Genomic DNA, 140922 nt, shown 5'->3' on the forward strand with positions numbered 1-140922 from the left:
GGCCAACCAACCTGTAGTTTAGACATTAAATGTGTTTAAAGGGCAATGTTTGTCTATGCTTTCACAAAAATCTATTTTGTCTACTTCGTATACCGACCAACTAAAACTGCTAAATGTTGCATTATTTTATGGTACTGGTAAAAGCAGCGCTGATAACCCTTGTTGGTTCACATTTATTCGAACATCTTGTAAGTACAATAAAGAAGGAAACGTGGTAAATTGTTTACTAATGGGCAGAATTAAGCAAAAACCTTCAATACATTAATTAAAATATAAGAATAATTTGTTTTTGTAATTGTTAAATGTACCTTAAGTTCGAACATATGCAATAGCATTTTTATTAGACACGCAACAAACAACTGCATGTTCATTCTTGTTGAATATCAAATTAATTTTCTCTCGGTAAGACAATTTTTTATTCGTCTGTGCACCGTGAAATGTTACTTTGCCTGGTGGGAATAAATCTTAATGTTGTTATTCCACAAACGGAAAGGAAGTATCAGCTTATAGTAATGATTACGGTATTAAAAATTCATTTCAATTAATATTCCATATTTTTATATATCTATTTAATTTTCCTTTTTGCAGTTTTTGCAGGTGCTACTGTTGTGTTGTTGGCTTTTTTAAAAAATTCTACAAGGCTTTATAAGAAAAAGCTTTTACCTGTATTTCCAAAAAGTGAAAATGTGTAAAACATTTTATAATGTCATAATCCGTCCAACTTTTCATCATGGAAGTGGTTTTTAAACAATTGTGATATCTAAAAAAAATTATCTTCATCTTGTGAAAGTTTTGGAATGACAAATCATTCGTCAAATCTGTCATTGTGCGAAACTTATATATTTCACTTTGTTGGTGTTGGTGTTGGTGATGTAAGCAGCACAGAAAAAGGAGGATTGTTTGATGCCTATATATTAGTGGCGTTATTTACTGTTGTTCTTAATGCAGCTGTGGTTAAAAAGCTGTTGAAGCGAAAAAGAGTGAAAATCTCTTTCTCATATTATCCATATCTGATTTTTTTGTTGGTGTTGTTTCCGTGCCAGTACAGTGTTTAAAATTTATTTTAAAAGTTGAAAAATACTGTCTGGCTCATCCACGAATAAATTTTTTTCAAATTTTTCCATTTTCTTTTTCCTGGTTTCTAACAGTCATAATATCTGTAGACAGATATGTGGCTATCTTACACCCTCGTATCCATGGATGGTGCAAGAACTTTAATTTTACTTACAAATACATAATTTTTGTGTTTACTGTTTGTGCAAGTTTTGCTGATGTATCTGGTTGGAACACGAGAAGATTTATGTCATTGTTAAGTAAGCCAGAGACTGGCGTGAATGTATTTAACTTATTGGTTCCCCTGGGTGAACTTTCATGTCTTCTATGCACCTCGTTTTTACATTTAAACTTATATATTTCCGTTCGAAGGAAAACAAGAGAAATTGATGCAAGTCGCCATACTAATAATAACAGTCAAAGAAAACTAACAATAACAATAGCTTTAATGTTTTTCTGTGCAGTAGTTTTAAATATACCATTGCTTATTTTCACGTTTTACGAACTGCTGACATGTAGATCAAGATGGAATAAAGTTGCAATGTATCAAGCTCGTAATTGGACAATGTTGTTGACTTATACAAATTCGTTTTGGAATTCAGTTATACTGATGCGCTCTTCAAGTTTTAAGCAGACAAATTAGTAGTGTTGATAACAAGAGTATAATTATGTCAATTTTTACTTTCGCACAGCCAGGACCATGTGCGCTACTGTTAATATTTGTATCAGTGGCTTTTAAGGTTGTACATATAGATTAGTAATTTTTTTAACCATGTTAAATAAATTGTTATATCTGAAAAAAAAGATACAGACAGAAGAAAAAGACGTGGAGAATCAACAATGTAGAATGTTTGTATAATTGACTTAATAACTGACTTATTAACGTATTAACTGACATCCAACATAACAAAAACAAAACAACAAACTGTTAACTAAACAATAATACAAAACAACATAAACCGTATACTAAGGAATAAAACTAAACGAATTAAAAGGCAAACCCTTTATGTAACCTTCGTTGCCTCAATCATTATTATTATTATCATAATCACCACCACCACCACCACTAACACCACCACCACCAACATCAACAACTTATTTTTCGACTTAAGTTCCTTGCCGATGCTCTGGTGAGTTGGACAGAGTGTATAAATGATCCTCTTCCAGTCTAGACCCTGTTAGATTTGAGCTCAAATTCTTCTGCATCAAGTCTGTCTTATTAGTCTTTTTCGCTCTACCTCTGGGCTTTGCTCTAGGAATTATCAAGTCTCTTTACACTTTCTTAGCCACTTATCCTCCTCCATTCTTGCCAAGTGTACCAATTAACTCAGTCTTCTTATTTGGTTAAAATCCGTAATGCTGTAAATACCTACCTTGATTCTTAGCTCACCTGAACTCTTTCCGTCTCTCAGACTCGCAATAAAAATACACCTAAGTACTTCATGTGTCACTGTCCATGTCTAACTACTGTAATACTTCTTTCAACACCCCCCTCACTGCCTAACATATCATCTAAGTAACAGAAGTTCTCAACTATCTCTAACGAGCCACTGTCGTATATCAATAAGGCTGGAAATACCTTGTTGTCTATAATCTCACCTTTGCAACGCTTGCATACAAACGGAATGTCAGCTCTTAACCTTCCTGCGATACCGCTGGATTTCTTATGTTCTTACAAGTATGCTTACAAGTATAAGAAAAAATTGACTTACTGCCTAACCCTTTCCTGAAAACTCCACAGGGCCACTTTCCAACTAGAAGGTCACCCTTGGCTTCAATACTACTAATAATGACTTAAGACTTTGCTGCATTCACTCTTAACCATCTCTTCTAATCGTTTCTTTTACTTCTTAAACTTTCAACTAATTCTTCCATCGACTTCACTATGAGAACCAAATCATCTGCACACAATAACTCCCATGGGCAACCATTGACAGCTCTTCTATGCAGCAAAGGAAATACAAACTAAATACAGAACCCTGATGAACACCAACATTTACACTAAAATCATCACTAACTGAATCATTATTCCTGATACGACTTCTAGCGTTGCTGCACATAGACTGTACCATCTTAACTAGCCACTCATCCTCGCCTAATTTTCTCATATTTTTTTTTTTATTTATTTATTTAAATAATTATTTATACAGGGTACCCATTAATTCAAAAAATACACTGCTGGGTCATTCCATACCAAATTAACAGATTTTCAGAATGATCCCCTGTCGACCCCCTAAGATTTTGCTCAAATTTGTCTATAAGACACTACGGGTAAGAAAAGATAACCCTGAAAATTTCAGTTAATTATCTTATTCGTTCGGGAGATATTGCTACAGTGGAACCTCTTAATGGTCAACTCCATACATCGGTCACCTCCTGATAAGCGGCCAGAAAAGAAAATCCCTGCAAAATTCATGGTCAAACTCTTATAAAAAACCCTCCATACATCGCTCACCTCCAATCAACGGCCAAACAGCCACTTTCTATTGTTCCAATGTCTAATTTCACCTCTATTAACGGTCAAAAAAATCTTTATGCAAGCAAATGAAAGGAAAAATAAAAACAATTATTTTTGCTTAAATTTGTACCGAGGTCAGTAGCATGTGAAAGGATCTTTTTCGCAACTTGCTCTAGCCACTTTAACACTTTCACATGTCTCCTTGCTTTGATCATGAATCATTCTTTGAGCCCCTCTCCCGACCAGACGTTTTGACAAAAATAGTATATTCATATAAAACCTCCATACATCGGTCACCTCTAATGCAACAGCCACTAAGCTTGGTCCCCCAAAGTGGCCGCTATTAGAGGTTCCACGTATTTAAGTTAGGCCTACGAGCAACAAATTCTCTCTTAGGGTAGCAAAAATGAAAAAGTTGCATAGTTTAAGATGTTATATCTAAAAAACTACTCCAGAAGCAGCTCTGAAAATTTCCAAATTGAACTATTTAATTAGTCAACTTCGAAATACAAGAAATTATATCTCTAGAAAAAACTTGTTTTCCATAATGGCGACTTAAAAATACAAAAATAGAACTTGTTGCAAAATGAAATTAGAGTTTTGAGGCGCCATTATGGATATTCAGTTGACGTAAAAAAGTCATTTTCATGTTAAATGCAAAATATAAATGGAAAATAAGTTACACACAATTTTTTTGGTGCTTTAGGGCGTTTTTACTACTTTTGTAGGGGCGGGTTAAACATCGAGCCAGCATAAAAAATCGCAAATTTATGTCATTCTTCGAAGGCACAAAAAGCAACGTGGCCAAGATTTTTTGGCAAATTTTGGGAATTTATTTTATCAACTATATAAATTATATCCTTTTTATAAATAAAAAAATAAAAGAGCAGCACTATCAATGAAGGCTATGTAGCCCCACCAGCAAAAGTTTTAATTACGAAAGTAAAATAAACTAACTTGATTTAACAACCAGTTTGCATAGATACCATATAAAAAGTTCAAATTCTACAAAATTGTCAAAACTCGAATCATTCTTCCTTGTTTGTAAATTTTTAGATTTAATTTTAATACAAAAGTTCCATCAAGCAAAATGACAACGAATTAATAGCTATTAAATGTTGTGTTTTCTAAAAATGAAATTTGTGTTGAATATGTGTTTCGAATATTAGATCACATTAAGTAGTGATCTGGTTTCCATTCATTATTTTGTTTTCCTTAAAAACGAGCCTTATTTAAAGTCTTTTTTATTATGGTTATCTAGTAGGGTAATCAATGACTTATTAACCATTTAGTCAGGCTATACTAGATTTAGGCCCCCAACCACATGTCTATATTTCCCAGCCAAAAAGGTTAATAAGCCATTAATACTAAGTTTAGATTAGTGGAAATGTATTTTTTTAATGACTGAATAGAGGGGAATTAATCTTCGCGTATATTGGTTTGTGCGAATTATGTGGGGTTTTTTTTCAATTTCTCAAAAATTATCACTCCTCTTCTTAAAAAGCGTGAAAATTATTTCTTGTAAAAACCGGGTTGTTTTCTTTGGGAAATACAATTTAACTATTTTTTTTACTTCTGATTTAATCAACACTACATTATTTATTTAACTTCAGCAGCCTTTATTTCAGTCTGGAAATGCTTGCTTCTAGAATCCTAGACAGGATTGATGAGACGAAAGCATCAAATGGTCCCTGCTCTACAGCTTTTGCACCCACATATATGCCAATTGAAGAGTGTTTAAAATTTACTAGCCGCATTATTTAGCATGCTGGTGCAGTCAGAGTTCAAGAAAATTTAGAAAAAGTGTTCATACCTGAGTCCATATCAATTAGCACATTTGTATTTGACAAAGATATGGGGAATTTAAAAGGTAATTTATGACGTCACCACCAGGCGATTCCAAAACGTTACCCAGCTTTATGGAGTTAGTGCTATTTTGGTTCTAGGAGATTGGGAGTTGTCACCAGTTATTTTTACCTGTATTTGAGTTATTTAGGCTCAACTCATAAGTGCCATGGAATGGCTTCGCTGAAGGACTGTTAGTCTAATGCATTGCCGTTAGGCCACATTATCAAAAGAATTAACAATCGGACATATTTTTTCAGCTATTTAAAAGAAAATAAACTCATCCACCTTGGCCGTGCATACACACAGAGCATATTGATATACGATAAAATCTTGAAAAAAGTGTTTGTTTAATTTCTTTGCTGCAGCCGAAGCTAAATGCTATATTAAAGGAATTGCAAAACTACAAGACAGGAATTGTATTTAATTATTACCTTTAGATTTTTTTAAGGAAAAAGTGTGCAGAATTCAATAACGTTAATTATCGTTAATTGAGGCAAATTATTAAAATGCACCTGCAGGTGGAGCGAAGGATGGAATAACTGACAAAATGATTTTTTGATTATGCCCCAACTTAAGTTGTAGGTTTTTTTCGATGTCATAAAATGCATATCTTAATTTCTTTTGTTAATCCCTATTTTGATTTTGCTTGTTATATTGACTTACATTTTTTAATGACTTGCAGAATATTTAAGTCAGTTTTTGTCTTTAGTATTTCCAATATAAATGTGAAGTGATATTTAATGACTTGCATTTTATTAGATTGGTTTCAGGGTATTTGATATTATATATCAACATCTGAATCTTGACAAAAGACTTTTTTAAATTATGTACAAAGAATTTTTATAAACAATAATGTCCATGAGTAAGAAAATTCACTTAATGATAGCACAGGAAAGTTGCATTTTAGCAAGCGTCTTTTTGTTAACATGATAAACCCTAAATACGTCAATATCTGACTCCAATGACTGTATCATTTTTTTTTTTTTTTTTTTTGAAACAAACTTTATAGGGGTGTGCTATTAAGTCGCCTGAGGAACTAAGGAACTTTAGTAATTTTACTGAAATCAGACATAATAGGGTAGAACAATAATCTTAGAGCAGCGAAATACAAGGCAAAAAATATTTAAAAAAGGCCTTTTTAATTATTTTTTCTCCCGTGAAATAAACTATTAATTCTGATGAAGCGTAACCTCAGATATTAGGGTCTATGAAAAAATTCGCAAGCTAATCAGCATTATTCGTTATCGAGTAAGGTAAATGGAAGCCACAATGTTTACTGTGTTTTAATTATCATTTGCCTAATACTTATAATACTAATACTTGAATTACTAATACTTGTGTTATACAAGTGTTGTTATATAGATATATAATAATGAAATAAGAGATGACATCCAGCAGCTCAAAAACAAGTGACAGTGTTAAAAGAAAGTTATCAGATGGCTGTGAAAAATCCAATTGCAGATATGGAAAAAGCTGTTATCGCACTAATCCTACACACTTCGAAGAATTTAATCACCCATTAGGTATAGTTTTTGTTTGTTACTAGTCGATGGAACAATACAAGTAGTATATATGATATGATCTACATTTTCTAATACACAATGGGTGTAAATATGCGCTCCACTATAACAGAACGCTCCATAAGTATGTTCCAAATAAGGATTAGGTTATGCAATCATAGTCGTATAAAATCTGGGCTTTTATCATACCCATAAGTTTTTGTCAAATACATTTCATTTTCTCGTTTAGGTAGTAATTATCCCTTTTTAACATTGTAATCCTTTATAACTGTGGTAATTTTAGAAACAGATGCAAAAAGAGCAAAGTACGTGTTTGACAAGGACAAAGTTTCACCGAAATATTTTTTATCAAAAGTGCAAGGAATTGATGATTGTTTTAACCAAGAAACTGTTGCAATTGGTATTGAAGGTATAAATTTTTGTGGTGACATTGTTGTTGTTTTGTTATCTGGTTGAATCAGTTTTGTAATGAATGTTGTCGAGGATTGCAGCCTTACATTTCTATAATATGTTGTCTTGTGATTGGTTTTCATCACACCAGTTGGATAGTTCAATGGTATAGTAATTTTTCTTTTTTTAGATATTTTAAAAGATAATCATCAAGAACTTGTTGAATCTGTTCAGGTGTGTTTATATTTTCTCTTCTGGCCAATCAGCAGCTGTTGGTTTCTTTAAATATTCTTTTGAATATAGGTTTAGTATTCTTTTGACAGTGATTGTTAGGACTTTTTATGCAAAACAATACTAAGAGAACCAAAAAAAAAATCTTGCCAAGGACTAAATGTAAGTTCTAAAGTTAAAAATTTTTTTGGGTTTAACCATTCAGATGTGCATTTCAGTATACCAGTATTGAACTCCACGGTCAATATCACTGACAGAAATAACATATTGTGATGCTTAACGTAAATAGTATGTAATGCTTATGTGTGCCCAGTAGCCCTTTTTAGAATTATTCAACCATTTACATAACAGGAAACTCAAGCAATGTAATATTTTAATTAATAAAAATTAATCATGGAAAAAATGACAGTATAATGTACCCAGTAGCCCTATAAATTAGGTGATAGATTTTCTTATGTTAGAAGTTCTTGATTACCAGCGATCACTAAATTACTTAAATCGTATGTAATTTCTAGAGCTGAAAGTTAATTATGTAACCAATGGTGACAAAAGACAGGTGTGAATGCGGTACCTAGATCAAAAACTTTAACATACTTTCCATCAGTATTGGAAATTTTTTGTAATGTTGGTAATATTTTAACAAACTCAAATTATAAAAAATGGCTGATCAAGGAGACAAACACAAAGACAAAGACACATCTTCTTAATGCCCTGTTCTTTTTTTACACTTTTTTTGTACAGTTGGCATTTTTTTGCTCCATATGAAAAGCTTTTTATAGCTACCTATAGCTTGCTAGGTAAGGACCAAAAGACATTCATTTTATGTTTTTGAGTTGTCAGGGCGTAAATAGATAATTACATTTACAGGATCAATGTTTTGTAACAAGTAAAACGCTCCACAAGATGTCAGAAGAACCCCCCTCCTTTATTTTCAAAGTTTAAGTGTTTGTACTGCCTCCAGATTTAATGCCTAACATTCACAACATCGAAATGACTGAAAGGGGGTCTACTGCTATCCTATTTAGGGTACTGTAACACTGCAGTATACTGAACTAGATAATGGAATCCAAGGGTAGTTTCAACCTAGTAATGCTGTACTCAGTGTGACTAGGTAGCTTTTTGACATAACACAGCAATTATAGCAGAATTATTTCCTTGTGCCAGGTTGTCTGCCATAATTTTTATACTCTTCGAAAATTTTCAGATCCCAAGGTATAAATGTCACAATGTTACTACCAACTTCCACACACAAATTTTTTGTTGTTGTTGAAATATTCACAATTCACGGTTTTAAAGATTTTTTTGGAAAATGATGGATATTGAGGGCTATATTAATTATTCCACAAAGCAACCACACCAATATTATTTGAAAAGTTATATACCTCTTCCTAATTGTGTGCTGCTGCAAATAAAAACTTACTTCATTTTTCAAAAACGCAGCTGTAAAATGGGCATGTTGGGCATAAAAATGGCTATTTTTGGACATGATGTTTATACTAAAAATGTTTATGGGTTTTTTTAAACAAAAGGATAACTTTATAGAAAGGCGACCTTCTTTCGTAAAAATCCCGGCCTATATGACATACAATGAAATATTTGGTACTTTTTGGTTTAGTTATATCTTTGATTTAACTTGGTTGTTAAAAAAATATCCAGCAAGTGCAAGGTAATGTTTATATTGTATATTGTATATTGTATATTGTATTATATTATATTATATTATATTATATTATATTATATTATATTATATTATATTATATTAGTATATATGTAACATTTAAGTTGTATTTATATAAATATCAGAACATGTCATCTCAGTGAGATGAGTAAAATTTTTCTTACATAAAGAGCTTTTTGCTGAAGGAACTGCCGCTGTTATAGTTTTAAAATAAGCACAGTGTTAGGCAAGAATAGACTTCTCCTAAACTGTTTTCTTCTTAGCTCCCCTTTAAATGAAGTTAATGCTTGTATCTACAGTATTATTTTTTTTTTCTGAAGTTCAAGAAAAAATTATAAGTCTTATTTTGTGTGTATTCTTCTTTTTACTAAAATCTGAAGTTGCAAAATTGAGGCTGTCTATATATGGCAGTTACGATAGGATTTTCATTAACATCAGCTCAACATAATCTATATTTTTAAGTTGGTGCTTCTTAAAAATTGTAGATGTTTCACATACACATTGAATGCATTGTTTTAAACTGTCATCTGTACACGAAAAAGTTGCTTATTATTTTAGATCTAAACCGTTGTTGCTTGTCCATGGTTTCACTGGCTCGGAAAAAACGGAATTTGAAGGAGAAGCAATGAATTATGAAAATGTTGATCTTGTTCAGGTAGGCCTTCTTTTTTTTTCATTTTGGTTTTATTCTTGTGTGAAAAGTTCTTTTTTATAATACTTTGCTTTGAAAATATTCTTTTTCGACATTCATAAATTTGTTTATGGTAAAAAACTTTTAAAGTGTAATATGTATGAAGCATTTATTAGAATAACATTATAAGATTTTTTCACGGCAAATCCATTTTATTAAATTTAGACAAGCTTTCGGTGGTAACAATTCTTTAACAGTTAGTCTTCTTAATTTCTTGGTATTCACCGGTGTATGTCGACCACATGATATGCGTTTTGATACTCTAATTAATCTGTGTTCTTTATTAGTTTTGCCCTTTTCTGAGAAAAAGTGATTCTAGCACTAAAAATTGCTAACTCCTTAAAGTTGCAAAATGTGATTAATATAGGTAAAAGTACAATGAAAAGGATACAGGTGATAAAACTGTGCAACTCTCTCATAAATTAATCAATAATACCTTTCAATAAAACGTAAGATATCAACGTTTTTTTATTGAAAACGACGCACCACCTAGCTTTCATCATAAATTCATTTCAATGTAATATTTCAAACTTTTTATGTGCATCTTTTGTTCCGATTTCGTTTGTACCTTCCGCAGCTGCTTCTTTGAATATATATATTTTTTTAATTTAATTTGATATATATACATAAGCTGCATAACGCACATACATCACCTTTGACTTAAGAAAGGTCAACAGAAAGGACATACATTTAAGAATGATAAATAATTCGTCAAATTTTTCATCATGCGATTGGCTTATTGTCGAAATTATAGGTATTGCTGACGTAAGCAACACAGAAAAATGGGTCTTGTTTGGTGCTTATGTTTTAGTGTCGATGTTGATAGTTTTTCTTAATGCAGTATTGATTACAAAGTTGTTGAAGCGAAAAAGAGCAAAGAGTGATAATCTCTTTCTTATATTATCCATATCTGATTTTTTTGTTGGTGCTGTTTCATTGCCAGTACAGTCGATAGAATTTGTAGTAGAACCTCAAGTAAACTGCTTAATTCATCCGTTGATTGAATTTTTCACATTTTTTCTATTTTCATTTTCGTGGGTTTTGACAGTTCTAATATCTATGGACAGATATGTTGCCATTTTAGTTCCACGTGTTCACAGATTTTGCAAGAAGACGAATTTCACCTACAAGTTGTTAATTTTTGTGTTCCTTGCATGTACCGTTTATGGTGCCGTTATAAGTTGGAAGAAAAAAATACTTCAAATGTCAATTCAGCCAAAGAGTCATTTCAATATCCTATATTTGTTAGTCGCTGTAGCTGAATTTTTTTGTCTTTTACTGACGTCAATTTTACATTTACACTTATATATTTCCGTTCGAAGGAAAACAAGAGAAATGGATACAAGTCGCCATACTAAAAATAACAGTCAAAGAAAACTAACAATAACAATAACTCTAATGTTTTTCTGTGCGGTACTTTTAAACACACCATTGTTTGGCTTCAGTATATACGAACTGTTGAATAATAAGTACAAATGGAAAACACTTCTCTTTTATAGTCCCAGGAAGTGGACATTGCTTGTTAGTTTGACAAATTGCTTTTGGAATTCAATTATACTGATGCGTTCTTCAAGTTTTAAAAAGACTTGACTAATAATAGTGGCGAGCATATTCATATTATTTTCATGGTTCTTTTGCCATTTGTTAATTTCATGGCAGACATCTACGTGATGTTTAATCTTCTTTTAAGTATGAGATGACAAGTTTTTGGCCAAGAAATGTCAGGATATTCTTTATACACCATTACCCTAAGAAATCTTATTTAATGGAGATATTCACAATGATGCGGGATTAAAAGCTTATAGTTAGCTAAGTTGATTTTAAGTGGGTTTTATTTGTTTTGTGGTGGCATTTAATGTAATTGGTGAATTGCGTTGCTTTGTTCTGATGTATTTATTGTTGATGGTTATCTTCAAATTGTATTTTTAATTTCTCATTCATCGCTTGCAAATGCATACGACACTGCTAAGAAGCTAGTTTATAAGAAGCAGGTGATTTTAATAAAAATGAAAAACATCTTGACATCATAGATAAGAAGAACAAAATCACATAACTGTAGAGTTACCAGCAAACAATATCAATCAGCTCTTGATTTTTTTTACTGGTATACATGTATGACCGTACGTAGGGTGACTTTTACATGTATTTTTTTTTAATTCTAAAACTATTTATCCCATTCTGTAAATCTGACCATATATTTCACTATTTTACAAAAGAACACAAATATTGAGGCTGAAAGTGTAAAAAAAAAATTAAATTTTTTCCGCCAAACAAATGGTATTGTTATATGCATAAATTTATACTTTTCATTTAAAGTTTCTATTTATGATTTGACTTCTCTGATCTTGTAGCTTTACACGTGAGATTAGATTGTGCGGTTTTTGAATTCTTTTGAAATTATCTTTTTTTTACGTTTATCCCGTTATTGTGAAATCATAAAAATAAAAGCCAAATTTGACTAGTATTTTTTTTCTTATGATTAAATAAATTCGTTATAGTTTCGCATCGTTTTTGACCGCGCGACATAGAGTTGAATTGCTTTTAAAGTTGTTAATTTGTGGCGAGAGAAAAAGAATTGTTGTAATAATTCTTATATAATATATATATATATATATATATATAATATTAGTTTGTTATAAATTAAAAGTCGCACCTGTAGTTGAACATTCATCTGAAGGTGCGACGATTGCATTGTTTATAAAGGAAATTTTTTATCTGGGAAATGCTAGAAAATAATAGTAAAGTTTAAGGTCTATAAGTATCACCCTTTCCGCAATCTTTGAAGAATGAGTTCTACTCCCTTTCATCCTTTTTGGGAGGACTTTAGCGTTGAAACAGGAAAAGAAAAATAGGATAAATGCGAAGTCCTCAGACAGTTGTCAAAAGTGCCATAAATTGTTGTTGTTGGTAGTGCTGCAAAGATAGAATTTTGAAACTCCTTTCGGGATGATTTCAGTTTTTACGTTTCACACGATTTAGTATGGATTTTGAGCAACTAAAATAGTATACCTAGGCTATAGGTAGCTTAATATCTCATGAATTTAAGATTTTAAAAGCATAGGAAAGTTGAAACTAAAACTTTAAAATATGTAAAAATACAAAGAAGCAAAAAAGCAAAAAAAAAAAAGGGTAAAGACTTATCAGAGAGACAAAAAAGGATGCGGCTGACTTGGCCATTTGCCATCTTTCAGGCGTTTATGTGATGGCAAAACCTTATCGTTATATTTTTAGACAGACTGGTCGGCGGTTTATACTACTTGCTCAAGTCACTTTTTCTTAAAACGTTGAAATTTTACATCCCAGATTACCCTGTGCGTGCAGGTGTCCTTGAATGCGAATTGTTCTGTTTAGTTTTTACAAAGCAGATTATGTTCGAGCTACGTAAACGTTACAAAAGCTGAACCTTTGTACAATTTTTTTGCAGATTATACTACACAAGGTGTTTTTGTTAGTAAAGTACTTTTCAAAAACGAACAGCAATCACCTCATGCTTTGTATTTTGTTTCTTCTGTAGGCGAGACTTCCGATACCATATGGCACTCATCACACGTAAGTAAGTCATGCCTTCCTCGCAGTTTTAAGTGCCAGGGAGGTAGTTCCCAGCATACCCCCATCCTCGTGGCTGTTACTAATTTCAGTTGCACCTTTTATGTGCGTATTTAGTCTCTATTATGTTCATTTTTAGCTTTATACGAATGCATGCGCTATATGGGTTTTCTTCATAGTTAGGCAAACATTTAGTTTCAGTGACAAAGACGGAATATAATGTGATATATTCAATAATATCAACACTAGTCGTTAGCTCATGCATTCTTAATATGAAACCAGCCTGTGTGCCAGACAAAATACGAATATCAGTTATAAGAGATTCGAAACTTTTGAAGATACATGGCACTGGTAATCTAGACGGACTTTATATAAACATATATACGAGGCTATATATGAAAATATACAAGACTGATAAAACAGAAAGACAGGCTCAATTTTTTGTCATACTTGTAATCATTGGGTAAATAAGAAGTGCAGAGGTATTGGAGGAAGTTTAAGAGGTGACATCTAATTTGTTTGTAAACGTCGCAAAAAAGATTATGGACAACAAAGTAATTTTATGTTGTACAATAATGATATGGTGGCTCGTTGGAGATAGTTAAAAAGAGTTCTATCACTTAAAGTGACAATTTGTGTAGTCAAGTGGATGCTGGAATTTCTTTTTTCAAAAACTTTAGAGAGTTCAGAGTCTTTTCAATTGAGGTAAAAGGAAGGTGATGTGGTCTGTATCAGAAGTCTTATGTTGCACAGTAAGGAGACAAGGGCAGTGGAGCAGGAAAATCTTGATTCGTTAGAAAGAAATGATATGAAAATGGTTATGTGGTTGCTGAAACAAAACCCAGAGGTAGACCAAGAAAGACTCGGCAGGAAGTTATAAAGAAAAACTTAGTGCAGAGAAGTTTAGGTTTAGAACTAACACGGTCTAGATCGGATTGAAAGAAGGTCATTAATATGCCCGATGGGAAACGCGTTTCAGCTGATAAAGATGATAATGCAGACGAACTGTATCTGTACGCATATCAGGTTAAATGTAAGCATAACATAAATGCAGAAAAAAGGCTGAGTGCGAACATATACGAGTCTAATAACGCACACGAGCTGTGTATGAACATAGTAGGGCTAGCATGAACATAGTAGGGCCAGGGCCAGATTAACTAACTTTTACAACACTGCAACCAAATTTTTCAGCGCTCGTTGTCACGACAAAAAAGAGCTGTGTTTTTTTCGCGAGTGCTCATAGCAGCAGCTCCTAACGTTTAAGTGTCGGTGCTCGATATGCTTAAATTCCTTTACATTAAAGGTGCCTGCATTTTCTGAATTTTTATTGGTTGTTTAAAGGTTGGGTGTCTGCAAACGCTTGAAAGTCCAAAGTTATCACAACCCAGTCGTGGCCCTCTTAGCAACCGCTAGTGACTGTGGCTAAACACACCATAATGGAAAGCGGCTTGTAGTAGGAAGGTTGTAAATATTGTTTATTGTTGATTGTTCTTGTTTTCTTTGTAGTAAAATGATGTTGTTGTTGTATACAAACGGATTACGTATTGTAATTCACACAGCCACCTTGGTGGAGAATGATTGGTTTCAAAAGACGCAGGGGTATATCTTGATTTAATCACCTTTCTTAATCATATATATTTTCTTTTGTTTCAATGCTTGAGAATTTTTTTATTTAGTGTTTGGATAAGTTCAAATTTTACAAAATTGTCAAAACTCGAATCATTCTTCCTTGTAGGTAAATTTTTAGATTTAATTTTAATACAAAAGTTCCATCAAGCAAAGTGACAACGAATTAATAGCTATTAAATGTTGTGTTTTTTAAAAATGAAATTTGTGTTGAATATGTGATTCGAACATTAGATCACATCAAGTAGTGATCTGGTTTCCATTCATTATTTTGTTGTTTTTGTGCACCCACATATATGCCAATTGAAGAGTGTTTAAAATTTACTAGCCGCATTATTTAGCATGCTGGTGCAGTCAGAGTTCAAGAAAATTTAGAAAAAGTGTTCATACCTGAGTCCATATCAATTAGCACATTTGTATTTGACAAAGATATGGGGAATTTAAAAGGTAATTTATGACGTCACCACCAGGCGATTCCAAAACGTTACCTAGCTTTATGGAGTTAGTGCTATTTTGGTTCCAGGAGATTGGGAGTTGTCACCAGTTATTTTTACCTGTATTTGAGTTATTTAGGCTCAACTCATAAGTGCCATGGAATGGCTTCGCTGAAGGACTGTTAGTCTAATGCATTGCCGTTAGGCCACATTATCAAAAGAATTAACAAACGGACATATTTTTTCAGCTATTTAAAAGAAAATAAACTCATCCACCTTGGCCGTGCATACACACAGAGCATATTGATATACGATAAAATCTTGAAAAAAGTGTTTGTTTAATTTCTTTGCTGCAGCCGAAGCTAAATGCTATATTAAAGGAATTGCAAAACTACAAGACAGGAATTGCATTTAATTATTACCTTTAGATTTTTTTAAGGAAAAAGTGTGCAGAATTCAATAACGTTAATTATCGTTAATTGAGGCAAATTATTAAAATGCACCTGCAGGTGGAGCGAAGGATGGAATAACTGACAAAATGATTTTTTGATTATGCCCCTGAAGTTGTAGGTTTTTTTCGATGTCATAAAATGCATATCTTAATTTCTTTTGTTAATCCCTATTTTGATTTTGCTTGTTATATTGACTTACATTTTTTAATGATTTGCAGAATATTTAAGTTAGTTTTTGTCTTTAGTATTTCCAATATAAATGTGAAGTGATATTTAATGACTTGCATTTTATTAGATTGGTTTCAGGGTATTTGATATTATATATCAACATCTGAATCTTGACAAAAGACTTTTTTAAATTATGTACAAAGAATTTTTATAAACAATAATGTCCATGAGTAAGAAAATTCACTTAATGATAGCACAGGAAAGTTGCATTTTAGCAAGCGTCTTTTTGTTAACATGATAAACCCTAAATACGTCAATATCTGACTCCAATGACTGTATCATTTTTTTTTTATTTTTTTTTTTGAAACAAACTTTATAGGGGTGTGCTATTAAGTCGCCTGAGGAACTAAGGAACTTTAGTAATTTTACTGAAATCACACATAATAGGGTAGAACAATAATCTTAGAGCAGCGAAATACAAGGCAAAAAATATTTAAAAAAGGCCTTTTTAATTATTTTTTCTCCCGTGAAATAAACTATTAATTCTGATGAAGCGTAACCTCAGATATTAGGGTCTATGAAAAAATTCGCAAGCTAATCAGCATTATTCGTTATCGAGTAAGGTAAATGGAAGCCACAATGTTTACTGTGTTTTAATTATCATTTGCCTAATACTGATAATACTAATACTTGAATTACTAATACTTGAATTACTAATACTTGTGTTATACTAGTGTTGTTATATAGATATATAATAATGAAATAAGAGATGACATCCAGCAGCTCAAAAACAAGTGACAGTGTTAAAAGAAAGTTATCAGATGGCTGTGAAAAATCCAATTGCAGATATGGAAAAAGCTGTTATCGCACTAATCCTACACACTTCGAAGAATTTAATCACCCATTAGGTATAGTTTTTGTTTGTTACTAGTCGATGGAACAATACAAGTAGTATATATGATATGATCTACATTTTCTAATACACAATGGGTGTAAATATGTGCTCCAGTATAACAGAACGCTCCATAAGTATGTTCCAAATAAGAATTAGGTTATGCAATCATAGTCGTATAAAATCTGGGCTTTTATCATACCCATAAGTTTTTGTCAAATACATTTCCTTTTCTCATTTAGGTAGTAATTATCCCTTTTTAACATTGTAATCGTTTTTAACTGTGGTAATTTTAGAAACAGATGCAAAAAGAACAAAGTACTTATTTGATAAGGACAAAGTTTCACCGAAATATTTTTTAACAAAAGTGCAAGGAATTGATGATTGTTTTAACCAAGAAACTGTTGCAATTGGTATTGAAGGTATAAATTTTTGTTGTCATTGTTGTTGTTTTGTTATCTGGTTGAATCAGTTTTGTAATGGATGTTGTCGAGGATTGCATCCTTACGTTTCTATAATATGTTGTCTTGTGATTGGTTTTCATCACACAAGTTGGATAGTAATTTTTCTTTTTTTAGATATTTTAAAGGATAATCATCGAGAACTTGTTGAATCTGTTCAGGTGTGTTTATATTTTCTCTTCTGGCCAATCAGCAGCTGTTGGTTTCTTTAAATATTCTTTTGAATATAGGTATAGTATTCTTCTGACAGTGATTGTTAGGACTTTTTATACAAAACAATGCTAAGAGAACCAAAAAAAATCTTGCCAAGGACTAAATGCAAGTTGTAAAGTAAAAAAATGTTTTTTGGGCTTAAACTTTCAGATGTGCATTTCAGTATACCAGTATTGAACTCCACGGTCAACATCACTGACAGAACAAGCATATTGTGATGCTTAACGTAAATAGCATGTAATGCTTATGTGTGCCCAGTAGCCCTTTTTAGAATTATTCAACCATTTACATAACAGGAAACTCAAGTAATGTAATATTTTAATTAATAAAAATTAATCATGGAAAAAGTGACAGGATAATGTACCCAGTAGCCCTATAAATTAGGTGATAGATTTTCTTATGTTAGAAGTTCTTGGTTACCAGCCATCACTAAATTACTTAAATCGTATGTAAATTCTAGAGCTGAAAGTTAATTTTATAACCAATGGTGACAAAAGACAGCTGTGAATGTGGTACCTAGACCAAGAAACTTTAACATACGTTCCATCAGTATTGGAAGTTTTTTGTAATGTTGGTAATATTTTAACAAACTCAAATTATAAAAAATGGCTGATCAAGGAGACAAACACAACGACACATCTTCTTAATGCCCTGTTCTTTTTTTACACTTTTTATTGTGCAGTTCGCATTTTTTGGCTCCATATGAAAAGCTTTTTATAGCTACCTATAGCTTGCTAGGTAAGGACCAAAAGACATTCATTTTATGTTTTTGAGTTGTCAGGGCGTAAATGGATAATTACATTTACCAGATTACAAAGTTTGTCAATATGTTTTATAACAAGTTTACTCACCTTACTTAAAGCGAAACGCTCCACAGTGTTGTTGAGAAGAACCCCCCCTCCATCATTTTCAAGGAGTGATTATACTGCCTCCAGATTTAATACCTAACATTTACAACATCGAGATGAGTGAAAGGGGGTCTACTGCCACCCTATTTAGGGTACTGTAACACTGCAGTATACTGCTACTAGCTAATGGAATCCTAGGGTAGTTTTAACCTAGTAATGCTGTGTTCAGTGTGACTAGGTAGCCTTTTGACATAACGCAGCAGTTATAGCAGAATTATTTCCTTTAAATAATCCGCTGTACCAGGTTGGTTTTTTAAACAAAAAGATAGCTTTATAGAAAGGCAACCTTCTTTCGTAAAAATATCCCGGCATATATAAGATACAATGAAATATTTGGTTATGTGATGTGATCTTCTTAGTTTAGTTATATCTTTGATTTAACTTGGTTGTTAAAAAAATATCCAGCAAGTGCAAGGTAATGTTCATATTGTATATTATATTATATTATATTATATTATATTATATTATATTATATTATATTATATTATATTATATTATATTATATTATTATATGTATAAATATCAGAACATGTCATCTCAGTGAGATTTCATTTGATTTAACTGAGATTTGACAGAAGTCAAAAAAAAAATTTTTTCTTACATAAAGAGATTTTTGCTAAAGGAACTGCCGCTGTTACGGTTTTAAAATAAGCACCAGTGTTTCCTAAACTGTTTTCCTCTTAGCTCCCCTTTAAATGAAGTTAATGCTTGTATCTACAGTATTATTATTTTTTTCTGAAGTTCATGAAAAAATTATAAGTCTTATTTTTGTGTGTATTCTTCTTTTTACTAAAATCTGAAGTTTCCAAATTGAGGCTGTCTATATATAGCAGTTACGTACGGAGCGTCATATCTGCCAAAAATCGCACCACTACTTTCACAGTTTCTTTATGACGTCCTGCGGATCTGTAGGACGTCCTACGGGTGTCTAGGACGGCCTGCAAACTTCTAGCACGTCCTAAAAATCTCTAGGACGTCCTGCAGTCCTCTAGGACGTCCTACAGGGTGTCTAGGATGACCTACGGGACTCTAGGACGTCCTAAGTGAATCTAAGACGTCCTAAGAATATCTAGGACGTCCTACAGATTCTCTAGGACGTCCTAGGAATATCTAGAACGCACTACGGGGCTCTAGGACGTCCTACAGGTTCTCTAGGACGTCCTAAGGGTCTCTACGACGTCCTACAGGTTCTCTAGGACGTCCTAGAAATATCTAGGACGTCCTACGGGGCTCTAGGACGTCTTAAGGGTCTCAAGACGTCCTAAGTATATTTAGGACGTCCTACGGGGCTCTAGGACGTCCTAGAGATCGCTAGGACGTCCTAGGGAATAACCACATGGTTTTGTGGCGTCTACGTATAACTAATAATATTAGAAGCAAAGAAGATTTTCTAAGCTTATATTTTTTAATACTAATGTCGTATTTGCTCTAATGGCTGCGATTTCGAATAATGACATTGTGAGAAATTGATTTTAACAAGATATTGCTTTCCTTTGACACGGACGCAGAAAGGACTATATTGATTATGGCAACAGTGTCAGTCGAAGAAGTAAGTAATGAGATATCCAAATCTTGTGATTTACTTTGTAGCTAGCTGCATAGCTATCAAAACTGAAAAGTTTAGCTAGCTAAACTGTCCTGTCTGATCCCCCACTTTTTTGTTATTTTATAGATCTGCCAATTTCTGATTAAAAGAGGTGTGGACAATCCTACAGTAGATACTTTGAGAACCAACAAGGTATTGGTTACTAATAATTTTATTTTCTTACCACTTGGTAGATAGATAGATAATAATATATCCAAACATTTTATTATTATTTCTATTGTCTGTTTCAGATGGATGGTGAAGCTATCAATGCATCCACTGACAAAATGATGAAATCAATGGGTTTGACAGCATTAGGAGATATCCTTGCCGTCAGAGCTTATACAAAACATGGTAAAGCCAAATTATCTGACTGTGAAAAAGATAAAGTTAAGGCTGAATTAGCTGCTGCCATTAGAAATGGTCATGCAATGGAGAAACCAAATAAACTTTCATTTACTGTAAATGTTGGTTCGCAGAACTTTAATGAGAGATTAAAAAAATATTCTTATGTGAAATGTACTGGTGGATCTAGAAAACTTTCCTTACCTGGGGACATTACTATGAGTGGTATAAAAGAACAATTGCATAAAACCTTTTTTCCAAAGGATAACAATCCAGTTTTGGGTTCATTGTCACTGTTTGAAACATATCTTGGTAGTTTCTCTGGTGACAAGCTAAGTGATGATTTGACATTAGAGAGTTATGTTGAAGAACATAATCTGAAACATATTCGCATTTATCTCAAAATAAAAAAGAAATCCATTTTGTCCAGTTTGTTCACAAAGTTAAAGAGCAATATCTTTGAGGATGACCAAGACGACGATGTTTTATTTGAAAGTCCTTTCAATACTCATAAAGTTGCTAATATTAATTTAGTTGGTGATGAAGATAATAACCGTCCTATTCTGTTAGGTTCATCCGTAGAACGCAAAAGATTGAGAGATGAAATTGATGAAGCTTATAATACGTCACTAGAGGCCGATAAAAAGAAAAGTGATGGTAAAAACGAAAATAAACAACTACAATCATTTTTAAATGAAACTAAAGAAATAGAGGATACTGTAGCTGTAAAAGAACGTCGATTAATTGATATTATGAACATAAGAAAGAATCGAGTCATGCCAGAACCTGATCTTAGTGAGGCACATGTCACAATATCCATACGCCATCCTGTTATAGGAAATAAAGCACGTCTATTTCATGATACTGCTAAATTTACTCAGGTGTATGATTGGGTTGGAGGACTATCTTTACAGCCAGAACATTTTACCTTAATCAATTTTGATCGACACAAAGTTTCTCCAGATGAAAAAGTATTCTCTGGCATATTTAATGTTAATGAAGAGGAAACACCAACACCTATGACACCAGGTGGAACAGTTGGGTTTCGTGGTTATGCTACAATCACTGTATCAGATGATGACGATGTTGTTCCACCACCTGTTGCTGAACAAAAGAATTATGTGAATGATAATCTTGTTGAAAATAGGAATCTTCAGTCAGAAATGTTGTTGGAATACAAATCTGGTGAATCTAAAAAAAAATTTGATAGCCTGCAAGACTTTTGTGCAAATGAACTATCAAAGCTAAATAACTCTACTTTGTATTTTGATATTTCCAGAGATAATGTGTACCAAGAGTTAATTGATATTTACAAAAAGCGTGGAACTATTTCACATAAAGCTACATTTAGATTTAGTGGCGAGGAAGCTTATGGAGATGGTGTTACAAAGGATTGTTATGCTGAGTTTTATAAAAAACTTTTTGAGAAAATGGACGGTGTTATGGAAAAAGTACCACTTGATGACTGTGTTGATGAAGAGGAGTTGGAAATAATTGGAAGTATTGTAAACCATGCTTTCATTCAGTATGCTATTTTCCCTTTGCAACTGTGTAAAAGCACTGTGAAGAAACTTTTGTTTGATCGTGTTGATAAACAACAATTACTATGTTCCTTTCTCAATTTTGTCAAACCATATGAGACAGAAACAATATTGCGATTTTCCAAAGAAGAAGAGACAAGTGATCAACCTATAGTCGACGTCCTTTACAGTTATAACGTTTTCGATAAGCCAAAAACAAATAACGTATTGGCATTATGTTTGAAAGCTGCGAACACTGCTTTGATAAACAGACCATATCTACCAATGAAATATATTGTTAAAGGTATGGGGTCATTTTGGCAGAAATTGAGTGAAAGTATGATTGATTCACTTTATTCAACTTGTACTCCAACTGCAGAATCACTAATTGAACAGATTTTTTTTAATGAAACATGCCCACAGGGCCGAATAATCAGCACATATCTTAATCGCTATATTAGAAGTTGTACAAAATCAGAGTTGCTTTTATTGGTTGGATTTATAACAGGATCGTCAAGTTTGTTACCTACGTCTTCAATAAAAGTTGAATTTGTTGATCAGAATCCAAAATGCTTGTATCCTCTAGCGAAAACATGCTTCAAAATTTTAATCCTACCACGTCAATTTCAATCATTTACGCAATTTCAAACCAGTTTGAATGTCCATTTCAACAGCAATGACCATTGGTCTGTGTATGATGGTTTAAGTATTCTTGATTGATTTTGAATTTCATACTTTTTGGATACACTCTGTTTATGTGAACACACTTTTTGTTCTTATTGAGACAATATCTTTTTAGTCTTTTACGAATCTTTTTGTTAACTTACGGAAAAGAGTATGTTATTTTTTAGTCTTTAACATTTATTTGTTTAAATTTTCATACATAGGTTTAAATATTCGCTTGACACATTGTGTAGTATTTTTACCTTATTTTGAAAGGAAATAGTTTTAGCAAAATGAAACAGCGTATTTTTGGAAGTATATTCTATTTTTGTTTTATTTTTGAATGTGTATGATTTTATAACGATAGATTATTCTTGTTGGTTTCGAAGAAATGTTTCAACATTTGCTTTCCTTTTTTGGCTATGACCTCTTTAACTTGTGACATTTCTTTTGGTTGAGTCATCACCGACAAGATTCAAAAGTACACAATAAGGTTACGTGGTTTAATAAGACTCAGTTGTGTTTTGTTAAATATATGTTTGTTAAGTTCTGACGTGATTTATATTGTATCATTTTGTTTTTGTTCTTTTTACTACTGAAATACAGTTTTTTAAGATATAAAATTGTACGTATTTTTCATTTCTATTTCACACAAATTTTATAAATAAAATTTAAAATTACAACATTTCTATTGTCGATACAAGGTATAAATAAATATGTTCAGCCTCTTCGCGTGAACGCGGATGCTGCAAATTCTGCTCTTCCATCAAAATATTTGATAGTTCTATAAACTCATTCTGACAAGGAATAGCTCGAGGTTTTTTTGAATACATGGATTCAGCCAATTCGAGCTCGTCTGCATTGAATACGAATGCACAATCTATGGCATTGTAGTTGTGTGGTAGAAAAAACATTAAGTCAGGTGTTCCAGATGGGCTTTCTGAATATTTTGTACTTCTTATCTTGTGGTGATTCCAAGTATGTTTAACTTGATCTAAATGTAACTAAATGAGACCGTAGTAACAAAACTTCAATGCTTCAACATGAATGTTATTGCTGTCGTCATATAGTCCCTGGTCTCGCAGGTCTTTAAAATAATCTATCCAAGACTGAGTGGTATTTCTTTTCAAATATGACCACCACTTCTCTATTCGTTGATTTGATACAGATTTTTCGTACTTGAAACTGTTCCAACCACTCCATGAATCATGATGATTTCTTCGAAGGAATCGTTGGATGCAACATACATTCACATTTTCTGTCCCCCTATCCCCTCTAATTAATTTTGGCACGGCACATAAAGTCTTCACTGCACTAGTATAATAGTGAGCTATAATAAATGGGTTCTTGTTTGTGTCTGAAACAGCTAGCCAAATAATTTTACGACTGAAACCGTCGATTCCACCGTGGATACAAAACCTGAAGGGTTTCAATTTATCGTTCCCGTCAATGTGCCAGACATCGTTTGGACCATTTGTTCTATATACCCTTCTTTTCAATCGATGCTTTGTTCTCCTTTCAACACCTGATGGGTCTAGCTCTTTTAAAGTTGCTCTAACTAACCCGGTTGGTATTTGTATTCCTTTTTCTAACAAATGCTGATATATACTACGGTATCCACGGTTTCCTCCAACTTCCTGAATCTCTTGTCTGACCTTGTCTAATATCGTGGATGTTGATACATCAGCACACTTTCGCTTTAGGCCATATTCCTTTAAAAAGCGATGCAAAATTCTCATACTTATTGAAATATCGTGGTACCGGCGCATGAGTTCTAAAATGTCTTTATACTGATATCCACAACGAAAAAAACGAGTGATAATGTCTCTTTTGGAGTTCCCAATACCTGAACTATTCATACCTTTTTCCCAAGTCTAAAGATAAAGAAAATACAAATGATACATTTACTGAATGAAGAAAAGAAACGGGAAAAATCATGAAAAGCCACTCACCACAATCCGTTCCTTGCAAGTCCCTTCTTCTTAAATTCTTTTACATTAGTCAAAATCCAAATCCAATGTCGACATAACAGACAAAACGCACTGCCGATAATATCCCCTTTGGTCGAAAGCTAAAATGCTATACTTTAAACCTGGTACCACGTGACAGGACGTCCTAGAGATCTTAAGGACGTCCTAGAGGTCTACAGGACGTCCTAGAGGTATTTAGGACGTCCTAGAGACCCGTAGGACGTCCTAGAGATCTTCAGGACGTCCTAGAGGTATTTAGGACGTCCTGAGGGCTGCAGGACGTCCTAGAGATTTTTAGGAAGTGCTAGAAGTTTGCAGGACGTCCTAGACACCAGTAGGACGTCCTACAGATCCGCAGGACGTCATAAAGAAACAGTGAAAGTAGTGGTGCTTTTTTGGCAGATATGACGCTCCGTAGTTACGATAGGATTTTCATTAGCATCAGTTCAACATAATCTATATTTTTAAGTTGGTGCTACTTAAAAATTGTAGATGTTTCACATAGACATTGAATGCATTGTTTTAAACTGTCATCTGTACACGAAAAAAGATGCTTATTAATTTAGATCTAAACCGTTGTTGCTTGTCCATGGCTTCACTGGCTCGGAAAAAACCGAATTTGAAGGAGAAGTAATGAATTATGAAAATATTGATCTTGTTCAGGTAGGCCTTCTTTTTTTCCATTTTGGTTTTATTCTTGTGTGAAAAGTTCTTTTTTATAATACTTTGCTTTGAAAATATTCTTTTTCGACATTCATAAATTCGTAATTTGTGTAAAAGTGTAATTTGTATGAAGCATTTATTAGAATAACATTATAAGATTTTTTCACAGCAAATCCATTTTATTAAATTTAGACAAGCTTTCGGTGGTAACAATTCTTTAACAGTTAGTCTTCTTAATTTCTTGGTATTCACCGGTGTATGTCGCCCACATGATATGCGTTTTGATACTCTAATTAATCTGTGTTCTTTATTAGTTTTGCCCTTTTCTGAGAAAAAGTGATTCTAGTACTAAAAATTGCTAACTCCTTAAAGTTTCAAAATGTGATTAATTTAGGTAAAAGTACAATGAAAACGATACAGGTGATAAAATTCTTTCATAAATTAATCAATAATACCTTTCAATAAAACGTAAGATATCAATGTTTTTTATTGAAAACGACGCACCACCTAGCTTTCATCATAAATATCATTTTAATCTAATATTTTAAACTTTTTATGTGCATCTTTTGTTCCGATTTCGTTTGTACCTTTGTACGCAGCTGCTTCTTGTTTGAATATTTTTTTTTCAATTTAATTTGATATATATACATAAGCTACATAACGCACAAACATCACCTTTGACTTAAGAAAGCTCAACAGAAAGAACATACATTTAAGAATGATAAATAATTCGTCAAATTTTTCATTATGCGATTGGCTTATTGTCGAATTTATAGGTATTGCTGACGTAAGCAACACAGAAAAATGGGTCTTGTTTGGTGCTTATGTTTTAGTGTCGATGTTGATAGTTTTTCTTAATGCAGTATTGATTACAAAGTTGTAGAAGCGAAAAAGAGCAAGGAGTGATAATCTCTTTCTTATATTATCCATATCTGATTTTTTTGTTGGTGCTGTTTCATTGCCAGTACAGTCGATAGAATTTGTAGTAGAACCTCAAGTAAACTGCTTAATTCATCCGTTGATTGCATTTTTCACATTTTTTCCATTTTCATTTTCGTGGGTTTTGACAGTTCTAATATCTATGGACAGATATGTTGTCATTTTAGTTCCACGTGTTTACAGATTTTGCAACAAGACGAATTTCACCTACAAGTTGTTAATTTTTTTGTTCCTTGTATGTACCGTTGGTGGTGCCGTTTTTAGTTGGAAGACAAAAATACTTCAAATGTCAATTCAGCCAAAGAGTCATTTCAATATCCTATATTTGATAGTCGTTGTAGCTGAATTTTTCTGTCTTTTACTGACATCAATTTTACATTTACACTTATATATTTCCGTTCGAAGGAAAACAAGAGAAATGGATACAAGTCGCCATACTAAAAATAACAGTCAAAGAAAACTAACAATAACAATAACTCTAATGTTTTTCTGTGCAGTTGTTTTAAATACACCTGTGTTTGTCTTCAGTATATACGAACTGTTGAATAATAAGTACAAATGGAAAACACTTCTCTTTTATAGTCCCAGGAAGTGGATATCGCTTGTTAGTTTGACAAATTGCTTTTGGAATTCAATTATACTGATGCGTTCTTCAAGTTTTAAAAAGACTTGACTAATAATAGTGGCGAGCATATTCATATTATTTTCATGGTTCTTTTGCCATTTGTTAATTTCATGGCAGACATCTACGTGATGTTTAATCTTCTTTTAAGTATGAGATGACAAGTTTTTGGCCAAGAAATGTCAGGATATTCTTTATACACCATTACCTTAAGAAATCTTATTTAATGGAGATATTCACAATGATGCGGGATTAAAAGTTTATAGTTAGCTAAGTTGATTTGGAGTGGGTTTTATTTGTTTTGTGGTGGCATTTAATGTAATTGGTGAATTGCGTTGCTTTGTTCTGATGTATTTATTGTTGATGGTTATCTTCAAATTGTATTTTTAATTTCTCATTCTTCGCTTGCAAATGCATACGACACTGCTAGGAAGCTAGTTTATAAGAAGCAGGTGATTTTAATAAAAATGAAAAACATCTTGACATCATAGATAAGAAGAACAAAATAACATAACTGTAGAGTTACCAGCAAACAATATCAATCAGCTCTTGATTTTTTTTACTGGTATACATGTATGACCGTACGTATGGTGACTTTTGCATGTATTTTTTTTTAATTCTAAAACTATTTATCCCATTCTGTAAATCTGACCATATATTTCACTATTTTACAAAAGAACACAAATATTGAGGCTGAAAGTGTAAAAAAAAAAATAATTTTTTTCCGCCAAACAAATGGTATTGTTATATGCATAAATTTATATTTTTCATTAAAAGTTTCTATTTATGATTTGACTTCTCTGATCTTGTAGCTTTACACGTGAGATTAGATTGTGCGGTTTTTGAATTCTTTTGAAATTATCTTTTTTTTACGTTTATCCCGTTATTGTGAAATCATAAATATAAAAGCCAAATTTGACTAGTATTTTTTTTCTTATGATTAAATAAATTCGTTATAGTTTTGCATCGTTTTTGACCGCGCGACATAGAGTTGAATTGCTTTTAAAGTTGATAATTTGTGGCGAGAGAAAAAGAATTGTTGTAATAATTCTTATATAATATATATATATATATAATATTAGTTTGTTATAAATTAAAAGTCGCACCTGTAGTTGAACATTCATCTGCAGGTGCGACGATTGCATTGTTTATAAAGGAAATTTTTTATCTGGGAAATGCTAGAAAATAATAGGAAAGTTTAAGGTCTATAAGTATCACCCTTTCCGCAATCTTTGAAGAATGAGTCTACTCCTTTCACCCTTTTTGGGAGGACTTTAGCGTTGAAACAGGAAAAGAAAAATAGGATAAATGCGAAGTCCTCAGACAGTTGTCAAAAGTGCCATAAATTGTTGTTGTTGGTAGTGCTGCAAAGATAGACTTTTGAAACACCTTTCGGGATGATTTCAGTTTTTACGTTTCACACGCTTTAGTATGGATTTTGAGCAACTAAAATAGTATACCTAAGCTATAGGTAGCTTAATATCTCATAAATTTAAGATTTTAAAAGCATAGGAAAGTTGAAACTAAAGCTTTAAAATATGTAAAAATACAAAGAAGCAAAAAAGCAAAAAAAAAAAGGGTAAAGACTTATCAGAGAGACAAAAAAAGATGCGGCTGACTTGGCCATTTGCCATCTTTCAGGCGTTTATGTGATGGCAAAACCTTATCGTTACATTTTTAGACAGACTGGTCGGCGGTTTATACTACTTGCTCCAGTCACTTTTTCTTAAAAAGTTGAAATTTTACATCCTAGATTACCCTGTGCGTGCAGGTGTCCTTGAATGCGAATTGTTCTGTTTAGTTTTTACAAAGCAGATTATGTTCGAGCTACAACTTATTTTAAAAATCGCTTTGTGCTACGTTAACGTTACAAAAGCTGAACCTTTGTACAATTTTTTTGCAGATTATACTACACAAGGTGTTTTTGTTAGTAAAGTACTTTTCAAAAACGAACAGCAATCACCTCATGCTTTGTATTTTGTTTCTTCTGTAGGCGAGACTTCCGATACCATATGGCACTCATCACACGTAAGTAAGTCATGCCTTCCTCGCAGTTTTAAGTGCCAGGGAGGTTGTTCCCTGCATACCCCCATCCTCGTGGCTGTTACTAATTTCAGTTGCAATTTCAGTTTTATGTGCGTATTTAGTCTCTATTATGTTCATTTTTAGCTTTATACGAATGCATGCGTTATATGGGTTTTCTTCATAGTGAGGCAAACATTTAGTTTCAGTGACAAAGACGGAATATTATGTTATATATTCAATAATATCAACACTAGTCGTTAGCTCATGCATTCTTAATGTGAAACCAGCCTGTGTGCCAGACAAAATACGAATATCAGTTATAAGAGATTCGAAACTTTTGAAGATACATGGCACTGGTAATCTAGACGGACTTTATATAAACATGTATACGAGGCTATATATGAAAATATACAAGACTGATAAAACAGAAAGGCACAGGCTCAATTTTTTGTCATACTTGTAATCATTGGGTAAATAAGAAGTGCAGAGGTATTGGAGGAAGTTTAAGAGGTGACATCTAATTTGTTTGTAAACGTCGCAAAAAAGATTATGGACAACAAAGTAATTTTATGTTGTACAATAATGATATGGTTGCTCGTTGGAGATAGTTAAAAAGAGTTCTATCACTTAAAGTGACAATTTGTGTAGTCAAGTGGATGCTGGAATTTCTTTTTTCAAAAACTTTAGAGAGTTCAGAGTCTTTTCAATTGAGGTAAAAGGAAGGTGATGTGGTCTGTATCAGAAGTCTTATGTTGCACAGTAAGGAGACAAGGGCAGTGGAGCAGGAAAATCTTGATTCGTTAGAAAGAAATGATATGAAAATGGTTATGTGGTTGCTGAAACAAAACCCAGAGGTAGACCAAGAAAGACTCGGCAGGAAGTTATAAAGAAAAACTTAGTGCAGAGAAGTTTAGGTTTAGAACTAACACGGTCTAGATCGGATTGAAAGAAGGTCATTAATATGCCCGATGGGAAACGTGTTTCAGCTGATAAAGATGATAATGCAGACGAACTGTATCTGTACGCATATCAGGTTAAATGTAAGCATAACATAAATGCAGAAAAAAGGCTGAGTGCGAACATATACGAGTCTAATAACGCACACGAGCTGTGTATGAACATAGTAGGGCTAGCATGAACATAGTAGGGCCAGGGCCAGATTAACTAACTTTTACAACACTGCAACCAAATTTTTCAGCGCTCGTTGTCACGACAAAAAAGAGCTGTGTTTTTTTCGCGAGTGCTCATAGCAGCAGCTCCTAACGTTTAAGTGTCGGTGCTCGATATGCTTAAATTCCTTTACATTAAAGGTGCCTGCATTTTCTGAATTTTTATTGGTTGTTTAAAGGTTGGGTGTCTGCAAACGCTTGAAAGTCCAAAGTTATCACAACCCAGTCGTGGCCCTCTTAGCAACCGCTAGTGACTGTGGCTAAACACACCATAATGGAAAGCGGCTTGTAGTAGGAAGGTTGTAAATATTGTTTATTGTTGATTGTTCTTGTTTTCTTTGTAGTAAAATGATGTTGTTGTTGTATACAAACGGATTACGTATTGTAATTCACACAGCCACCTTGGTGGAGAATGATTGGTTTCAAAAGACGCAGGGGTATATCTTGATTTAATCACCTTTCTTAATCATATATATTTTCTTTTGTTTCAATGCTTGAGAATTTTTTTATTTAGTGTTTGGATAAGTTCAAATTTTACAAAATTGTCAAAACTCGAATCATTCTTCCTTGTAGGTAAATTTTTAGATTTAATTTTAATACAAAAGTTCCATCAAGCAAAGTGACAACGAATTAATAGCTATTAAATGTTGTGTTTTTTAAAAATGAAATTTGTGTTGAATATGTGATTCGAACATTAGATCACATCAAGTAGTGATCTGGTTTCCATTCATTATTTTGTTGTTTTTGTGCACCCACATATATGCCAATTGAAGAGTGTTTAAAATTTACTAGCCGCATTATTTAGCATGCTGGTGCAGTCAGAGTTCAAGAAAATTTAGAAAAAGTGTTCATACCTGAGTCCGTATCAATTAGCACATTTGTATTTGACAAAGATATGGGGAATTTAAAAGGTAATTTATGACGTCACCACCTGGCGATTCCAAAACGTTACCCAGCTTTATGGAGTTAGTGCTATTTTGGTTCCAGGAGATTGGGAGTTGTCACCAGTTATTTTTACCTGTATTTGAGTTATTTAGGCTCAACTCATAAGTGCCATGGAATGGCTTCGCTGAAGGACTGTTAGTCTAATGCATTGCCGTTAGGCCACATTATCAAAAGAATTAACAAACGGACATATTTTTTCAGCTATTTAAAAGAAAATAAACTCATCCACCTTGGCCGTGCATACACACAGAGCATATTGATATACGATAAAATCTTGAAAAAAGTGTTTGTTTAATTTCTTTGCTGCAGCCGAAGCTAAATGCTATATTAAAGGAATTGCAAAACTACAAGACAGGAATTGCATTTAATTATTACCTTTAGATTTTTTTAAGGAAAAAGTGTGCAGAATTCAATAACGTTAATTATCGTTAATTGAGGCAAATTATTTAAATGCACCTGCAGGTGGAGCGAAGGATGGAATAACTGACAAAATGATTTTTTGATTATGCCCCTGTTAAGTTGTAGGTTTTTTTCGATGTCATAAAATGCATATCTTAATTTCTTTTGTTAATCCCTATTTTGATTTTGCTTGTTATATTGACTTACATTTTTTAATGACTTGCGGAATATTTAAGTTAGTTTTTGTCTTTAGTATTTCCAATATAAATGTGAAGTGATATTTAATGACTTGCATTTTATTAGATTGGTTTCAGGGTATTTGATATTATATATCAACATCTGAATCTTGACAAAAGACTTTTTTAAATTATGTACAAAGAATTTTTATAAACAATAATGTCCATGAGTAAGAAAATTCACTTAATGATAGCACAGGAAAGTTGCATTTTAGCAAGCGTCTTTTTGTTAACATGATAAACCCTAAATACGTCAATATCTGACTCCAATGACTGTATCATTTTTTTTTTATTTTTTTTTTTTTGAAACAAACTTTATAGTGGTGTGCTATTAAGTCGCCTGAGGAACTAAGGAACTTTAGTAATTTTACTGAAATCACACATAATAGGGTAGAACAATAATCTTAGAGCAGCGAAATACAAGGCAAAAAATATTTAAAAAAGGCCTTTTTAATTATTTTTTCTCCCGTGAAATAAACTATTAATTCTGATGAAGCGTAACCTCAGATATTAGGGTCTATGAAAAAATTCGCAAGCTAATCAGCATTATTCGTTATCGAGTAAGGTAAATGGAAGCCACAATGTTTACTGTGTTTTAATTATCATTTGCCTAATACTGATAATACTAATACTTGAATTACTAATACTTGAATTACTAATACTTGTGTTATACTAGTGTTGTTATATAGATATATAATAATGAAATAAGAGATGACATCCAGCAGCTCAAAAACAAGTGACAGTGTTAAAAGAAAGTTATCAGATGGCTGTGAAAAATCCAATTGCAGATATGGAAAAAGCTGTTATCGCACTAATCCTACACACTTCGAAGAATTTAATCACCCATTAGGTATAGTTTTTGTTTGTTACTAGTCGATGGAACAATACAAGTAGTATATATGATATGATCTACATTTTCTAATACACAATGGGTGTAAATATGTGCTCCAGTATAACAGAACGCTCCATAAGTATGTTCCAAATAAGAATTAGGTTATGCAATCATAGTCGTATAAAATCTGGGCTTTTATCATACCCATAAGTTTTTGTCAAATACATTTCCTTTTCTCATTTAGGTAGTAATTATCCCTTTTTAACATTGTAATCGTTTATAACTGTGGTAATTTTAGAAACAGATGCAAAAAGAACAAAGTACGTATTTGATAAGGACAAAGTTTCACCGAAATATTTTTTAACAAAAGTGCAAGGAATTGATGATTGTTTTAACCAAGAAACTGTTGCAATTGGTATTGAAGGTATAAATTTTTGTTGTCATTGTTGTTGTTTTGTTATCTGGTTGAATCAGTTTTGTAATGGATGTTGTCGAGGATTGCATCCTTACGTTTCTATAATATGTTGTCTTGTGATTGGTTTTCATCACACAAGTTGGATAGTAATTTTTCTTTTTTTAGATATTTTAAAGGATAATCATCGAGAACTTGTTGAATCTGTTCAGGTGTGTTTATATTTTCTCTTCTGGCCAATCAGCAGCTGTTGGTTTCTTTAAATATTCTTTTGAATATAGGTATAGTATTCTTCTGACAGTGATTGTTAGGACTTTTTATACAAAACAATGCTAAGAGAACCAAAAAAAATCTTGCCAAGGACTAAATGCAAGTTGTAAAGTAAAAAAATGTTTTTTGGGCTTAAACTTTCAGATGTGCATTTCAGTATACCAGTATTGAACTCCACGGTCAACATCACTGACAGAACAAGCATATTGTGATGCTTAACGTAAATAGCATGTAATGCTTATGTGTGCCCAGTAGCCCTTTTTAGAATTATTCAACCATTTACATAACAGGAAACTCAAGTAATGTAATATTTTAATTAATAAAAATTAATCATGGAAAAAGTGACAGGATAATGTACCCAGTAGCCCTATAAATTAGGTGATAGATTTTCTTATGTTAGAAGTTCTTGGTTACCAGCCATCACTAAATTACTTAAATCGTATGTAAATTCTAGAGCTGAAAGTTAATTTTATAACCAATGGTGACAAAAGACAGCTGTGAATGTGGTACCTAGATCAAGAAACTTTAACATACGTTCCATCAGTATTGGAAGTTTTTTGTAATGTTGGTAATATTTTAACAAACTCAAATTATAAAAAATGGCTGATCAAGGAGACAAACACAACGACACATCTTCTTAATGCCCTGTTCTTTTTTTACACTTTTTATTGTACAGTTCGCATTTTTTGGCTCCATATGAAAAGCTTTTTATAGCTACCTATAGCTTGCTAGGTAAGGACCAAAAGACATTCATTTTATGTTTTTGAGTTGTCAGGGCGTAAATGGATAATTACATTTACCAGATTACAAAGTTTGTCAATATGTTTTATAACAAGTTTACTCACCTTACTGAAAGCGAAACGCTCCACAGTGTTGTTGAGAAGAACCCCCCCTCCTTCATTTTTAAGGAGTGATTATACTGCCTCCAGATTTAATACCTAACATTTACAACATCGAGATGAGTGAAAGGGAGTCTACTGCCACCCTATTTAGGGTACTGTAACACTGCAGTATACTGCTACTAGCTAATGGAATCCTAGGGTAGTTTTAACCTAGTAATGCTGTGTTCAGTGTGACTAGGTAGCCTTTTGACATAACGCAGCAGTTATAGCAGAATTATTTCTTTTGAATAATCCGCTGTGCCAGGTTGTCTGCCATAATTTTTAGACTCTTCGAAAGTTTTCAGACTAGACATGAGGTTTATACCAAAAATGTTTATGGGTTTTTTTTAAACAAAAAGATAGCTTTATAGAAAGGCAACCTTCTTTCGTAAAAATATCCCGGCATATATAAGATACAATGAAATATTTGGTTATGTGATGTGATGTTCTTAGTTTAGTTATATCTTTGATTTAACTTGGTTGTTAAAAAAATATCCAGCAAGTGCAAGGTAATGTTCATATTGTATATTGTATATTATATTATATTATATTATATTATATTATATTATATTATACTAGTCGTTGCCCGTGGAAAAATCCACGGGTTCGCCCGTCCTTTATATTTACCCGTCGCAACAAAGTGGATAAAAGTATATCGCATTTGATATTCGTGTTTCCGTAACATCATTTTCTAACTCAGCGGGGGGTCCGCGCAGAGACAGACAGACGGAATACGGCTATTATAATAGAGATAGTCGTTAGCCCGTGAAAAAATCCACGGGTTCGCCTGTCCTTTAAATTTACCCGTCGCAACAAAGTGGATAAAAATATATCGCATTTGATATTCGTGCACATTTTAAAAATTTCGTGTTTCCGTTACGGGAGGCGGCTTTCGCAGACAGACAGACAAAATACGGCTATTATTATATTATATTATTATATGTATAAATATCAGAACATGTCATCTCAGTGAGATTTCATTTGATTTAATGAGATTTGACAGAAGTCAAAAAAAAAAATTTTTCTTACATAAAGAGATTTTTGCTAAAGGAACTGCCGCTGTTACGGTTTTAAAATAAGCACCAGTGTTTCCTAAACTGTTTTCCTCTTAGCTCCCCTTTAAATGAAGTTAATGCTTGTATCTACAGTATTATTATTTTTTTCTGAAGTTCATGAAAAAATTATAAGTCTTATTTTTGTGTGTATTCTTCTTTTTACTAAAATCTGAAGTTTCCAAATTGAGGCTATATATAGCAGTTACGTACGGAGCGTCATATCTGCCAAAAATCGCACCACTACTTTCACAGTTTCTTTATGACGTCCTGCGGATCTGTAGGTGTCTAGGACGTCCTGCAAACTTCTAGCACGTCCTAAAAATATCTAGGACGTCCTGCAGTCCTCTAGGACGTCCTACAGGGTGTCTAGGATGACCTACGGGACTCTAGGACGTCCTACGGGGCTCTAGGACGTCCTACAGGGTGTCTAGGATGACCTACGGGACTCTAGGACGTCCTACGGGGCTCTAGGACGTCCTAAGTGAATCTAAGACGTCCTAAGAATATCTAGGACGTCCTACAGATTCTGTAGGACGTCCTAGGAATATCTAGAACGTCCTACGGGGCTCTAGGACGTCCTACAGGTTCTCTAGGACGTCCTAAGGGTCTCTACGACGTCCTTCAGGTTCTCTAGGACGTCCTAGGAATATCTAGGACGTCCTACGGGGCTCTAGGACGTCCTAAGGGTCTCAAGACGTCCTAAGTATATCTAGGACGTCCTACGGGGCTCTAGGACGTCCTAGAGATCGCTAGGACGTCCTAGGGAATAACCACATGGTTTTGTGGCGTCTACGCATAACTAATAATATTAGAAGCAAAGAAGATTTTCTAAGCTTATATTTTTTAATACTAATGTCGTATTTGCTCTAATGGCTGCGATTTCGAATAATGACATTGTGACAAATTGATTTTAACAAGATATTGCTTTCCTTTGACACGGACGCAGAAAGGACTATATTGATTATGGCAACAGTGTCAGTCGAAGAAGTAAGTAATGAGATATCCAAATCTTGTGATTTACTTTGTAGCTAGCTGCATAGCTATCAAAACTGAAAAGTTTAGCTAGCTAAACTGTCCTGTCTGATCCCCCACTTTTTTGTTATTTTATAGATCTGCCAATTTCTGATTAAAAGAGGTGTGGACAATCCTACAGTAGATACTTTGAGAACCAACAAGGTATTGGTTACTATTAATTTTATTTTCTTACCACTTGGTAGATAGATAGATAATAATATATCCAAACATTTTATTATTATTTCTATTGTCTGTTTCAGATGGATGGTGAAGCTATTAATGCATCCACTGACAAAATGATGAAATCAATGGGTTTGACAGCATTAGGAGATATCCTTGCCGTCAGAGCTTATACAAAACATGGTAAAGCCAAATTATCTGACTGTGAAAAAGATAAAGTTAAGGCTGAATTAGCTGCTGCCATTAGAAATGGTCATGCAATGGAGAAACCAAATAAACTTTCATTTACTGTAAATGTTGGTTCGCAGAACTTTAATGAGAGATTAAAAAAATATTCTTATGTGAAATGTACTGGTGGGTCTAGAAAACTTTCCTTACCTGGGGACATTACTATGAGTGGTATAAAAGAACAATTGCATAAAACCTTTTTTCCAAAGGATAACAATCCAGTTTTGGGTTCATTGTCACTGTTTGAAACATATGTTGGTAATTTCTCTGGTGACAAGCTAAGTGATGATTTGACATTAGAGAGTTATGTTGAAGAACATAATCTGAAACATATTCGCATTTATCTCAAAATAAAAAAGAAATCCATTTTGTCCAGTTTGTTCACAAAGTTAAAGAGCAATATCTTTGAGGATGACCAAGACGACGATGTTTTATTTGAAAGTCCTTTCAATACTCATAAAGTTGCTAATATTAATTTAGTTGGTGATGAAGATAATAACCGTCCTATTCTGTTAGGTTCATCCGTAGAACGCAAAAGATTGAGAGATGAAATTGATGAAGCTTATAATACGTCACTAGAGGCCGATAAAAAGAAAAGTGATGGTAAAAACGAAAATAAACAACCACAATCATTGTTAAATGAAACTAAAGAAATAGAGGATACTGTAGCAGTAAAAGAACGTCGATTAATTGATATTATGAACATAAGAAAGAATCGAGTCATGCCAGAACCTGATCTTAGTGAGGCACATGTCACAATATCCATACGCCATCCTGTTATAGGAAATAAAGCACGTCTATTTCATGATACTGCTAAATTTACTCAGGTGTATGATTGGGTTGGAGGACTATCTTTACAGCCAGAACATTTTACCTTAATCAATTTTGATCGACACAAAGTTTCTCCAGATGAAAAAGTATTCTCTGGCATATTTAATGTTAATGAAGAGGAAACACCAACACCTATGACAACAGGTGGAACAGTTGGGTTTCGTGGTTATGCTACAATCACTGTATCAGATGATGACGATGTTGTTCCACCACCTGTTGCTGAACAAAAGAATTATGTTAATGATAATCTTGTTGAAAATAGGAATCTTCAGTCAGAAATGTTGTTGGAATACAAATCTGGTGAATCTAAAAAAAAATTTGATAGCCTGCAAGACTTTCGTGCAAATGAACTATCAAAGCTAAATAACTCTACTTTGTATTTTGATATTTCCAGAGATAATGTGTACCAAGAGTTAATTGATATTTACAAAAAGCGTGGAACTATTTCACATAAAGCTACATTTAGATTTAGTGGCGAGGAAGCTTATGGAGATGGTGTTACAAAGGATTGTTATGCTGAGTTTTATAAAAAACTTTTTGAGAAAATGGACGGTGTTATGGAAAAAGTACCACTTGATGACTGTGTTGATGAAGAGGAGTTGGAAATAATTAGAAGTATTGTAAACCATGCTTTCATTCAGTATGCTATTTTCCCTTTGCAACTGTGTAAAAGCACTGTGAAGAAACTTTTGTTTGATCGTGTTGATAAACAACAATTACTATGTTCCTTTCTCAATTTTGTCAAACCATATGAGACAGAAACAATATTGCGATTTTCCAAAGAAGAAGAGACAAGTGATCAACCTATAGTCGACGTCCTTTACAGTTATAACGTTTTCGATAAGCCAAAAACAAATAACGTATTGGCATTATGTTTGAAAGCTGCGAACACTGCTTTGATAAACAGACCATATCTACCAATGAAATATATTGTTAAAGGTATGGGGTCATTTTGGCAGAAATTGAGTGAAAGTATGATTGATTCACTTTATTCAACTTGTACTCCAACTGCAGAATCACTAATTGAACAGATTTTTTTTAATGAAACATGCCCACAGGGCCGAATAATCAGCACATATCTTAATCGCTATATTAGAAGTTGTACAAAATCAGAGTTGCTTTTATTGGTTGGATTTATAACAGGATCGTCAAGTTTGTTACCTACATCTTCAATAAAAGTTGAATTTGTTGATCAGAATCCAAAATGCTTGTATCCTCTAGCGAAAACATGCTTCAAAATTTTAATCCTACCAGTTCAATTTCGATCATTTACGCAATTTCAAACCAGTTTGAATGTCCATTTCAACAGCAATGACCATTGGTCTGTGTATGATGGTTTAAGTATTCTTGATTGATTTTGAATTTCATACTTTTTAGATACACTCTGTTTATGTGAACACACTTTTTGTTCTTATTGAGACAATATCTTTTTAGTCTTTTACGAATCTTTTTGTTAACTTACGGAAAAGAGTATGTTATTTTTTAGTCTTTAACATTTATTTGTTTAAATTTTCATACATAGGTTTAAATATTTGCTTGACACATTGTGTAGTATCTTTACCTTATTTTGAAAGGAAATAGTTTTAACAAAATGAAACAGCGTATTTTTGGAAGTATATTCTATTTTTGTTTTATTTCTGAATGTGTATGATTTTATAACGATAGATTATTCTTGTTGGTTTCGAAGAAATTTTTCAACATTTGCTTTCCTTTTTTGGCTATGATCTCTTTAACTTGTGACATTTCTTTTGGTTGAGTCATCACCGACAAGATTCAAAAGTACACAATAAGGTTACGTGGTTTAATAAGACTCAGTTGTGTTTTGTTAAATATATGTTTGTTAAGTTCTGACGTGATTTATATTGTATCATTTTGTTTTTGTTCTTTTTACTACTGAAATACAGTTTTTTAAGATATAAAATTGTACGTATTTTTCATTTCTATTTCACACAAATTTTATAAATAAAATTTAAAATTACAACATTTCTATTGTCGATACAAGGTATAAATAAATATGTTCAGCCTCTTCGCGTGAACGCGGATGCTGCAAATTCTGCTCTTCCATCAAAATATTTGATAGTTCTATAAACTCATTCTGACAAGGAATAGCTCGAGGTTTTTTTGAATACATGGATTCAGCCAATTCGAGCTCGTCTGCATTGTATACGAATGCACAATCTATGGCATTGTAGTTGTGTGGTAGAAAAAACATTAAGTCAGGTCTTCCAGATTGGCTTTCTGAATATTTTGTACTTCTTATCTTGTGGTGATTCCAAGTATGTTTAAATTGATCTAAATGTAACTGAATGAGACCGTAGTAACAAAACTTCAATGCTTCAACATGAATGTTATTGCTGTCGTCATATATGTCCCTGGTCTCACAGGTCTTTAAAATAATCTATCCAAGACTGAGTGGTATTTCTTTTCAAATATGACCACCACTGCTCTATTCGTTGATTTGATACAGATTTTTCGTACTTGAAACTGTTCCAACCACTCCATGAATCATGATGATTTCTTCGAAGGAATCGTTGGATGCCACATACATTCACATTTTCTATCCCCTCTAATTAATTTTGGCACGGCACATAAAGTCTTCACTGCACTAGTATAATAGTGAGCTATAATAAATGGGTTCTTGTTTGTGTCTGAAACAGCTAGCCAAATAATTTTACGACTGAAACCGTCGATTCCACCGTGGATACAAAACCCGAAGGGTTTCAATTTATTGTTCCCGTCAATGTGCCAGACATCGTTTGGACCATTTGTTCTATATACCCTTCTTTTCAATCGATGCTTTGTTCTCCTTTCAACACCAGATGGGTCTAGCTCTTTTAAACCTGCTCTAACTAACCTGGTTAGTATTTGTATTCCTTTTTCTAACAAATGCTGATATATACTACGGTATCCACGGTTTCCTCCAACTTCCTGAATCTCTTGTCTGACCTTGTCTAATATCGTGGATGTTGATACATCAGCACACTTTCGCTTTAGGCCATATTCCTTTAAAAAGCGATGCAAAATTCTCATACTTATTGAAATATCGTGGTACCGGCGAATGAGTTCTAAAATGTCTTAATACTGATATCCACAACGAAAAAAATGAGTGATAATGTCTCTTTTGGAGTTCCCAATACCTGAACTATTCATACCTTTTTCCCAAGTCTAAAGATAAAGAAAATACAAATGATACATTTACTGAATGAAGAAAAGAAACGGGAAAAATCATGAAAAGCCACTCACCACAATCCGTTCCTTGCAAGTCCCTTCTTCTTAAATTCTTTTACATTAGTCAAAATCCAAATCCAATGTCGACATAACAGACAAAACGCACTGCCGATAATATCCCCTTTGGTCGAAAGCTAAAATGCTATACTTTAAACCTGGTTCCACGTGACAGGACGTCCTAGAGATCTTAAGGACGTCCTAGAGAGTCTACAGGACGTCCTAGAGGTATTTAGGACGTCCTAGAGACCCGTAGGACGTCCTAGAGATCTTCAGGACGTCCTAGAGGTATTTAGGACGTCCTGAGGGCTGCAGGACGTCCTAAAGATTTTTAGGAAGTGCTAGAAGTTTGCAGGACGTCCTAGACACCCGTAGGACGTCCTACAGATCCGCAGGACGTCATAAAGAAACAGTGAAAGTAGTGGTGCTTTTTTGGCAGATATGACGCTCCGTAGTTACGATAGGATTTTCATTAGCATCAGTTCAACATAATCTATATTTTTAAGTTGGTGCTACTTAAAAATTGTAGATGTTTCACATAGACATTGAATGCATTGTTTTAAACTGTCATCTGTACACGAAAAAAGATGCTTATTATTTTAGATCTAACCCGTTGTTGCTTGTCCATGGTTTCACTGGCTCGGAAAAAACCGAATTTGAAGGAGAAGTAATGAATTATGAAAATATTGATCTTGTTCAGGTAGGCCTTCTTTTTTTTCATTTTGGTTTTATTCTTGTGTGAAAAGTTCTTTTTTATAATACTTTGCTTTGAAAATATTCTTTTTCGACATTCATAAATTTGTTTGTATTATGGTAAAAAACTTTTGAAGTGTAATTTGTATGAAGCATTTATTAGAATAACATTATAAGATTTTTTCACAGCAAATCCATTTTATTAAATTTAGACAAGCTTTCGGTGGTAACAATTCTTTAACAGTTAGTCTTCTTGGTATTCACCGGTGTATGTCGCCCACATGATATGCGTTTTGATACTCTAATTAATCTGTGTTCTTTATTAGTTTTGCCCTTTTCTGAGAAAAAGTGATTCTAGTACTAAAAATTGCTAACTCCTTAAAGTTTCAAAATGTGATTAATTTAGGTAAAAGTACAATGAAAACGATACAGGTGATAAAATTCTTTCATAAATTAATCAATAATACCTTTCAATAAAACGTAAGATATCAATGTTTTTTATTGAAAACGACGCACCACCTAGCTTTCATCATAAATATCATTTTAATCTAATATTTTAAACTTTTTATGTGCATCTTTTGTTCCGATTTCGTTTGTACCTTTGTACGCAGCTGCTTCTTGTTTGAATATTTTTTTTTCAATTTAATTTGATATATATACATAAGCTACATAACGCACAAACATCACCTTTGACTTAAGAAAGCTCAACAGAAAGAACATACATTTAAGAATGATAAATAATTCGTCAAATTTTTCATTATGCGATTGGCTTATTGTCGAATTTATAGGTATTGCTGACGTAAGCAACACAGAAAAATGGGTCTTGTTTGGTGCTTATGTTTTAGTGTCGATGTTGATAGTTTTTCTTAATGCAGTATTGATTACAAAGTTGTAGAAGCGAAAAAGAGCAAGGAGTGATAATCTCTTTCTTATATTATCCCTATCTGATTTTTTTGTTGGTGCTGTTTCATTGCCAGTACAGTCGATAGAATTTGTAGTAGAACCTCAAGTAAACTGCTTAATTCATCCGTTGATTGCATTTTTCACATTTTTTCCATTTTCATTTTCGTGGGTTTTGACAGTTCTAATATCTATGGACAGATATGTTGTCATTTTAGTTCCACGTGTTTACAGATTTTGCAACAAGACGAATTTCACCTACAAGTTGTTAATTTTTTTGTTCCTTGTATGTACCGTTGGTGGTGCCGTTTTTAGTTGGAAGACAAAAATACTTCAAATGTCAATTCAGCCAAAGAGTCATTTCAATATCCTATATTTGATAGTCGTTGTAGCTGAATTTTTCTGTCTTTTACTGACATCAATTTTACATTTACACTTATATATTTCCGTTCGAAGGAAAACAAGAGAAATGGATACAAGTCGCCATACTAAAAATAACAGTCAAAGAAAACTAACAATAACAATAACTCTAATGTTTTTCTGTGCAGTTGTTTTAAATACACCTGTGTTTGTCTTCAGTATATACGAACTGTTGAATAATAAGTACAAATGGAAAACACTTCTCTTTTATAGTCCCAGGAAGTGGATATCGCTTGTTAGTTTGACAAATTGCTTTTGGAATTCAATTATACTGATGCGTTCTTCAAGTTTTAAAAAGACTTGACTAATAATAGTGGCGAGCATATTCATATTATTTTCATGGTTCTTTTGTCATTTGTTAATTTCATGGCAGACATCTACGTGATGTTTAATCTTCTTTTGAGTATGAGATGACAAGTTTTTGGCCAAGAAATGTCAGGATATTCTTTATACACCATTAGCCTACAAAATCTTATTTAATGGAGATATTTACAATGATGCGGGATTAAAAGTTTATAGTTAGCTAAGTTGATTTTAAGTGGGTTTTATTTGTTTTACATTTTTATTTTACAAAAGAACACAAATATTGAGGCTGAAAGTGTAAAAAAAAAATATCAGTACATTCAGCCTCAGCTAAAATTTAGACGTTCTTATAAAAAAGCATGTCAGAAATTTTTTTCCGCCAAACAAATGGTATTGTTATATGCATAAATTTATATTTTTCATTAAAAGTTTCTATTTATGATTTGACTTCTCTGATCTTGTAGCTTTACACGTGAGATTAGATTGTGCGGTTTTTGAATCCTGTTGAAATTATCTTCTTTTACGTTTATCCCGTTATTGTGAAATCATAAAAATAAAAGCCAAATTTGACTAGTATTTTTTTTCTTATGATTAAATAAATTCGTTATAGTTTCGCATCGTTTTTGACCGCGCGACATAGAGTTGAATTGCTTTTAAAGTTCTTAATTTGTGGCGAGAGAAAAAGAATTGTTGTAATAATTCTTATATAATATATATATATATATAATATTAGTTTGTTATAAATTAAAAGTCGCACCTGTAGTTGAACATTCATCTGCAGGTGCGACGATTGCATTGTTTATAAAGGAAATTTTTTATCTGGAAAAGCTAGAAAATAATATTAAAGTTTAAGGTCTATAATTATCACCTTTTTCGCAATCTTTGAAGAATGAGTTCTACTCCCTTTCACCCTTTTTGGGAGGACTTTAGCGTTGAAACAGGAAAAGAAAAATAGGATAAATGCGAAGTCCTCAGACAGTTGTCAAAAGTGCCATAAATTGTTGTTGTTGGTAGTGCTGCAAAGATAGAATTTTGAAACTCCTTTCGGGATGATTTCCGTTTTTACGTTTCACACGATTTAGTATGGATTTTGAGTAATTAAAATAGTATACGTAAGCTATAGGTAGCTTAATATCTCATGAATTTAAGATTTTAAAAGCATAGGAAAGTTGAAACTAAAACTTTAAAATATGTAAAAATACAAAGAAGCAAAAAAGCAAAAAAGAAGTGTAAAGACTTATCAGAGAGACAAAAAAAGATGCGGCTGACTTGGCCATTTGCCATCTTTCAGGCGTTTATGTGATGGCAAAACCTTATCGTTACATTTTTAGACAGACTGGTCGGCGGTTTATACTACTTGCTCAAGTCACTTTTTCCTAAAAAGTTGAAATTTTACATCCCAGATTACCCTGTGCGTGCAGGTGTCCTTGAATGCGAATTGTTCTGTTTAGTTTTTACAAAGCAGATTATTTTCGAGCTACAACTTATTTTAAAAATAACGCTCTGTGCTACGTTAACGTTACAAAAGCTGAACCTTTGTACAATTTTTTTGCAGATTATACTACACAAGGTGTTTTTGTTAGTAAAGTACTTTTCAAAAACGAACAGCAATCACCTCATGCTTTGTATTTTGTTTCTTCTGTAGGCGAGACTTCCGATACCATATGGCACTCATCACACGTAAGTAAGTCATGCCTTCCTCGCAGTTTTAAGTGCCAGGGAGGTTGTTCCCTGCATACCCCCATCCTCGTGGCTGTTACTAATTTCAGTTGCAATTTCAGTTTTATGTGCGTATTTAGTCTCTATTATGTTCATTTTTAGCTTTATACGAATGCATGCGCTATATGGGTTTTCTTCATAGTGAGGCAAACATTTAGTTTCAGTGACAAAGACGGAATATTATGTGATATATTCAATAATATCAACACTAGTCGTTAGCTCATGCATTCTTAACATAAAACCAGCCTGTGTGCCAGACAAAATACGAATATCAGTTATAAGAGATTCGAAACTTTTAAAGATACATGGCACTGGTAATCTAGACGGACTTTATATAAACATGTATACGAGGCTATATATGAAAATATACAAGACTGATAAAACAGAAAGACACAGGATCAATTTTTTGTCATATTTGTAATCATTGGGTAAATAGGAAGTGCAGAGGTATTGGCGGAAGTTTAAGAGGTGACATCTAATTTGTTTGTAAGCGTCGCAAAAAAGATTATGGACAACAAAGTAATTTTATGTTGTACAATAATGATATAGTGGCTCGTTGGAGATAGTTAAAAAGTTCTGTCGCTTAAAGTGACAATTTGTGTAGTCCGGTGGATGTTGGAATTTCTTTTTTCAAAAATTTTAGAGAGTTCAGATTCTTTTCAATTGAGGTAAAAGGAAGGTGATGTGGTCTGTATCAGAAGTCTTATGCTGCACAGTAAGGAGACAAGGGCAGTGGAGCAGGAAAATCTTGTTTCGTTAGAAAGAAATGATATGAAAATGGTTATGTGGATGTAGGTTAACTATTCATAGAATTACAGATGGTATCCAGATAAGTTTTAGGACACTTGGAAAGAATGGAGGAGGGTAATTTAGTAAAAAAATAAAGGGACTTGATGGTTGCTGAAACAAAGCCCAAAGGTAGACCAAGAAAGACTTGGCAGGAAGTTATAGAAAAACTTAGTGCAGAGAAATTTAAGTTTAGAACTAACACGGTCTAGATCGGATTGAAAGAAAGTCATTAATATACCCGATGGGAAACGCGTTTAAGCTGATAAAGATGATAATGCAGACGAGCTGTATCTGTACGCATATCAGGCTAAATGTAAGCATATACAATAATGCAGAAAAAAGGCTGAGTACGAACATATACGAGTCTAATAACGCACACGAGCTGTATATGAACATAGCAGGGCCAGGATGAACATAGTAGGGCCAGGGCCAGATTAACTAACTTCTAAAACACTACAACCAAATTTTTCAGCGCTCGTTGTCATGACAAAATAGAGCTGTGTTTTTTTCGCGAGCGCTCATAGCAGCAGCTCCTAACGTTAAAGTGTCGGCGCTCGATATGCTTAATTTCTTTTACATTAAACATGGCTGTTTTTTCTGAATTTTTATTGGTTGTTTAAAGGTTGGGTGTCTGCAAACGCTTGAAAGTCCAAAGTTATCACCACCCAGGCGTCGTGGCCCTGTTAGCAAGCGCTAGTGACTGTGGCTAAACACACCATAATGGAAAGCGGCTTGTCGTAGGAAGGTTGTAAATATTGTTTATTGTTTATTGTTCTTGTTTTCTTTGTAGTAAAATGATGTTGTTGTTGTATACAAACGGATTACGTATTGTAATTCACACAGCCAACTTGGTGGAGAATGATTGGTTTCAAAAGACGCAGGGGTATATCTTGATTTAATCACCTTTCTCAATCATATATATTTTCTTTTGTTTCAATGCTTGAGAATTTTTTTATTTAGTGTTTGGATAAGTCCACTCTTCCAGAAATGTCCCCCTGGATACTGTCAGGAAGACGATACTTTCAAACTGGATTTGATAGTAAGTCGAGTCGCTTCTAATTTATTTTACACAGTACTAGTATTCGAGATTTAGGACGGGTAAAGCGGGTGAAAACATTTTCAAAACCTAAATTTTCTTAAATTTCTAATGGTACCAATCCGTTTGTATTTTATCAGTTGCGACGCACATTCGTACCAACATGATTTCGTTTTTTCAAATTGAGATGTAATATGCTAGATGCTTATCCTTGTTCCTGTGCTCGCTGCTATCGGTTTTTCGATTCCTGTGTTTGTTGCTACCGGTTTTCCCTCAGTACAAATTACAGGGGACTGCACCTTTTCGGCTTTCCAATTTTTTTATCAAATTTGTCAATAACTTTTGTTTGTTGAGACTGTTCAGCTAAGTATAACGTGATACAACTTGGTCATTTTGTAAGGTTCTTGAGTGCAATATATGTTATGTTGGTTATATATATATATATGTGGTTATATTATTCTACTTGCAATGTAGCAAGACAGGAGTACTATTTCTGAAGTACGTGCCACAGCTGAGTACATAGACTGTTTTCTATATTAAAATCGCGCATTTTGAACTTTGTTAATGTTTTTAGCAGACTCCTGTTTTTAGTTAAATCCACAGTCTTGAACATGCTTATTACTGCCTTTGTTTTATTAATTTTGTCCTTAATATTAATTATCTACTGTTATTTTTTTTTGAATTGGATTTGAAATTTGATGTTTTGATGTCTGTTTTAACAAAGAACATGTTGAATTTTAAAGAAAGCGTCTTTCTTTCAATAAATTGTCTGCATTGGAATATTTGTGTAGATGTGTAACTGGTCTCGTTGAAACTGGTTTCGTTGAAACTGGTCTCGTTAAAACTGGTCTCGTTGAAACTGGTCTCGTTGAAACTGGTTTCGTTGAAACTGGTTTCGTTGAAACTGGTTTCTTTGAAACTGGTCTCGTTGGAGCTGGTTTCGTTGAAACTGGTCCCGTTGAAGCTGATCTCGTTGAAACTGGTTTTGTTGAAACTGGTCTCGTTGAAACTGGTCTCGTTGAAACTGGTTTCGTTGAAACTGGTTTCGTTGAAACTGGTTTCTTTGAAACTGGTCTCGTTGGAGCTGGTTTCGTTGAAACTGGTCTCGTTGAAGCTGATCTCGTTGAAACTGGTCTCGTTGAAACTGGTCTCGTTGAAACTGGTTTCGTTGAAACTGGTTTCTTTGAAACTGGTCTCGTTGAAGCTGGTTTCGTTGAAACTGGTCTCGTTGAAACTGGTCTCGTTGAAACTGGTTTCGTTGAAACTGGTTTTGTTGAAACTGGTCTCGTTGAAACTGGTCTCGTTGAAACTGGTCTCATCGTAACTGGTCTCGTTGAAGCTGGTTTCGTTGAAACTGGTCTCGTTGAAACTGGTCATTTTTATCTGTCATTGTTTATTTGTATCCAATTAAGATTCTTTTTCGTATTCAGGAATACTTGAGGACCTATCGAAGTTCAAAACTCGGAAAGTGGATAACAAATATTGAAGGATTCGATTTGACCACCGCCAAGTAAGATTTTGTGTTGCCTGATTGGAGATGAAATAATTTTTAATTTTGGTTTCATAGCCGTGAAAGGATTTGTATTGAATTCTTTGATAGCTTTATCTTCGAATTTAAAAAAGGAGGTGTCGTGAAAAACTTCAACAGCATAGAAGGGCAATATGTAAAAAAACCCTTCACATTTCAGTACAACATGCTTGTTTTTATCAGACCAAAATTTAATTGTCGGTTAAAACTCATCAATATTTCTAAAGAATGTCGTATAAAGAAATAATAATGCTTGACTTTTTTCTCTTCAATTTTTTTAGCGTCCACCTTATTGCCTCGGTACCTGGCAGATATTCTGGATCGTCCATAAACAAATGGGGCCATCTGAAATTGAGGAAGGTGTGGCCTTTTTTATTAGTGCGTGCCATACATGTTCTAACAACATACTTGCTTTCCAGTAGATTTACTTCCATTGTTGGCACTTCGAACCTTTGTAGGACCATTGTAACTGGTTGGAGCTTTCGATGTAAGCGTCGGACCTTTGTGAAAAGAATGCACTTTGGCGATTTTTATTTTAAAATATAGCATACATCAATAGTCAAAGATAGCTAATAAAAGTTCAAGTTAGCCAGGCTGTAGATATTAGTTAAACGATTTCCATTTGTTTTTTGTCATGAAAATTTTGCTATTGGTTAGAAAAATTTGTTGATTTTACATCATTTTTAGTTAGCTTTATGATAGTAAAGGAGATTTTGTTGTGACGTCACGTCTGTTGTCAAGGTGACTCATCGGTTAACAGATGGTCGAAAAAAATCAGTTCTCTTGAATATGAGGATATCCTCACCAACACTTCCACAGTCATACTTCAGACTTTTATGCTTCTATAACTATTTATTTACGTTCCACCGTTTTGGCCTGTTTTCGAGTTCAGAAATACATCATGACGTCATTTTTGACAGGCTGACTTTATCCAATTTTTTTTATCCCAATTGTCCAGCCATTTGTGCCAAGTTTTGTGGCAATACGATGTCTTGTAAGAGGATAAAAAGAATTTTTAAAAAGTTTTTTTCACATTAGGTGTTAAAAGATCATGGACCGAGGACATCTGATGTAAATTACCAGTGGCCAGTTATTGGTCAGTTCTCCAGTATCGGCTCTCTAGGTGCTGAAAGTTCAAGCTGGCTGACATCAGAGTGGTTAGATAGTCTATCAACGTGTAAAGACAGGATGTCGACTGGAAGAAGTCAGTTAAAGTTGGTAGGTAAGATTTATTTTGGCTTTTGTCTAGATTGCATCTGATTACCATGCATCTTAGGGTGCCACACACCTATTTGTTAAATTTATTTTTGTTGTACTTCAAACTTGAATTATTACAAAGAAAAAAACCTCGAAAATTTCGCCCCAAAAAAGAACATAGAATGTCCTGGTCATCTTAGTTGAAGACGCCTAATTAAAGTGACAACCCTACTGCGGGCGATAAATATTTTGTTCAGTCCTACTAAACTTTTTTGCATCACTTTTGACACAAGAAATGATTGCACATTAAGTGAAAAATCTTTTTATTATTCTGTTATCATAAGTACAAACTTTGTTTTAATCCTTAGGCTTTTTTTAGATTTTTCCAACTGGCAATAACGTGAGAAACAGCTTAGAAGGATATTCAGGTAGAACAATATTCTTCAATCTGTGAACTGTGACAAGCAACCTTATTATGAATATAATTCGAACTAATTATAATGAAAATACGTTTGATCGTACTATCTAACTCGTCAAGATGCGCCTTTTAAGTTCAAGGCAGATTTCCAGTTAAATTGCAATTGATCTGCAACACATTGCGTTTTAGCTTTGGTTCGAGCAATGTTAATAATACGAATTAATAATATGAAATGGAAACGTTTGCTACCTGCTGCTACTACTGCTACCATTTTAATTGTCAGCGTTTATAATTCCGTGTAAAGGAGGATGGATTCCCATTTAAATTATTTCCATGCTTACGTGTATTTTTAAGCTCGACATTCCGTCGTAAAAGTACTCTGGTTAATTTATTTCTGCTGCCCTTCGTGCTCTGCTTCAGCATTGATAATGTCTTGTTTACATTTTTTAAGATTATGATTGGCTAATTTTTTTACCTCTTTGCGACCGGATTGCACAACGATGCAATCACCGGTTTGAATAACAACTGCACATGCCCATGTCGATTTCCTGTCTTAAAAATATGCCCGAGCGTGAAAATAGTTTGAATGGAAATTTCCTTTAACACTTGATAATTGATTTTTTTTATAGCTGGTGGCTCTCTACCCTACAGTGTCCAAACTGCGATGAAGCAAAGATATTTAAAAGAATATCTAAAGTTTGTAGTTTAAAGTTTATTTCCTGGCTTCCACAAAATAATTTTTTGTTAGCCTCCCTTTAAATTTACTGTTACTTGTGCATTATTGCATGTGCGTTATGGGAGCAATATGCGAGATTTTATACTTGTTGGCCTTTTAAAGGATTGTTTTGAACGATTTAATTCGTGCTTCCCCTTTATTAGCCAATCAGAAAATTGCCATACATAGCATTGTATTTTCAAGCGAGAGTATTTTTGCTAGTTGCGAAATTTATTTAAGCATACACCGTGTATATTTTGTAGTCAGTGGACATCTAACACGGTCGGACGAACTTTAGCAATGCCACATGTGAAAAGTTATACACGAGTGTCGCCTGACTGTGCATCAGCTGCCTGGTTTTTATTGACTAGGTAAGATTTTTAAAATAATTTTATATTTTGGGGTAAAAGCAGAAACAGAGGCAGTATGTTGTTTTTTTTGGTTTTCGTTACGTCCAAGTAGGTAGGACAGTCTATAGTTTATGATTTTTTTAAAAAAAATAACGGTTTTTTGTGACTGCTTTTTAGCCATTTTTTGACAGTTGTGTAGGGCTGGTCAACGACGTTGAGAATGTTCTATTTGCACATTCTGAGACGTCCGGGGAATGGGGCAATCAACACGATGGTCAAGGAAGGTGCGGAAAATCGAAAAAACTGGATGTGCTGACGTCAGCAAACAGTATCTTTTAGGTTGTACATGTAATCATGTGACCCAACATCTTAAGTCTGTTTGTGAAGATTTGACCCCTTTTTTTAATAAATAGATTGTAGTGGATGATGTATTGGTTAGTATATTTTACACTCCCAGACGACAATTTTTCTTTTCTACTTTAGTGCTAATTTATCGAAGGCTGCTTGGGGAGCGTACGAAAAAAATCAGTCCCAATTTATGATACGTTCTTACGAAATTGGTGTGTTGTTAACTCCAAAACAAAAGGTTAGAGACTTCTTCGAAAAAGCAGTATCAGTACTTTATACTGTTTTGTTTAGATTCTACGGTATACCCCTTTCTTTTTTAGGATGAATCAAGTGCTCTTTTTTCTCTTGACGCAAAAGGTAATGGTGAAGATAAATTTCTTTGAAAACTTGCTGAATTAAAATTTCCACGTACTTTGTTCTACTCGTCAATATTTACCGTAGGTGGTGCGTGTGAATTTCTACAGCTACCGTTCGACGTTCCGTTGACTCCATACAGGGATGGCGTAGGTAAGATTCTTATTAATGCTATATACCGTTTTTTCCCAAATTCTTGCCTACTATTTTAATTGTCGGAAAGAATATTATTTGAAAGGGAGCTTTATCTTGCTCTATGTATTATGTGACAATCACTTTCTCTTTCGCCAATTTAATAATTTGGTTAGTCCACTCTAAGATCCATTAAATAGCTTATAGTTAATACAATTAACTCCCCCCCCTTCCTCCCGTAACGCTCTTTGCATTGGGCGTGTCTACTTTTAAGTGACTCTGGCTTTTGGTATAATACTAACTGGATTGTTCCCTTTTTTTACGTTCCATTCTTTGTGTCATCCATATGTCTGTTTTTTAGATAAACCCTGGGTATGGGATATCAAATACACAACAGAGGATAGCCACGGTCGGTTATGGATACCTTAGTAACAAAATTGCGACTAATATCATACATCTATTGGCCTGCATGAACACGATGTTAATTTTTAAGATGCGGCTTGTTACTTGGCGTGTTTGAGATGCACCCTATCGACGCCAAAGAAAAGAAAGAAAGTCACCAAAAGATGGATTCTTTGATAAGCATTGTTATATTTATGGTTGGAAGGATGAAATTGAATTTATTCTGTGGAATTATTTTGTGCAGTACAACTGCAAACTTTAATTTAACATGATGTATTGATACTTCCTCCGAGGAAATTAGCCAATGCTGTAGTGTACCTCATAAATTATATTATTATTCCGCTTTTGATGGTTTTATATTGTATTTAAGGTGACTGATTTTTCAGTTCTTTCAGTATCTGCTCAACAGACAGTTTGCTTTTATCAAAAATTGCGTACCATTTTCAAATTCGAGAAAATTTGTTAGTTATTGTTTTCGAAGTAAATTATTTCAAAAGTTAACAGCTTGTTTTTTTTACCCTTGGGGCACTCAAACTTTTATCCGTTCAACTTCATTAAATTTACTCTGAATGAATGGAGAAGTTGAATACTTTGAAAATGTTATCAGTCGTTCTATTACAAGAGAACTGTTAAGAGGGTTGAGATGAGTAAACGTATAATTTAACCATTTCGTCGGTTTCTTGATTAAATTATTTGACGCAACAAAAGGTGTGCAATACTTGACGTCAAATACACTTAACATTGTTTGCGAAACTGGTTTTGTTTAACAGTTTCTTAACACAGTTTGTTTAAATATGGCGAACGTTGTGTTACCAACCATAGGTGCGGGAGATGACGAAAACCAATTCAAGAACATTAATCAAAAAACAAGAAAAGTATGTGAGATCATCTTTCATTATTTTTGAAGTTCTTCTAAGGACCCCTTTCTCTTCGATCTGAGCATAGCTAGAGACATAATAACTCTATGATCAGAGTGTACGCGGCGATTTTTTATAAGCTGAAATTCAATAAATGAGTGATCATTTTCAGCACTGTTCATTCTTCGTTAGAATAAAGTAACACGAGTGTATAGATTCTTGACTAAATTCTAAAGGAGGCACAGTCAAGGATTTTTACTCGAATTTTTTAGTTCTTCTTTCTGTCATATTTTGTCCTTATGGCAGTATTCCGCCAGCTTAGTGCAACAGTTTTGCAGGGGTCCCTTAATTCCAAGCGATTTTTTCAATTTTGTTTTTATTTTCCCTTTCTTGTGTCCAGCAACACGACCTCCCACGCCCTGTTTGCTCGACATACAATTTACTAGGTGAACACTATTTGCAAGTTAAAGGAATGTGAGACCTAACAGGGAGCACAGGCATGGTATAGGCATTCACCCTCGTTCCCAGCGCCTGCTGTCTCCGTCATCTAGATGTCAAAAAAGATACAACATGCCCTAGGGACGAGGTTAATAGACAGTATTCATTGTGATGCGTCCAGTTAACTTTGCAAAACTTAAAAATACAACTGCTTAAATTGTCATCAAAAATGACGTAATATGAGTAACATGTAAACGACAAAATAAAGTGTTAGGCATTAAGAAGAAGCTTTACCTAAAAACTGTTAAAAAATACCTAAAAGTTATTTTTTGATCCCCTAAGGACGAAATCTATATGCTTTAACCCTTTAGGGACCAAATGTACCTCCAACGGCAAGTCGACTGACAAGGGAGAGATATTCAATTAGCATCAATGAAGATGAACGCAGACCTTTTCCTGATCTAGCTGTCAGCGGAGTGTCACATCAATACTCTGTTGAAGATATAAAAACAGATCAAAGCAAGCAAGAGATCTTTACCAATTACGTAAGTACTTCTTAATAACAACCTTACCCAAAACACACTTAAAAGCTGCTCACTCTACAAGTATAACCTACGCTTCGTCAAACAAGTACCGGCAGCCGCAAAAATCTTTCGCACTGCTACCAACCAGAGAAATTGTTTCAAGTGAAAATCAAGCAACATTAGCAATCGAGGCGTAGGAAACAAGCAAGCGCGCTAGATGTATATACAACTGCATGAAATAAACCCTCAAACAACTTTTTCCAATAAAACTTAAAATATATTAAACCAATGCTATGTGTTAAATTGGATTATCAGGTATACCCCTCCTGCGCAAAAGTCAAAATTATTATTATACACATTTTTGTTTAAATGTAGGTCGATAAATAAAATGCTATTGTGCGCGTTATTTCAAAATTTTGTTAGGTTGGTGTATGTCTCCGTGGAATTCCGGTGGTCATATAATTTTTTTTATTTAGTCTTCTTGTTTTGTATAAGATAGTCAAGTCATTGTCATTGTATGCCAATGAATTGTTTATGCCTGATTATATTTTGGTCTTCTGTGTTGTAGGGCTACAGTTTCTGCAGTCAAAAAGCTTACTAAAATTTCGCGGGTTGCAACGCCTACAGATCAGCTAAAAAAATAAAAAAAGATCTAAAAACATCTCGACGGTTTATCGAGCTTTTTTTAATATTATGCGTTTGGCTGATTTTGCTTATCATTGAAATGTAAAATCTTTTTGAGTGATGACATTTTTATTTTCGCACTCCATAGATGCAAGAGATGGTAAGTGGAAGGGTGGAAGAGATTATTTGTGCTTCCCACTTCAAGTTTGGCCACGTGATAAGTCAGAATTCAGGACCTGTTTTCTGGTTCCCTGCCAGAGGCGACACAACGTATGGCATAGATCCCAATCAAGTGCGATGGGATGATTTCAACAATAAGAGTCTCGTTTTAAACTTATCATTCTGTTGTTTTAAATTTTTTTGCTTCGAATTCGCGCTTTGAGATAACCTTCGAAAAGCATTCATTGGACACGACTTGTCGTAATTGGTAAAAAACATAAGAAGGCCTGGGGACGGCTTATAATGTCAGAATTCAAATTAGTCGTTCGTATCAGGTTTAACAAACGTTTACTTTTTAGAAGAACCAAATGAAAAAAGTTAGGTATCCTGCGTACAAGCCAACACATTTTTGTGTATAAGAACCTAGTTTAAAAGAAAAGAAATAAGGTATATATGTACAACGTACTTAGTCTAATAAATTCCCTCAAATTACAAAGAAACAACATTCGAAGAACATATGTTTTTTATACTAAGATAATTTCAACATCTAATTCTTCATCTACATCTGAGTATAATCTTTACCATTAGAAGCAATATTTGTAAAGGCTGAAAAAGTGTTTAAAAATAATCACATTTAACCACATCTAACCCGGCTGAAATTTAGACGTTCTTATAAAAAAGTTTTTAAAGTCATTCTTCGTGATTTCTCACAAAGTCGTGAAACAAGGTTTAATACAAACGCATTAAAGTGACGTTTCAATTCAAACTTTTGACGGTATCTATTAGCAACAACAAGTTAGTTCAGAACAATACTCAAACAACTTTTGTTAAATTTCTGAGCGGTTCTGCTAAATGATATAAAATGAAAAAGAACTGTTTAAGATATAAAACTTTTTTTGGAGTTGTAAATGTCTTTTTGAAAATGTCAGAAAGACATTACAAAGCGAAGTCTAACGGTTTGTGGAATCGATTAGTAAACACAAAGGGTAACTACGTAAGTATGAGCCTTCACATTTAAGGGCTGGTTTCCACTAACACTTTTCGAAATAAATTCGGATCAAAAACGTTATCAGTTTTAATTGGGCGTCCTTTGATGATTCTCTCAAGAAAAAGGAATACTACCTTTTAATAAAATTATATTACAACTATTACAACCACTCGCTACTCTGTAAAAGACCATGTGCCTAGCGCGACCAGCTGCCGCTACTTTTTAACCCCAAGGCAAGATAATGCAACCAGATTTTTTTTTTTTAAAAAAAACAGAAAATCCAAGTCGTAGTAAAGCATTTATATTACAGTTTGCACAACTTAAAGATCACACGGCTTGCATATAGTTTCTTTCATATAATTCCACAAGTTGTGTTGAAGTGTAAAAGTGATAAAAACTTGTCTGACACGGCTACGTCAGAGGCTGGCAGTCGTATAGAGATGTTTTATGAGATAACTACTTGATTGGCTGTCTTATACAAGTTTGACTGTAGTTTAATTTTTTATAAATTTCGCGCAAATTATGCAATATCAATCAATTGAATCAGTAAAAAAATATTATTTCACTGAACGCGTTTAAATAAACAAAAAGTATGCTACCTTTTGGCTTTCATATTTTAAGTGTGAAGTAAGTATTTATTTTTATTCAACAGATTCCTTCACAGAAATTAATGTTAGTGAAACACGACTATTCTTGGTAAATTCCATCTTTTTTTTCCCTGCGACTTCTAATTACTTCCAAAATTCAGAAAATTTCTAACTGCGCACGTATAAACACATAGCACGCCCCAATTGAGCGCTAAAGTGATATAAATGAATGTCAACTTTTATCAGGAGTTCACACTTTTTTGGGAAACAAATGGAATGTCTCCTTCAAACTATTTCTTATAGGTTAAAATTAAAACCATTTATTCTTTACATTATTTTAGGGGTATAACAGTAACCCAAGACATAGTGTAGCAGAAGCAAGAAGTCCATTGAATACCATCTCTACGCTGAGCATCCGAGGTATTGCATCAAATCAAGTAAAGGATAAAGAAGATCAGGAAATCGCATACAACGATGTAAGTACATCAGGAGACTTTCCTAGCAAAACTGTTGCCCACCTGCTAAATTTGAGAACAACGACTTACTATATTCGTCCATATTTTTTTATAGTAAAGCAAATCAAATGGTAAAGTTCTATAGAAAATTTCTATAGAACAAATCAAATAGTAACTTACTACACACAAATCAAATGGTAACTTACTATAGAACAAATCAAATGGTAACTTTCTATACAACAAATCAAATGGTAACTTTAGAACAAATCAAATGGTAACTTACTATAGAACAAATTAAATAGTAACTTACTACACACAAATCAAATGGTAACTTACTACACACAAATCAAATGGTAACTTACTATAGAACAAATCAAATGGTAACTTACTATAGAACAAATCAAATGGTAACTTAATATAGAACAAATCAAATGGTAACTTACTACACACAAATCAAATGGTAACTTACTACACACTTTAGAACAAATCAAATGGTAACTTACTATAGAACAAATCAAATGGTAACTTACTATAGAACAAATCAAATAGTAACTTACTACACACAAATCAAATGGTAACTTACTATAGAACAAATCAAATGGTAACTTTCTATACAACAAATCAAATGGTAACTTTAGAACAAATCAAATGGTAACTTACTATAGAACAAATCAAATAGTAACTTACTACACACAAATCAAATGGTAACTTACTACACACAAATCAAATGGTAACTTACTATAGAACAAATCAAATGGTAACTTACTATAGAACAAATCAAATGGTAACTTACTATAGAACAAATCAAATGGTAACTTACTATAGAACAAATCAAATAGTAACTTACTACACACAAATCAAATGGTAACTTACTATACAACAAATCAAATGGTAACTTAATATAGAACAAATCAAATGGTAACTTACTATAGAACAAATCAAATGGTAACTTACTATAGAACAAATCAAATGGTAACTTACTATAGAACAAATCAAATGGTAACTTACTATAGAACAAATCAAATGGTAACTTACTATAGAACAAATCAAATGGTAACTTACTATAGAACAAATCAAATGGTAACTTAATATAGAACAAATCAAATGGTAACTTACTATAGAACAAATCAAATGGTAACTTACTATAGAACAAATCAAATGGTAACTTACTATAGAACAAATCAAATGGTAACTTACTATAGAACAAATCAAATGGTAACTTAATATAGAACAAATCAAATGGTAACTTACTATAGAACAAATCAAATGGTAACTTACTATAGAACAAATCAAATGGTAACTTAATATAGAACAAATCAAATGGTAACTTACTATAGAACAAATCAAATGGTAACTTACTATAGAACAAATCAAATAGTAACTTACTACACACAAATCAAATGGTAACTTACTATACAACAAATCAAATGGTAACTTAATATAGAACAAATCAAATGGTAACTTACTATACAACAAATCAAATGGTAACTTTAGAACAAATCAAATGGTAACTTACTATAGAACAAATTAAATAGTAACTTACTACACACAAATCAAATGGTAACTTACTACACACAAATCAAATGGTAACTTACTATAGAACAAATCAAATGGTAACTTACTATAGAACAAATCAAATGGTAACTTAATATAGAACAAATCAAATGGTAACTTACTACACACAAATCAAATGGTAACTTACTACACACTTTAGAACAAATCAAATGGTAACTTACTATAGAACAAATCAAATGGTAACTTACTATAGAACAAATCAAATAGTAACTTACTACACACAAATCAAATGGTAACTTACTATAGAACAAATCAAATGGTAACTTTCTATACAACAAATCAAATGGTAACTTTAGAACAAATCAAATGGTAACTTACTATAGAACAAATCAAATAGTAACTTACTACACACAAATCAAATGGTAACTTACTACACACAAATCAAATGGTAACTTACTATAGAACAAATCAAATGGTAACTTACTATAGAACAAATCAAATGGTAACTTACTATAGAACAAATCAAATGGTAACTTACTATAGAACAAATCAAATAGTAACTTACTACACACAAATCAAATGGTAACTTACTATACAACAAATCAAATGGTAACTTAATATAGAACAAATCAAATGGTAACTTACTATAGAACAAATCAAATGGTAACTTACTATAGAACAAATCAAATGGTAACTTACTATAGAACAAATCAAATGGTAACTTACTATAGAACAAATCAAATGGTAACTTACTATAGAACAAATCAAATGGTAACTTACTATAGAACAAATCAAATGGTAACTTAATATAGAACAAATCAAATGGTAACTTACTATAGAACAAATCAAATGGTAACTTACTATAGAACAAATCAAATAGTAACTTACTACACACAAATCAAATGGTAACTTACTACACACAAATCAAATGGTAACTTACTATAGAACAAATCAAATGGTAACTTACTATAGAACAAATCAAATGGTAACTTACTATAGAACAAATCAAATGGTAACTTACTATAGAACAAATCAAATAGTAACTTACTACACACAAATCAAATGGTAACTTACTATACAACAAATCAAATGGTAACTTAATATAGAACAAATCAAATGGTAACTTACTATAGAACAAATCAAATGGTAACTTACTATAGAACAAATCAAATGGTAACTTACTATAGAACAAATCAAATGGTAACTTACTATAGAACAAATCAAATAGTAACTTACTACACACAAATCAAATGGTAACTTACTATAGAACAAATCAAATGGTAACTTTCTATACAACAAATCAAATGGTAACTTTAGAACAAATCAAATGGTAACTTACTATAGAACAAATCAAATAGTAACTTACTACACACAAATCAAATGGTAACTTACTACACACAAATCAAATGGTAACTTACTATAGAACAAATCAAATGGTAACTTACTATAGAACAAATCAAATGGTAACTTACTATAGAACAAATCAAATGGTAACTTACTATAGAACAAATCAAATAGTAACTTAATATAGAACAAATCAAATGGTAACTTACTATAGAACAAATCAAATGGTAACTTACTATAGAACAAATCAAATGGTAACTTACTATAGAACAAATCAAATGGTAACTTACTATAGAACAAATCAAATGGTAACTTACTATAGAACAAATCAAATGGTAACTTACTATAGAACAAATCAAATGGTAACTTAATATAGAACAAATCAAATGGTAACTTACTATAGAACAAATCAAATGGTAACTTACTATAGAACAAATCAAATGGTAACTTACTATAGAACAAATCAAATGGTAACTTACTATAGAACAAATCAAATGGTAACTTAATATAGAACAAATCAAATGGTAACTTACTATAGAACAAATCAAATGGTAACTTACTATAGAACAAATCAAATGGTAACTTAATATAGAACAAATCAAATGGTAACTTACTATAGAACAAATCAAATGGTAACTTACTATAGAACAAATCAAATAGTAACTTACTACACACAAATCAAATGGTAACTTACTATACAACAAATCAAATGGTAACTTAATATAGAACAAATCAAATGGTAACTTACTATACAACAAATCAAATGGTAACTTACTATAGAACAAATCAAATGGTAACTTAATATAGAACAAATCAAATGGTAACTTACTATAGAACAAATCAAATGGTAACTTACTATAGAACAAATCAAATGGTAACTTACTAAAACAACAAATCGAATAGGCAACGAAATATAACAACAAAAAACTGTCCACATAATTAAGAGGTGTTTATACGAGATGTTAGACTTTGGCTTGAAGGAAAAATTTTGGTTGATTATACTGATGACCTTGGTTAAGCGGGGTGAATTCATCCCATTTAAAAAGGCAGGAGCTAAATATAAGCCAGGTAAAAGCCAGATAATTCAAATAAACCAAACAAGCTTTTTGTTCGGTTAAGTGAGGTGGGCAACTTTGACATAAGAGAAAAATCCTCATCTTTTAATTGAGCCAGCCAGGCTAGCCCATTCCTGAAAAAGTGTGTGTATGCTATAACATTATTTTAAGCAGAAAAAAAATTTAAATAAGTTACACTCTTCCACTTTTTTGATACTTCAGGCGGCGACAACGTATGGCATAGATCCCAATCAAGTGCGATGGGATGATTTCAACAATAAGAGCCGATTGGAAGACAATATCCAGAAACTTTTGAGTTGCAAGAAAGTTCTGGTGAAACTGGATGTAGGATATAGCGTTTATGTTTATGTTTTTATTTTTATTTTTTTTAATTTCAACGTAAACAAATAAACCATCGCTTGCTTGGCAGTCCTGAGTGTGAACTATGTGCTCAAAAAAATTATTTTTTGTTGTTGTTCTTATAGCTTGCTAAAGTAGACTACATCCCTGGAATCTTGGCTGTCCCTGTCTTTCATTGCCCACGTTGTTTAGATCTATGGCGAAAATCCAAATCTATTCCAGAGAAGTGTGATGAAAAGTCTCAACCAACGCGAGGAAAACCCATAGCACTTGATGATGAAGCTAATTATTTGCTTCTAAGCAATAACTTAGGCAACATCAGCTATATACAAATTCATGGTCGTAATGTTAACACCACTAGACAAGCAGGAAAACGTCGCAAAACCATCATGACCGCATTTGATTATGATGAGGAAGACAACGGCGTTGACTTGCCTCAGTCCTGTGGAGGCTCTCGTTCTTCTCAATCTCCGGCAAGCCCTTACTTTTTTCCATCGACCGGCGGGTCTTATCCTCCTAAATCAGGTGAAGGCCGTTCTATTAATAAAATGGCTGTTTTAAGTGAAGAAAAGATGTCCGAAGGAATAAGAAAGTACGGAGGGCTTAATCTGAGCGAAGCTAGGTTATTAATAGAATCAAAATCTGAGGAAACCGAACAACATGATGGAATTAAAAGTGTCCACGTGATAAAAAATGGTAGAAGGGATCATCTACGTGATTACCCACGTGATCTTCCATTAGGTGATGGATCAAACGTCATCCTGTCCAATAACAATCAAGTTCTATCCGATAGAACTAAAAACAATGATCAATCTGACTGGGAGGACAAGTCGTGTCCAATGAATGCTTTTCGAAGGTTATCTCAAAGCGCGAATTCGAAGCAAAAAAATTTAAAACAACAGAATGATAAGTTTAACGAGACTGAAAAAGTAAGTTTCACTAATGCCTTAGAAGAAAAAAAGCAAATTGGCAAAAAAGTTCAAGCACAGAACGGAATGGATTTAAAAATTTTTAAAGAAAAGCTGAAAGGTAGTGAGGAGGAAAAGCTTGACCGGACAACAGTACAAAAAGAGAAGCCTGGTGTGCACTCAAGCGTGGAGATAAGCTATGAAAATGATGAATCATCCAGACATCTTATTAGTATTGATGAAACTGCAGTCATTGGAAATAAGGGTAAGCGAGATAAAAACATTTGTTTCTACGCAAACTTAAGTCAGTGTAGTATAAAACATTTCTTAATGTTTGAAATAAATGAGGCAACAAAAGTCTCGCCCTACGCTAAAACCATGTACAAAATATGATGAAACAACACGGCTAATTTTGAATTGGGATGACATTGGTTTTTTGTAGATTAGAGTTGCGCATTTTTATCTTTTCAAAATTCAATTGTCAATGTTTACATCAGACTAGGACCTTCTGAATTCAGCACGTCCATTTTTACCGAATTTCGCGACTTTGGTGGGTAGCGACATGGATTATTGCATTGTCAGAGCGTGCTAACGAATGCAAATAGCGAATTTTACACGCTCTCTGCTTGACCTACGTGTGCGCCGAGGTAGTGACCATATCAATCTTTTGTCCGTTTTTAAAAAATGACGAAAATACTGACATTGTTTCATTAACTTCGTCAGTAATTGTAGTCCTTTCATAAGAGCTTATACTAATCTGAGTGAAATTTTTTTATTCAAATTCGTCGAAATGATCCAACTGCACAAGGTACCAACTTTGTCCCCAGGACTATTTTACTTGAGAGCGCTGTGAACCAACGTCTCTTCCTCTTTTTTGAAAAAAAACGTCCCTCCTCTTATCTTAATAAACAAAAACGGAACGTGACCTCTGCTCACGAGAGTGATTTAAACGCTTGAACGTTGTTTTTCTTAGTAACATAAATAACTTTTTTTGTTTATCCTAGACACCAAAATAAACAATGCAAACAAAGATTCTGTCTCAGCAGAAGAATCACCAGCTGAAATTCTTAGTCGTATGAAAAACAGAAAACTTAAAACAAGCGTTAGGAATGCTGGAGTTTGGGATAAAACAGCAGCTAATGACAAACAAAACCACACTCTTGTTAAACACGTCATGTCGACGTCAGGTGGCGGTGGAATCCAACAGTTTGTAGAAGAATCCAGTGATGTGTCGGTTTCTCGAAGAAATAGCGCGAGAAAAGGAAGCATTCCTGTTGGAAGTGAGGATTTATTTTTAATGCAAGGCGGAAAGCAACCTGTCAGTCGCCGTCAAAAAAGAGGCGAGTTACGTAATCGTCCAAATAGAGCCTTCGCTTCTTCAGATAGCTTAGGCATGAGTTACACCCAGTCAGGATATAAGTATGAAAATGATGATAGCGACGCACGAGGAAATCCGGAAATGCGCAAAAGTGCCGATGGTCGATTGCTGTCTTCACGTGGTAAAAACAAAAACAACGAATTTATCAATAACATTAGTGTTAATAACATCAATAACGATGATACAATTAATGCTCAATCAAACGTATCATCTAATGTAAAAGTGAGAAGAGGAATTAACAAAAAAGAACGAAGAACGAGTGTTGACAAAAGTCGAAGCAACAAACTGGATTTTGAACTACCCCCGGTTGAAATCTTAAAACCTGCTACAAATGCTCCAGGCTCGTCCGAAATACTCGCATTAAACTATAATCACCACGACAGTCGCCCGTCTTCTAGATTACATTCGGCATGCTTAAATGGAAAAGATGCAGATATTTCAGATAGGATGTCGTCACCGGTTACTATACCGCTCATAATTAACAGCCATGACAGCAAGCCAAATACCTCTAATTTATTCCCTGAAGTAAAAAAGCAAAATATATTTTGCAGACAAAATCTGTTCAACCCGAAAAATAATATAAAACACGTCGAATCTTCAAATAGGGCACCTGCGAGGGAGACACTCACTCCATCACCGAAGCTATCGCAAAAGATTTCATGCAACGAATTAATGTGTTTGACCATGAGAAATTTTACCAGTAGTTTTACATTCTCATTTTATGACTTACCTGAGCAATACCGAAGAAATAATGACTTTATTAAAAATAAAGCAAAATCTTCCAAATTAAAAAACAAGAAGAAAAAATGAATATCAATTTTTTTAATATACAACATGGTCTATGTTTTTTTCTCTCGTCCCAGGATTAAATCACTCAAATGCTAAACACCATCTACTGTAATAAAATATGGGAAAAAGAACCCTGGAAGTGAAGATCTTAACTATATATAAACAAATGGGCACAAAATTAGTCAACCTCGTTCCCATCGCCTGTTGTCCCTCTGTTATATGTCTGAAACAAAATAGGAGGCCCTGGGGACGAGGTTGAAAATTATTGCGTTTTTTTAAATGAATAAAGGTGCACGTTTCATAAGACAGAATTGTATATTAACCTTGATAAATGTTTTAAAACGTTCTTTAGAGCTGACAACACAGGAGGAGGCAGAGGGGGGCACTATTTTTTTCATTCTGACGCAATTAAATTTGAAAATTTGAATAGCGTTTTCGACAATATGGAGGTTTAAAAAAAATTCTAGGGTAACAACCCCCAAAAAAGGGTAAGGCCTCCTTGGTCACTGTATTGATCCCTTCAATTTTAAAACCAATTCGTCGTCCTTGCCCTTTATATTAATAAAGCCAGAAGAAATAAACTATTTTTTTAATTTTTGACCAATGTTTACAGATAAAAAGCCATAAAGTGTTCTTAACTCCTTCTCATGTCTTCACCAGCTATATGTCTATATATGCTTTATATGAATAAGAACTTAAATCAGGTGTAATTTTGTAACATCTATTCTCTGATGTTGGCTGTTGCTCATTCTCGATTAACCACAATCGGACGTTTCTACTATTAAACAAAATGAAAATATTTTGTTTTCGTTGTCGTAACCATGTACACAAGGGTACAAAAAGACGAAAAAAAATATTCGTTGTAAAATATCTGTTCTTACTTCTTATGTCATGAGAATTTTTAAAAGGTTTTAAAGTGAAAAATAGCTTCCAAAAAAACACTTGGCTGGCGAGAAAAAACAAATGCTTTTTAACAAATAATGGTTAAAAATGGTAACCCAGTTAAAGTAAAAAAGAAAGTCCGAATAAAGTCCGATTATCCCACATAAATTGTGGCCAATCAAACCTTAAAGTTATAGATCGCAGCAATAATTGGAACATTTTGTTAATAAAAGAAGTGCTGTATATCAATTTTAACCTGAATGACCTCTAAAGAACTACCACTATTCTAATGTTACATATATAACGGTTACTTGTTGTAAAATATTTTATTCTCTGAAGATGACTTGAACTATAGTCGAAATATTAGAAACTGAAAAATTTCTGTTTTATTTATGTGCTTGATAACTTGATTTAAATAAAATGAACTTATTCGGACTTTCTTTTTTACTTTTATATTTAAATTGTCATATGGCTCAAAATTTTAACCTGGTTAAGTTCTGAAGAATTAAATTGTTTTTTGCCATTTCTAAAATGGTATTGCTTGAGACTTTTTTTCTAGGCTCTCTTTCCTTCATTAGTTATTTTATTTATTCTTTCTTCCAGTATTATTGCACCTCTTTCCAACTTGTCGTAATAAACGCTCGAGAATTTTCGCACTGGTATGGACTGTTTCAAATTTAATTTAGAGAAAGAAATGCTGTATACTTGTGACAAAGTAATTGAGTTGTTGTAAAAGCATATGTTAAATTGAAGAAGAGTAATTTTATACTTCTGTCTTTTTTTAAGTTTAAAATGAATGTTTTAGATCTTGTTATTACAATCGCTGTAAAATGTTTGTACGTAGCATCAACCTCGCACCTAGTCCACACAAATGTAAGCTTATCTGTAACTCAACGATAAAGATAAAAAAAAGCCAGGGACCAAAATGGACCAGCGTCAGTGTAGAAACTTTACTTCTTATAAGGGTTCAATTAATAATAAAATTGAATCTCAGATTCGAGAAAAAAATTAGAACTCCTTTAGAACATGCCTGGCCTTTTAGTAAATTGTCAGACGAAAGAAATTTATTTATTTATTTATTTATTTATAAAATTATATAAATATAAATTTCAAATGCTGAAATGTTTTTTTTTATAATTTTATATTTATTGTGGGTTGCCACTTTTTTCCTAGATAATGATTTTTTATGTATTTTTGAATATAACTTTTAGAGTTTCCAGAGTCAAGAATAAATACAAAACATTTACGTAGTACATACTAAACCACAAAGCGAAAAGCGTTCCAATTTCCTACTCGAAAAATATGTTACTTTCTAAAGAACCAATTAAAACAGCTGGATTAGGTATAAATCCAATTGTATTTTACCGCGAACATCTGCTGCAGTTTTTACAAAGAAAACCTTCTGTTACAAAGGGTTAACCTCTGTTACTATTCCACATTACTATATGAACCTTGAAAGATGGAGTTTATCTCAGTGTTGCTGCTTGGAATCATTTGCGTGAATTGTGTCTTCTGCTTAGAAAGCAACTTTCTAACAAAAAAAGAAATAGTAAGTGTAATGTTGGAATCTTTTTTTAGAAACATCGAGTTGATCTTGAAATAATTCTTACGGTAGACTCCATAACAACTGCCTAGCTAGAACACGCACCTTGTTCCTTCTCTGCCGCTTTTCAGCTGCTACTTCTCTCTCATTTCCTCAAAATATCTCCATCTCGAACAATTTTTTAGTCCCCCCCCCCCCCCCCCCAAGCGTCCACTACGTCTTATATTACTCTGAAACTGAATCAAAATTTTTAAAAGCAAATATATGGTCTTTTACTGGGTTCATACTGAGATTTTTTGCCAAGAAAGTTCCATTATATATCGCAGTTTACGTTGTGAAATTTCAGACAACTTCCTGTATTCTCTAGCTCATCTACTTTTCTTTTTCTTAGAAGTTTTGTCGGTCAAACAATGATTGTGAAGACGGGTGCTGCAAAGGCTTCGTCTGTCTCAAATATCTTCAAGAAGATGAAATGTGTTTGCTAGAGGTATTGATCTCTTCTTAAATATTAGACACTAGTGATCTTGCAGCAGGAAAGTCGTGGGTTCAAAAAAGCTGGATTGAAGCGTTTATATACTAAGTTACCTCGAATAACAAACTAAACCCCACCTTTCACCCAGATTAATCATGAAGGGATCATTATACATAGATTTTTTAACCTAAATATAGAAAATAAGTTTCGTTAAAGAAATAGGGAGAAGTCACCATGTAGGAGCAAATGAAATTTTAGCCTCAGCAATGAACGTAAACTAAAAGCCCCCTTGTTTCTCAAGAATTAACAAAATTAACTTAAAAAGCCCTTTAAAAAAGGTATTTAAAGTTAATATACGAGGGGAAATAATTAAAAGCAACAATAAAAGAATTGACGGGGTATATATTCCTCCCACGCATCCGCAAACAGCTGTTTCTAGCACCAAATCTTTCTTTTAACTGTGAAGGAAAAAGCACGTGAAAAAATTGTTCTTACGCCTAAAACAATACATCTTCGTATGAGTAACATGTAAACGAGGTTCTCTCCACGCCATTGCTCAAAGTAATCCTTTCTGGCTTTTATCATACGACGCGAGGAGGAATTATTTAGAAAGATAATTAAGTTGTAATTTCTTTTCTATCACGTCTTGACAGCACTATCATTACCCTAAAAGCATTCTTAGTTTTATCAAAAACATGGTCCTTTTTAATCCAAAAATAGGCGGCGTTTTAACAGATTTTTATTTCTTTATTTTAATAATAAAGTTTCTAATAAAGTAAAAACGACATGTGTTTTTAAACACCCGACTTAAGCAACTTCGAGCTCAACCTCCTTTTGCGTTTAATACGAAGAGCTGTAAGTTGAGTGGTTAATTTAATTTCAGGACAGGTTAAGAATTGGTTGTGGATGTTTGCCAAACCTTGAGTGCAAGAAACAACCGATATTATGGAGATGCACAAACCCAGTAAATGAAGTCACGAGAGATGTGAATGATATGATAGTAGACAAAGGGGTGACAAGAAAAGAGAGTGACATATTGAAGGATGATATGGAACGAAGCATTGACAAAGTATTGAATTATTTGTCAAACAAAGTGGAGGAGAGCAAGTAATTCGATTGATTCCACCGCAGAGTTTAATTCGAAACTTTGTTGTCGTTAAATTAAATACCCTGTAAGGGATATACGTAAATTTGTTAGTTAGTGAGTGAATGATTTTTTTGGTAAATTATTTGGGTGAATGTAAACAAGCATAAATTTCATTTTTTTTTAATATATTGTAATATTGCAATGGCCTATTATTTCTTCCTCAAAACATCTCGAATCTTCTTTCGATGTAATGAAAAGCCTGTTACCCTTTTGCATTAGATTTTCACCAAGATAATTAAAAAGTGTAGGCAGGCTCTTCAAAATTTTTCTACTTGCCTTTGTTGCCTACAAAAAAAAGAAAGTAAATGTTAAATAAGCATTTTCATAAAAATGAAAAATGAAAATAAAAAGAAATTCTTAACAAAAATAAGCTACACTTTGTTTTTACGAATAAAAAGGTTTTATGTCAGGCTTAGTGAAGGTTTTACACAGTTGCGAGATCTGTATTATTATATTGACTGAAGGAAACAATTTCTATAGAGAGTCAAATTAGTCTGCTACAACGGTCAGTTCTTGTTTGTTTTTATTTTGCTAAATCTCGTTTCCGATTTGATGGCTTCCACGTTGAATGTGGAAGTTCTTGTTCAAAATCGCAGTTATTTTTTCCGAATTATTTTCCCTGTTTCTTATATTTTTCACTGTCCTTTTCATATTTTTTTCGTTGTTCCTGTTATTTATGTTTATTATAAATCTTTTTTCAGGTCTTTTTAGATCACTTTTTCTTTTTTCTTTTAAAACCACGTTTGTCAACGGTTAAAACCACGTTTGTCAACGGTTAAAACCACGTTTGTCAACGGTTAAAACCACGTTTGTCAACGGTTAAAACCACGTTTGTCAACGACTATCTTCATCTTTTTTTCCCCGTTTCCTAGCCGGATTTTTTTTTAATTAAAAACGTGGCCAAGTTATAGTGTATTGATATAAAAAATTGTTCAGAAAAAGTTGCACAACAGTCACCACCGAGAGATAACATAATTATTAACAAAATTATTTTGTATACATATTAAAACCCTAAAATCTACTAAAATAACTGCTGAAATAAAATCTCTTATAATAATACAGAGACTGTGTCTGTCTGTTTGTAACAGGCAAAGTGGATATCGTCATTTTCCTATGATGTCGCCGAAAAAGTTATATCTCGAACGTTAATCGACGAATCTAACGTCGCGACGTCAATAACACTACTTTTTTTTTAAGTGAGACATTACATATATTTGCCACAAATAAATAAATAAACTTACAATAACACCAAAATAAAATAAAAAAATTATTAACGATTTAACAGTTTAACATGGTTTCAGTTAAGAATTAACAACGCTTGATTATTCAGGATCGAATGAGTGACACAACATTTCCGAGTTCCATATCTGTCAGCTGGTGGTCCCGAGCGAAGGATCTGCAACCTCTCAGGCAAAGTAGTGTCGATCGCAGCAAACTAAAGGGGATTTAGATCTAATAAACTTCGTGGCTTCTGCGAATCTGATATTTCTTTTTTCTGAAATTATTTAAGACAGTCTCTGATAAAATCGTTTACATTCTCTTTCCATACCACCGTTTGTTGCAAAAACAAGGGGAGTTAATGGTCCAATTTCTACTTGCATAACTCTTTCGATGTATTCCCTCTTCTTCTCTTCTTCGTTTTTCTTAAAGCATTTGTCAAGAGAAACACCCTTGTATACTATAATAACAAATACTATAATAACATATTTATTTCACCTATACTTATACCACCTGTATTTCTTACAGAATTTTCATAGCCGTATGGGGTGAAAACAAGTAGTTTCAGGTGTACTTAACAGTAAACATCAAAAATAAAGGTGGAGAGCAGATTTTTGTGCCTAAGTGCAAATGTGACGGAGATTTTTGGAACAGCGGTTTTGTCATATGTCATTTTGTTTTTAAATGCTGCAAACGACTTTATTTTATAGCTTGATCACAAGAATCTCTGATCTAGCGGCGTGTTTTATCTATTGTGCATGCACAAGCAAATCGCCTGGACGATTTAATAGCTGCGCATAATGGTGGTCTATGGAGATCCACTTTAAGATTTTTGACTTGAGATAACCAAGAATATTTTAGGTGCATTAGTAGCAATAACATTTTATAACCTTCTTTTAAACTCCTTTGAAACTTAAGTAATATCTGTCATAACTAACTATAATATTTTTTGATTTTTATTTCCACAACGCACTACGAACTTCGAACAATGAAGTTTAGTTATGATGAGATGGCGCCAAATTTAATAAATATACAGACCGGAAACATTTAACAAAAAATCGAACGCGCAATATGGAGGCTTTATTTTTATTCACGAGATCTTTATCTTCTTCACTCAAAAATTTTTTTCAGTCAGGTCTGTAGTAAAATAATAAAAATATGTTTGTCACATGTTGTTTATCATTTTTGCTATTTTTATCTTCAAATTTCTTGATTCGTGGCCATCACAATAAAGAGAAATATTTTGCATTGCTTTTTAATTTAGCCGCTATTTGGCAAATGTGTGAAAATACTGAAATATCAATTATTCAGCACCCACAAAGATGTAAACAAAACAGGTATTTTTAAAGGAGAGGCGAACAAGAAACTATTTTGGCACCCAGAAAATAAATTTTAAGTGAGAGAAAAATATACATAGATTTCTAAATCCTAAAATCTGCTAAGATACCTTTTATAATACCAAGTAAAAAACTATATTTCACGACTAACTACCTATATATCTTTCTAACAACATTTGTACAGAAATTCCATGGCTGTATGGGATGAAAATAATTAGGTTTTAAATATCCTTTTTAGTAAACATCAAAAATAACATCTTTTACTTGAGATAACCAGGAATATTTTACGTACTATAGTAGTGACAGCTTTTTATAACCTTCGTTTAAACTTCTTTGAACTAAAGAGCTATCTGTCATAACCAACAACAATATTTTTTCATGTTTTGAGTCCCTTTTCCACAACATACTACACTTCGAACGATAAAGTTTGTTATCATGAGATGGCGCCAAATTTGAATAAATATACAGACCGGAAACCTTCAAAAACAAATCGAACGTGCAATATGGTGGCTTCATCTTTCTTCCTTGGTGATTTACTTTCTTTATCTTTACTCGCAATTGTAATGGCAAGTTAATTAGTGCAAAATAATAAAAATATGTTCCTTACATGTTGTTCAACATTTTTGCCATTTTGATCTTCAACTTTTTCTTATTAAATCACTTTGTGTAACATTGACCCTGTGACCATCACAATAAAGAGAAATATATCCTATTGTTTTTTAATTTAACCACCCGTTTGACAAATGCGTAAAAATACTCAATTTTAAATAACTCAGCACTCACAAAAATGTAAACGAAATGATGTGTGGTTTATAGTTATAGTTTATGGAATAGGTGAGCAAGCCAATCAGTCTGGTCTTTAAAATCAACACTTATCATAAACTTTAACTCAGCAGCCGTGCCGCAGCGCAGTTCGCCTCTCCTTTGATAGACTGTTTCATATTTTGGGTCTAGTGTGTTGTCGTGTTCTTCATAGTTTTTATGTAAAAATATCAAATTTTTGTAACTCAACGAATATTTTCAATATCAAAGCATTCGTAGTGTTTGTTTCAGGACTTTTTTGTCATGATGGCTGTAACTTGTAAATTGATTTATTTTGGAGCAGACCAAGACATTCGGCCTGGTCCTCAAAATCAACGCTGTCATCATGAACTTTTATTCAGCAGCCGTGTATTGCGCAATTTGCCTCTTCTTTTAAAGTAGTTTAATAAAGATTTTGTTAAGATGCAAGTATGCATCTTAACTGATAAAAAGTGTGTTTCACTTTGCATAGTTGTGACCTTCTTGGGGTACTTCCTTTTCTGTAAAAATTTTAAACTAAAATTTCCAAACTTTGCATCCTCTTTTTTGGGGGTATTTTGTGTCTTGTGAGACTATAAAAAGGTACAAAAGTAAGCGGGAAAAAGGAACAAAGTCAATCAAACTGGTCAATAAATTAAAAACAAAAAAGGAAAAATTTTGTATGTTTTAAAAAGAAACGTCAGATGAAAAAACCAACATGTATTTCATTTTTACAATTTGCACTTATAGATTGAAATACGTGATTTCGAAATTAGAATACCATCTTACTCGGTAACAATGCTTAAAAGAAGACGGTATTTTGATATTTACCGCCTATTTTGTCATGTTTTTGTTTACATTGGATCCCTGGACTTCATGTCCTGTTATAATTTGCAAATTTTTAAATCGGATTTCTTTGGCATGGTTTATAGTTTTGCTGCAAAACAAGACTTGGGAGCCTTAAAATACGATAGTGACACTAAGAAATGCTGCAAAAAAGCTACCCCCCCTATAAAAAATTGCCAACAGAATTAGTCCCGGGAACTTCTCACATAAATTCCTTGTTATTTATTAGACAGTTTCAGCTTATAACCTTTAGGCACTTCCGGCATATATTTTTTAATTAAGCCTACATCGTATTAATTTAAATACACTAAATATACTACTCCGTAAAAAAATCAGAATTACAAGTACATACTCAATATTTAACTACCAAAAAATTGATTCTGTTTTTAGCTGTTCCTGTTTTGATGATTGCTAATACTTGAAGCTAGTAATGAAAACACAAAAGACAAAACTCTAAAATTTGAATCGGTACGAATACTGCTAATTAATGACTGTCCTATTATCTTTTCGTCATTATATGCTCAGCAGTAACCAACAAGATTCGGATCAACGCTTATCGACACGTGATTGTCAATGTATTGCAGTTTTTCCAATTCAGGCATGAAGTTTTTTTGTAGTGTATTCTTCACTGCACTGTTGGGGCTAATAAAATGATTCGCCAATTCTTTCATCGGATTACATAGCTGTTCAATACTGTAAAAATGCTTCGTGCTGTTGCGAAGATGTCTTGCTCTGCCAAATGCTGTTGACACGAACGTAAAAATGTAATTCAATTGTTCCTGCAACTTCACTTCTCTTTCTAACTGCATTTTATTCTCTTGAAGACGAGTTTGTTCTCTTCGTTCCTTTTCATTCGAGGACGCAAGTTTTGAACTGATAGTCGACATCTTCTTTCTTATACTCCCTAACTCAGAACGAATTTGTTCTAACTCTCTCGAAGAGTTATCACGCGTTGATTGTGCGCAATCCACTGACTCTTTGGATGATTTCACGTTGTCCTGCAATGCTGTTAAGCTGATGGCTATCATAGTAGGTCCTACAACCCATCCGACAACTGGAATGAGAGAAACACCAATGCCAACGGCAGCCGTAATATCCCGCTTTTCTTTCGCCTCAGACAACTTTTCTCTCGCCTTGTCAAGGCTTCTCTCTTTGTTCCGAAGTATTTCTTTACAATCGCTTAAGTATTGATTTTTCAATTTTTCATTCTCTACAAGCTCTCTTTCTTTAATTTTCAGGTTTTCATTTTCATTTTTAATGCGTTGGATCGTTTCTTTTTGGCATGTTAGAGAATAGATAATTTCTTCAATTTCTCTTTGCAATCCATCTACACGGGCTTCGCATGCTTGCTTTGCTCGATAGAAACTTAGGTATAAGTTTTCCACATAAAGCTTTATTTGTGGAGCAATTGATTGCGCTGACGGTCTTGTTACTTCTGATACCTCATTATGTAAGAAATCGATTAAGTCTGCAAACGACACAAGCCCTTCGTTCATATGGTGTTGGATATCTCTAAAAAAACACACATGAAGTTTTTCAACTAGTTCTGCACTTGAACTGAGCCGCATAAAATATGCTATTATTGAAAGGCAACAGAAATCTCAAAACACATTAATTTTGTTTTTTTCGACATCGCAAAGGTCTATTTTACGCAGGCTCGCCTTTGCACCAAGGTCTTGCTATTTTTCTGCCCATAAATCTGAAATAAAAAAGCACCTATGCCAAGCTTACCCTCAGGATCTGTTAGGTTTTTCTGCCTGAATAGATTGCGTCTAGAGAAACCCAGCAAGCCATGGGGGCGAGGTTGCACTCATGCTAAGTAACGCTTGTCTTAAATTTGAGCTCCCTTATTTCGTTTTAGTTTAGTTCGTTTTATACTAAGCGCTTATAAGAAAATTGGGCTTTACCAAGTTCGTTTTATTCTAAGCGCTTATAAGAAAATTGGGCTTTACCAAGTTCGTTTTATTCTAAGCGCTTATAAGAAAATTGGGCTTTACCAAGTTCGTTTTATTCTAAGCGCTTAAAAGAAAATTGGGCTTTAACAAGTTCGTTTAATCGATTTAGGTGTCGTAAAGAAACTTGCTATTTATCGTCACGGAATTTAAACTTTTGACGTAGTTTGCTAGACAAACCGTCTGGCGTCATTTATGTAATGTATCCTACCTGCTAATAACGCTCATTGTCGTGATTGTCGTCGTGATTATTGTTGTTGTTGTTGTTGTTGTTGTTGTTGTTTTCCTAATGTTACGTTTAAGTAAAAATTAACAAATTTTAACGTACACTTTATACAGGGTATTGTGTCCTGCGTGAGTATCCGAAAAGCTGTAATAATCCACCCAAGAAGACAGATTGGTTATAAGACATGCCATTGCTATGCCACTCAGATACCATTCCTAATTAATGTCCACCTTCCCCACCCCATCAATACCGTCCCTTCTTTGCTTTAAAAGTGAGGGAAACATCCAAACCTTAGAAATTTTGAATGGAAAAGGAGTCAAAAAAAGTCCAGGACAGCTTACTTTAAAAAATAACAGTTGCTTCAGTTGAATATTGATATTCTGTTCCTTTTCTTTCTTTTCAGAATGGATATGCTCCTTATGTAATTATCAAACATGTTCGTAGTTCATTTTTTTGGCTGATAAAATTGAAAATCGAATGTCCCAAAGGCATTTTAGAAGGCGTTATTTATGAATTAGGAAAGAAACGCACTGTTTGTTCTTTTTGTCCTTTACATGCCAAAAAATGTGTGTTTAAAAGTTTTTTTAGAGCTAAATAATGTTCTGTCAATTGGAATGGCCTCTACACATCATGTGTACTGCATTTATTTTTAAACACATTTTTAAACAACTATTTCCAGTTACAACTTGACTTATATCTTCAAATGAAAAAAAACATCTTAAGTCGTCACTGCGTATAATTTTAATGTGTTTCTAGAGAGAAAACCTATTACTCGGCAACAAAAAAAGAATGTATTTGAACTTCGTACTTGTCACGCGAAATTTGACTTCAGCTGGTATTCTTGTATTTTGACCCTATTTTGTCTTATTTGCTGTACATCTCTACTTACTGAAAGTAGGAAACAGCAGTAACCACCAGTATTATGAAGTGACCTCCAGAGAACCACTAGTATTATGTAGTAATAACCAGAGAACAACCAGTGTTATGTAGTAACCACCAGAGAACCACCAGTATTATAAAGTAACCAACAGAGTACTAGTATCGTTGGTAATATTCAAGCATTTACAAGTAGGAAAGGAATGAAAATATTTCACCAAAACATCAGAGGTATCTTTACGAATTTCATACATCTTCAACAACTTATGCACCGATGTAGACGACAAGGAAAAGGAGGAGGAGTTGCAGTTTACTTGAAGGATAGAATTACCTGGAAAAGGCGAACTGATTTGGAAACCAAAACTGCGGAATGTATATGGATTGAAATTATCATCAACAAAGCAAAAAATGTTCTCTTAGGCGCTTATTATAGACCACCAAATACTTCAGATTATTTGCCGACGGACTTTAATAAAACATTTAACGACATCTTATTAAATGTGGCAAAAGAAGAGAAAGAAGTAATACTCATGGGTGACTTTAATGTCAACTATAGGGAACGCAATGATAATAAGGAATTTAAAGACATACTACAACTATATGATTTGAAACAACTTGTTAAACAACCAACTCGTACTACAGAGACCTCGGAGACACTTATTGATTTAATTGCGAGTAACAATGCTAAATCAATCTCACATACCAAAGTATTTCCCATGAGCATAGGAGATCACGATATGGTAGGATGCGTCAGGAAAATAAACAGTATGAAATTCACACCAAGAGTTGTTGCTTGCTGTAATTACTTTAAATATGATCCAGAGGCAATGGGTAAAGATTTTGAACGAGGGAACTGGGATTATATGTATGAAATGAAAGATATAAATCAAGCGTTAAAATATTTCAGTAGCACTGACATGCGCCATATATCGTGAAAAGAAAAAGAGGAAGGGCGTGTCAATAGCTCACTCACTTAAAAAAGCGAAAAATACAAAAAGGAAGAAGACTGGAGATTATACAAAAAACTTCGTAATACCGCCAACTACAAAGTAAAATCTGCAAGAAGTTCTTATCACCTTAAATTTTTGCAGGAACATGCTGGTGATTCGAAGGGATTTTGGAAATGCATAAAGAGTATTTTTCCAACAAAAGTAGCAATTAGTCCAGCTGGTGTGAACACCAATGATACATCTTTTGCTCATAAATGTAGCAAGTATTTCGCAACAGCGGTTGATATTATGAAGAAAAATGCCATTTTACTAACAAAATTTGTTTGGAAACCCCTACAGAAATATCGAAGACGCACTGAAAAGGTATTTCGCTTCCAGTACATTTCCAACGTATTTGTTTTAACCAATTAAAATCTTTCGAAAGGAAAAAAGCCGCTGGTGTAGATGAATTTCCACCTGGATTATTGAAGGACTGTCGTCAACATGTATCTCAACCGATATGTCTTATACTCAACTTATCAATACGTACTAGCACTTTCCCAACAATCTCGAAAATTGCACGTGTAGTTCCTTTTCACAAGAAGGGTGCGAATAGTGATCCAGCCAATTATCGCCCAATTTCCATTTTACCGGTACTATCGAAAGTGTTAGAAAAAGTTATTCATATTCAATTACTTGAGTTTTTAGAAAACGAAAAACTGTTGACCGATTGCCAGTTTGGATATCGGTGTAACAGATCGACCAATATGGCAACAATTGTATTGTTAGATGACATTCGGAAGAAAGTAGACAGTGGACTACTAGTGGGAGCAGCTTTCATAGACTTATCGAAAGCGTTTGATATGCTGAGCCATGGAACATTACTGAATAAACTGCAGACGTATGGTGTAACAGGAGTAGAATTGAAATGGTTTACGGATTATTTGTTTGCCAGAAGTCAATACGTTCAGATGCAAAATCAAACATCTAATAATGAATCGTGTTTCACAGGTGTCCCATATATATTGGGGCCACTGCTTTTTGTTGTATTTTTAATTTTTTGTCAACCATCTTTCATCTACAAAAACTGTAATGTATGCCGATGACAGCGTCATTTATTGTGCGGAAAAAAACTCACAGTCAATCAAAACAACACTGACAGAAAAGTTTAAAAGAGTTGCTAAATATTTAGATGAAAATGAATTGGTTATTAACATAAACGTTGGAAAAACAGAAGTAATCCTTTTTGGAACGTTGAAAAGAATTGCAGCTCAACCGCATCCTCTTCGAGTATGGCACAGAAATAAAATTGTTAATAACACCAACTCTTACACTTACCTTGGACACGTTCTCGATAAAAGTTTGACGCTGAATGATGACTTTGATGTATCGTAAAAAAATGTTCAAATCGCATCAATTTAATGGTCAAACTTCGACCTTATTTTCACCAAGGTTGCAGCTATGCGAATTTTCTTATCTACGATTCTTCCAATATTGACGTATACGAAAATGGTAAAGCTGCATCTCACAAGAACACAGTCGTCCAAACTGAGATCATCGGAACAACGTGCAGAACAGATTGTCAGAAAAGAAAATCCTAAATTATCAGTTTATATCATGGCATAGGAGTAAAGGACAAGGAGAAGGAGTCGGATTTTTTGTTAAAAATGGCTTGAATTAAAGATCGGACTTACGAACGAAACCACGGAATGTTTATGGTTAGAAATTTTTATAAAAAAATCGAAATCACTTATTGTTTTGCTATTACAGACCGCCAAACAGTTCAAAATATTTATCAAAACAATTCAATAACTCATTCAACGATTCGCTAATTGCAGCTCAAAAACAAAAAAAATAGATAATCATCATGGGAGATTTCAACACTAACTACCTTAATTCAACCGATAACAAAGGTTTAAAATCTATTATCACCTTAAATTCTTTTGAACAAATTATTTCTAAACCCACCCGAAAAACGAAGTCTTCAAAAACGCTAATAGACATCATTATCACAAATAACGTTTCCAACATTAGCACTGTTTTGGTCGAACCATTATCGATTGGGAACCATGACCTCATTGGTTGTGTTAAAAAATTCCTGTGATTACAAGAACAACGATCACGTTAAACTCGCAACAGACGTTAAAGATATTAACTGGGATTTATTGTATAATTGTACTGATGTGAACACTGCAGTTGATATTTTTACTTCGACTCTTAAAAACGTATTTGATTTGCATGCGCTGTACAAGTCAAGAATAGTGAGAGGTAAACCAGCCCCGTGGTTAAAAGCAGACTTACGAAAACTTATGGATAAACGAGATCAGGCGCTACAAAAAGCTCGTAAGACAAAGTTAACAGAGGACTTTGAGCTACATAAAACTTTAAGAAATAAATGCATTCCCAAAAGTGTATTCCCGTCCAAATCGAGAAGTAAATTGTTCACGAAACCTAATAAAAAGGACAATAACTGCCAAAACATTCTCTGATTATTTGTGAAACAACTGAAATCAAAATTCGTCTCGATTACACATTGTCTGGCGTAAAATACCTGTAGTTAAGAAAACGAACAAAACTTTTGAATTTACATACGTCTCGAAAATATTTGTTGAGAAACAAATAAAAATCCTTAAACGCAATGAATCTACGGGTTTAGATGAACTGCCACCAGGCATGATAAAAGACTGTGCGAAGTTCATATCACAACCTCTTGCTTATATTATAAACATGTCAATTAGAACTGGAGTTGTTCCATCATCCTGGAAAGAAGCAAAAATCGTACCGATACATAAAATTGACGATATGAAATTACCAGAGAACTATCGGCCAATTTCCATACTTCCGATATTTTCTAAAATTCTTGAACGAGCCATCCGCTCGCAGATGACAACTTATCTCGAACAAAATGATTTGTTGACAAATTCACAATTCGGATATCGACATCACCGATCAACAAAGCTTGACATTCGAAAATTAATCGATACTGGCCTGATGGTAGGAGTAGTCTACATCGACTTAACTAAAGTGTAGCGATACCATAGGACATAGCATTCTGCTGAATAAGTTAAGCGCATATGGAATTGAAGGTGTAGAACTTCAATGGTTTGCGGATTATTTGTTCAATAGAAATCAAGTTGTTTCCATAGATGATGTACTCTCAGCGAAAAAACCTTTGTTCAGTGGGAACCCCAAGGATCTCTTTTGGGTCACCTATTGTTTATAATTCTCTTCAAGGATTTCCAGACTGTCTCGAAATATGCAAAATGACAATGTATGCTGACGACCCGGCTATTTATGTCAGTGGAAAAACGAAGGAAGACATTGAATGTAAACTAGAAAAGGATTTAGAAAGAATAGCAAAGTATTTCGATGACAATGTACTAATTATCAATTTTATAAAGGGTAAAACAGAAACAATGATGTTGCAAAGCGCTTAAAAAACACGAATAAGAAACTCGATATATCTTATAAAGGACAAAAAATTAAAAACGTAACATTGTTGACAGATATTTGAATTTGAATAATAATTTCGACAAAATTTATAAGAAAGCTAGCCAGAGATTAAAATTGTTAAAACAACTTAGACTGTATGTCACGGAGGATGCTGCTTACAAAATATACACAATGATGATTATTCTGATTTTGACCTAGAGGTCCGCTTAGCTGAATTACACCAATACACAATTAGAACATTTTAAGTCATTGGAAAAATGAGCGAAACAAATAATTGGTAAATCAGTTCCCAGCATTTTGACTTGCATAAATAAAGTAGCGCTGATGATTGTTAAAAGAACCTTGAAAAACGTAACATGTCAAAATTTGAAAGGTTACTTTAAATTAAACAATATGAAAAAACTACCAGAAACAATGGATACCTCGTTCAATTACCCAAATTTAAACTCAAAATTGGGCAAGAATCATTTTGCTACAGTGGCGCGAAATTGTTCAATAGCCTACCGTTAGAAATAAATAATAAATAATATTAAATAATAATAAATAATAATAAATAATAATAAATAATAATAAATAATAATAAATAATAATAAATAATAATAAATAATAATAAATAATAATAAATAATAATAAATAATAAAGTAACTAACAGAGAACCAGCAGCTCTGTTTAAGTAACCACAAGAGGACGATTAGTATCTTCACAATATAAAAACGAAATAAACACAACTATCGCTTCGAGTGTGCGACATTTTGTAATGCACACAACAGTCCATATATGTTTGTTTTTTTCACATGGAAGAGAAAAGGAAAGCTCTTTGAAGTCAGTTTTTCTATGGTGGTTTACATCATTACGTTCTTCTGCTTGTTAAACGTTATTTTTTTCCATTCGTTTTTGATAAAAAAAATAATGGTCATCCCTGTGTGATACGAGCAAGTTAAATTAAAGGATACCTTATCTCCTTTAATAATTCTTCAAGAAAAATCTTAAGATGGTTCATTCGCGGGGTTTTTTAGAATTAAAGATAGCCATGCCATTTTGCTTTTATTCAGCTATTCTTAGCTGTTTTGTTTATTTATAATTGTTCCATATAAAAAAAGCGTCCACGTTTTTCTACATACAAAAACGTCTAAATTAAGCTGCGGATGAATGTGCAATATTATTTCAGCTGCAAATGTTGTTATGTTGTTATTTGTCTTTACTCGAAGAATGGGGAAATTAAGTGGTTAAATTTAGAGAAAGATATGTATTTATAGAAATAAAACAAATGATCGTGTCATATAAACATAGATGTAAAAACATACGCGTAGTATTCTAGTTAAAAACACACAGAAAAACTGTTTGTAATAAGTCATTCTACACCCCAAACGGAAAAATTTAGGCTGATTAGGTTTCCAACATATTCTAAATATCTCGCAAAATCTTAACCTCAACATTCTTATAAACTAGGTTTTCATAAAAAAGTTTGTTTTAATTCGCTCGAGTTTTACATCGAAATCAACATTATCAAATTCTTTCTAATATTTACTTGCGCGTAGTTTATTATTCATTAGAAATCCAGTTAAAATATTAAATAAATACAATGTTCAGTAAGCACCAACGAGTTCAGGGTTTTCTGTCACTTAGTACGATAAAAGGTCCTAAATTTGCAATCTTGCATACCGTCCGCCATATGCAAAAATTGTGGCCACGCCTCTGATGATCCTGTGTTGTAGTGATTACTAAATTACATAATTAGGAATAAAATATTTTATTTAAACATTCGTTATGCCGTTTTCATTGGTTTTGTTATTTAAAATTTTTTTATTTCCCTCTACTACAAAAATCTATGATATTTCCAACCTCCCCAACGCATATTACAAGTGTTTTACACCTCATAAGCATGCACGACACATTAATATATGTTATAAATTCCAAGAATTAAAAAAATTATTCTGGCGAGTTAAATTACGTAATAAAATTGAAAACGTCTGAAGAAATTATATGTATTGATAGGAATCCTGCTCGGTAGCAGTTGCACGAGTCGGTGCTTCTGTGATAGCCTTACGAGCTAAACTTTTAACTTTTTGTAATTCATTTTCGTCAAGTGGAGGCAAGGCCTGTTTGAATTCGTTCTTAATAGCATTCATACGATTGTTGATTTTACGTTTGAATTCTTTGTTATGATCAGAAATCAGTTTCTTAATAGCTTTCTGTGTTTCTTCACAATCTTGTGTCAATGCTATTTGCTCTCTCTTTTTTTCTCTTTCGTCTTCTAAAGCTAACAACTTTCCCAACTTGCTGATAGAACCCATAAGATATTTATCAGATACCTGGAAATACCCAGTTGCCAAATGATTAACCAACGAGGAATACTTCACTGCTTCGAACACGGTTTGATAAATGTTATCTCTCATGACATTGCTTATTTTAACACCTGTCTTTAACTGTTGCTGGCCAGCATTTCCAGAATAGTGAATAAAGGAGTTGAGTTGAGTTCCCAAACTAGTTTTGATTAAAGTAGCAATATGCTCGAAGAACAGAGATAATTGAGCCCATTGTTCTTGGAGTAAACCAAGCTTTTTGATACCCTTTTGCAACATGTCAATGATATCTGCATGTGTTGCTTTTTCCGCTTCAAATGCAGCCATTTCAGTAAGCGCTTTGGTGAGAGCCTCATTGTTCTTCCTCATGTCTTCTGACGCTTTTTCAAATTGTCTTTCAGCCTGCTTGAGACGTTCTGCAGCCGTTTCAACTTTGAAGTGTGCATTCTTAATTCTTTCCTGTGAGAGAGATGTTGGAGTGTCATCAGTCATCTCCTCCACATGAGGAGTGCTTTGTGCTAGGAGGTTTGTTTGGAGAGCTTCGGAACATGTTGCATGTTTCATCATGGCTTCCTCAGTAACTTCAACGTAGTGTTCGTACACATTACTGGCATCAAGAGAGCGTCCATCCGTCTGTTTGATCTCTTGACAAAGATTTAAACCTTTACTACACATCTCAAGGATACTGCTTTTTGATTCTTCACTTCCGGTTTCAGTTTTTACTTTTTCTTTTTGCTTCTCAAAGAAATACTTTTGAAATTCGAGAGTCGAATCTTTCAGTTTTTCGCCAGTTGGAATGATATTTCCATTTGAGCCAAAAAATTCACTCAATGTTTCAACAACATTTGTGACGCCTTTTCCAATTAACTGCAGTGGTATTTCTTCATAACTTAACATGTTTACTCCTGCACTTAACGGACTAGCAGAACCCAGTGCATTTCCCAATAAGGGAACTACAAAAGACGACAGATTTATTGCACTTAGGCATTTACCAAAACCGAGGATTGCTGATAGGGTTATTATTGTGTTACCAGCATCTTCTATCATTTGCATACCAATAAGTCCTCCTGCTCCTGGTATGTCATCTATAGCCTTGTCCCATCGATCAACACTTCTTGTTAACTCTTTACTCACGCGTTCATATTGGTGTTGATATCTATCCTTTTGCTCTTTTAAGTTACCTTCTTTTATCTTCTGAATTTTAATTTGCGTCTCAATCTCTCTCAGCTGAGTTTCTGAAGCAGAATGAGTCGCCACACAGGATTGTTGCAACTCCAAAACAAGTTCCATGACTGATTTAAACTTTTGTGCTACTTCTTCTGAGCGTTCTTTGCACGTGCTTGCAATATCTTCGATGTTGTGCAATGTGATTGGAAGAACATTCTCCACTTCGTAGTCACTCCCACCAGTCAATATAGTTACCGCACTTTTAAGATGTGCTGGTACCTCCTTTGTAGCTAAGCGAATTTCATCCATGCTTTGATGAGCTATGTTAAAAGCCTTATAACCTTCACCAGTGACTTGTGCCAAGGTTGCTCTGAATGAATCTGGCCATTGTACATGTTTAAATCCAGCCTGAGGCTCCTTGAGTTTAAAATCAACAGTACCAGATATAATTACGAGTTGTCCCAAAAGAGCAATCGTATATGGAGCCGGCATAATTTTTTCCTCCCAGTTATTGTACGGCTCCATCATCAACGCTGCATCTTCCCTCAAATTAGCACCTTTAGTTAACTTTCTTTTAACATCATATAGTTTAGACATCGTGGTACTGTTTAAATACTAGAATGATAAAATAATAAAAAATAATGAAGTTTGTAACTGAGCTAGTATTCTAGCATGATAAAGGCAGTTGGGAAGGATTCTAGAATAGATTATCGCAAGTTCTACCTCTGATAGATCATGGCAATGTTTTTGTTTGCTTTCTTAGTGCTATTAATCTTTTATATATCGTATTTCGTGTTCCCGAAACACGACTGTTTTTATCGTGTACAAAGAGACAGAATACGGCTATTATTATAGAGGCTATTCAGATTAAAACGCTTTATAACTGAAGTGAATCCTGAAAGAAATTTAAGCCTCTTATGACGTCACAAAAAATTGCTGACATCGGCAAACATTTATTGTCGCTATTTTGTTGTGAAATACTATAAAAGTGTCAATCTCGTCCCGAAAACTGCTTTTTCGCTTTTTGATTTGACTCGAAGAAAGTAGCCGTATATTAGAAAGCGAAAAGGAAGTCCTGGGGTCGAGATTGATAATTGTGCTAATTTTGTTTTTATTCAAAAGCCAATTGAAGGGAGCAGAATCATCTCCACGATTCTGTTAAATTTATAGGTCTTGAAAAGCGTGGTATATTTAGGGTTTACCATACCTTCGTTGATAACAGTTCATATAATACAAAACCTATTCTACAACAACAAAGTAAACCTACATATTTATAACTTAGGGGGGATTCCTTTATCAGATTACATTTTAATTACAGCTTCTAAAAAAATTTGCCACTTTTAATGTTTTTATTTGGCATATTTGGATAAAAAAATTGAAATCCCATTTTATTTAAGAGTTATCATGGTAACCGTCTTGCTTGTGGTCCAAGAAAAAAAATCCTAATTCATCTTCTGTATTGTGACAAAAGGTAACCCATTTATAATGGTCTGCCGTGAAACATGTTATCGGAAAAGTGAACGACATAGCAAGTTTGCTGACGTCAGCAAATTTTTATCTTCACCGGTAAAGTTATTTTTATTAACATAGCTAAAGCCATTTAATAGTTATTTGAGATGGCTAAATAAAATCTGTCCTATCAGGATATTTGATATATAAATTCACATTTCTGAGTTTATCAACAGGTTTTCAAGCCGAAAAGGGTTTAACAAATGCCTAGGGAGAATACATAATGTTTCGGTAACAACAAATCCTTTGTCAATTTGAGTTTGATTTTTATCCTACGCGGGTAAAGAAGTCTCTCGCACATCAGAACTTTGGATCACATTTTAATAGCTACCATTTTTATGTCACGTTTATACTAAACAAAAAAACATTCTAAGGTACTGCAGCCAACACGACATAACGTATGATGTAAAAATGATGTACCCCCGCAGAGTCAACAGGGTTGTTTTTTCTACAGAAGTTAAATGTCGGCTGTTCTCAAACCTTCTTGTTGGACTTAAATAACGCCACAAAAATATATATATGCTGACAATAACAGAGACGTAGCAGATGCTAAAATATCAATGACACTTCGGTTGGCCATAATATTGAGTAGATGTTAAAAGTTATCGTCGGCGCCAAAATAGAGCCAGTAAGAATATTGGCTGAATGATTTTGGGTCCATTAGGTTCTAGTATCTAAGAACATTTGTCCTACAATTGAGAATCTGCTTACCAACAAGACTTCATAAGTAACATAATTACGAGTCTTTACAGTTTTATCGGATTTCAGTGCTCTTTTAAAAAAAATGTGGCCTTTGAAGGCCTGGAATTTTGTAAAGATTCCCTTGATGAATGTCGTTATTTTAGTCTTGAATTTAATGCAACCAATTTTATAAAAAAAACAAAAAAATGTTATGTGAATGAAATGTGTGTGTGACGCAACCTTCAAAAAGAAACATACAAAATAAAATGAATATAAACAATTAAAAAAATTCATATTTAGTTGACTTACTGTGTAGGTTCACTTTGTAGCTACGTACGTATTAAAAGCACTTCCAACTTCAATCTTGATTGCAACACAATGAAAACCATAGTGACTATCAGCAATTATATTTCTATCCGGTTGCAATGATTTCCCTTCTTAGAAAAGTCACAAAAACTGTTAGAGAAATCCTTTAGTGTAAAACAGGTTTTATGTCTGGGATTATTTAACTTGCGTCATTTTGATGTTCTTAGAATGACAGAAAATTTTTTCCACGAAAGAAAGAATTATGTTTTTGTTATTTTTACACTCGTGATGATTGTTGTCATGGACAACTAGGTATGAACTGAATTCATTGAGTAGGGACTGAATTCATTGAGTTCAGACTAAAATGCCATTTAAACAAGTTGGTGCACTACAATTGAATCACAGTACATGTTTTTGTTTATAAGAACCTGGCTTATAAGAACGCCGAGGCTGAGATTTTGCCAAAAATTAATAACAATGCACTCGACCCGGAATTCTTAAGAAAAAAATAATGTGAGTCTAGAATCACTAAAGAAGCAACTATTTTCAAACAGTTTTTTTCCTTCTTATTATTGTATCTTTTTAAAATAATTTCTAAAGTAATAACAACTTTGCAACATTTCCGAAATAGCAAAACTAAGAACAATCAAGGTTGGAAGAGTATAACAAATCATTCCAACCTTGAACCCAGGGCTCTTTGTCTCTTTTTATACCGGGACGCGAGAGGAAATCTTTTTTTATTCTCGCCGTCTCGATATTATAAAGAGGAAAAAAGCCCTTGAGGTTCGATATTTAAAACATGCACATATGACCTCTGTGGAGATTTAAGAATTCTTTTTAAGAAAAAAAGCACAAAAAAGACAAAAAACCAGCGCATAAACTTGCATCCTATTAATGATGTACAAGTTCTTCCCACAGATTTTACGACATTTTTCCAGAAAATTTAGATTTCTATCTGTCAGTTGAATTGTACTAAACAACAGAAATTGGGAGTGATTTTTTAATCAAATTTAATTCTCGGTACTTTAAATCTTAACTGTGCCTGGGAAACCAGGATATATATCAGAATGTTTTTTGCTCAAAAGTTGAGAATATCCATGTTAAAACGAAAAAACACTTGAGAATATCCATGTTATAACGAGAAAACACTATTTTTACAAAAAAAAATCGTGTAAGTTGTGTGTACACACTTGGATCAAATAATTTTTACAAACTAAAGGAGTGAGTTAATTAGACCTCCTCCCTGCAAGAAGTAAGTTAATTAGACAACCTCCCTGCAAGAAGTGAGTTAATTAGACAACCTCCCTGCAAGAAGTGAGTTAATTAGACCTCCTCCCTGCAAGAAGTGAGTTAATTAGACAACCTCCCTGCAAGAAGCGAGTTAATTAGACCTCCTCCCTGCAAGAAGTGAGTTAATTAGACCTCCTCCCTGCAAGAAGTGAGTTAATTAGACCTCCTCCCTGCAAGAAGTAAGTTAATTAGACAACCTCCCTGCAAGAAGTGAGTTAATTAGACAACCTCCCTGCAAGAAGTGAGTTAATTAGACCTCCTCCCTGCAAGAAGTGAGTTAATTAGACAACCTCCCTGCAAGAAGTGAGTTAATTAGACAACCTCCCTGCAAGAAGTAAGTTAATTAGACAACCTCCCTGCAAGAAGCGAGTTAATTAGACAACCTCCCTGCAAGAAGTGAGTTAATTAGACCTCCTCCCTGCAAGAAGTAAGTTAATTAGACAACCTCCCTGCAAGAAGCGAGTTAATTAGACCTCCTCCCTGCAAGAAGTGAGTTAATTAGACAACCTCCCTGCAAGAAGTGAGTTAATTAGACCTCCTCCCTGCAAGAAGTGAGTTAATTAGACAACCTCCCTGCAAGAAGTGAGTTAATTAGACAACCTCCCTGCAAGAAGTGAGTTAATTAGACAACCTCCCTGCAAGAAGTGAGTTAATTAGACCTCCTCCCTGCAAGAAGTAAGTTAATTAGACAACCTCCCTGCAAGAAGCGAGTTAATTAGACCTCCTCCCTGCAAGAAGTAAGTTAATTAGACAACCTCCCTGCAAGAAGTAAGTTAATTAGACCTCCTCCCTGCAAGAAGTGAGTTAATTAGACCTCCTCCCTGCAAGAAGTAAGTTAATTAGACCTCCTCCCTGCAAGAAGTAAGTTAATTAGACAACCTCCCTGCAAGAAGTGAGTTAATTAGACAACCTCCCTGCAAGAAGTAAGTTAATTAGACCTCCTCCCTGCAAGAAGTGAGTTAATTAGACCTCCTCCCTGCAAGAAGTAAGTTAATTAGACAACCTCCCTGCAAGAAGCGAGTTAATTAGACCTCCTCCCTGCAAGAAGTAAGTTAATTAGACAACCTCCCTGCAAGAAGCGAGTTAATTAGACCTCCTCCCTGCAAGAAGTAAGTTAATTAGACAACCTCCCTGCAAGAAGTGAGTTAATTAGACCTCCTCCCTGCAAGAAGTGAGTTAATTAGACAACCTCCCTGCAAGAAGTGAGTTAATTAGACCTCCTCCCTGCAAGAAGTGAGTTAATTAGACCTCCTCCCTGCAAGAAGTGAGTTAATTAGACAACCTCCCTGCAAGAAGTGAGTTAATTAGACCTCCTCCCTGCAAGAAGTGAGTTAATTAGACAACCTCCCTGCAAGAAGTGAGTTAATTAGACAACCTCCCTGCAAGAAGTGAGTTAATTAGACCTCCTCCCTGCAAGAAGTGAGTTAATTAGACAACCTCCCTGCAAGAAGTGAGTTAATTAGACCTCCTCCCTGCAAGAAGTAAGTTAATTAGACCACCTCCCTGCAAGAAGCGAGTTAATTAGACCTCCTCCCTGCAAGAAGTGAGTTAATTAGACCTCCTCCCTGCAAGAAGTAAGTTAATTAGACAACCTCCCTGCAAGAAGCGAGTTAATTAGACCTCCTCCCTGCAAGAAGTAAGTTAATTAGACAACCTCCCTGCAAGAAGTAAGTTAATTAGACAACCTCCCTGCAAGAAGCGAGTTAATTAGGCATAACCTAATCTCCTCCGTTGAGTGAGTAAAATAACACATTTTTAAAAAGCCAATTAGCCAATCTCCTCGCCAGAGCTTTTTTTCAATTTCTAGCACGCTGAAGACATATTAAAAAGTGAAAAAAAAAATCCAAGGAACAAGATTGCCAATTAGGTGTAAAAAAGATCTTTACAACACAATCTACAATTTTACCTATATACCTCTTTTCCCCTACATGGGTAAAAGCGAGCTCCAGTGGCTGCCTAGTGTCCCAAGGGTTAAATGATATTAACATAGCTAGGGAACGTACTAGATTATTAGAAGTTTATATGGTGTAAGTTATACATTAGAAATATCTCTATAATAATAGCCGTCGTCTGTCTGTGTGTTCCAAAGGGTTACCGCGTCCTGTTACGGAAACATGAAATGTGATATATAAAGGACGGGCGAACCTGTGGATTTTTCCACGGGTCAACGACTATCTATATTATAATGCGTATACGTCTGTCTGTCTGTCACGCAAAATGGTAGCTTAGCTGCGCGAGTAGCGAGACGCACGCGATGCAGTATAAAAAGAATGGGCGAACCCGTGGATTTTTCCACGGGCTAACGACTAGATTTATTAGAACAAAAAAGAGGAATTTGAAACAATCAAAGGTTCAGAGAAACTTAAGAACATTTTTTAATTGGCAGACAAACTCCATGCCAGCTTTGTTTTTATTTTTGTATTGTTCTAACAAAGCTACGCGTTTTAAAAAGAAAATTGTTTCACTGCACGTCCTAAAAATGTTTAAGCTTGTACAAACTGAAACAATATAGAAACTTGTCAAGATAACTCTAAAATGATATTTACGTTTTTAAAGAATAAAAAAGACCGCTTTTTAAAACAACATTGACCTGGCGAGTTATTCGATACAATAGTGTGTAAAGAATTCTCATATTGAGATTTGAAAAAAATTATGTGAGAAACACTTTCCATAATATAATGCTCGTATTCTCTTCAAAATGGTAACCAGATCGCTACTCTGTGCTAAGTACCTACGAAATAACGATGTACGATGGGTGATAACCTAAAGACCGGAATATGTAGATGGGAAAATCCATGGATTTTCCAAGGGTCAACGAGCTCTATATGTTAATAGCCGTTATCTGTCTCTTTAAAGCTTCTATTTGAGCTACGGAAGGCGTGCAAACTAGACAACCGCCAAAGTTATCAATCCTGTTCTCATGCTGAACGTTAAGCAGATAGGATCGATTCACACTTTTGTAGTGTTTGTCACCACTCGGTCGGGGTTTGAACTCAAGTCCTACCGCACTGGAGGCGAACGCTCTACCACAAGGACATACCAGTCGTGCTAACAGGGGAACAAGGATTGACGAAATAGCGAGACTAGTATTGACAGGTGAATTTTCTTTCTAACAACTTGTTTTATTTAACATTTACGTTATCCCAAATTCCAACCTCGTCCCCAAGCTATCTTGTATCATTTCGGACTTCGGGACACCGATCACATAATAGGGAATAGGTACGTAGTGCTCTTCAGCTTGTTTCTCGTTGCTTCTACATTGCCTTGTATAATTATAACATATAATTAAGCAAGGTCCCAATTTGCCTCACCTTTAAAACTAATCTCTTCCTAACGAATAAGCGCTACAGTGCGTCGCATAAAAAAATTCATGTAGAAAAAGTTTGCCTATATTTTACGTAAGGCAAATTTCACACTTCCTTTGGTCTTTGTTATTTCAATTTTTAGCCAATCAGTGACCTATTCAAAACCATAAGTGACTAATGACTATTTTGAATAGAAGATAGCATATTTTCAATATAATTTCTTTACAGTCAATTTATGTTTTTGAATATAAGGCAATGCGAAATGTCCGCTAGAGACATGTCTTTTTAGTCATATTTAGACTGGGGTTTTTAGGGTTCAAACAAGGATTTGTAGAGGTTCAAACCGGTTTTTTGTTGACACAATGGAGCACGATTACTTTAAAAGTTAAAAAAAGGATGCTTTTCCTAGCTACCTCTGCCCCTGGTTCGAATTGGGATAAAGCTATATTTACGAGGGTAGAACGTTTTCAATAATCCTGATCCAAATTAATACATCCTTTTTTTCATTTAAGTTGTGTATGAAAGTTAGTCCGAGACCACCCGAATTTTGATAGAGCCATAGTGAAAATATTTTTGTGTCTCCTAAAAGTAGTTCTTGTTTACCATTGTTACTTTATGAAACATAGAACTTGTGTTGTTTTACTTTCTTGATAAGAAGCAATGATCCTTTAATGTTTATAAGATTTTTTATATATGATTTACAAAATATCTGACTGTTTTTAATATGCCATTTACCTCCCCCCCAAATGGTTCTAATTGCTCAAAAATTTAATAAGAAGTACTGCGGTTTTTACAAAAGGGAATAAGGTTTTAAGAAATTGTTACATGTGCTTGGCCGTTTGAGTGTGAGTTTGAAGAACAATAGGTGTTTATTTTGAAATTTTCATGAAAACAAATATTTTACATTTGAAAGTGCTTTGTGCATTTTTAGTTCGCTCTAATTTACTGCTTCAGCAATAGTCATCAAACTCTCCCTTAATTTGTAATGTTTTGTATTGACTCACTGACTCAAGTTTCATGAGGTGAACTTCAAAGTTTCCCATCATGGTTAAGTAAGTCCGACTTTTTCTATCCACCAAATGCTCTGCTAGATCTTTCATTGGGTTGACTAACTGTTGAATAAACTGAAAGTCAATTATTTGGCGGGCTATAGTTTCACCACCGCTAAAAATATTCACGAGTCTGTCCCAAATTCTTAGAAATATATTTATTGACCAATGATGATCAAAGTTGCGAGTTGAGTTTTTTAAATGCCTGGCTCTACCAAATGCTGTGGACAGAAAAGTAAAAATATGATTAAGCTGTTCTTTAAGTTTACCTTGTTTCGAAATTTCTGCTACCAGATTACTTTTTTGTTGCTGTAATTCCCTTTCCTTCTCTTCTAAAGAATCATTTTGACGTTTTTTCTCGTGGATTTCCTGGTTAAGCTGTGTCAATTTGCTACGGACTCCGTTCAGTTCACGAGCAGTGGTATCGCGAGTTGATCTAGCATTATTAGTCGTATCTCTGGCATCCGTTATCGCAGTTTCAAGGGCAGTGAAGCTAACTATCATCATAGTTGGCCCAACTACCCATCCAACGAAAGGGATAGCTGTTACTGCTGCCCCCGTTATGGCCACAATTTTTTGATCTCTTCTTGCATCTTCTAATTTTTGAAGTGCCTTCTCATAACTGCTTTCCTTGTCACGAAGTATACCTTCACAGTCCTTTAGATATTTTTCCTGGTTTTTTTCTTTCTCTTTAAGTCCATCCACTTGAATATTCACTTCTTTTATTTCTTCTCGGATATCGTTGATCTTGTTTTTTGAACGGCCTAGAGACTGCGAGATTTCTTCGATTTGTCTTTGAAGGGCGTCAACTTGTGTTTCACATTTGTTTTTTGCGTGTAAAAAGCTCGTGTAGATGTCTTTAATGCAAGGTCGCACGAGTTTGGCAATACGCTTTGCTGATGTTTCATCAATCACTTCTTCATTTTGAAGTACATCAATGAGCTTTGCAAAATTTTCAATACCACTTTTAACATGTGACGTCACATCGCTAAAGAACAAGAGGAGGTGGATAAATTATCTTAATATGTTCTTAATTTTCAGCAAACAAGTTCTTAAGAAAAGCATGTACCTGCTCAAAATACTCATGCTGTCATCGAACTTGCGTGTCAACACCGATGATGTGAAGCATTATGCCAAACAAATGTTTTATTTCTTTTCTAAAATGATATGACAAAAGTAAATACCTTAAGTTAAAGAATGCATATTTTGCTGTCTTACTGCTACTACAAAAATGGACATAAATTAAGAGACAAAATAAAACTTCGCCTTAAATCTAAGTTCCTAAATTCCCCTTGATGTGGGGTGACTCACGAACTGTGTGCGCCAAACGACAATCCTACGTGTAGATATTACCCAAACCCCTTACTGACTGATAGTCAAAAATTGCACTATTTATTTCCTATAACACATGCGCTTGTGAAGCGTATAGACGATCAAAAAAGTTTAAAGTGTTTTCCTTTCTCCGAAATGTTTAATGGTATAGAATATTTAAACGTTAAAGGATTCCTCCTTCCCCTCTAACGTCGATTTGACATTTAGCGTACACCCTTCGATTCGTTAGTCACTTTTTAATGTGGTGAAGTGAAGTCCATTACCAAGAGCAGTTTAAAACGTGGAGAATGTTAGGTGTTTTGTTTTCTCAGAATGTTTTAATATAATTTTTCCAAAAATGAAGTTTGGCGACCAGTAAAAATGAAAACCAGGAAGCCTTACATTGCAACTTTTCTAACTTAAGGTGAAAATAATGAAAATGAATCTACAAATTTTTAAGTTTCAATATTTCAACTATATCAGAAAAATCTAGCAAAAATTTGTACCATAGGAAAAATATATTTTAATAATCTACAAAAACGTATGACTCTGATACATAAACTCAGCGAGTTTTTTATACCTCCAAAAAATAATTGTAAGCGGAAATTTATGCGCCTACACAAACACGAAAATAAACATGTAAGTTATTTTTATAAATACATGACAATGTTAAAAATGAACTACAAGATATACAGCAAAACAAACGAAAACAAACAAACGAAATTATGAAGAATTGCAATTTCTTTCCTTACAAAAACTAAAAATAATGTGGTGTTAACTTATTTTGTGCAGCCACTGCTATATCTATATTAACAACAACAGCAACAACAACAAAAACAACAAAAACAACAACAACAACAACAATAACAAAAAGAGCAGTCAGTTTGTTCAGAGATTACGCGTATTGATCCATGTCTTCTTCAGTAGCAGTTGCACGAGTCGGTGCTTCCGTGATAGCTTCACGAGCCAAACTTTTTATTTTCTTAGATTCATTTTCGTCAAGTGGAGGCAAGGCTTGTTTGAATTCGTCCTTAATGGCATTCATACGATTGTTGATTTTACGTTTGAATTCTTTGTTATGATCAGAAATCAGTTTCTTAATAGCTTTCTGTGTTTCTTCACAATCTTGTGTCAATGCTATTTGCTCTCTCTTTTTTTCTCTTTCGTCTTCTAAAGCTAACAACTTTCCCAACTTGCTTATAGAACCCATAAGATATTTATCAGATACCTGGAAATACCCAGTTGCCAAATGATTAACCAACGAGGAATACTTCACTGCTTCGAACACGGTTTGATAAATGTTATCTCTCATGACATTGCTCATTTTAACACCTGTGTCCAACTGTTGCTGACGAGCACTGCCGGAATATTTAATAAAGGTATTGAGTTGACTTCCCAAACTGGTTTTGATTAAAGTAGCAATATGCTCGAAGAACAGAGATAATTGAGCCCATTGTTCTTGGAGTAAACCAAGCTTTTTGATACCTTTTTGTAACATGTCAATGATATCTGCATGTGTTGCTTTTTCCGCTTCAAATGCAGCCATTTCAGTAAGCGCTTTGGTGAGAGCCTCATTGTTCTTCCTCATGTCTTCTGACGCTTTTTCAAATTGTCTTTCGACTTGCTCAAAACGTTCTGTTGCAGCTTCAACCTTGAAATGAGCGTTTTTTACTCTTTGTTGAGTGATGGAGCCTGAAGTGTTGTATTTTGTTTGCTTATCCATGTTTGGTGTACCACCTACCATGGGATTAGTTTGAAGCGCTTCTGAACTTTTAAGATAAAGAATTTTTGTAAGATCTGACACTGTCTCCACTTTTTGATAAAGAGCCTCACAGTGTCCAAGTCTCTTACTTTTATAACGATCTCTTATCTCCTTGCAAATCTGTAAGCTGTCGTCGCAGATTTTTGTTATTTCCTTTTTCAAAACTTTACTTCCTCCATGTTGACGCACCGTATCTTTCTGCTCTTTGAAAAAAAACTCTTGGTATTGTAAATTTGAGTCTTCCTCTTTAGCGCTGATTTCCACCAGAGTGTTTTCATTTTCAAAATAGATATCAAAATTTTCAACAGGTTTGTTCAGGTTTTTAGCAATCGCATATAACTCGTTATCTTCGTAGGTGATTGGAATGTTTTCCACCCCTGCGTTTTTGGGTGTCTTTCGCGATTTTGACGAGGATCCTTTATTTTTCACAATCCCCTTACCAAAGCTGAACATAGAAGACAGTGATGAGACTACATTAGACACACTTTCCAGCATGGTCAGGCCAATAAGTTCTCCTGCTCCTGGAATGTCATCGAGGGCTTTATCGTAGCGCTCGCTGCTTTTTTTCACCTCTTTTTCAACACGCTCGTACTGTTCCTTATATCTAGACTTTTGTTCCTTTAAATCATCTTCTTTTATCTTCTGAATTTTAATTTGCGTCTCAATCTCTCTCAGTTGAGTTTCTGAAGCAGAATGAGTCGCCACACAGGATTGTTGCAACTCCAAAACAAGTTCCATGACTGATTTAAACTTTTGTGCTACTTCTTCTGAGCGTTCTTTGCACGTGCTTGCAATATCTTCGATGTTGTGCAATGTGATTGGAAGAACATTCTCCACTTCGTAGTCACTCCCACCAGCCAGTATAGTTACCGCACTTTTAAGATGTGCTGGTACCTCCTTTGTAGCTAAGCGAATTTCATCCATGCTTTGATGAGCTATGTTAAAAGCCTTATAACCTTCACCAGTGACTTGTGCCAAGCTTGCTCTGAATGAATCTGGCCATTGAACATGTTTAAATCCAGCCTGAGGCTCCTTGAGTTTAAAATCAACAGTACCGGATATAATTACGAGTTGTCCTAAAAGAGCAATCGTATATGGAGCCGGCATAATTTTCTCTTCCCAGTTATTGTACGGCTCCATCATCAACGCTGCATCTTCTCTCACATCGGCTCCCCGCGTCATTTTCTTCTGAGCATCATAGATTTTGACAAAGTCCGACATTGTGATTTCTGTACAAAAGGAAGAAGATAAAAGCACAAAAATAGAAGCGTGGCAAAATTATTAAGAAAAAATTTCCTATTTCTTTGCACCTTCTTTCTATTTTGGGAATTCGCGAAAATGCTTGTCTAAGGTTTTAGCAAAAATGGGTTGGGGCGAGGGTTGATATTTCATTTTTTTCTTTCTTTTGACGAAAATTGTTAATATGCATGATTATTTGTGGAAACAACTGATATGTTAGTTTTCAAAGTGGTAAAGGTCTCTATAAAACACATACTGCATTATATACGCATGCTTTTTTAAAAGAATACTATGATTCTAATTAGGCTGGTTATTGTTCTTATTTTTTGCTCCATTGCTCTAAACAATAGACCTATTTTTTTTAAATTAAAATCCCAGCCTGAGAAGAGCGTGCAATATAAAACTTATATGTTTGAAAACAGAAGATTTCTTGTCTTTTGTATAACTGAAAATTTTTTCACATCTTGATTACAGACAATTTCTTATTTCAAACCAATCTAAACACAGGGTTTTTTCTTTCAAATATGACATGAATTTAAAATTTTGACAAACTTAAGAAGTAGCTTTTAGTGACATTCTTTATAAAACGTTTTTTGCAAGTTTCTTTCATAATAAAATTATCCAGCATCCTTCTAAATGCTTACCCTTAGGGCCACTTGATTTTTAATTTAATTGAAAATCAAATGGCCCTAATGTCAGGTATAATTGAAAAATATAGAACTAGTAGCTAGCAATTAAAAATATAATGTACGTTCGGATGTTTATATCAAGCCTTTGTATTTGTTATTTGCTACCACCTTCACTGATAACAACTTTCTCTAGCACCAAAGCAACCCTAAAGCTTGGTTCCCACTGTGCTGGTTTAACTTGGGTTTAAATATAAAACCTAAAAGGTTTTAAATGTGTTTTAAAAATTAAATAAATCCTGAGCATTCCCACTGTGTTTTAAAAGCAAAAACATGTAGCGTTTCTCTCTTGGTAGCCTTTGTGTGATTTATCAAAAATCACTGGATATTGGCGAATAAGTTCGCTAAGATTCTCTTCCTGTACCAAAGTCAGTTTTTTTTCTGCCATTTTTTATTCTCTTTTCTGTCTTAACGTGAAAATTCGCAAAATGTGCCCTAAAATCGTTGAAAACTCCTTCGGCATTTGTCGGCGCCTTTGAACTATAAACCACAATATCAAAATTTTTTGATCAAGGTTTTTTTATCTGTGGTTTAATCCTACTCGGTCCGGGAGTGGGGGCGGATTCCGCCCCCCCCTCCCTGACGGTTTTTTTAAATAACTCCTTATTGCTATGTTATATGGCTATGAAACTTACTGAGTTTCAATATTTATCTATTAGACACCTGCATGCCAAATTTTTTGTTCCCATACCTTTCAGTGGCTTTGATATTGGCTATTACTCGAAACTACCCCTAAATATCTCTATGAAATCCTTATAATGGGGAAAATTTAATAACTTCTGTTAGGATTTTCCTTAGAACTTGAAACTAGCAACACAACTTTGTTTTATTTAGAAGGATCATTTTGCAAAACTTGGACACGGGATTAATCCGATTTCCCGATTTTGTCAGATTTTACCCGAAAATCGGAAAAACCCGGATTTTCGGGCAATTTTTGGCAATTTTTTTTGCGATTCACGTAAAAATTGGAAAATATGTTAACTAACTTTTATTTACCTTTCAGAAACTTTAAACAGAATGCAAAAATTCGCTCTGAAACAAAAGTAATTAAACTTTAAGCAGATAGTTGCATTTTTAACAAATTTAAAGCTTCTGATGACGTCACGGAAAATGTGCTGACGCAAGTAAAAATATATTGCTGCTATTTTGTTCCTTTTATGGAGGTACTACAAGCATGCCAAGTTTGATTCAATTTGAACGACCCTATCAAAAGTTATTGAAGGGGAGGGGGGCGGATTCCGCTCCCCCCGGTCATAATACATTCGAAAAACCCTGGACTGGATAGGGTTAAATAGGTTTTGTGCCGAAAATATTAAAACGCGAACACGTTCCCATTATGCTTTAACTTTAAAATCTTATTTGAAACATACTTAAAACACACTTAAACCACAGTGTGAATCGAGCTTAACGGAACTTTTTTGAAGAAAATTATCAACAAATTTAGCCGTAAAAATCTACTTAAAATTGAAGGAGAAAAGTTAGTCACGGCGCTATAACATAAAAACTTTTGGAGGGAAATGGAAAATTTAAATCAAGGCTAAAATAAAGCTCCATGGAGCACTGTATTAGAAAAAAACTTACTAAATTTTTTAATCTAGTGAAATTTGAGAATTGAGTCATTCCGCCTAGGGGCATAGTTAAAGTAGAACATTTAACCGACATTTTTGCACGTAATTTTTTTAATTTTGATACTTTTAAATCACTATGACAAACAAGTTTTTATATACTCCAGTAAGAAATTTACCGTTATAAAACAAACGGGCGGTAAAAAGGGCGTTAAAATTACAAAAAAAGGAAATAAGTACAATTGGAATAAAAGTTAAGGTAAGAGTTTCGTTATGCTTTTTCGTCTCAAGATAGCCTAGTTAATTAAAGGCGGGACGAGATTTACAGGATTCCACCCTCATCAATAATTACACTACTAAAAATTTGTGTTTATGTGGAGAATTTTTGTTCCGTCCCAGTTTATATTATTAGCTTACACGACAAAAGAAAGAAAAACACAAAATAATTTTTTCATATTGCTAATATGGCTACAAAGTTATAAAAACAAAAAAAACAACAAAATCAACCACAATAAATAAAAAAACAAAATATTTGTTAAACTTGCTTACCTTAATTAAAATGTTGTTCTCGTGTTAATTTTCGTGCTTCCACCACCACAAGAGGTATCGTGAGAAATGTCTTAACGTGTAATTGTTTTTATAGCCTTTGATATTCTAAATTTAGCCTTCTCAGAAGGTTAAAACGATAGTACAAAAAGTAATTTCCCCGAAGCACAATTAAAAAAATGTGGTTTTCCTTGCGTTTTTTTTTATGATAAATCTTAAACACAAGGGTCTATTCTCACATGACAAAAAAAACCTAGGACAAAAACTAGAAATGAATAAATAAACAAACAAAATAAGTACAAAAATCAACAACGAGCGAGCAAAAAATGCTATTTACATTTACTGTATGTATTTATTTTCTCTTCAGGTTTTTTCCGGCAATGAAGCAAGGGAACTCCTGTATTGTACAGGACCACATTGTACACGCTTTTCGAACAAACAAAAATTAATTGTGAGAAAAAAAACAAACAGTAAAAAACAATGAGCTACGTTGCACGCAAAGATCAAGAACTTTTTTTTACTTGTTAGAACCTAAGAACGTTCTCGGACTGATTTTCGAATTGATTTCCTTAGGAAATAACATAACAAAATAATGTACTTTTAGTTAAAAATTATTTCTGAACATTTTTTTTTGTACAGGCAAGGTCCTATAAAAATGACCTGTGTCTGTTCGTCCATGCGTACGATGGCCCTCAGGTGTCACTTCACTTCTGTATATTTTTTTATTATTCTTCATCGTTTTTCAGTTCCCTTCTGAATTTTTCAATAATTTTGCCATTTCCCTTCAGGATTTTTGGGATTTTCCCTTCAGGGTTTTTCTATGGCACACATTTTGTGACCTTCTGCATATTTAAAAAGTGGTGAAGGGAATTTTTTTAGTTGACCTTCGCTATTTGAAAAAACAGTGAAGGGAAATTTTTGATTAGCGTACCAGAGGTCTCTATCTGTGTGACACGTTGTTGACGAAGTGTTGTTCGGTGAGTCATCAAATTTTTACACCTACTGTTTTTTGTCTTTGTTAATTTCATTTCGAAAATCTACACCTCTCTGGGGAGGAGTCGAAAAAGTTTTTTGTTTGCATCAGCAATAATTGAAGCTAGGAATCAAATATGGCTACCTATTTGCTGTGTGTTAGGAGCGAAAGCGAAAGTTCAGACAACAGCCTTGACAGCTTTTTGGTAATTTTTTGCTATCTAGAGTGGTCAGAGCAAAATGAATGGAAACAAAAAAGTTGGGACATATGGCAAAAATATTATAAATCAAGGATAACACATGTCTTTTCTAAGATAGATATTGTTAGTTATGGCACACAGTGTACACACAGACCAGACACATAAAAACTTTTACAAGTGTCGTCATTGAAAAAAAACAAAAAAAAACAAACAAACAATATCAAAGCGATATAAACAAACATGGTTTATAGCTAATATACAGCTTGGTGAATAATTACAGTAAAAGTTCAATGATTGAATAAAACATTGGTGATATGTTTTACAATTTTTACCATTTTTTAGGATATGGAAAATCTGGTCAAAAGAATCGTGAGGGACGAAATGCAGAATAAAGATGACCCTCCAAATAAAATAAAAAACAAACAAACAGAGACTCGACTTGGCAGCCTGTTGAAACGTATTCGTACCTCAAACTCTGCTGATGATGTTAAAAAGGAAGGTAAGGAGAAGCATGTTAATGTCAAGTGGAAACGTGCAGATTTGTTAAAAGGTACACACACAACTGTAACGCAAAAACACGGTGGTGGCCACCGCTTTGTTGTTGTTAATGATTTCGATACTGTTGAATCAATCAAGGAAAAAGCCATCAACCATTATTTTCCTGAAGGAACAAACTTCTTTGGTGAAAGTCGAAATGATTGTGAAATTACCATTAGAGATGCATCTGGTGTTGCGATTGACGAATCACTAACCCTCAAGGACTGCTTGAAAAATCGAGGTGTCTATATAAGTAAATTTTACTTTGTTTTACACACAAAATATGGTTATTTTGATTCAACCGTATTCGAAACAGATGTGTGTTCTGTATGTTTTTGTCAAATGGTTGGTGGGATATGTAGAATCTGTTATCCTTCTGTATATCAGACAATAAGAAACATTGATCCATTAGCAGCATCAACCTCAATTCCCTCATCCAATGACATAGTATTTTCATCGTCTGTAGAACAAAGTTCAATAATTGAAGCTGATCATGAACCTTCATCTGACCACCAAGGTTATTTTGGTAGTTCAAATGATCTCTTTCAAAATTCTGATCACCAACAAGATGATCTTTTGAATACAGATTCTGGCACTTCGCAGCATGAACCAACCGCACCTACACCAACTAACGAAGCACCAGTTACAGAAGTGCCAGCCGTACATGCATCAACATCAACCACAGAAGCACCAGCCGCACATGCATCAACCACAGAAACACCAGTCGTACATGCATCGACTACAGAAGCACCAGTTGTACATGCATCAACCACAGAAACACCAGTCGTACATGCATCAACCACAGAAACACAAGCCGTACATGCACCAACCATTGACCTCACAGAGAGTGACATAGAAAAGGAAGTTATTGTTCACCGTACAAATATTCGAGCTGATATGGTGGAAGCATTCAAAACAATAACAGTACCTCAAAAAATCAAGTTTGTTGTTATAGATGCACGAGGAGAAAAAGAAACTGGTATTGGCATAGGGGTTGATCGTGATATATATTCTTCTGTTTGGCAGGACATATTAGATGGATTGTGTGTAGGACATACAGAGCGTGTTCCATTTGTACGACATGATTTTTATTTAGATGAATGGAGTTCTATTGCTACGATATTGGTGAAAGGGTATTATGACACAAAGTATTTTCCTATGCAACTATGCAAGGCTTTTATTATGTATTGTTTGTTTGGTAATGTTCAAAATGACAATCTAATTCAATCTTTTTTGAATTATTTGACTCCAATGGAGTCGAAGATTGTTGATGATGCCCTCCATGAAAAAAACAATGGTTTATTTGAAGATGAAGAATTCCTGGATATTTTGGATCGATTTAATTGTAAAAGCCGTGTTACCATAATGAATGTGTATGGTGTGATATTAGAGATCGCACGTCAAGAATTGATACAACGACCATATCTTATGGTTTGCTCTTGGACAAAGTCAATGAATGTTTTAAGAGATTTTCAGGAATTTAGCACTTTCAATGACATCAATTTGTTTTACAAAAAAATACTTCCAACTAATCGTAAAGTTGTTAAAATACTCAACGCTGAACCAAAAAATGCAGCTGAGAGGGAATGTTTTGATTACCTGAAGCAGTTTATCCGTGGGTTGGATGAAATCGGACTTAAAACGTTCCTAAGATTTTGTACAGGTTCAGATGTATTGTTGGTAGAAAAATTCACCAAATTAAACAAGCACAGTGCAGTTTGATTAGAATTATTTTCCCCTATAGGTTACCCACCCTGGCAAGAGTTCATGTGAGATCGGCCCGGCCCCCCGAATATCCTACTTCCAAGCATGGTATTTAACCGTATATCATAAAACACCACCATAGGGAGGGTGTGGTGGGCACATGAACTCTTGCCAGGGTGGGGAACCTATAGGGGAAAATAATTCTAATCAAACTGCACTGTGCTTGTTTAATTTGGTGAATTATTTTCCCCACTCGGTTCCGGCACCCTGGCAAGAATCCATATGAGACTTCAAAGCTAGGTTAAATACCAGTAAAGGGTATATTAAAACAACAATATACAAGACTCACTAAATGGTGAAATCATAACACAAAATATATGTACATCACAAAAAATTAAACCACCACTCTATATCATACACATAAATAAAGTTTAATCAAATGTTGGATTTCATCAAAATATGCTGTCCAAAATTGGTCGTAACAGGCTTATTGTAAAACCTTGCAAAAGTGCTACCATTGGACCAACCCGCCGCTTTTCCAATATCTAAAAGAGACAAACCAGTTTGTTTTGATTTTGATGTAGAAGCAGCACGAGTTGAGTGTGCCTTAAAAACATTTGTGTCCAGCCCTGCAGCTTGCAACATTTTACAGGTCCACCTAGCAATAGTTGCAGATGTTACAGCTTTGTGGGGTTAAACATAACTTATGAAAAGCCTTTTCTCATTGTTGCGTAGACTATTAGTTCTAGCAAAGTATTCTGTAAGGTTTTGCACAACACAGACTTTCCTGTTAGTGGGATATGCAAGAAATTCCAATGGTTTCTGGTGATTTTTCGGTCTACTTTGTTTAAGTAAACTGTGAATAAAGAAGACACATTTTTCATTTTCCTGATGCAAACTATCTAAAGATAAAACACTGAGTGTCTGTGATCGTTGACCACTAAGAACACACATCAAGACAGCTAAACGTTGCGTTAATAATTGTAAAGATAACTCTTCTGGTGGTGGCAAAGAGTCAAGGTACCTCAACACGACATCCACATCAAAAGTGATTGTATATCGAGGAAAAGTTGGTCGTTCCTTGAAAATGCCACGCAATAAACGTTTGATTATAGGTTGGTTGCCAAACGTTATCCCATGGTCAGGTTTGAGTATAGATGATAGAGCAGATCTGGCTGTATTCAAAGCAGAGTATTCTAACTTGGTGGAGTAAAATAACTCAGCTAAAAATTCTGCACCTGCAACTGTAGGAGCTGAGGTTGGATCAAGGTTTTTGGTGCTGCAATATTCAAGCCATTTCTTGATATAAGGTGCATATTGCTTCCTTGTTCCGGAAGTCCATGATTTAATAAGCAAAGACTTTACCTTGTCAGAAACATCAAATTGCACAATCAGGTTCGAATCAACACTGCAAGAAGCTCCAGGCTCTTGTGTAGTGGATGAAGTAACGACGGTTGATTTGGAAGAAATAGCTGCTCCCTAGAAGGTAAAATTACATAAGGATTTTTAACAGCAACCTGGAGAAGTAATGGATACCATAATTGGTTTGGCCAATTTGGCACAACAATCAAGCCTTCAATTTTGTCCTGAATTGCTTTTTGAACAACTGCACCTACACAGGCGAAAGGCGGAAAGCAATAGACTTTTTGACCATGCTAATTAATAGTGAAAGCATTTACATGTGTAGTACAAGGGTCTGGTCTATATGAAACAAATGTAGCCAGTTGAGTATTGATTCTACTCGCAAATAAATCAATATCAGGGAAAAATTGAAAGTGTGAAACAATGTCCAGAAAGATCTTTTCACTCAATTTCCATTCTGTTTTAATTTCATGCTTCCTAGATTCTGCATCAGCTTCTACATTAAAAAGCCCTGGAATGTGTGAGATAGTAAGCCAGTTGTCATGTCTAATGGCCCAATCCCAAATATGCTTGACAGCAATGTCACAAGGGATAGAACGACAACTACCCATGTTGGTTATGCAATGTACAGCTGTTGTATTATCACACAATACTTTGATGTGGGTGTTGAAAACTGAGTCACATAATGACCTCAGTCCAAAAAGAATAGCTTTCAGCTCTAATACATTTATATGCAACTTCTGAGAATAAGCCACCAGTTTGTGAGTTAGAACATACTGCACCCCACCCAAGCTTAGAAGCATCAGTGGAAATAGTCATAGTGGGGTTACCAAATGAGATAGGACTGTATGATGAGGTAATATTGTCACACCACCACTGTATATCTGCTATTGCATTAGCAGACAAAGTAGTGTATGAATCAAAATTGCCATAGTTGTTTCTTAATGAGTCTATCTTCAGACGTTCTAAATCTCTATAATGAAGTTTTCCAAATAACACAGCATGAAAGCTAGAGCTGAAGATACCAAGAAGTTGGGCAATTTCCCTTAGACTAACTTTGTGAGTAGCAGACAGAAGTTTTTGACAATATTCCTTGGTTCTTTTCTTTTTTGAGTCAGTTAAATACACTCTCATATTGACTGAATCGATGATTGAACCGAGGTATTCTAAGGTTTGAGTGGGGAGAAAATGTGATTTATCAGGATGTACAGAAAATCCCAATTCTCCTAATAAAGATACAATACTCTTTATGTTTACAAAGCAGCCGTTGTCAGATTTGTGCATGGTAATAAGGTCATCAATATAACCTGAAACCAAGCACTGGGATGATCTTAAGACAGCAAGAGGTGGTTTAAGAAGCTTCGTAAATTTTCGTGGTCCAGAACACAAACCGTTAGGGAGACAAGTGAACTGGTATAACACACCATCATAATAAAACTTTAAGAATTTTTGATATTCGTCATCTATATGAACAGAGTAGTAAGCATCTTTAATATCAATTTTTGCCATAAAGCAGTTTTTTGTAACTAATTTCAAAACTGAAGAAATTGTGTCCATTTTAAAATGTATATATGGCATATAACTATTAAGCTTTTTTAAATTCAAAATAAGTCTGAATGAACCACCAGGCTTTGGAGTGAGAAAAATAGGAGATATAAACTCTCCAGCTACATGATAACTTTGTTTGATTACTCCTTTTTTAAGTAACCTGGTGATCTCTGATTTGATAAATACGTTTTCATCAGCAGAGAAAGAACAGTTCATGCTTTCAGCATTACCAGGTTCAGGTGGTTCCTCAAATTCTATTTTTAGACCAGAAACGGTTGACAACACCTCATGGTCTGATGTCAATTCTTTCCATGCAGGCAAACATCTAGAAATAGCACCTGCCTGAGAATTTTTAACATTTTTAGCTAACTTAGTTTTAAGGTTTGATATATATGTACTTACATTGAGGGCAGCAGTTATTTCCTGCTTCTGTTGAAGGGCTTCCGATGACTTTGTTGTGGTTTCTTGCCCTTCTCTAAAAAATTCTGGTTATCTTTCCTGAATGTTGTCGTTGAGCTAGGGATTTTACTAAACCTTCCAACATAAGGATATGATTGATATTTCCTGCTATTGTTGTGGCTATATGTACTGGATGAGGACAAGGCAAGCTTTGAGGCTTCCTGGGCTTCTCTCATACCCTTTTGTAAATCATCCCCAAGCAGAAATTCATTGCATGGTCTACTGGGGTTACATAGATCCCGGTATTGAGGGTTCAAAGAGATGCGAACATTTTGTTTTCTTTTATTATTTAGGTCTGTATTGACTGACCCGAGTAATGTTATTGCATCAAGACAATTCATGACAACATCCTTCGAATTCAAGGGCTTTTTCCCTTCATCAGACTGTAAAACCTTTTCAACCACCTCTATAATGGCTGATGTTGCACTCAACAGTGTTTGCTGTGTGTTGTACAAATTTCTCTCATTACGTTTTTGAAATTCTGAAAAACTTTTGAGATTAAAAATGCATTTGTTCATCTTTGGCACAGCCATTTTAGTACAGTTTTTAGGAAGCAAGTGCCTTTTCCCTATCTTCTTTTTTACCTCTGGAATAAGACATTTTTCCAGGAAATGAGATGTAACTCTAGTGGCAACATTTTCTTTGATTTTTTCACCAAGGTCTAATGATTGTGGCATTTCATTATCCACTTGTAAGAGGATGTCTTCTGCAACATCCAAATCACGGTAGCGTTTGCCACCATGTTTATTTGGAGTAAATAAATCTGACATATTATCTCCAGGGATAGTGTTCTCAAGGGAATGCCTTGGTAAGTTATTTTCATCATTGTTGTCATTATCATGCTCAGAAGAAGTATCTCCTGGTATATTATCCTCGTCATCAACAAGACGGTATTTGTCAGCATGGACAGACAGGGAATCGTCAGATGGAGGCAGTGGTCTCCTCTTTTGTCCATGCAGTAAAGGAGAGAACTCTTTTCTTATTGCACTGAGTACATCTGCAATAATTGCTTGTCTCATATCGTTGTCTGTGCCTTCGACATTTGTTGTATTAGGAGAAGTAACTGTAGTATCATTTGCATTTGAATTTTCAGCCATGCTTTCAGCTGTATACAGGGACTAAAAACTGTTAAAACTTTCAAAATACAATCACTTGCAAATAAATGATGATATCAGAAATCTACAAAAAATAAACCACAGTGAACTGTGGTGCAGAAATCCAAGATAAAAGTCAATATAAAACTTATCTTATCTGTTTTTCTTTTTTCGCGTGCTGCTTGTTTATCGTAGGATTTCGGAAGAACAAGTCAGAGGATATTCGGGGGGCCGGGCCGATCTCATATGGATTCTTGCCAGGGTGCCGGAACCGAGTGGGGAAAATAATTAAGAGTAGAATTTGTACCGTGTTCAACAGCAGCTAGGCGCCCGATTGCACACACATGTGCACCTATGTTGGAAATGCCTTCCTCGTATTCTAATTTCTGTGAATTCAGGGCAGAAATGCATAACATCTTATCTGCATCTAGTTGGAGCATGGACATTATATGAATACAAAACATATGGACTTTGAGATTTTTTGTTATCATTATATGTGTGAAATAACTTGAATATAAGTTTTTTATTTTGTTTATATTTCATGATCAAACGTAAACCGATAGATGAGCATTGAAAATTTTTAGCATATGTTCTCTCCTAAAATAATGTTGACATACAGTAGGCTCTAGTTCACCTGGTTACTGGTTAACCTGTTTTTTTTTTTGCATTTCAAACTGAGGTATACTGATGTTCACAGCTATGTATACAGTTAAAAAGAGGATTTATATAGCAGGATACATCTGATATAATATGTTATGTTCTATATGTTGCTTGATAGTATGGCACTTTTTGTTTGTATTTTGTTATTCTCAGAGGATCGATAGTTGTGTTGAAAAAATGCTTTGTAACATTGAAGAACATTGAATTTTTCTTTGAAAGGTATGAAAAATGTCTTTTCAGTAGATATCCTCAGAAAGAACTCCACTTGCTGTGATTAACTGTTGAATAAAAAACATATAATGACACAAAAAACCCGGACTTAGAACAAAATAAAGATATACTGAAAAATACTATGTCGAAAATACTAACTATGTTCGGCAATTTTCTCAAACAGACGCAAATACAAATCAAATCCTTCTCTTATAGTTCCTGGGATAGTAAGTCCCTCATCGGTCATAATTGTTTGAGCGAATTCTTCAAATTCCGAGGAGAAATCGCGTGGAATTTGATCAGCGTCGATTGAGAACTCATCTACATCATCATTTGATATATTTTGGATGTGATCTTCACATTCGTAAAGATGCGGTAAAAAATACATTGTATCAGGTCGACCTGATGGTCCTGCATTTACGCTCTTTGAAATAAGATGTTGGTTCCACTCATTACTAATATCTCGCAATTCACGGCGTAAAATACCAATAAAACAGAAGCGAAGACAATCGATTAGAACAGGGTCAGCTGGATCTAATATATCGAGGTCGATCATATCTTTGAAGAATGCTTGCCACCAACCCATTCTTCCTTGACGTAACTTGGACCAATAAGCCTCGATACGTTGATTGTGTGGTGATCGAACGATAGAGAACGAAGTTAAAGCATTTTGGTCACCGATCAAGTCCCGAAGTAATATATGCACTGGTTGAATTAACGAGTGTTCTGTTCCATCATCAGCTTTGATCTTTTTCGGCACACCTTTTAAATTTTTGATGGCGTCTAAATAAAACTGCGCAATCAGTTCAGGCTTTTTGTTGGACGAAGATACTTCGAGCCAAATAATCCGTCTGGAGAATCCGTCTATGCACCCGTGTATACAAAATCCGTACGGCTTAAGTTTGTCGTGACCATCTATATGCCAGACGTAGTTTGGTCCGGGACTACAATATTTCCTCCTTCGTAATTTTCGTCTTCTTCTTTGCAGCACTCCTTCTGGGTTAATGCTCAAAACGGCTTTTCTTACGTCTTCTCGCCGAACTAGAATACCTTCAGTCCGCAAATGAGCCCATAATCGCCTATAACCGATGTTCGATCCGCTCCCAGCGATTTCATCTCTCACTGCATTATGGAATATATCATCGTCTACTCGTCGATTAAGCAAAGGTCGTCGAAAAAGCTTCAGTTTTTTCAAGTGCCTTTTAATTGTAGATAAGCTAACTTTTTTTCCATGCCGAGTATTTATAAATTCTTTGATTTCTAAGTAAGTGAATCCCTTTTCAAAGTACTTGGATATTAATTCATCTAAAGTAAGATTACCAGTATCATCACTAATACAAGGTAAACTTGGCAATGACAATGCCATATCAACAGCAAGGCTGCGTGTGAAATGTCTCTCCGTTATTTCCTTCACAAAAAAAATATACTGAAGAGAACACAAATATACTGAAATTTAACACATTAAAAAACGCTGGAAATATTTAAATATGGTGTAGATAAATACAAAAAAAGCTCTGAAGTGAAATAGAAAATCGGTGAAAATAAGAACTAAAAGGCTGAAGAGAAATAGAAAACTGGTGAAGGGAATTCACAAAATGCAGAAGAGAAATAGAAAACTGGTGAAGGGAATTCACAAAATGCAGAAGAGAAGTAATAAAAAGCCAAGAAGTGAAGTGACACCTGAGGGCCATCGTATACAGGACCACATTGTACACGCTTTTCGATTAATTGTGAGAAAAAAAACAAACAGTAAAAAACAATAAGCTACGTTGCACGCAAAGATCAAGAACTTTTTTTTACTTGTTAGAACCTAAGAACGTTCTCGGACTGATTTTCGAATTGATTTTTGTTATGTTATTTCCTTAGGAAATAACATAACAAAATAATGTACTTTTAGTTAAAAATTATTTCTGAACATTTTTTTTGTACAGGCAAGGTCCTATAAAAATGACCTGTGTCTGTTCGTGCATGCGTTTGTGCGTGCTTTTCTCAGAATTAGATCATTTTTCTGATTTTTGCACAAAGATGGAGAACAATAGGTGACGAAGTCAGTTGCTTTAGAAAAATCTTATCGGCTCAAAATTGGCGGATCTATGCGCAATCTGAAGCAATACGGTCAACAAAACATACTTTTCTAAAGACAACCTCGTTTCCAGGGCATTTTGCCTTTTTAATGAATTCTCACTCCGTAATGACGGCTCAGGGGCCACAAGAACCTGTGGACAAGATTGTTCTGAAGGTTGGATTATTATTTTTTTTTCGGTGATTTTAAATCCAGGTCTATTAAAGTTTTGCTTGCAAAATTATTACATAAATGTATCTTTTTACGATAAGATAACTTCAACATCATCTCCTCGAAAATCTCCTCGAACGAACGCAAATAAGAGAAGTCTAGTTTAAAAAAGTCTAAAAAAATGAACACATCAGATTTTTGCTGACATAATATAAGAATAACGTGTATTACTTCTAAATTTTATGGCAACTATTAAAAATTAACGTTGTCACGCCAAAGTTTGTATAAACAAGTAGATTTTAGTCCTTTCTTTCTTTTAGCGCTTGGCTCCCCCTTCCTCCATGATTACACGCACCTGGAGTAAACTTCCAAATTCACACAGACTTGGTTAAAGAAACAATGCATTCAGGCAATAATATTGTAAGCATACAAAACGTAAAAGAAGGGTACTCCCCACTGCTTTTTTCGATCTCTAATAACTGATTTCAAACAATATTTCTGGACAAAGTTTGGCCCCACAAATTCTTCACACGAAGTCGAACAAAGTATTACAAGAGGGAAGTTTTCTGGCTAGGACCGATGATAATTTATGGTTCTTATGTTAAATGTTTGCACAATATTTTATAAACAGCCTTGTTTAAACCCAGGAGGTCTGGATTTAAACAATAAACGTAGGCGGTTGTTTATCAAGTCAGCGATTCTACTTGAGAGTAGAATATTTTTATAAGAAGTTTTTAGCTTCAGACAAGAAAACAAAGTTGGTTATAAATTCCAAGTGTTTTTATAAATCACGAAGCAATTAACCTCGTTTCCATGGCTTTTGTCTCAAACTGGCACTGCGTTAAATGACTGATCATACCAAAAATCAGTGGTCTTAAAACTTTAGACATTGATGAGAGAAACTTCTTGACACAGTGACGTTTCCAGGTTTCCGGCGTTTCTTCCGTTTTTTCCGATTATAACATAACCCAGCAAATATGCTAAGGAGCTATCCGAAACTCCAATAGAATTACAAATCACGTTGTTGTCAAAACAGGACATTTTTTATCATCAAAAAAAAAAGTAGGTCAATTTCTCTATTTTATTTGATAGTACAGAACTGTAAAGTTTTATTGTTCCCAGCATGAACAAATGAGTCCTAGAAAGCCAAACTGAAATATGGAAGTCAAAATTATAATAATGTTAAGGAGATTTCACATTTCATAAAGCTGTCCTTTTACAAAATACCTATATTCAAATTTTAAATTGGAGGCTCAATTAAATTTAATCTGATGTAAGCTGGCCAAAAGAACAAGGAGGAACAAAATAGTTTTAACAACTCGTAGGGACAAAAGCCTCGTGCTTCTCGTACTACTCATTGTATCAGCCACAGTGTTCCAAGCTTATAAAGAAAAAAAACTTTGCAAGCGTAATCTAATATCTTTAATATCTATTTTGTTAAATACCTAATTCTAACATAAACTGCAACCTCGTCCTCAGGACTTGTTAGGCTATTTATATTTAGCCACAAAAAAAATCAACAAAGTATGATTGCAAAGACATTTTTCAAATTTCTTTATAGGTGGGTAGACACAACAGATACACACGAAACTTGGCAACTCTGTTATTTATGTGGGATTAGAATATAACAAACTGGCAACAAGCAATTGATGAATAACCATATATCTATGATGGTAAAGGGATCATTAGATAATAAAGAAATATAGCATATCGATGCCTTTCACTAACTTTACTTATTTCACTAAATTTTATATGCTAACAATCTGATAACTGATAACTTCATGCGTATTACTCGCATGCAGGATATATCAGTAAGCCAACCTCGTCCACAGGGCTCTTTTTCCCTTTCTGACAATTTTAGACGGCGAGAAGGAATAATCCTGGCAACGCAGACAGAAAATGCCCATCCTCGTCCCTAGGGTCTCGTGGCCCCTGAGCCGTTATTTCAGAGTGGCCAACAATCCTTTTCGCCGCTATCAGCTTTATCAACAAGGCAAAATGCCCTTGGAACGAGGTGGAGAAAATGCCCACTTTATGTGTGAATTTTAAGTTCTCTTGTTTAACTGCAATAATACTAAAGCCATCAAGAGGATATCGAAGTCACAGAGGATCAATGTGCGAGTTAAAACACCTTCTAGTAGTGCTATCATGTGCTCTCTAGCTACAGAGAAAAAAAAACGTAACGATACATATGATACATAAAAGAATCAAATTTTCATTGAAAAGTATCAATTTTTTAAAGTGTTTCAATTTTAAACCTAAGAAAGTGCAGTGTTTGGAGTTTATATTACTGAGTCGTGTTTTGGCAGTGTTACCGACTGGATTTGGGAAATCCCTTATTAATCAGCTATTGCCTTATTTTATTCCAAAAAGAGATAAAAATAATAATGTTTTAGTCATCATCTCGTTAAATTCCATTATAAGGGGTCAGATTCAAGTGCTCGCAACAAGAGGCATGACAGCAGAGCTACTAACCCAAGTTCAAGATCAAAGAAAATCCTTGTTTGCAGTAGAAAAAACAGATTGTGAGAAACTTGATATTTTAGAGAAAAAATACAAATGCATCCACTTAACTATGCCCATATTAAATGGAAATTTCGACTTTCTGTTTGCCCATCATGAGCCTCTGCTTTCATTTGATGGTAGGAGTTTATTGCAAACAGAAGTTTACCAATAGGTTGATCAGTAAGCTTCAACGAGAGGTGTTTTGAACTGGCAGTCAAATTTAAAATGTCAAAAAGATAGAAGTGATATTCAAATCAAAGTAAGCTAATGTGCAAGTTTACCAATATAAACCAAAAGTAAGTTTCAGTTTGACATGGAATGGACTTTGGGATTCACTACAAGCGAAATAAATATAAAAGTAACACTTCATTTTATGACATGAAATGGCCAGGATTAAACTTAACAAGTCCAAACACACTAAAAGGAGTGTGATTAGAAAAAGTTCTGAAGGAAGTTAAAGGAAGTTAAGGGTAGCACGGAACTTTTATAGCCAGCTAGGTGACAAAAAATAAACAAATTTGACTTAGCAATTGATGGAATGTTTAAGTAAGGCTCAGAATATACTTTAATTTTCGGTGAAATAAACAACTACCTTGTAGCCATGGGAGCTAGCATAATTTTACTTACCGACGGAATTCGAAATAATAAAGGTGAAAAAAGTTACATTGGATCGCAAACAAATTTAGCGTTTTTGATTGGCTATTTCTATTGTTTTTTGATCACGTGATCATTGTCAGGAAATCCTTTCTTCTTTAATGTTTTCGAATGGGCTTACTCACCTAAAACAAAATTACATATGCAAATCTATAAACATAATTAAATCCGTTACCATTTAAGAGGGTAAATTGTGGCCACGCTGCTCGCACGATTGTTTGAAACCATTGGCTAACCCGCACCTGCACATTTCATCACTTTTTAATTCCTAACGACCAGAGAACATGGAAGAAATTAAATAGCTTTTAAGGAACTCACGTGATCTGCGCGTTGTTGCGGTCATATATCTGCCGAACTCAACGTTTAGTTTGTTAACCAGACAATATAAAAAAATAATTTAACACTGGGATGTAAAAAAAAGGAAAGGGATCCTAGTAACAAGGTTGAGCATTTTTTTATTGTATGCTTTAACATTTTTTGCTTCATTTTTAATAAAATTTCAATTAATTATATACACTTATTTTAAATGCGTAATACAAAACCTTCTTTCTATAACAAACTCACCCTACAACAAACTGAGTCGAATAGACAGGACATTACTTTGAAAACCAACTCACTCTTGAATTTAAACAAGAAGCCCAGGGGCTTGAAGACTTCCGGCAATAGCCTAAAAGATTTTAAAATTGTAAGTTGATCTTGAAAACGGAGAATTATGGGGTAAACAAATCATTGAGTATTCTCAATTAAGGGCCTGCTACACTTGTACAATATCACTGAAATATAACTTATAATATCAATATAATTTCTTAAAATATGTTTAAAATAGAGTTATATCTTCTTACAATTTCTTATAATATAGCTATAATATGTATAATTTCAACACCTGACATGTGCATCATAACCTCATAATTTGCTGCATAGCTATAACATTTGAATAAAATCAAACGAGTTTGATTTTAATAATATTGTTGGTGATCTGGTTTCAAATGCCTTGTGTTTGTGTGACAATAGATCTATTGTCTGCAAGCGTTGTCGTGGCAACAATGTTATGAAATTAAATGAAATTATAAAGAAAAATTATAACTGTATTATAGAATATATTTAATGATATTTTACAAGTGTATTCTGGCCTTAACTAACCTGCAGTGTTAAAATACAATTCAATAAATAAAAAAATAAAATTCATGAATAATTAATTAGATCTGCTGAATATAGCTTTAGTCTACGTGCTTGAAAAATTGTACAGAAAAAAATGACGTAACCTCAACGATGGCGCTTTATAAGACGATCTTCATTATGCTACACTGCACGAGCTTTAACTTTCGATAGCATATAAACTTTAAAACAAAGTATTGTTCATTGGATAATAAAACAATCTTTTGCACTGTTAGGAGATTCTTATTGGCTTAATACTTATTTTAGCCTCGTTCTCAGAAAAAAATCTTTAGCCTGGATAAGTTTCGGTCGTCCAGCCTAGCTGCGCTGTCTCTATCTCTCTATCTTCTCAGGCGATTTTAAAGATTCCGCCTTCGCTGGCGGAAATTAATTAATGGCATCATAAAAGCATAATTCAAGCAGGCGAAAATATTTCTTAACCTTTTTGATCCTCCTGCCAGGAAATGTTTGTCTCAACCCAGGCCATGTTAGGTAATCCTGTTCTTGATGCTTAAAGCCCGTGGCAAAAACCGACAGAGCACTTATGTGACGAGTGTGGATTATGAATTATGAATCATAAAAAAATATGAGCTTATTTTTTATAAAAATTACGAACAATTTATGAAAACACATGAAGATAAAGTGTATTTTGCTTGCAGTCCCTGTCTTTCTTGTAACTTATCCTTTGCTGATAAAGCGTCATTTAGTGACTAAATACCAGACAACATCAATTTTCTTTTTAATGAAACATTTTGACTTTAAGACGATTAAAAAATGGAAAGGGGTTAAAAAAAAGAGCCATCTCAACATCAATAGCCCTGTCATCCAAACTAGACTATGCAAAACTATATCAAACAAAACTTGATGTATTCTCCATTTGCGGAACTAAAATTGACGACATCATCACTGGCAATGATGTTAAAAGTGACGATACTGTCACTGACAATGATGTTAAAATTGACTAGAGGTGGAGTGTTTTAATGTTTGTTAGTAACTTGGATAACGCCTATATTCCAAAAATGTTGATTCATGGTAAGTGAAACTGTTTACGTATGTTGAGTTTACAGGCCACCTAAAGGTTGTGATTTGCATAGTGCTCAAAACCTATGTACTCATTTTGAACAACGTTTCAGTAGACTCCTTAAAATTGGTGTCAGAAAGTTTAGAAAGCCATAATGTGAACCTAAAACTATCAAGGTTTTTAGCTACAAGAACTTCAGTGAAGACGCTTTTCTGAAGGACCTCAGGAATTTAGACTGGTCATATTTTAATAATTATGATGACCTTGATGAAGCATGTGAGAAACTGAATAAAAATGTTATAACAGTGGCTGCCAAACATGCCGCTTTCAAAACACATAGATTTTATGGCCGTATTGAGGCTTGGGACACTGAATTGATTAAAGCCATCAAAGAAAACAGAATTCCTAAAACGAAAAGCATCAAAATCAAATTCGATTATTGACTGGAAAGCTCTCAAAAAGAAAGGATCCAAGTAATAGGACTCAAAAATAGATTCATAAGCGAGTGCTATATTAGCATTTGCAGGACTTTTAAAAACGGTCAAAACAACTTTGGGGAACTCTAAGAAATCTGGTAACGCAAAACTACCTTAATAAAACGTGTATCTCAGAACGGTGATATCGAAACATCTCATTTAACAAAAATTGCAAATACATGTTATTCACTTTTTTGTCAGTGTTGCTGCCAAACTAGCCTCGAAGTCCTCCTTTGACACTACTTTATGTTCTTTTCTAAACGAGCTTCTGATGAATTTCGGTCAAAACAACATTGTCTTGAACAAAAAAATATATGCTAGGCAATGGTAGAAAAAGGAAGTCCACAGAAACTAAAAGCGTACTGGTTTCGTGTCATAAATGAGGGATAACCTCACTTTTCTCCTCCTTGACAACTCTACACCAACTACACTCCTGTGGATTGCGTGGAAGATTTTTCAAGGTGAGTTTTTTCCACAATGTTGTTGATATCTACACATCAATATAGTTTTCATGTAGCCATCTTGTACGGCTCAAATTTTTTTGTACAAAGAAAACCCCTGCATTTTTGAAAAAGACAAGTAACTAAATTGTAAGTGCGGTTTTCATAACGTGAAGCATCTCTTGCTTTCGTCTTATTCGGTCCGTGGATTTTTTTAAAAATATTTTAGAAAAAGGACAAAATAGTAGCAATTAATTTTGACTTCGTCAGTACCTTTTCTGTGACGTCATCAGATTGTAAAAGCTTGAAATACCAATTTCGGTCGACTTTCGCGTACAGACAGACAGACGACGGCTATTATTAAAGAGATTAGTCGTTAACTCGTGGAAAAATCTTGATGCAATTTTGATGCATTTGCGCCGGCCTGAAAGGAAAAAAGAATTGTAAAAAGGGGTGGAGTGAGTGAGTTATTTTACACCACCAACGAGACGCACGTAATATTTCTTTTGTTTATATTACTCTTCTTAACCGTCTTAAACATCGACCTTGAATCGCAGCTTTTCTGGTCATTCCGCCGCTACTAATCAATGCTATTTCGTGAAATTCATTCATTATGTGGTGCAACATGTGCTATTTCCAATCTCCTCTTTAGTTTGAAGTCAAATTCACTTTCCTGTCCCCTTTCTGGTTCGTATTGTCGCGGCGGGCGTCTTGTGCGTTGCAGCCTAAGGGGTCGTAAGTGGCGACGGTGTCTGTGCATGACGGATACGTTCAGTTGGCACAAGTCACGTAAGAGGGAGTGATGTTTGTTCTTCTGCAACAGGTGATGGAAGTGATAGCTTGGACAGTGAAATCAGTGCCAGGGTAAGCGTGCGAGGAGGAGAACGAACAACATATCCTGTTGAGCTTTGGTTAACTATACTCAGGGAGGTTGATCGGAATTTTAAAAGATATTGTCTGTTTCTATGCGTCATACGACCAGTTCCATCCAGTTTTAGTACATAGCTGTTGTGACCAAAGTCTTCAGAGACTCTTCCTGAGTCATTTCAGCGTTTTGGGTGTACACCAATTTGATTTTGTATGTAGCATTGGTCACCTACATGAGGATCGGGGAGAGATTTTGACTGTCTGTTGCGTTCTTCGGAGGTACGGTGAAAACGTTGGCAGGGGGTCTCTTCTTTCTGCTGCCAAGCATTGTGCCAGAGTTTTCAGCTGTTTGATGAAGTCGAAAGCACAACGAATAGGTGTCCAAATACAATCTCTGATGGTGATACATTACAGTCTGGTTCAGACGTGTTTTATTGAGGAATAATCCAGTGTCTGCGGTAAATAATTAAACTTCAGCTCGTCATTGGATCGGGTATTGCAGGCTGATGAAGGGCGATGATGTGCACCCTATAGCAAAAGGAAGTTTTTTGTTGCAAGGCTAACAAACTCAGGTCATTTGTCACTTGACAATTCATCCGGTACCCCAAGGCAGACGGGGCAATTCTGAAGACAATGGACGAGAATAACTTCAGGTCAGACACCAACAACAGGTCAGGTCAATCACCAACAACAAAGTAATGCTATTTTAAACAATCGAATAAATCAGTTTATAAAATGGTGGTACTTCATAATATTCATGCTTTTCTTGAGTGAATTAATTTTTACTGGTAGCTGTATCAGTAACCCACTTTTCTTTACCCTACAGAGCCATGTGAATTCTGGAAAAATGTTGCTAGAATGACATATAGATAGCTAGTTGTGAAATTTAGGTATTTATTTGTTTAGTAGTAGTTATCATAGTAAATTTTAGGGTTTAGAAATCTATAATTTTCTTTCTCTCGCTTAAAATTTATATTCTGGTTGTCACAGAATATTTTATAGATCGCTTCTCCTTTAACATTGAATTTCCAAATCTTGAAGCCTAATAATTCCATTGTTGTTAGTGAACAGTCATGGAGGATGATATCTATACGTTAAAAAAAGTCCTGGATATTTCTGATGTGTTGGTATGCTATAATGCATTGCGTAGTACTAAACCGTGTGCCCACCCCAACTACCTCACCCACCCCATCAACCCTCACACATTTATAATAGCTACCTACCCTAATTCACACCTACGAAGCCAAAGGACTTACCCACACGCCCACCCTCACCCAGCAAAAATACTTAACTACCCACCTCCATCCACCCACCCACCGCCCGCTACCCAGCCGAAAAAAATTCTTGCAATAATCGCCTAGCATTGAGCATGAAACTCGTCTTAAGTAATAGATACCAATCTATGTTTCTATTTTACGTAGTGTGCTAACTTATTGATGGAACTTTTCGCTAAGTGTGCAACTTGGAGAGGGTCAAAGACAGTTATATAACGGTCATGAAAAAGGCATAAAATTCAGTCAATCGGAGCATCTAATGGCATAATAGCAAACTTATATAGGACAATTTAAGGCGGGAAGTATGATGCCTACATGTTGGCCAGACCTGGTTTTCTTCTCTTTGTTACAAAAGCACTCAATTGGGCCAGCTTGATATGTGTTTTGTGTTCATGGCGATCCAGCGTATCCGCTGAGAGTGAAACTTTAGACATCATTCAGAGGAACTCATATCACTCAGCTTTAACTATTCTGGAAAAAAGTAATGAGCTTTGCAAGCATAGTGGATATTTGAGGGGCATAATAAATTATTTTTGGTTTTGGTTTTATAAATTACTAAAAAATGTTTTGACATTGCACCACCTTACATTAACCTCACATAAGAAATTACTTTGTACAGCACAAATGTATGGAAATTTAAGAAATACAAGAGTACACAGCTTTCAGTTTTATACTTATTTAAATATAGTCATACACTGGTGAAATATTGCTGTACATTATATACTAAAAATATATATGGGAAAGGTATTGGTTGAAATTAGGGGCATAAATTTGCTTAACATTTCCATAAAAGTCATGTTCATTTGTTGTTGTTGATGCAATAATGGTTGTGTTTGAATTTACTGTTGTTTTATTAACTGTAACAAACCTTGCCATTTTTGTTGCTTTCATTTCATCTCTTTCTTACGTATCTCCATATATATTACACTTTTATCTCAGAGATAGTATCATTCGCCCGTCGCTTTCGCGAATTAGTGGAAATTTCACTTGAATCAGATTAACGCCTTCTGGTTTCTCCGAATGTCTTCAAAGAAGTAAACGCAAATCTTCAACTTAAGCAACTCTTTCCTTAAATTTTTGTTTTTATAAAAGGTTTTCCTCACGAGTTCATCTTTTATGATCATCAAAATGTTCAATAATGTCCCTTAATCTCTAAGCTACATGGCCGACAGAAAAATATTTAAATCTCTTATGCCATTTAACGAGTTTCATAACTCAATGGCCGGCAAATAAAATTATTTGTTTCTTAACTAGTTCGCAAGTTGCAAGCAGAAATACGAGCCAGCACTTTGTTAATCGTTTCACACAAGAATGGCTTTAAAAGGTGGAGGGTTAGGTAAGGGTACTTAGAGACCGTGCTCTTTGCCTAAACGGACTGAGAAACGTGGGCCTACGAGGCGCAAGCTAAAACATCTGTTGGTTACACGGACTATGCGGCGAAAAGAGTTATTTTGCGCACCAACACCGGAATTTGTGCAGGGTCAAATGCCCAGACGATATGACCAAGCGAACTGAAATAGTCAAAGACTAAAGTACTAAAAATATCAGAACAATTCTAAATCCAAAAATTTGAGTAAGGACAAATGGAGTTGATATGGGAAGATGATTTAATACCAAATGTTGTGTTGACAATCGTGTAACACATTACAAGAAATAAGTATGTGTTATGTGCAACATTTTGATTCGTTACAAATAGAATAAAGATGTCCATTTGATTTGATCCTCATTGCCACGTGGTTGTAATCGTTTGTGATACATTTCATTTCATAAGGATACAGTCGGTATGTATTGGAGTGCAGTAAAACTTTCAATGTGATTGAAGTTGAGTTAGAATCGTTCTTATGTTGTTTTATTAGCGCAGTATCGTTAGTTGTTGTATAAATATCGCAATATCGCTGGTACACGGCTTTCCTTATTATTGTCTCAATCGATGTCATTATTTAACGAATTTGACAATAGCCCCGCAAGATGACAGTAGGTGAATAGACTGATAATATTTCACCATGATTGTAACATTCTTCGCACAAGATGTAATTGTAGTATTTATCTATCATCAGATAAAAAGTATTCTTCTGATAAAAGAAGCTAATCACATATAAACATAAAGTCTGATATCAGATGCTGTGACACCATCTTGGATCGTGTTTTGAGAGCGAGCCGAAACTCACGGCATCCGATATATACCTAGTAAAATATATTACAATCCCTCTTTTTCTCGAAGTTATTGTTGTTGATTTCTTGATTGTTTGTTTTATAACATGTTCACATATTTGCTTTTCAACTCAGTTCCTCTGCACGTACATAAAACGTTTTTGTTCTTCAGCTATACACATCGGTCTTTTACTATATACATCGTATCGTTCGTCTGCTATATATATACATCGTTTATCATTATCGTTCTTGTTATCATTATCTTGTTATCGTTCTTATTTTTTCTCTAAGTCTTCTTCTTGCGCTTCGGATTGATGATGACGTAACGCTCTGTAGTTTTTCTTTGTCGTTTCGGGTAGGTTTTTGCACCGTTCTTGTGGTTTTTCTTTTCGTATAGATCTTCTTCTTTGTTATGGCCATCATTCGGTTTAGATTGTTGGTTCTCATCAAAATTCGCATTGCTTGAGCAGGTACAAGGGTCTGCCCTGTTTCGCGCGTTAGAAACACTCGATTGCTTACCCTTCGCAGATCTATACAGTTTCGCGTGTCCGTTTGCTCGTAGAAACGTTTTTCCTTCCTTGTTTCGAACCATGATGCTTCGTTTGTATACTTTAATGATGGTGAAGACTTCCTTTAACCAGGGCGGTGAAAGTTTGTTTTTGTTGTCGGTAAGATTTTTCAACAATACCTTTTGTCCGACTTCAAAAGTGACAGTTTTTGCCTTGCGGTTCTGGTCGGTGTTTTCCTTGGATTTCTGTTTGTGCTTTTCATCATTCTTGTTTACTTCTATATCCAATTCACTGTTGCTTTTCACAAGTTGACTAACGTCAGGAAGATCATTCGTTAGCGGTCTACCGAACATCAGTGTTGCAGGTGGAACTTTAGTTACGGTATGAGGTGTGGTTCGGTAACTCAAAAGGAATGTGTCAAGAGTTTTACGCCAATCCTTTCCAGTGATGACAGCAGTTTGATTGTGTCGCTTCAATGTGCGGTTAAATCTCTCAACCTCACCATTAGCTTGTGGCCAGTATGGAGTTGTACGCCGGTGTTTTATACCATGTTGTTGAAGGTATCGGCTGAATTTGAAGGACGTGAATTGTGAACCGTTGTCAGTTACAATTGTTTTTGAATAACCAAAAATACTAAAGGTTCGCTTCATAACATTTATTATGTTTTGCACACCAGTGTTCTTGATAGAAGAAACTATTGGGTATCTGGATCTGTAATCAATCAAAACTAACAGGTTGTCACCAGAGGGATAAGGGCCTTGAATGTCCATTGCAATAGTGTTCCAAGGTTGTTTGGGAATTTCTGTTGGTTGTGACGGTTCATGCCTGGTGGTGGAGGGTGCAGTTACTTGGCAGGCATGACAGGTAAGTGTTAGATCTTCGATTTGTTTGTTCATCAGCGGCCACCAAACTTTTTCACGTAATAGTAGTTTAGTTTTGGTTGTTCCTTGATGCGTAGCATGTGCTATCTGCAACATTTTCTGTTGTAGAGTGCTTGGGATGACAATTCGTTGTCCTTTGAGTAAAATGTTATTCACAAAGGATAACTCATGCTTTGCATGTCTGTATGGATTCAAAGCAGAATCTTTTGGCCAGGCCTTCGAGTTAATGGCTTTGGTGACTTTTTGAAGAATGATGTCTTTTGCAGTTTCATCTTGTATCTCTTCGATATTGCAGCTTTTAGGTACTGCTTCTGCTGCTGTAAAGTTGATAAAGGATTCAATTGAGTCGTCAGTTTCTCCTTCACTGTCTGTACAAACAGGGTCTCTTGATAGTATGTCAGCAGCATTTTTGGCACCAGAAATGTATTTTAATTTGTAGTTATACCCTTGTATGCGAAGAAGCCATCTCTGGATCCTCGGTGGTGGAGATGTGGAAGTTGGTGACATTACGTGCAAAAGACTCTTGTGATCAGTGGTGATATCGAAGTCACGGTCATATATGAAAAAGTGAAAGTGTGTGCAGCCAAAGGCAACTGCAAGAGCTTCTCGTTCTGTTTGTGAGTATCTCTGTTCAACAGGTGTTAATGCTCTACTTCCATATGCTACCGGCTTGAAGTTTCCATCTTTCTGTTTCTGTGTAAGTATGGCACCAAGACCATACGGACTTGCATCAACAATTATGTCTGTTTCCGCCTCAGGATTGTAAAATGCCATAGTTTCAGAAGTGCAAAGTTTTTCTTTGAGTAAATCAAATGATTTCTGTTCAAGATCTGTCCATATGAATGGTGTATTTTTCTTGGTGAGTTTCCTCAGTGGAGCTGATAATGTACTGTAGTCTTTGATGAACTGACTGCAATAATTTACTAGACCAAGAAAGGATCTGACTTCTGTCGATGTTGTTGGTGTTTTGAATTTGTTGACTGCAGTGACTTTGGAAGGGTCTGGAGATATGCCATCTGTTGTGAGAGTATATCCACTAAATAAAATTTTATTCTTGCTAAACTCACATTTTTCTGGGTTGACACGCAGGCCATTCTCAGAAAGATTACGAAGAACCTTATCGAGATTGCGGTCATGCTCAGCTTGTGTTTTTCCCCAGATAAAAATATCATCAGAGATGTTCTTTGCCCCTTCACAATCAGCAATTACCATTTCAATATTTTTCTGAAAATGTTCAAAGGCACTTGAAATACCATATATGAGACGCTTGTATCTGAAAATTCCTTTATGGGTAATGAAGGCAGTAATGTTTCTGCTTTCTTCGGCTAACTCAATTTGATGGTAGCCTTCTCGCAGGTCAATTTTTGAGAAGACAGTGGCTCCATTTAATAATGGTAGGATTTCTTCCAGTTTTGGAATAGGATGCTTCTCTCTGATAATGGCAGTGTTTGCTCTGCGCATGTCCACACACAATCTAATTTTGCCATTTTTCTTAGGTACTGCGACAATTGGTGAAACCCACGAAGTTGGTCCATTAACTGGCTCAATGATATCTAATTTCAGCAGTCTATCGAGCTCTGCTTCAACTTTCTTTCTGGTGTGAAACGGCAGTCTCCTAGTTGGTTGCTGGATGGGGGTGACATCTGGATCAATATGGAGTTTCTGTTTGAAGTTGTTAAGTTTTCCCATTCCTTTGAATACCTTGTTGTTTTTGTTGAGGACTTGTTCTGTTGATACTGGTATGCCTTTTGACAGACTTCTGCTACCTAACTGGAATGTTCTATGGTTGATGGGTGTTGTAGCTGGTCCAATTCGTAATAGATCTAGCTGCTCAGCTGTTTTGTGACCAAGTAAATTGCCTCCTTGACCAGGTATTACGTAGAATTTTGCTAGTATTTTATGGTGATTTGCTGCAACTGTAGCTTTGAAGGTACCAGTGATTGGGAGCTTCTTAGTAGCATTGTATGGGTAGATTCGGGCATTGGATTTCTGAAGCTGGATGTTGCTGAATAAGCGTTTATAGGTTCGAAAATCGATGATATTTGTTGTGCTTCCAGAATCAATGATAGCAGTCATTTCGCTATTGTTTACTAGAACGGGGAAGTTATTTGACTTCGTAGTGTTCATCTTGTATAGGTAGATATCCTCATCTTCGTCATCAGAGTTTTCATGGTTGGTTTGATGAACTTGCTGTTTATTTTTGGTGCGGCACATTTTTGCAAAATGTCCTTTAATACCACATTTGTTACATGTTTTATCTCTTGATCTCCGACATTCATGACTTTTGTGGTTCTTCATACCACAGCGACCACATTCTGGTTTGTTGAATGATTTGGTTGGGTTGTTCCGATGTGGTGGTGCATTGTGTTTCCTATGGCTACGATGAGGTGGTCTACGCCCATGTAGTTTGTTGATTTGTTCAGAGCTTTCTTCTTCAGTGTCATGTTGTGTTTGTTTACCATTAGCTATTTCTTTGTTTTGGTGTTCTGCAGATTCAAAAAGTCGTCCAAGGTCCTGTGTTTTCTGGAGATTCAAATCAGTTTCCATAAGTAAACGTTTGCGGAATTTAATATTCGATGTTTTTGCTATGACCATGTCTCGGATTTCATTGTCAGTTTCTGATCCATATTCACAATATAAGGAAAGTTGTCGTAGACGGGTAATGAATTGATCCGTACTTTCCCCTACTTGTTGTGAGGCTTGGTGAAATTTATGCCTTTCGAAAGGTATGTTCTTTTTGACTGAAAAATGTTCATCAAATTTATGGAGGGCTTCTTCAAATGTTGTTCCAGGATCAGAGAAAGTTTCAAATATTTCCTGGCATTTAGGTCCAATCATGTGGAGTAAAATTGCCCTCTTTCTTTCATCATCCCTAACTCCACTTGCTAGTATGTAGTATTTAAGACTGGTCTGCCATTTCGTCCATCGTTGACCAACTGAAGTCGGTTCTCCATTTGGGTCAAAGGGTGGTATGGCTGGAAGTTGCAAAACGGACATGCTAGCTGCACAGAAATGCTCAGAGCGCGCGCACAAGTATAACTATCGCTTGAAATTACAAAGGACAGCCTAGCAAAGTTTCCTTTCGCACAGTAAGAGTCAACAAAATTTGTTGTTTTGATTCGAAAATTCACACGTCTTGTTTCACGCGAGATTGCTTTGTAATTATGAAATATACCTCTCCATGAGTTCTTGGAATCCTCGTCGCCAATTTGTAGTATTTATCTATCATCAGATAAAAAGTATTCTTCTGATAAAAGAAGCTAATCACATATAAACATAAAGTCTGATATCAGATGCTGTGACACCATCTTGGATCGTGTTTTGAGAGCGAGCCGAAACTCACGGCATCCGATATATACCTAGTAAAATATATTACAGTAATAACCTTTTAAACTATGTTTCATCCACTGATGCAAATCATATATATTGATAAAATTATATATATGTAAGCACATTTTTCGTATTGTTCGATTCGAAATCGATGGTAAATAATTTATATTTTCGACTACTGGTCATTTAGTATTTGGGAAATCATTGGCCTGCTGCCAACCACTCAAACAGGCGTTTTAAAAACAGACTTTCGCATTCTAGACAGATCGCAAAAATTTAAGATTTCTGCGTTCAGCCCGGATTGCAACAATTTCCCATTTAGGTATTTCCCATCATTTAGCACATGCGCAGTAACTACAAAACAATATTTTCACGTTGCTGTTTTTGTTGTTGTTGTTCGATCGTCAAAATGACTCAGATGTTCCCGTTGTTCATTGACTCTTTTTCTTAAATTTGATAAAAATCAAAAGAAGGAAACAGTCGCTAGAATTTTTTTAATGAACTTAGATAGAAGAAGAATTTCGCGCAATATTGACCCAACTTGTTGTGCAGCAACTGAAAAATGTCCAACTGCACATTGATGTTAAAATTTCATTTTACGAAGTTTTATTGCTTGACATATGGCGATATTATACTAACTTACTGAAGCGCCAATTGGACAAAAAGTGCGAAAAGAATTAGTAAACCTTTGTAATGAGATATAGCGTTTATATTGGGCATTTTAATCTTAAAAGTTTTTGATAAATTTAGACAATATCACAGAGTGCTAAATCCAGAAAAATCTTAAAATATTGTTCAAAATTAAAAATTTCGTAGGGCGTAAATGGGCATAAATTCAGAAAAAATTAACCCCCTAAGACGTAAATGCGTGTTTGAACAAGGGGTTAAACTATTGAACTATCAATCCTCAAATAATGCATTTTTATGAAGAAAACACTGTAATATCTCAAGAATTTTAAAATGTATGACATGTTTTGAAAATAAACGTGGCGTACTCACTACCTGCTTAAAATTTTTCCAAACTTTTTCTTGGCTTTTGCAGAAAGTCTTAGGTTTATTGGTCGGTACTTGTGTTATTGTCAAAGGTGTCCCAGGTATGGCATATTGGCATATCCCGCTCCCCCTCCTGGAATTATAGGGAAAATAACTATAAGTATAATGGTGGCACGCTGTCATGTGTCAATAATGAATTACACGCGTGTATTTGCGCAACTTCTCATGTGGAAATACGTCATTACATTTGGTGACACTCTACACAAGTTAACTAATCTGTGACGCAACACTTTTCTTGTTTTTAGATGCTTAGCTGATATAAGAGACTTGATTGTTCAAGTGCTTTGTTTAACCAATTACGAGATATAGACAAGTAATAGAGACAATAGTCTTGTTGATTCAGGAATTATTTTGCAATATCAAATTTCTCCTCTCGTTTTCACAATAAAGAAGGGTTTTGTTGGACACAGAATTGTATCGAAGAAACCAAAGTTCTCAAGGACACATGGTTCAACCAAGGAGTGAAGAGATGAGTAAGAGTTTCGTCTATCTGAAAATATTAGTTCGCTAAATTTATTTGTTTTTTAAAGAAACGACACTTTTTAATTGCAAATTTGTAAACAAGAAAAATAAAACAAAACAAGAAAAAAGAGAAGAAAATAAAAATTATAATGATATTGTTAGCAATGAAAAATTTATAAAAAATCAATTTTAAATTCCGAGTTGGATAGATTTTACATTTAGTTTTTTTTTGGGATAGATAGACAATTACATTCAGCGTTAAATTTGATATAACATTTTTCGACTTGCTAACTTCCAAATTTCACTTGAGTGGAATAAGGTAGAAGAATTTGTATTTTGCGATTGTGATTGTGAAAAGTTATTAAAGTCTCGATATTTCAAAACGTCGTATCAAATATCGGTTATCTTTTTAATTTATCAACAAATAAATAAATAAATAAATAACTTTATTAGCTATCATTATTGACGAATTTATTGTAGTCATAGCAGGTAATTTTTGTGAATGATAACATTTCGGACTAATGAAATTAATTTCAAACGTAAAGTAAACAATCTTGAGGTCAAGTTGTCAAGGTACATGTTTTGTCCAAATTTCAGCTTAGGCGGAATGTTCTTCTTATTTTTGTTACACTTTTTCGCCCGATTTGTGTTTTTCCAAAAATGCTGCAAAATTAAATTTACCCCTCGGCGTACATTATTATGTTTCTAAAATCTTAGAATCAACCTTCATACCAGAGCTCCTTGTCTCTTTTTATATCTAAGAAATATCTATGTCTACGAACGTTATTAATATATGCTTTGGCAGTAAAATATACTGGCCACATAAACTCCTTCAACATGTCTTTAGGTATACACGACGCAACTCGGAGCAACGACATCGCTACGTTGACGAAAATACTGTCGACAAATGATGACGTTAACAAAACAAAGGGCGACATACGAAACACGGCACTGCATATTGCTTCGTCAAAAGGACACGTGCAGGCTGCTGAACTACTCATAACAAAGGGGGCAGACACACATTTACGTAACAAAAGGGGCTACCTTCCCTCACATCTTGCAGCGATATACCACCACGAAAACGTGTTGTCGTTCCTGTTATCGCTTGATAAATCCTTACTTGACGCCGTAGACTCTTCCGGAAACAGTTTGCTGCATATCGCTGCATGGAAGAGGGATCCAGAAGTGATCGAATTCTTACTGCGAAAAGGCATAGACATATCTTTAAAAAACAGAGACGGAAACACCGCTTACCACACCGCTGTACTGTGGAATCGTTCATACATCTTAAAAATTTTACTTAAAGCGAACAAGGCACATGTGAATGAAGTAAACAGAAAAGGGCAGACACCACTGCATATTGCGTCCGAGAAGGAGTACGATGAATGCGTGCAATGTCTGCTACTTCATCAAGCAAATCCTTTGATAAAAGACTCGTTTGGTAAGACAGCGGTTGATGTGGCATCTGAGGAAACAAAAAAAGTCTACATGAAGTATGAGTACTATAAGAAGATCGTAGCCAGGTAGGTCTATCAACGCCGATTGTGACACTTCTAGCAAGAGGACTTAACAAAAAAATCACAGCAATTTCATGCAAAAAATACGATTTTCATTTTCGTTTTAGATGCGCTGAAGGTATGGCTCCCATTATTGCTGCACGTAAATACTTCGACGAGAGTACAGCTCTCCATATTGTAGCATCATTTAACGATAGCCGAACTACGATACATCAGCTTGTTCAAGGTGGTGCAAATATAAATGCACACGATGCATATAATCATACGCCCTTAGAATACGCCCTGCTGGCAGGAAATATACATAACATAAGCGCATTGATGGGATTAGGTGGGAATAGTGACAACTTTGACGAAGAACACGGGTTTACACCTTTACATATGGCTGTACAAAGGCATGATATAAAGCTGTTAGAACTTCTACTGAGACATAAGAGCAATGTAAACGCAGTGGATAATAACAGCGAAACACCACTTTTATATGCAGTCGCTAATAACGAACTCAGAGCAGTGCGACTGTTGTTGAAATACGGTGCCGATATTACAATTACCGACAGGCACGGAAACACTGCTTTGCATTTGGCTGTCACAGGGAATAGCGGGCCGATCACAGAGGTATTATTGAATGAAAATGTCGATGCTATTAACGATGTGAATCAATTTGGACACACGCCGTTAATGTGTGCTGTGTTGGGCAGAAATGTTGGTCTTACAAATATGCTGTTGACCTACGGAGCTGACTTTTTTATAAAAGACAAAAACGGAAAATCTATTTATGCTCTGGCCATAAACACAAAAAATGGCGAGTTGATAAAAACAATTGAGAGCTGGAGTTTGAAATTTCAAGCAGCAAAATCGAACCAACGGTCTTGAAAAAAGTCATCTTGTTGTTGCCATGCAACGTGTTGACAATGACGATTGATTCGTGACAGATCTGAGAGTATGACAAATTATTTAATAATGGTAAACCTTTTGACCGCCTTGTGTTGTCAGTAAAATTATAATTTTCTACTTAACAAAGCAGTGTTAAAACGTGATGGAGAGAAGATCTCATTTCATATTTTCTTGAAGGGCTATTAACAAGATAAGTTTTGGTACCATGCGTCGCTGAAATCACAATGAGTTACTTTTATTTAGAGATTTTTTTTTACCTGTTAGTAGAAAAACTTATAAATCGACGAAACAAAGAGACAAAAAATGAAAATAAATAAATAGAAAATAAAACGAAAAATAAAACCGTTCCCCGATGTAACGAGAAATTCACTTTAAAACTAAACCCATGGCTGTTTGTATTTCGTACGTAAAATGCATTTTGGAAAAAAAGATTTGTATTGATTTTTTAAATGTATCTTAAGATTTATCTCATCCTTCTTGTGTCAACGCTCGCCCACCTCCAAAGATATTTAATCAAACCGTTATTAAGTGAACGAATATTACTTAAACATATATAATAAAAGCCTGACTGTCAATTTTAATCGTGCATTTCTCCAGTTAATCACAACACTTGAACGACATTCATCAACAACAGCGCTGTCCACAGATTTTTGTGGGCGGTTTTAACCCCCTTTCGATGCTCGTACGAACACAAGATCAAATATTCGACTAATCAAATGAATTTGTATTGTAGTGGCGTTATATAACTGAATAAAGCAATCGTTCGGTACTATAGAGTCCAGTCCAATTCTAAGTGTCCGCCAATAGAAAATTTCCAAGGTGATTGTTCTCCGAAATATCCACTTTGCTGAGATAAAAATTTAATATTTTCGTTCTATGTGGACCAATCAGAATAGAGAATGCGCTGGTACCAACAATTTACACACATGATAAATATTTTCTGGCTGATACCACGAGAAAGAGGCCGTTGTTATTATTTTGCGTTAAATCATTTCACCGCGTGGGAAATTTAAGACACGAGTGGTAGGAAATGCAATACACGTGTCATTTTCAAGGTGAATGCATCCGGTTGTCACTCTCCCTCGTTGAGGTAGTATAGAAACAAAACTTGTTTTTCGAGACACGGTTGTTTGCAAAAATCAATGGTCGCCAAATAAGGTAATCTGAGCTTCAAAATTTATTCACAAAACAACCCTCCCTCCTGGCAGGTCCTCGAAACAACAAGAAGAATTCTTGAAATTTTATACCAAAAAAATTACTCGAAATTGAGCACCATTAAAATCAGGTACGTTCTACTCAACAAGTAAACCTCCGTTAGGTTAATATACATCGCTATGATGTATATTCTATGTGTCTGACTTAACCAGGTCTGTTTTCTGTTTTAACACAGATTTCACTTGATTGGAAACTAGTTGATTAACTAAAGTAGGGGCAAAATTGTAACCATTCAACCCTGAGCAACAGTCGGGCAAAAACAGTCCCACCGTTGGAGCGCTACAACTCTTTAAGACCAGGCTGGTCAATGATACTAAACATAAACCGTGTGGATCCGATCGCGGTTTAAATTTTATGAATTCGATTAGTTGTCAACTGGAAAAAGCAGGGTCTTTTTAAAAGGAGTTAATAAATGTGTTAATAAAAAATAAGCTGCTAGTAATTTTTTGGGAGGATTTACAGTCAATTCAAAGTTAGTGCGTTAAAATTATTAGTCGGGTATTAAATTAGCCAGGGATATTTTTTAGTCAGGAGAGACTATAGTTAACGACCCTTAAAATTAGTCACTTCCCCGTTTTCCCCGCTAAACCCACTCAGAAAACACACAAAATTATTAAGCGAGTATATTTTGACGCAAAAATATAATTACAATCAGCTGTAGGAATTCGCTTTATGTTTTGGTAAAAAACAAAAATTTTCCGGTACAGGACCCAACAACATTTCGCTAAAAAAAGAAAAAAACCGTAAGTAAATAAGAAAGAACATGCGTATGAGCACATATAAAAAGTCTTTTCTCATCGGATTAAAATATATTTGGTGAACACACATAAAACAGATACCGCAAAATAAACATGAATATAAAACCCCAACAAATTAAAAACAAACACGAATATGAAACCTTCATAAGCGCAAAAAAGGTCTTGCTTTTAAAACGTCCACGTGACGACATACAACCTAAACACACGAACGTTGGGAACTTTGATAAGAAGGGACCATATAAGAACATAAGGTTTTTATGGATCAAATTTGTGTCTTTAATTAGCTTTGTATCTAAGAATACTGGCTACATAAATGCAAGAATCGTAAATCATGCGAAGGCGGTGGCCAAATTCATGGTACTTGGTATAAAAAGGGTGTTGTGGGATATGCGGTACCTACTACTGGAGTTGCCAGACGACAAGATACGCAAATTCATATTGGACAGGATAAAAAACTGACCAGGTAAAAAGCAAACATTAATAATAATTACGGATGTTTATACAAGAAAGATCAACAAGCCTTTTTGTTTTTCGTGTGTGACGACACAGCAAATATTTGGAAACACCCTCGCATGTAATATGAAACGTTGGGTTTGGAACAAAAGAGTCTATAAGTCATGCTACTAAGAATAAAACAGAACAAAATTGGCTAGACGAGTTCAAAATAAATTAATCTCGGAAACACCGCTTTCCTCAGTATGAGTTGCGAAACATCAGCTCATATATTTTTTGTTAAAAATATTAATTAATACTAAATTAATCAATATTTATCAGTTAATCTTCTTGTACACTAAGTACATCATCAGACTATAAACAACTAATTAGCTGTTTATAGTCTGTTGATGTACTTAGTGTACAAGAAGATTAACTGATAAATATTTTAACTTTTTCAAACTCGTTTTTTTTCTTAATTTTATAATTTTATTCTTTTCAGGTTTAACATGGTTAAGTTATATCGACCTCTGGGAGTGGTTATTCTAACAGACAAAGCATTCTAGAGGCTTGTTCAAACAACCTCTCTTCAATTTTAAAACGGGGTCAAATACGACACAAATAAATGGTAAAGGCAAGGATGTTCACTTGTTTTAGCGTTTTCGATATTCTCTTCAAAAATAAATATAGAAACTCACCTTATTTTCACCCAATCTTCAGCATTTCTGCTTGCAAATAACGTTTCTAAATCATTTCGTCCAAAATACAGCGGCGGGCGTTCATTTATCTTTTGTGGGACAACTTCAAGCAACCCGACTGGGATGTACCTGAAAAGAAAAAAACATAAATACAACCAGAAATGTTAAAAACAAAATAGCAAAATAAAAAGGAAACGAAAACAGGACATCACCTATGTAAGAAGGAAAGCCATTCGAGAAGAAATCTTCTTGTGTTTTCTACACCTTTGTGGTCAGATCCCCAGTGCAGTAAACCGTAGTCAGTGAATTCTCTAAGTAAGTCAAACCTTTCCTGCGATGATATATCCCAGTGCCTAAAAACCGGAACAATAAGATAGACATATTACTCCATTGCCTAAGGTATTTTTTTATATTGTCACGTTTATCGACAACAGCCCAGAACACACCCTTTTTCCTGCTTTCTTGGAAGGGTAGGCATTGGAAAATAAGCCTTTCTTTAAGAACTAAATAAAGATTACTTCTCCCGAGAAATCTTTTGAAAATAAAATTTAATTTTCGCAAAAACAAATTATCGCCATATTTCTTGAGATGTAAATTTTGCGAATTTCGTACAAAAAGAATTTGATGACATTTTGTTTTTCAATTTATACCATGAAGAGACATTACATAAAGATTACTACAGTTTAAATTCATATATATATATTACATATAGTTCTGGGTAAATCAGACAAATATACGCAAACAAAAAAAAGAAATCAAAGGGAATTAATTTTCGTGGAAAATAAACATCGCAATTTCGCGAATAGCGAGTCCCAATAATTTTCGCGGGAAATAAATCTCGCAAAAATTCATTTCCGCAAAAATTCATTGTTTCAAGGTAATTTCTTTGCACCATCCTGTTTCACAGATGACCGTTCTGTTGGGTGACTGCGTACATTAAAATCATTTCTCACATACCTAAGGGCGCTAAAATTTTACGCCACTACAAAACTAGCAAAATTAACAATGCGTAGTTTAAACGACAATTTTATCCGAACGATCTGACACGCAATTACGTGAAACGTGAATTTTAAAATTGGAATTGTTAATACGCAACAAAAGTTGGTGCAATTTCAAACTAGACACAATCGGTAAAACACAATTGGTGACACTTCTAAGCATTTCAAAACAATTCTGTCAGGCTTGCATAGAAACAATCAAAATAAAGACAAGATAACAAATAAAATCTTCGCCTATTCCCACCTTTGTTCTTTGATCTCAGTAAACACCCAAGGTTTTATTAACGCTCCTCTAGAAAAAAAAGGAAAGCCACTGACAAAATACCGAATGATAAGCCTAGTTGTCATGTTAGCTACACTTCTTCATAGCTGAAAATTTCATGTGTTTGCGTATTTTGTTTTAATCGCTGTAGTTTGGTGCAAAATCTTGTTCTTAAACACCCAGAGATAAGGTTAACTCATTTGTCTTCTAAAAACTGTATACTTCCAGGTCTTTAAAAACAACACGATGTAGGGACCTTATTCCATACAGCTTATCTTTATACAGCTAAGTACAATTGCAACATCGTTTCAAAGAGTTCCTAATACAGCTGTTATCAATGAGAGTCTTGCGAAGGGGTCCTAGTTCATCTAAAGCTCCCATTGACCTACAGAAGGTGTGCAAACACAACAACCGATCAACTAGACAACTGCCTTGATATCAATCCTATTCTCATGCTGAACGTTAAGCAGAAAGGATCGATTCACACTTTTATAACCTCGGGCACGACTACGGTGGGGTTTCAGACCTTCCGCACTGGAGGCGAACGCTCTACCCCAATGTGAAGTTCAATTTGTTCAATTACACAAAAAAACTTGAAGACTGTCCAAGGAACTGAGCTTAACAATCTATTAACACTTAACCAATGAAATCATACTAACTGCGAATGGACGTACAAGTGTAACGTGGAGCTGCTTAGAATTGTTTTCAAAACAACGTTACTTATAATTGTTCATTTCACATACCTTGCAATCATCACTCCATTCACACCAGTTGCTTCTCGTCTTTCCAGCACATCTTCATATGAAAGTATATCACCGTTCCCTACACAGTTGAGTAACCAGAAAAGTTAAAACTTCAATCAGTGGAACTTTGAATCATACACTTTGCAACGAAAATGACCACGAGTCTTCCAGAGTCAGTATTAAGCGAAATATTATGACAGTTTTCGCGGCTGACTTTGGTGGCATGCCAAACAGTTTACTCTACTGCTAGACACACATAAAGAAAATCACCAAAAGCCTAGGATTGTTAAAAACAAAATGCTTAAAGGTCCTTAAATACATATCTGCCAGTAGATAGAAATTGCTTTTAAGTGTTTGCTTTCTTCGAATGTTGTCAGCAAATGAGTGCACGGGAGTAGCGATCAAACCCGCGGCTTATTTAGGTTCTAACTACACTGTGCATGTCGCAGGATCAACATAACGTTTACCAAAAAAAGGGACTGGGTCTGCTAGTTTGGCACATTCGTTGATGTAGGACCAATCAGCGGCTCTGGTGTATCTCTGTTCACGTGATCTACCATGAAGCTGAAAGAAATAAGCACAAAAAAATAGGACGTGCTTAGTTGTGCACACTTCAGTACGTTTCGATTTGAATGAATTATCAATAAAGAATTCTGCATACAGTCATTAAGTCAACACCCCACTCTTTTATAATTGGAATGACTTTGTGGGCGATTGATTTGTTTTCGTATATCCCCGTTCTCATCTTTATCGTGATTGGAATGTCTGACACCTGCAAGAATACAAAGTGCATGTTATCATGTTATCTTAAACATCTACTGGCAGAAAACAAAATTGATATTGCAGCAGTGAATATGCTACACACCTCAACCATTCCTTTGATAACAGTTTCCAGTTTATTTAATCTTCCCATTAAGGCGCTGCCAAGACCCTGAGCAAGACATATGATAGCAATTGCAGAAAATTACAGAAAGAAATGACAGTAAGAAGTATAAAGCAACAAAGTTATAGTTGAATATCCCACCTTTTTAAACACAAGATCGATTGGACAGCCCATGTTGATATCAATAAAATCTATATTACATTCATTATTTAAAAGTTCAGTGACCTTTGTCATCGTGTCTGGATAGCCTCCACAAATCTAAATAAGCATTATGCTAAAAAAGGTACGAAGCACTAGTGGAAAGGAACATGTGGCGTACAAAAACAGAAAAATTGATACATGTTAATAAATATAAAATCAAAATCACGTTTTTAAGCGAATTTAAACAAACAACAACAACTACATATACTAATTTAATCTTTTTGAATCACTGCATGAAGTCAAATCACTGTCTTTATCATTCGCTTTACGTATTATTAAGTATTAACTTTGGTTACATAAACACACCTGAACACCAAATATATCTTCCGTTTCGTGGCGCTTAGTTAGCGCCCACTCCCCTTGATGGCCCTACGAGAATAAAATGAAAAATCATTATTAAAATAAAAATACGAAAAAAAAATTAAAAATTTTTACAGTACAATTTTATCAACCTGAAGTAAATTCGTAGTCATTGCCATTTCGCCACAAGTTATATCAGCTCCCAGTTTTTTACAAATTCGTCGAAAAGGTAAATTACCAACCTAAAACGAGCATTTCATGAACACAATATTGTAGAATAGTCAAATAAGCAGAAAAACCGACTGACCGACCGAACAACACAAAAGCAATATACTCACAGTTGTCAGTGGTGCTAAATATAATTTATCTTTGAAGTCAATCTAAAATAAAGACACTGTTGAAGATATAATAAAGCCCCAGAGCAAATCAACCCACCCCTTTAACCCTCGTAGTGCGGTCCGTTTGTTAAAAGCCCAATTTTGACACAACTTTTATTCCTACTTCAATTGACTATAACTCAAGAACAAAAAGAAACTAGATGCTCACTTCAGGCTTTTGTGATAGAAAAAGATCTAAACTTTTTTTGGCGTCCAGAAATTTGCGTCTTGGAGTCCCCCCTGCCAAGGCGGCGCTGCCCCCTGGGCCTGTTGACTTTAGTTTAATGTAAGAACGGATTGCGAGCATTAGATGTGTAGCAAATGCATTGGGCGCACGATAAGTAGGTGTGCTGTGACACAAAACTATGTTTGGGTGATTTTGCGCTGCTTTGGTGGCCAGTAACATAACCAACAATCTCGGACTTGGCAAAATTTGCGGAGAGAATTTTTGAATGAATTATTGATTTTGTAGGGCAGAAATTTCACAACAATGCGCTTTTAGACTCCGACTTTCTTTTGAAAGGGAAGTGTTTTGGTCTTACTACCATATCTGAGCAAAACCAGTTTGTTAAAATTGCTTGTGACGCAGCTGGGCGGGCCTGTAAAACGCTCGTGGCTATCCTGTATATATACGGGATCCGCACCACAAGGTTTAAAAACCCACCTTTTTCTTTTCATTGCTTCTTAATTTGATTAGATCTTCATCTGTAAGAGCTCCTATCGATTTCTCATCTGCAATATCAATAACAGCAACAGTAGAACGAGATAGATATTTTTCGGATCTTAGAAACTTGTATTGCTTCTTACGTAACGCAATCATCGTTTCTTTCTTTAACGTGTTATCGTTAAAAAAAGTCTCGCAGTACGAAGCATACCTTTCCTCGTCGATAATGTTTTTATGATCTTCCGAGATATGCTCCGAACCGTACCTACACTCGATACCGTATCGACATTTACCCGTAAGTCTGTAATTTATACATTCACGTCCAATATCTGCGGGTTTATGCTGAATATATTTTTCTATATCGTGCGTGAACTTGCAATTGCTCCCGAACTTACATTCTTCATTCCTAAGTATGGTTGGACAGACACGAAATTCAGATTCAACTTTAGGAACTGTTCTGGGTCGAGCTTTATTCTGACCTTTTCTTTTCTTTTTCGGAGGCGCTGTTTCAACGCTGTTCGGCTCTGGTGTTGTTTCGTTCTGAGATGATGTTTTAATGCTGATTGATTCATGTTCTGTTTTCTCGACCTGTGGGGAAGGGTCACACGGTATTACTTTTTCTTTCTCAGTCTTGATAATATATCTAAAAAGTGAAAAAGTCGCCATTATGAAGTTATTCAGAAGATAAACTAATACAATTGTTAACAGGGTGCACTCTTGGTACATCATTTTTACAGAAAAAGTATAAATTTTCTGGTGTAATAATTTAAATTTTTTCCCACCATAAAAACGACTGTTTTTAGTTGCGGTAAACGATTTGTATTACCGTATGAAAGGTGGAAATCCATTTTAAGCACCCTTTCAAAAATTATGAAGCTTACAGACGTACCCACTTTTTCCATTATTTTTCAAAGGAATATGATAAGCAGGAGCAGTTTCTAATTCGTTTTCAGTTAGCTGCAAGGTAGAAAAACTTATCAAAAGCTTTGTATACATTGAAAAAAATAATTTTTGTTTTATTTGGCAGAAAATCAAAAAAATATACGGATTTTTTAGAGCATTTTCATAACTTAAGGAACTTTGAAGCAGTTCTATGAAAAGTAAAAGGCACAGGATTTTACAAAAAAAGGAGTGGCCACCATGAAAAATGAAACCACCACAGAAAAACAAATTGAAAATCCCAAACTTGCACGAGCTGCTTTAAAAGTTTAAAACAGTTTGACGAAAACATTTCTTTCTTCTAAAGGTGGATTTTTAATAGAAATTTGTGACGATTTGAAAGGAAATTAGCTGCGAAATATCTGTTTGGTTTGCACGAGAAACAACAAAAATACTGAAGCTAACCACTCTATGGAGTATGTATCGTAACATATGAAAGTTACAAACAATCAACCTGAAAGACCAATGGCAGACACCCTTGTCTGGAACTGTAGGTACCTGCAATAGAGTAGTTCGACTGTGACAGTCAAGCGTATTATATCTACTCACTCTGGTTTAACAGCAGCTTGTCCAGCACAATGATTTGTCGGCATTTTGGGTGACTATGAACTATTCTAAAAATATATTGGAAAACTCACATTAGGAAAAAGATACTGATTTTTAAAAGCTCACCTCCTGTGAAAAAAAAGACAATTTCGCATTACAGAGCTTGGGTAGAAATTCTTATTTTAATTGAAAGTCTTATTTTAAGATAAAAGACTTTAAAGGTCCACTAATAATTATCTAAATGAGGTATTTCATTGAACAGTTTTACCACGCCACATAGGTTTGTGTTTGTAGCCATTCAGAGTGGCGTTTCAAACGTTATAATTATAATTGGTAACAGTAATTATGTTCTAGAGCTAGTTAATAATCTCATAACATCGCATAATTAGTGGGAATGTTAAGTCTTATATCCCAAAAATCATTAAAACATTTTTGGAAAAAATAAACCATTTAGACACCTTTCTAAGCTCTCTAATATGATATCCACTGTTTTTTTTGCAGCAGATAAGATTTAACATTGTTGCATTGAGTGTAACATTAATCAACAACCCTGCAAACATTTCAGTAATGTAAAACTGTGTGTACTGTTTCGGCATTATCAATATAGATTAAATAATTAATATGGTTATTCTACTTTGTGTGATTTTGTGATTTTGACATTTTATGATTACAAGACCTTTAATTCAGTGGCAAAATCATCAAAGCTTTTGATTATACTCTTTGTGGATTGATTTTCAGTATAATACACTATGCTACTAATTTTCAGCAAAATAAATACGAGTGACATACTTTTTAACATTATTTACAAGCATTACAAAACTTAAAATATATATGTATAAAACAATCAGTTAACAATCAAAAACATATTCTAAAATTAATAAATATACAATTAAAACAATAATAAATATAAAATAGATTAAATAAAACAGAACTGTGCAGGTAATTTTTGGTGCTAAAATGACCATAACTTTCCCTAATGACAACGGTTTGACATTGCAAATGTGTTATGACTAATCCCTCTTAAATTTTTTCAGTCTTAATTTGAGATCCATTTTAAGAAATTCTCGAACGTTTGAATCAGGGACAAGTTTTAAAGCTTCAAAAGCTTTTTCTCCTCCATCGTTATAATAAGTCGCTAACTCTTCTGCATATATTACCCATACACACCTGTCACAACCACTTCCACAACATAACCCCTCAGGAGGAGGACTTGGAGGTAATTTTGTGCTTTGCTTTCTAATGAAATATAATTGTACTTGGATGCCCTGCAAATATGATCTTGTTTTTATTGAAATGCTTGACGTTGATTTTTTATGTAAAAACAATCCACATTTCCTAAAGCACCACATAAATACTATATATATCCAATTTGCATCCAGTGAATTGTTTTCTTTACTAAAACTAAAACATGCAACAAAATAATTTCGTTACTCCTTAAAGCTTGTTGGAAAAAACATACTGCAAATTTTTTTAAGTGTATAACAACAATCATACTGCAAGATAAAATACATCCAGATGCTGCATTCTCAATAAGCATAGGACACAACATAGCATTTTTTAGGTGAGAAACTTCCGTCTGGATGCATATTAAAAAATTAACATATTTTAGGCACACACATTTCCAAACTTGTTTTTAAAAAAAATTAATGACGTTTTTAAAGTAACATAATTGATAAGGTAATAGATTTATATTTATCACATGCTTCTTTATGTTCTAAGGAGCATATTTCTCATCTAAAAATGTGCATGGTATGAAAATTCTTTTTAGCAGAAGAAGTCGTACTATCATTTTTTGACTTGAAACACAAAAACAACGTTGATGGAGTGTAAAAAATTTATTTACATATTCCAGTCACTATTACAATAAGAAAGAGAACTTGAACAAAATTATTCAAGCTGTTATCGTATTCCTGCCTTGTGCGCGAATGTTCACTATTCCTGCACAGTGCAGGATGCTGCTATGCAGCGAGCAGTTAATACAATAGGTAGGTGACTGTAATATTGTGATACCATAGATCGATTTAACTATTGTCTGGGAAAAAACCTGGAACCCAATAAAGCACTTCTTTGGGATCTTGGTTGTCAACCCATATCATACCCTCTTGTATCAAGTAATTCTAAATAAAAACAATTAAAATTTCTTAATTCTTAGGCTTTTCAATATCGCTATATTGGCAGCAAAGCTGCCGTCTGTTCATTTAACCAGTGGAGAGTATTAATAATTTATTTCATCGAATCTCCACAATGCTATTTTTCAGACAAGCTCATAATGTTGGACAGATGACAGATTCCTTACTATTAAATGCTTCACTCTTTCTTTATCCCATTTTAATTCGGAAATGATTGACGAATATGTTGTGTAACCAGTTTTCTAAAAAGGAATATTTTTTAATTTTACAGAGACACAACGTCAGATCTAAAAAAGAACTGACAAAACTTAATTTTGACAGAGTATTAAGAAAGTTAAGCCAAGATTTAACTAAACTGGTCATAATTGAAAAATCACTAATTTAATTTCTATTTTTTGGGTAATAGCAAATCTCTAAGAAATTTCATCCATCACCCTAACCTAACGAAAGCTATGCTATAAAACTATGTATAGAATTTCCTCTGCGCCACCGGTAATAAAGCAAGTAATGTTCGCACAGCAAAAATCATCATCATCATCATCATCATCATCATCATCATCATCATCATCATCTTTAACACATCATCATCATTGCCTTAACGTTTCCTACGCTATAACATGAGTTTGGTTGAATGGAATACATTAACAACCTACTTCCAATCTGCTCTAGGCTGTGTTACTACGAAACACCAATTCCTCTGTATGTCCTTATTACCTCCTGCTAAGTCGATCTATACCACTGGGCTGTGTCCCAGGAACTATCAAATCTCTACACTTACTTACTCAATTATCCTCCTCTATTCTTTTCAATTGTTTCAACTAACTCAATCTTCTTATCTGGATTACATCTCCTATGCTACAAACACTTACCCTGCTTCTTAGCTCATCTGAACCCTTTCTGTCTTTCAACCTAGTGTTACACATCCACCTAACTATTCTCATATCATTCCTTTTTAAACGGTCAAAAGCTTTTTGACTCACTGCCTATGTCTCACTACCATACAACAATTTGTTAACTAAATTCTTTTTTCACCTAATTTCGAGATTCCCTCTCCAGTAATCCTTATTACAATAACACTAAAAAACAAACATGCTTGAGGAAACAGAGAGCTTCTTCATTGCTGCTCACCATGCGAGTTGCAGGGTGTTTATAGTATCCTTAATTCACCTATCTACCTTTTTAATTATGTTGCTGTGAATGAAGTATTTAGATGAATTTGTATTTCAACTTAATTATAGCCACTTCATAAAATCAGAATTTTTATGTAACTTCCACTTTGCCAAACATTGCAAAAAAATTTATGGGAAGATACTAGCTTCTAATGAAGCATTGGTAATGCAACATGATAGTATAATCAACCACGAGATTA

At 34.3% G+C, this 140922-nt stretch overlaps 18 protein-coding genes across 24 annotated transcripts in view; 9 read left to right on the top strand and 9 right to left on the bottom strand.

The window, feature by feature from the left end:
• Window positions 1–5977: 5977 nt before the first annotated feature.
• On the top strand, window positions 5978–9086 carry LOC130622000 (uncharacterized). The gene is made up of 3 exons (XM_057437394.1): window positions 5978–6882; window positions 7163–7288; window positions 7460–9086. Exons 1-3 carry the CDS (start codon window positions 6744–6746, stop codon window positions 7552–7554), a joined length of 360 nt encoding a protein of 119 aa, XP_057293377.1. The 5' UTR covers window positions 5978–6743; the 3' UTR covers window positions 7555–9086.
• Window positions 9087–9131: 45 nt separating this feature from the next.
• Window positions 9132–30507, top strand: LOC130621998 (uncharacterized). 4 transcript variants are annotated; one of them, XM_057437391.1, is made up of 6 exons: window positions 9919–11123; window positions 13384–13418; window positions 14922–15014; window positions 25219–25315; window positions 28870–28908; window positions 30415–30507. In XM_057437391.1, exons 1-5 carry the CDS (start codon window positions 10566–10568, stop codon window positions 28906–28908), a joined length of 822 nt encoding a protein of 273 aa, XP_057293374.1. In that variant the 5' UTR covers window positions 9919–10565; the 3' UTR covers window positions 30415–30507. The 4 variants fall into 4 exon arrangements, 2 of the variants coding, with proteins under 2 accessions (XP_057293374.1, XP_057293375.1); XM_057437392.1 differs by lacking the exons at window positions 25219–25315; window positions 28870–28908; window positions 30415–30507 and adding an exon at window positions 15092–16020; XR_008980974.1 differs by lacking the exons at window positions 9919–11123; window positions 13384–13418; window positions 25219–25315; window positions 28870–28908; window positions 30415–30507 and adding exons at window positions 9132–9166; window positions 9737–9833 and having other exon boundaries at window positions 14922–15181.
• Window positions 16204–18813, top strand: LOC130622001 (uncharacterized). Its single transcript, XM_057437395.1, has 3 exons — window positions 16204–17003; window positions 17284–17409; window positions 17566–18813. The coding sequence occupies exons 1-3, from the start codon at window positions 16865–16867 to the stop codon at window positions 17658–17660; spliced, it is 360 nt and encodes a 119-aa protein (XP_057293378.1). The 5' UTR covers window positions 16204–16864; the 3' UTR covers window positions 17661–18813.
• Window positions 19925–22857, top strand: LOC130621994 (uncharacterized). Its single transcript, XM_057437388.1, has 2 exons — window positions 19925–20307; window positions 20406–22857. Exon 2 carries the CDS (start codon window positions 20406–20408, stop codon window positions 22737–22739), a length of 2334 nt encoding a protein of 777 aa, XP_057293371.1. The 5' UTR covers window positions 19925–20307; the 3' UTR covers window positions 22740–22857.
• LOC130621995 (tyrosyl-DNA phosphodiesterase 1-like) lies at window positions 30501–52229 on the top strand. The gene is made up of 18 exons (XM_057437389.1): window positions 30501–32500; window positions 32781–32906; window positions 33063–33106; window positions 34499–34554; window positions 41182–41278; window positions 44540–44574; window positions 46193–46285; window positions 46363–46441; window positions 47869–47948; window positions 48248–48326; window positions 49005–49184; window positions 49543–49591; window positions 50211–50277; window positions 50560–50667; window positions 51130–51232; window positions 51315–51351; window positions 51436–51501; window positions 51842–52229. Exons 1-18 carry the CDS (start codon window positions 32362–32364, stop codon window positions 51907–51909), a joined length of 1506 nt encoding a protein of 501 aa, XP_057293372.1. The 5' UTR covers window positions 30501–32361; the 3' UTR covers window positions 51910–52229.
• LOC130621993 (uncharacterized) lies at window positions 34602–38914 on the top strand. Its single transcript, XM_057437387.1, has 2 exons — window positions 34602–36276; window positions 36375–38914. Exon 2 carries the CDS (start codon window positions 36375–36377, stop codon window positions 38706–38708), a length of 2334 nt encoding a protein of 777 aa, XP_057293370.1. The 5' UTR covers window positions 34602–36276; the 3' UTR covers window positions 38709–38914.
• LOC130621999 (uncharacterized) lies at window positions 38806–40818 on the bottom strand. The gene is made up of 2 exons (XM_057437393.1): window positions 40597–40818; window positions 38806–40518 (listed from the first exon to the last, which is right to left on the bottom strand). The coding sequence occupies exon 2, from the start codon at window positions 40381–40383 to the stop codon at window positions 39859–39861; it is 525 nt and encodes a 174-aa protein (XP_057293376.1). The 5' UTR covers window positions 40384–40518; window positions 40597–40818; the 3' UTR covers window positions 38806–39858.
• Window positions 52230–52443: 214 nt separating the features above from the next.
• On the top strand, window positions 52444–68049 carry LOC130621992 (uncharacterized). 2 transcript variants are annotated; one of them, XM_057437385.1, is made up of 8 exons: window positions 52444–52757; window positions 53549–53722; window positions 56401–56535; window positions 60651–60773; window positions 60914–61961; window positions 62701–66294; window positions 66680–66775; window positions 67644–68049. In XM_057437385.1, exons 1-6 carry the CDS (start codon window positions 52677–52679, stop codon window positions 63882–63884), a joined length of 2745 nt encoding a protein of 914 aa, XP_057293368.1. In that variant the 5' UTR covers window positions 52444–52676; the 3' UTR covers window positions 63885–66294; window positions 66680–66775; window positions 67644–68049. The 2 variants fall into 2 exon arrangements, with proteins under 2 accessions (XP_057293368.1, XP_057293369.1); XM_057437386.1 differs by lacking the exons at window positions 52444–52757; window positions 53549–53722 and adding an exon at window positions 54626–55478.
• Window positions 68050–72321: 4272 nt separating this feature from the next.
• On the bottom strand, window positions 72322–76499 carry LOC130621864 (uncharacterized). 2 transcript variants are annotated; one of them, XM_057437222.1, is made up of 3 exons: window positions 75474–76499; window positions 74252–74326; window positions 72322–73600 (listed from the first exon to the last, which is right to left on the bottom strand). In XM_057437222.1, the coding sequence occupies exons 2-3, from the start codon at window positions 74266–74268 to the stop codon at window positions 72610–72612; spliced, it is 1008 nt and encodes a 335-aa protein (XP_057293205.1). In that variant the 5' UTR covers window positions 74269–74326; window positions 75474–76499; the 3' UTR covers window positions 72322–72609. The 2 variants fall into 2 exon arrangements, with proteins under 2 accessions (XP_057293205.1, XP_057293206.1); XM_057437223.1 differs by lacking the exon at window positions 74252–74326.
• A 4259-nt stretch (window positions 76500–80758) lies between these two features.
• LOC130621863 (uncharacterized) lies at window positions 80759–85722 on the bottom strand. 2 transcript variants are annotated; one of them, XM_057437220.1, is made up of 2 exons: window positions 85494–85722; window positions 80759–83609 (listed from the first exon to the last, which is right to left on the bottom strand). In XM_057437220.1, the coding sequence occupies exon 2, from the start codon at window positions 83589–83591 to the stop codon at window positions 81504–81506; it is 2088 nt and encodes a 695-aa protein (XP_057293203.1). In that variant the 5' UTR covers window positions 83592–83609; window positions 85494–85722; the 3' UTR covers window positions 80759–81503. The 2 variants fall into 2 exon arrangements, with proteins under 2 accessions (XP_057293203.1, XP_057293204.1); XM_057437221.1 differs by lacking the exon at window positions 85494–85722 and adding an exon at window positions 83718–85366.
• A 7169-nt stretch (window positions 85723–92891) lies between these two features.
• Window positions 92892–98380, bottom strand: LOC130621183 (uncharacterized). The gene is made up of 2 exons (XM_057436501.1): window positions 98247–98380; window positions 92892–95436 (listed from the first exon to the last, which is right to left on the bottom strand). Exon 2 carries the CDS (start codon window positions 95426–95428, stop codon window positions 93341–93343), a length of 2088 nt encoding a protein of 695 aa, XP_057292484.1. The 5' UTR covers window positions 95429–95436; window positions 98247–98380; the 3' UTR covers window positions 92892–93340.
• A 627-nt stretch (window positions 98381–99007) lies between these two features.
• LOC130621184 (uncharacterized) lies at window positions 99008–106632 on the top strand. The gene is made up of 2 exons (XM_057436502.1): window positions 99008–99421; window positions 99758–106632. The coding sequence occupies exons 1-2, from the start codon at window positions 99353–99355 to the stop codon at window positions 101672–101674; spliced, it is 1986 nt and encodes a 661-aa protein (XP_057292485.1). The 5' UTR covers window positions 99008–99352; the 3' UTR covers window positions 101675–106632.
• On the bottom strand, window positions 103697–106535 carry LOC130621306 (uncharacterized). The gene is made up of 4 exons (XM_057436606.1): window positions 106427–106535; window positions 105101–106130; window positions 104969–105041; window positions 103697–104908 (listed from the first exon to the last, which is right to left on the bottom strand). The coding sequence occupies exons 1-4, from the start codon at window positions 106533–106535 to the stop codon at window positions 103697–103699; spliced, it is 2424 nt and encodes an 807-aa protein (XP_057292589.1).
• Window positions 106633–120051: 13419 nt separating the features above from the next.
• Window positions 120052–124152, bottom strand: LOC130621307 (uncharacterized protein K02A2.6-like). The gene has a single exon (XM_057436607.1). It carries the CDS (start codon window positions 124150–124152, stop codon window positions 120052–120054), a length of 4101 nt encoding a protein of 1366 aa, XP_057292590.1.
• A 1700-nt stretch (window positions 124153–125852) lies between these two features.
• LOC130622352 (putative ankyrin repeat protein RF_0381) lies at window positions 125853–128881 on the top strand. The gene is made up of 3 exons (XM_057437810.1): window positions 125853–126011; window positions 126848–127523; window positions 127625–128881. The coding sequence occupies exons 1-3, from the start codon at window positions 125984–125986 to the stop codon at window positions 128385–128387; spliced, it is 1467 nt and encodes a 488-aa protein (XP_057293793.1). The 5' UTR covers window positions 125853–125983; the 3' UTR covers window positions 128388–128881.
• Window positions 128882–130233: 1352 nt separating this feature from the next.
• On the bottom strand, window positions 130234–137735 carry LOC130621654 (tRNA-dihydrouridine(47) synthase [NAD(P)(+)]-like). Its single transcript, XM_057436981.1, has 14 exons — window positions 137428–137735; window positions 135940–136582; window positions 135237–135278; window positions 135051–135140; window positions 134905–134967; window positions 134539–134655; window positions 134380–134445; window positions 134176–134286; window positions 133982–134078; window positions 133515–133593; window positions 132754–132801; window positions 131724–131864; window positions 131512–131640; window positions 130234–130347 (listed from the first exon to the last, which is right to left on the bottom strand). Exons 1-14 carry the CDS (start codon window positions 137469–137471, stop codon window positions 130275–130277), a joined length of 1743 nt encoding a protein of 580 aa, XP_057292964.1. The 5' UTR covers window positions 137472–137735; the 3' UTR covers window positions 130234–130274.
• A 475-nt stretch (window positions 137736–138210) lies between these two features.
• On the bottom strand, window positions 138211–138994 carry LOC130621657 (oxidoreductase-like domain-containing protein 1). The gene has a single exon (XM_057436985.1). The coding sequence runs from the start codon at window positions 138771–138773 to the stop codon at window positions 138435–138437; it is 339 nt and encodes a 112-aa protein (XP_057292968.1). The 5' UTR covers window positions 138774–138994; the 3' UTR covers window positions 138211–138434.
• Window positions 138995–139244: 250 nt separating this feature from the next.
• LOC130621656 (vacuolar-sorting protein SNF8-like) overlaps window positions 139245–140922 on the bottom strand; it is a 4181-nt gene continuing 2503 nt past the window's right edge. The window contains exons 7-8 of the mRNA XM_057436984.1: window positions 139721–139795; window positions 139245–139541 (exon numbers count right to left, since the gene is read on the bottom strand). Coding sequence (XP_057292967.1) covers window positions 139446–139541; window positions 139721–139795 — 171 coding nt within the window. The 3' untranslated portion in view covers window positions 139245–139445. The remainder of the gene's footprint in view (window positions 139542–139720; window positions 139796–140922) is intronic.

Source organism: Hydractinia symbiolongicarpus, chromosome 12, assembly GCF_029227915.1.
Source record: "Hydractinia symbiolongicarpus strain clone_291-10 chromosome 12, HSymV2.1, whole genome shotgun sequence".
In the NCBI taxonomy this organism is placed as follows: domain Eukaryota; kingdom Metazoa; phylum Cnidaria; class Hydrozoa; order Anthoathecata; family Hydractiniidae; genus Hydractinia; species Hydractinia symbiolongicarpus.

What these genes read in the sequence shown, in the direction of transcription:
- LOC130621995 (XM_057437389.1), top strand. Translation starts at nt 32,362, where the DNA reads ATGACATCCAGCAGCTCAAAAACAAGTGACAGTGTTAAAAGAAAGTTA. An exon ending in AAATATCCAGCAAGTGCAAG is followed by an intron (nt 34,555 to 41,181) that starts GTAATGTTCATA and finishes TTATTATTTTAG; the next exon opens with ATCTAACCCGTTGTTGCTTG. An exon ending in TGGTTTCAAAAGACGCAGGG is followed by an intron (nt 46,286 to 46,362) that starts GTATATCTTGAT and finishes TTTTTTATTTAG; the next exon opens with TGTTTGGATAAGTCCACTCT.
- LOC130621657 (XM_057436985.1), bottom strand. Translation starts at nt 138,773, where the DNA reads ATGTGGTGCTTTAGGAAATGTGGATTGTTTTTACATAAAAAATCAACG.
- LOC130621183 (XM_057436501.1), bottom strand. Translation starts at nt 95,428, where the DNA reads ATGTCGGACTTTGTCAAAATCTATGATGCTCAGAAGAAAATGACGCGG.
- LOC130622001 (XM_057437395.1), top strand. Translation starts at nt 16,865, where the DNA reads ATGACATCCAGCAGCTCAAAAACAAGTGACAGTGTTAAAAGAAAGTTA. An exon ending in AGAATTTAATCACCCATTAG is followed by an intron (nt 17,004 to 17,283) that starts GTATAGTTTTTG and finishes TGGTAATTTTAG; the next exon opens with AAACAGATGCAAAAAGAACA. An exon ending in TGTTGCAATTGGTATTGAAG is followed by an intron (nt 17,410 to 17,565) that starts GTATAAATTTTT and finishes TTCTTTTTTTAG; the next exon opens with ATATTTTAAAGGATAATCAT.
- LOC130621993 (XM_057437387.1), top strand. Translation starts at nt 36,375, where the DNA reads ATGGATGGTGAAGCTATTAATGCATCCACTGACAAAATGATGAAATCA.
- LOC130621184 (XM_057436502.1), top strand. Translation starts at nt 99,353, where the DNA reads ATGGCTACCTATTTGCTGTGTGTTAGGAGCGAAAGCGAAAGTTCAGAC. An exon ending in ACAGCCTTGACAGCTTTTTG is followed by an intron (nt 99,422 to 99,757) that starts GTAATTTTTTGC and finishes ACCATTTTTTAG; the next exon opens with GATATGGAAAATCTGGTCAA.
- LOC130621992 (XM_057437385.1), top strand. Translation starts at nt 52,677, where the DNA reads ATGGCGAACGTTGTGTTACCAACCATAGGTGCGGGAGATGACGAAAAC. An exon ending in AAGAGATCTTTACCAATTAC is followed by an intron (nt 53,723 to 56,400) that starts GTAAGTACTTCT and finishes ACATTATTTTAG; the next exon opens with GGGTATAACAGTAACCCAAG. An exon ending in AGGAAATCGCATACAACGAT is followed by an intron (nt 56,536 to 60,650) that starts GTAAGTACATCA and finishes TTGATACTTCAG; the next exon opens with GCGGCGACAACGTATGGCAT.
- LOC130621306 (XM_057436606.1), bottom strand. Translation starts at nt 106,535, where the DNA reads ATGTTATGCATTTCTGCCCTGAATTCACAGAAATTAGAATACGAGGAA. An exon ending in CCTAGCTGCTGTTGAACACG is followed by an intron (nt 106,131 to 106,426) that starts GTACAAATTCTA and finishes CCCTGTATACAG; the next exon opens with CTGAAAGCATGGCTGAAAAT. An exon ending in TCATATCCTTATGTTGGAAG is followed by an intron (nt 105,042 to 105,100) that starts GTTTAGTAAAAT and finishes AGAATTTTTTAG; the next exon opens with AGAAGGGCAAGAAACCACAA.
- LOC130621654 (XM_057436981.1), bottom strand. Translation starts at nt 137,471, where the DNA reads ATGCCGACAAATCATTGTGCTGGACAAGCTGCTGTTAAACCAGA. An exon ending in TGACTACGAATTTACTTCAG is followed by an intron (nt 134,968 to 135,050) that starts GTTGATAAAATT and finishes TTATTCTCGTAG; the next exon opens with GGCCATCAAGGGGAGTGGGC. An exon ending in AAGATATATTTGGTGTTCAG is followed by an intron (nt 134,656 to 134,904) that starts GTGTGTTTATGT and finishes ATGCTTATTTAG; the next exon opens with ATTTGTGGAGGCTATCCAGA.
- LOC130621999 (XM_057437393.1), bottom strand. Translation starts at nt 40,383, where the DNA reads ATGAGAATTTTGCATCGCTTTTTAAAGGAATATGGCCTAAAGCGAAAG.
- LOC130621863 (XM_057437220.1), bottom strand. Translation starts at nt 83,591, where the DNA reads ATGTCTAAACTATATGATGTTAAAAGAAAGTTAACTAAAGGTGCTAAT.
- LOC130622352 (XM_057437810.1), top strand. Translation starts at nt 125,984, where the DNA reads ATGGTTCAACCAAGGAGTGAAGAGATGA. An exon ending in ACCAAGGAGTGAAGAGATGA is followed by an intron (nt 126,012 to 126,847) that starts GTAAGAGTTTCG and finishes ACATGTCTTTAG; the next exon opens with GTATACACGACGCAACTCGG. An exon ending in TATAAGAAGATCGTAGCCAG is followed by an intron (nt 127,524 to 127,624) that starts GTAGGTCTATCA and finishes TTTTCGTTTTAG; the next exon opens with ATGCGCTGAAGGTATGGCTC.
- LOC130621307 (XM_057436607.1), bottom strand. Translation starts at nt 124,152, where the DNA reads ATGTCCGTTTTGCAACTTCCAGCCATACCACCCTTTGACCCAAATGGA.
- LOC130621994 (XM_057437388.1), top strand. Translation starts at nt 20,406, where the DNA reads ATGGATGGTGAAGCTATCAATGCATCCACTGACAAAATGATGAAATCA.
- LOC130621998 (XM_057437391.1), top strand. Translation starts at nt 10,566, where the DNA reads ATGATAAATAATTCGTCAAATTTTTCATCATGCGATTGGCTTATTGTC. An exon ending in TGGTTTCAAAAGACGCAGGG is followed by an intron (nt 15,015 to 25,218) that starts GTATATCTTGAT and finishes TTATTAATTTAG; the next exon opens with ATCTAAACCGTTGTTGCTTG. An exon ending in AAAATATTGATCTTGTTCAG is followed by an intron (nt 25,316 to 28,869) that starts GTAGGCCTTCTT and finishes TTTCTTCTGTAG; the next exon opens with GCGAGACTTCCGATACCATA.
- LOC130622000 (XM_057437394.1), top strand. Translation starts at nt 6,744, where the DNA reads ATGACATCCAGCAGCTCAAAAACAAGTGACAGTGTTAAAAGAAAGTTA. An exon ending in AGAATTTAATCACCCATTAG is followed by an intron (nt 6,883 to 7,162) that starts GTATAGTTTTTG and finishes TGGTAATTTTAG; the next exon opens with AAACAGATGCAAAAAGAGCA. An exon ending in TGTTGCAATTGGTATTGAAG is followed by an intron (nt 7,289 to 7,459) that starts GTATAAATTTTT and finishes TTCTTTTTTTAG; the next exon opens with ATATTTTAAAAGATAATCAT.